We start from the raw sequence: 143,340 nt of genomic DNA, 5'->3' as shown, positions 1-143,340 counted from the left end.
ACAAGCAGTTGTTTGCTACGTGTGAAAGCACTGTTAGAACTGAGATCAGTGTTGCTTTTCTCAGTACAAGCTTTACTTTGAAAGATAATCGCGTTCTTTTGAAAGTTTATTAATTTCACGAAAGCTTTAGTAAGAAACGCTCATGCGTTTCTTTGTAAAGACAAGCAGTGGTTTGCTACGTGTGAAAGCACTGTTAGAACTGAGAGCAGTGTTGCTTTTCTCAGTACAAGCTTTACTTTGAAAGATAATCGCGTTCTTTTGAAATTTTATTAATTCCACGGAAGCTTTATTAAGAAACGCACATGCGTTTCTCTTTCATGACAAGCAGTTGTTTGCTACGTGTGAAAGCACTGTTAGAACTGAGATCAGGTTTAATTTCCTCAGTACAAGCTTTACTTTGAAAGATAATCGCGTTCTTTTGAAAGTTTATTAATTTCACGAAAGCTTTAGTAAGAATCGCTCATGCGATTCTTTGTAAAGACAAGCAGTTGTTTGCTACGTGTGAAACACTGTTAGGACTGAGATCAGTGTTGCTTTTCTCAGTACAAGCTTTACTTTGAAAGATAAGCGCATTCTTTTGAAACTTTATTAATTTCACGAAAGCTTTAGTAAGAAATGCTCATGCGATTCTTTGTAAAGACAAGCAGTTGTTTGCTATGTGTGAAACACTGTTAGAACTGAGATCAGTGTTGCTTTTCTCAGTACAAGCTTTACTTTGAAAGATAAGCGTGTTCTTTTGAAACTTTATTAATTTCACGAAAGCTTTAGTAAGAAACGCACATGCGTTTCTTTGTCAAGACAAGCAGTTGTTTGCTACGTGTGAAAGCACTGTAAGAACTGAGATCAGGTTTAATTTCCTCAGTACAAGCTTTACTTTGAAAGATAATCGCGTTCTTTTGGAAGTTTATTAATTTCACGGAAGCTTTAGTAAGAAACGTACATGCGTTTCTTTGGCAAGACAAGCAGTTGTTTGCTACGTTTGAAGGCACTGTTAGAACAGAGATCAGTGTTGCTTTTCTCAGTACAAGCTTTACTTTGAAATAAAAGCGCGTTCTTTTGAAACTTTATTAATTTCACGAAAGCTTTAGTAAGAAACGCACATGCGTTTCTTTGTCAAGACAAGCAGTTGTTTGCTACGTGTGAAAGCACTGTTAGAACTGAGATCAGGTTTAATTTCCTCAGTACAAGCTTTACTTTGAAAGATAATCGCGTTCTTTTGAAAGTTTATTAATTTCACGAAAGCTTTAGAAAGAAACGCACATGCGTTTCTTTGTAAAGACAAGCAGTTGTTTGCTACGTGTGAAAGCACTGTTAGAACTGAGATCAGTGTTGCTTTTCTCAGTACAAGCTTTACTTTGAAAGATAATCGCGTTCTTTTGAAAGTTTATTAATTTCACGAAAGCTTTAGTAAGAAACGCTCATGCGTTTCTTTGTAAAGACAAGCAGTGGTTTGCTACGTGTGAAAGCACTGTTAGAACTGAGAGCAGTGTTGCTTTTCTCAGTACAAGCTTTACTTTGAAAGATAATCGCGTTCTTTTGAAATTTTATTAATTCCACGGAAGCTTTAGTAAGAAACGCACATGCGTTTCTTTGTCAAGACAAGCAGTTGTTTGCTACGTGTGAAAGCATTATTAGAACTGAGATCAGGTTTAATTTTCTCAGTACAAGCTTTACTTTGAAAGATAATCGCGTTCTTTTGAAAGTTTATTAATTTCACGAAAGCTTTAGTAAGAAACGCACATGCGTTTCTTTGTCAAGACAAGCAGTTGTTTGCTACGTGTGAAAGCACTGTTAGAACTGAGATCAGTGTTGCTTTTCTCAGTACAAGCTTTACTTTGAAAGATATTCGCGTTCTTTTGAAAGTTTATTAATTTCACGAAAGCTTTAGTAAGAAACGCACATGCGTTTCTTTGTAAAGACAAGCAGTTGTTTGCTACGTGTGAAAGCACTGTTAGAACTGAGATCAGTGTTGCTTTTCTCAGTACAAGCTTTACTTTGAAAGATAAGCGCGTTCTTTTGAAATTTTATTAATTTCACGAAAGCTTTAGTAAGAAACGCTCATGCGATTCTTTGTAAAGACAAGCAGTTGTATGCTACGTGTGAAAGCACTGTTAGAACTAAGGTCAGTGTTGCTTTTCTCAGTACAAGCTTTACTTTGAAAGATAAGCGCGTTCTTTTGAAACTTTATTAATTTCACGGAAGCTTTAGTAAGAAACGCACATGCGTTTCTTTGTCAAGACAAGCAGTTGTTTGCTACCTGTGAAAGCACTGTTAGAACTGAGATCAGTGTTGCTTTTCTCAGTACAAGCTTTACTTTGAAAGATAATCGCGTTCTTTTGAAAGTTTATTAATTTCACGAAAGCTTTAGAAAGAAACGCACATGCGTTTCTTTGTAAAGACAAGCAGTTGTTTGCTACGTGTGAAAGCACTGTTAGAACTGAGATCAGGTTTAATTTCCTCAGTACAAGCTTTACTTTGCAATATAATCGCATTCTTTTGAAAGTTTATTTATTTCACGAAAGCTTTAGAAAGAAACGCACCTGCGTTTCTTTGTAAAGACAAGCAGTTGTTTGCTACGTGTGAAAGCACTGTTAGAACTGAGATCAGTGTTGCTTTTCTCAGTACAAGCTTTACTTTGAAAGATAATCGCGTTCTTTTGAAATTTTATTAATTCCACGGAAGCTTTAGTAAGAAACGCACATGCGTTTCTTTGTCAAGACAAGCAGTTGTTTGCTACGTGTGAAAGCACTGTTAGAACTGAGATCAGGTTTAATTTCCTCAGTACAAGCTTTACTTTGAAAGATAATCGCGTTCTTTTGAAAGTTTATTAATTTCACGAAAGCTTTAGTAAGAAACGCTCATGCGATTCTTTGTAAAGACAAGCAGTTGTTTGCTACGTGTGAAACACTGTTAGGACTGAGATCAGTGTTGCTTTTCTCAGTACAAGCTTTACTTTGAAAGATAAGCGCATTCTTTTGAAACTTTATTAATTTCACGAAAGCTTTAGTAAGAAACGCATATGCGTTTCTTTGTCAAGACAAGCAGTTGTTTGCTACGTGTGAAAGCACTGTTAGAACTGAGATCAGGTTTAATTTCCTCAGTACAAGCTTTACTTTGAAAGATAATCGCGTTCTTTTGAAAGTTTATTAATTTCACGAAAGCTTTAGTAAGAAACGCTCATGCGATTCTTTGTAAAGACAAGCAGTTGTTTGCTATGTGTGAAACACTGTTAGAACTGAGATCAGTGTTGCTTTTCTCAGTACAAGCTTTACTTTGAAAGATAAGCGTGTTCTTTTGAAACTTTATTAATTACACGAAAGCTTTAGTAAGAAACGCACATGCGTTTCTTTGTCAAGACAAGCAGTTGTTTGCTACGTGTGAAAGCACTGTTAGAACTGAGATCAGGTTTAATTTCCTCAGTACAAGCTTTATTTGAAAGATAATCGCGTTCTTTTGGAAGTTTATTAATTTCACGGAAGCTTTAGTAAGAAACGTACATGCGTTTCTTTGGCAAGACAAGCAGTTGTTTGCTACGTTTGAAGGCACTGTTAGAACTGAGATCAGTGTTGCTTTTCTCAGTACAAGCTTTACTTTGAAATAAAAGCGCGTTCTTTTGAAACTTTATTAATTTCACGAAAGCTTTAGTAAGAAACGCACATGCGTTTCTTTGTCAAGACAAGCAGTTGTTTGCTACGTGTGAAAGCACTGTTAGAACTGAGATCAGGTTTAATTTCCTCAGTACAAGCTTTACTTTGAAAGATAATCGCGTTCTTTTGAAAGTTTATTAATTTCACGAAAGCTTTAGTAAGAAACGCTCATCCATTTCTTTGTAAAGACAAGCAGTTGTTTGCTACGTTTGAAAGCACTGTTAGAACTGAGATCAGTGTTCCTTTTCTCAGTACAAGCTTTACTTTGAAAGATAATCGTGTTCTTTTGAAAGTTTATTAATTTCACGAAAGCTTTAGTATGAAACGCTCATGCATTTCTTTGTAAAGACAAGCAGTTGTTTGCTACGTGTGAAAGCACTGTTAGAACTGAGATCAGTGTTGCTTTTCTCAGTACAAGCTTTACTTTGAAAGATATTCGCGTTCTTTTGAAAGTTTATTAATTTCACGAAAGCTTTAGAAAGAAACGCTCATGCGTTTCTTTGTAAAGACAAGCAGTTGTTTGCTACGTGTGAAAGCACTGTTAGAACTGAGATCAGTGTTGCTTTTCTCAGTACAAGCTTTACTTTGAAAGATAATCGCGTTCTTTTGAAAGTTTATTAATTTCACGAAAGCTTTAGTAAGAAACGCTCATGCGTTTCTTTGTAAAGACAAGCAGTGGTTTGCTACGTGTGAAAGCACTATTAGACCTGAGAGCAGTGTTGCTTTTCTCAGTACAAGCTTTACTTTGAAAGATAATCGCGTTCTTTTGAAATTTTATTAATTCCACGGAAGCTTTAGTAAGAAACGCACATGCGTTTCTTTGTCAAGACAAGCAGTTGTTTGCTACGTGTGAAAGCACTGTTAGAACTGAGATCAGGTTTAATTTCCTCAGTACAAGCTTTACTTTGAAAGATAATCGCGTTCTTTTGAAAGTTTATTAATTTCACGAAAGCTTTAGTAAGAAACGCTCATGCGATTCTTTGTAAAGACAAGCAGTTGTTTGCTACGTGTGAAACACTGTTAGGACTGAGATCAGTGTTGCTTTTCTCAGTACAAGCTTTACTTTGAAAGATAAGCGCATTCTTTTGAAACTTTATTAATTTCACGAAAGCTTTAGTAAGAAACGCACATGCGTTTCTTTGTCAAGACAAGCAGTTGTTTGCTACGTGTGAAAGCACTGTTAGAACTGAGATCAGGTTTAATTTCCTCAGTACAAGCTTTACTTTGCAATATAATCGCATTCTTTTGAAAGTTTATTTATTTCACGAAAGCTTTAGAAAGAAACGCACCTGCGTTTCTTTGTAAAGACAAGCAGTTGTTTGCTACGTGTGAAAGCACTGTTAGAAATGAGATCAGTGTTGCTTTTCTCAGTACAAGCTTTACTTTGAAAGATAATCGCGTTCTTTTGAAAGTTTATTAATTTCACGAAAGCTTTAGTAAGAAACGCTCATGCGTTTCTTTGTAAAGACAAGCAGTGGTTTGCTACGTGTGAAAGCACTGTTAGAACTGAGAGCAGTGTTGCTTTTCTCAGTACAAGCTTTACTTTGAAAGATAATCGCGTTCTTTTGAAATTTTATTAATTCCACGGAAGCTTTAGTAAGAAACGCACATGCGTTTCTTTGTCAAGACAAGCAGTTGTTTGCTACGTGTGAAAGCACTGTTAGAACTGAGATCAGGTTTAATTTCCTCAGTACAAGCTTTACTTTGAAAGATAATCGCGTTCTTTTGAAAGTTTATTAATTTCACGAAAGCTTTAGTAAGAAACGCTCATGCGTTTCTTTGTAAAGACAAGCAGTGGTTTGCTACGTGTGAAAGCACTGTTAGAACTGAGAGCAGTGTTGCTTTTCTCAGTACAAGCTTTACTTTGAAAGATAATCGCGTTCTTTTGAAATTTTATTAATTCCACGGAAGCTTTAGTAAGAAACGCACATGCGTTTCTTTGTCAAGACAAGCAGTTGTTTGCTACGTGTGAAAGCACTGTTAGAACTGAGATCAGGTTTAATTTCCTCAGTACAAGCTTTACTTTGAAAGATAATCGCGTTCTTTTGAAAGTTTATTAATTTCACGAAAGCTTTAGTAAGAAACGCTCATGCGATTCTTTGTAAAGACAAGCAGTTGTTTGCTACGTGTGAAACACTGTTAGGACTGAGATCAGTGTTGCTTTTCTCAGTACAAGCTTTACTTTGAAAGATAAGCGCATTCTTTTGAAACTTTATTAATTTCACGAAAGCTTTAGTAAGAAACGCATATGCGTTTCTTTGTCAAGACAAGCAGTTGTTTGCTACGTGTGAAAGCACTGTTAGAACTGAGATCAGGTTTAATTTCCTCAGTACAAGCTTTACTTTGAAAGATAATCGCGTTCTTTTGAAAGTTTATTAATTTCACGAAAGCTTTAGTAAGAAACGCTCATGCGATTCTTTGTAAAGACAAGCAGTTGTTTGCTATGTGTGAAACACTGTTACAACTGAGATCAGTGTTGCTTTTCTCAGTACAAGCTTTACTTTGAAAGATAAGCGTGTTCTTTTGAAACTTTATTAATTACACGAAAGCTTTAGTAAGAAACGCACATGCGTTTCTTTGTCAAGACAAGCAGTTGTTTGCTACGTGTGAAAGCACTGTTAGAACTGAGATCAGGTTTAATTTCCTCAGTACAAGCTTTATTTGAAAGATAATCGCGTTCTTTTGGAAGTTTATTAATTTCACGGAAGCTTTAGTAAGAAACGTACATGCGTTTCTTTGGCAAGACAAGCAGTTGTTTGCTACGTTTGAAGGCACTGTTAGAACTGAGATCAGTGTTGCTTTTCTCAGTACAAGCTTTACTTTGAAATAAAAGCGCGTTCTTTTGAAACTTTATTAATTTCACGAAAGCTTTAGTAAGAAACGCACATGCGTTTCTTTGTCAAGACAAGCAGTTGTTTGCTACGTGTGAAAGCACTGTTAGAACTGAGATCAGGTTTAATTTCCTCAGTACAAGCTTTACTTTGAAAGATAATCGCGTTCTTTTGAAAGTTTATTAATTTCACGAAAGCTTTAGTAAGAAACGCTCATCCATTTCTTTGTAAAGACAAGCAGTTGTTTGCTACGTTTGAAAGCACTGTTAGAACTGAGATCAGTGTTCCTTTTCTCAGTACAAGCTTTACTTTGAAAGATAATCGTGTTCTTTTGAAAGTTTATTAATTTCACGAAAGCTTTAGTATGAAACGCTCATGCATTTCTTTGTAAAGACAAGCAGTTGTTTGCTACGTGTGAAAGAACTGTTAGAACTGAGATCAGTGTTGCTTTTCTCAGTACAAGCTTTACTTTGAAAGATAATCGCGTTCTTTTGAAAGTTTATTAATTTCACGAAAGCTTTAGAAAGAAACGCTCATGCGTTTCTTTGTAAAGACAAGCAGTTGTTTGCTACGTGTGAAAGCACTGTTAGAACTGAGATCAGTGTTGCTTTTCTCAGTACAAGCTTTACTTTGAAAGATAATCGCGTTCTTTTGAAAGTTTATTAATTTCACGAAAGCTTTAGTAAGAAACACTCATGCGTTTCTTTGTAAAGACAAGCAGTGGTTTGCTACGTGTGAAAGCACTATTAGACCTGAGAGCAGTGTTGCTTTTCTCAGTACAAGCTTTACTTTGAAAGATAATCGCGTTCTTTTGAAATTTTATTAATTCCACGGAAGCTTTAGTAAGAAACGCACATGCGTTTCTTTGTCAAGACAAGCAGTTGTTTGCTACGTGTGAAAGCACTGTTAGAACTGAGATCAGGTTTAATTTCCTCAGTACAAGCTTTACTTTGAAAGATAATCGCGTTCTTTTGAAAGTTTATTAATTTCACGAAAGCTTTAGTAAGAAACGCTCATGCGATTCTTTGTAAAGACAAGCAGTTGTTTGCTACGTGTGAAACACTGTTAGGACTGAGATCAGTGTTGCTTTTCTCAGTACAAGCTTTACTTTGAAAGATAAGCGCATTCTTTTGAAACTTTATTAATTTCACGAAAGCTTTAGTAAGAAACGCACATGCGTTTCTTTGTCAAGACAAGCAGTTGTTTGCTACGTGTGAAAGCACTGTTAGAACTGAGATCAGGTTTAATTTCCTCAGTACAAGCTTTACTTTGCAATATAATCGCATTCTTTTGAAAGTTTATTTATTTCACGAAAGCTTTAGAAAGAAACGCACCTGCGTTTCTTTGTAAAGACAAGCAGTTGTTTGCTACGTGTGAAAGCACTGTTAGAAATGAGATCAGTGTTGCTTTTCTCAGTACAAGCTTTACTTTGAAAGATAATCGCGTTCTTTTGAAAGTTTATTAATTTCACGAAAGCTTTAGTAAGAAACGCTCATGCGTTTCTTTGTAAAGACAAGCAGTGGTTTGCTACGTGTGAAAGCACTGTTAGAACTGAGAGCAGTGTTGCTTTTCTCAGTACAAGCTTTACTTTGAAAGATAATCGCGTTCTTTTGAAATTTTATTAATTCCACGGAAGCTTTAGTAAGAAACGCACATGCGTTTCTTTGTCAAGACAAGCAGTTGTTTGCTACGTGTGAAAGCACTGTTAGAACTGAGATCAGGTTTAATTTCCTCAGTACAAGCTTTACTTTGAAAGATAATCGCGTTCTTTTGAAAGTTTATTAATTTCACGAAAGCTTTAGTAAGAAACGCTCATGCGATTCTTTGTAAAGACAAGCAGTTGTTTGCTACGTGTGAAACACTGTTAGGACTGAGATCAGTGTTGCTTTTCTCAGTACAAGCTTTACTTTGAAAGATAAGCGCATTCTTTTGAAACTTTATTAATTTCACGAAAGCTTTAGTAAGAAACGCACATGCGTTTCTTTGTCAAGACAAGCAGTTGTTTGCTACGTGTGAAAGCACTGTTAGAACTGAGATCAGGTTTAATTTCCTCAGTACAAGCTTTACTTTGAAAGATAATCGCGTTCTTTTGGAAGTTTATTAATTTCACGGAAGCTTTATTAAGAAACGTACATGCGTTTCTTTGGCAAGACAAGCAGTTGTTTGCTACGTTTGAAAGCACTGTTAGAACTGAGATCAGTGTTGCTTTTCTCAGTACAAGCTTTACTTTGAAATAAAAGCGCGTTCTTTTGAAACTTTATTAATTTCACGAAAGCTTTAGTAAGAAACGCACATGCGTTTCTTTGTCAAGACAAGCAGTTGTTTGCTACGTGTGAAAGCACTGTTAGAACTGAGATCAGGTTTAATTTCCTCAGTACAAGCTTTACTTTGAAAGATAATCGCGTTCTTTTGAAAGTTTATTAATTTCACGAAAGCTTTAGTAAGAAACGCTCATGCATTTCTTTGTAAAGACAAGCAGTTGTTTGCTACGTTTGAAAGCACTGTTAGAACTTAGATCAGTGTTGCTTTTCTCAGTACAAGCTTTACTTTGAAAGATAATCGCGTTCTTTTGAAAGTTTATTAATTTCACGAAAGCTTTAGTAAGAAACGCTCATGCTTTTCTTTGTAAAGACAAGCAGTTGTTTGCTACGTGTGAAAGCACTGTTAGAACTGAGATCAGTGTTGCTTTTCTCAGTACAAGCTTTACTTTGAAAGATAATCGCGTTCTTTTGAAAGTTTATTTATTTCACGAAAGCTTTAGTAAGAAACGCTCATGCGTTTCTTTGTAAAGACAAGCAGTTGTTTGCTACGTGTGAAAGCACTGTTAGAACGGAGATCAGTGTTGCTTTTCTCAGTACAAGCTTTACTTTGAAAGATAATCGCGTTTTTTGAAATTTTATTAATTCCACGGAAGCTTTAGTAAGAAACGCACATGCGTTTCTTTGTCAAGACAAGCAGTTGTTTGCTACATGTGAAAGCACTGTTAGAACTGAGATCAGGTTTAATTTTCTCAGTACAAGCTTTACTTTGAAAGATAATCGCGTTCTTTTGAAAGTTTATTAATTTCACGAAAGCTTTAATAAGAAACGCACATGCGTTTCTTTGTAAAGACAAGCAGTTGTTTGCTACGTGTGAAAGCACTGTTAGAACTGAGATCAGTGTTGCTTTTCTCAGTACAAGCTTTACTTTGAAAGATAATCGCGTTCTTTTGAAACTTTATTAATTTCACGAAAGCTTTAGTAAGAAACGCACATGCGTTTCTTTGTCAAGACAAGCAGTTGTTTGCTACGTGTGAAAGCACTGTTAGAACTGAGATCAGGTTTAATTTCCTCAGTACAAGCTTTACTTTGAAAGATAATCGCGTTCTTTTGAAAGTTTATTAATTTCACGAAAGCTTTAGTAAGAAACGCTCATGCATTTCTTTGTAAAGACAAGCAGTTGTTTGCTACTTGTGAAAGCACTGTTAGAACTGAGATCAGTGTTGCTTTTCTCAGTACAAGCTTTACTTTGAAAGATAATCGCGTTCTTTTGAAAGTTTATTAATTTCACGAAAGCTTTAGAAAGAAACGCACATGCGTTTCTTTGTAAAGACAAGCAGTTGTTTGCTACGTGTGAAAGCACTGTTAGAACTGAGATCAGGTTTAATTTCCTCAGTACAAGCTTTACTTGGAAAGATAATCGCGTTCTTTTGAAAGTTTATTAATTTCACGAAAGCTTTAGAAAGAAACGCTCATGCGTTTCTTTGTAAAGACAAGCAGTTGTTTGCTACGTGTGAAAGCACTGTTAGAACTGAGATCAGTGTTGCTTTTCTCAGTACAAGCTTTACTTTGAAAGATAATCGCGTTCTTTTGAAAGTTTATTTATTTCACGAAAGCTTTAGTAAGAAACGCTCATGCGTTTCTTTGTAAAGACAAGCAGTTGTTTGCTACGTGTGAAAGCACTGTTAGAACGGAGATCAGTGTTGCTTTTCTCAGTACAAGCTTTACTTTGAAAGATAATCGCGTTTTTTGAAATTTTATTAATTCCACGGAAGCTTTAGTAAGAAACGCACATGCGTTTCTTTGTCAAGACAAGCAGTTGTTTGCTACATGTGAAAGCACTGTTAGAACTGAGATCAGGTTTAATTTTCTCAGTACAAGCTTTACTTTGAAAGATAATCGCGTTCTTTTGAAAGTTTATTAATTTCACGAAAGCTTTAATAAGAAACGCACATGCGTTTCTTTGTAAAGACAAGCAGTTGTTTGCTACGTGTGAAAGCACTGTTAGAACTGAGATCAGTGTTGCTTTTCTCAGTACAAGCTTTACTTTGAAAGATAATCGCGTTCTTTTGAAACTTTATTAATTTCACGAAAGCTTTAGTAAGAAACGCACATGCGTTTCTTTGTCAAGACAAGCAGTTGTTTGCTACGTGTGAAAGCACTGTTAGAACTGAGATCAGGTTTAATTTCCTCAGTACAAGCTTTACTTTGAAAGATAATCGCGTTCTTTTGAAAGTTTATTAATTTCACGAAAGCTTTAGTAAGAAACGCTCATGCATTTCTTTGTAAAGACAAGCAGTTGTTTGCTACTTGTGAAAGCACTGTTAGAACTGAGATCAGTGTTGCTTTTCTCAGTACAAGCTTTACTTTGAAAGATAATCGCGTTCTTTTGAAAGTTTATTAATTTCACGAAAGCTTTAGAAAGAAACGCACATGCGTTTCTTTGTAAAGACAAGCAGTTGTTTGCTACGTGTGAAAGCACTGTTAGAACTGAGATCAGGTTTAATTTCCTCAGTACAAGCTTTACTTGGAAAGATAATCGCGTTCTTTTGAAAGTTTATTAATTTCACGAAAGCTTTTGTAAGAAACGCTCATGCGTTTCTTTGTAAAGACAAGCAGTTGTTTGCTACGTGTGAAAGCACTGTTAGAACTGAGATCAGTGTTGCTTTTCTCAGTACAAGCTTTACTTTGAAAGATAATCGCGTTCTTTTGAAATTTTATTAATTCCAGGGAAGCTTTAGTAAGAAACGCACATGCGTTTCTTTGTCAAGACAAGCAGTTGTTTGCTACGTGTGAAAGCACTGTTAGAACTGAGATCAGGTTTAATTTTCTCAGTACAAGCATAACTTTGAAAGATAATCGCGTTCTTTTGAAAATTTATGAATTTCACGAGAGCTTTAGTAAGAAACGCACATGCGTTTCTTTGTCAAGACAAGCAGTTGTTTGCTACGTGTGAAAGCACTGTTAGAACTGAGATCAGTGTTGCTTTTCTCAGTACAAGCTTTACTTTGAAAGATAAGCGCGTTCTTTTGAAATTTTATTAATTTCACGAAAGCTTTAGTAAGAAACGCTCATGCTTTTCTTTGTAAAGACAAGCAGTTGTTTGCTACGTGTGAAAGCACTGTTAGAACTGAGATCAGTGTTGCTTTTCTCAGTACAAGCTTTACTTTGAAAGATAATCGCGTTCTTTTGAAATTTTATTAATTCCAGGGAAGCTTTAGTAAGAAACGCACATGCGTTTCTTTGTCAAGACAAGCAGTTGTTTGCTACGTGTGAAAGCACTGTTAGAACTGAGATCAGGTTTAATTTTCTCAGTACAAGCATAACTTTGAAAGATAATCGCGTTCTTTTGAAAATTTATGAATTTCACGAGAGCTTTAGTAAGAAACGCACATGCGTTTCTTTGTCAAGACAAGCAGTTGTTTGCTACGTGTGAAAGCACTGTTAGAACTGAGATCAGGTTTAATTTCCTCAGTACAAGCTTTACTTTGAAAGATAATCGCGTTCTTTTAAAAGTTTATTAATTTCACGAAAGCTTTAGTAAGAAACGCTCATGCTATTCTTTGTAAAGACAAGCAGTTGTTTGCTACGTGTGAAAGCATTGTTAGAACTGAGATCAGTGTTGCTTTTCTCAGTACAAGCTTTACTTTGAAAGATAATCGCGTTCTTTTGAAAGTTTATTAATTTCACGAAAGCTTTAATAAGAAACGCACATGCGTTTCTTTGTAAAGACAAGCAGTTGTTTGCTACGTGTGAAAGCACAGTTAGAACTGAGATCAGTGTTGCTTTTCTCAGTACAAGCTTTACTTTGAGAGATAATCGCGTTCTTTTGAAAGTTTATTAATTTCACGAAAGCTTTAGTAAGAAACGCTCATGCGTTTCTTTGTAAAGACAAGCAGTGGTTTGCTACGTGTGAAAGCAATTTTAGAACTGAGAGCAGTGTTGCTTTTCTCAGTACAAGCTTTACTTTGAAAGATAATCGCGTTCTTTTGAAATTTTATTAATTCCACGGAAGCTTTAGTAAGAAACGCACATGCGTTTCTTTGTTAAGACAAGCAGTTGTTTGCTACGTGTGAAAGCACTGTTAGAACTGAGATCAGGTTTAATTTTCTCAGTACAAGCTTTACTTTGAAAGATAATCGCGTTCTTTTGAAAGTTTATAAATTTCACGAAAGCTTTAGTAAGAAACGCACATGCGTTTCTTTGTCAAGACAAGCAGTTGTTTGCTACGTGTGAAAGCACTGTTAGAACTGAGATCAGGTTTAATTTCCTCAGTACAAGCTTTACTTTGAAAGATAATCGCGTTCTTTTGAAAGTTTATTAATTTCACGAAAGCTTTAGTAAGAAACGCTCATGCATTTCTTTGTAAAGGCAAGCAGTTGTTTGCTACGTGTGAAAGCACTGATAGAACTGACATCAGTGTTGCTTTTCTCAGTACAAGCTTTACTTTGAAGGATAATTGCGTTCTTTTGAAAGTTAATTAATTTCACGAAAGCTTTAGTAAGAAACGCTCATGCGTTTCTTTGTAAAGACAAGCAGTTGTTTGCTACGTGTGAAAGCACTGTTAGAACTGAGATCAGTGTTGCTTTTCTCAGTACAAGCTTTACTTTGAAAGATATTCGCGTTCTTTTGAAAGTTTATTAATTTCACGAAAGCTTTAGTAAGAAACGCACATGCGTTTCTTTGTAAAGACAAGCAGTTGTTTGCTACCTGTGAAAGCACTGTTAGAACTGAGATCAGTGTTGCTTTTCTCAGTACAAGCTTTACTTTGAAAGATAAGCGCGTTCTTTTGAAATTTTATTAATTTCACGAAAGCTTTAGTAAGAAACACTCATGCGTTTCTTTGTAAAGACAACCAGTTGTTTGCTACGTGTGAAAGCACTGTTAGAACTGAGATCAGTGTTGCTTTTCTCAGTACAAGCTTTACTTTGAAAGATAATCGCGTTTTTTGAAATTTTATTAATTCCACGGTAGCTTTAGTAAGAAACGCACATGCGTTTCTTTGTCAAGACAAGCAGTTGTTTGCTACGTGTGAAAGCACTGTTAGAACTGAGATCAGGTTTAATTTTCTCAGTACAAGCTTTACTTTGAAAGATAATCGCGTTCTTTGGAAAGTTTATTAATTTCACAAAAGCTTTAATAAGAAACGCACATGCGTTTCTTTGTAAAGACAAGCAGTTGTTTGCTACGTGTAAAAGCACTGTTAGAACTGAGATCAGTGTTGCTTTTCTCAGTACAAGCTTTACTTTGAAGGATAATTGCGTTCTTTTGAAAGTTAATTAATTTCACGAAAGCTTTAGTAAGAAACGCTCATGCGTTTCTTTGTAAAGACAAGCAGTTGTTTGCTAGGTGTGAAAGCACTGTTAGAACTGAGATCAGTGTTGCTTTTCTCAGTACAAGCTTTACTTTGAAAGATAATCGCGTTTTTTGAAATTTTATTAATTCCACGGTAGCTTTAGTAAGAAACGCACATGCGTTTCTTTGTAAAGACAAGCAGTTGTTTGCTACGTGTGAAAGCACTGTTAGAACTGAGATCAGGTTTAATTTCCTCAGTACAAGCTTTACTTTGAAAGATAATCGCGTTCTTTTGAAAGTTTATTAATTTCACGAAAGCTTTAGTAAGAAACGCTCATGCGATTCTTTGTAAAGACAAGCAGTTGTTTGTTACGTGTGAAACACTGTTAGAACTGAGATCAGTGTTGCTTTTCTCAGTACAAGCTTTACTTTGAAAAGCGCGTTCTTTTGAAACTTTATTAATTTCACGAAAGCTTTAGTAAGAAACACACATGCGTTTCTCTGTCAAGACAAGCAGTTGTTTGCTACGTGTGAAAGCACTGTTAGAACTGAGATCAGGTTTAATTTCCTCAGTACAAGCTTTACTTTGAAAGATAATCGCGTTCTTTTGAAAGTTTATTAATTTCACGAAAGCTTTAGTAAGAAACGCTCATGCGTTTCTTTGTAAAGACAAGCAGTTGTTTGCTACTTGTGAAAGCACTGTTAGAACTGAGATCAGTGTTGCTTTTCTCAGTACAAGCTTTACTTTGAAAGATAATCGCGTTCTTTTGAAAGTTTATTAATTTCACGAAAGCTTTAGAAAGAAACGCACATGCGTTTCTTTGTAAAGACAAGCAGTTGTTTGCTACGTGTGAAAGCACTGTTAGAACTGAGATCAGGTTTAATTTCCTCAGTACAAGCTTTACTTTGAAAGATAATCGCGTTCTTTTGAAAGTTTATTAATTTCACGAAAGCTTTAGTAAGAAACGCTCATGCATTTCTTTGTAAAGGCAAGCAGTTGTTTGCTACGTATGAAAGCACTGATAGAACTGACATCAGTGTTGCTTTTCTCAGTACAAGCTTTACTTTGAAGGATAATTGCGTTCTTTTGAAAGTTAATTAATTTCACGAAAGCTTTAGTAAGAAACGCTCATGCGTTTCTTTGTAAAGACAAGCAGTTGTTTGCTACGTGTGAAAGCACTGTTAGAACTGAGATCAGTGTTGCTTTTCTCAGTACAAGCTTTACTTTGAAAGATATTCGCGTTCTTTTGAAAGTTTATTAATTTCACGAAAGCTTTAGTAAGAAACGCACATGCGTTTCTTTGTAAAGACAAGCAGTTGTTTGCTACCTGTGAAAGCACTGTTAGAACTGAGATCAGTGTTGCTTTTCTCAGTACAAGCTTTACTTTGAAAGATAAGCGCGTTCTTTTGAAATTTTATTAATTTCACGAAAGCTTTAGTAAGAAACGCTCATGCGATTCTTTGTAAAGACAAGCAGTTGTTTGCTACGTGTGAAAGCACTGTTAGAACTGAGATCAGTGTTGCTTTTCTCAGTGCAAGCTTTACATTGAAAGATAAGCGCGTTCTTTTGAAACTTTATTAATTTCACGAGAGCTTTAGTAAGAAACGCACAAGCGTTTCTTTGTCAAGACAAGCAGTTGTTTGCTACGTGTGAAAGCACTGTTAGAACTGAGATCAGTGTTGCTTTTCTCAGTACAAGCTTTACTTTCCAATATAATAGCATTCTTTTGAAAGTTTATTAATTTCACGAAAGCTTTAGAAAGAAACGCACATGCGTTTCTTTGTAAAGACAAGCAGTTGTTTGCTACGTGTGAAAGCACTGTTAGAACTGAGATCAGGTTTAATTTCCTCAGTACAAGCTTTACTTTGAAAGATAATCGCGTTCTTTTGAAAGTTTATTAATTTCACGAAAGCTTTAGTAAGAAACGCTCATGCGATTCTTTGTAAAGACAAGCAGTTGTTTGCTACGTGTGAAACACTGTTAGGACTGAGATCAGTGTTGCTTTTCTCAGTACAAGCTTTACTTTGAAAGATAAGCGCATTCTTTTGAAACTTTATTAATTTCACGAAAGCTTTAGTAAGAAACGCACATGCGTTTCTTTGTCAAGACAAGCAGTTGTTTGCTACGTGTGAAAGCACTGTTAGAACTGAGATCAGGTTTAATTTCCTCAGTACAAGCTTTACTTTGAAAGATAATCGCGTTCTTTTGAAAGGTTATTAATTTCACGAAAGCTTTAGTAAGAAACGCTCATGCGATTCTTTGTAAAGACAAGCAGTTGTTTGCTACCTGTGAAAGCACTGTTAGAACTGAGATCAGTGTTGCTTTTCTCAGTACAAGCTTTACTTTGAAAGATAAGCGCGTTCTTTTGAAACTTTATTAATTTCACGAAAGCTTTAGTAAGAAACGCACATGCGTTTCTTTGTCAAGACAAGCAGTTGTTTGCTACGTGTGAAAGCACTGTTAGAACTGAGATCAGGTTTAATTTCCTCAGTACAAGCTTTACTTTGAAAGATAATCGCCTTCTTTTGAAAGTTTATTAATTTCACGAAAGCTTTAGTAAGAAACGCTCATGCATTTCTTTGTAAAGACAAGCAGTTGTTTGCTACGTTTGAAAGCACTGTTAGAACTAAGATCAGTGTTGCTTTTCTCAGTACAAGCTTTACTTTGAAAGATAATCGCGTTCTTTTGAAAGTTTATTAATTTCACGAAAGCTTTAGTAAGAAACGCTCATGCATTTCTTTGTAATGACAAGCAGTTGTTTGCTACGTGTGAAAGCACTGTTAGAACTGAGATCAGTGTTGCTTTTCTCAGTACAAGCTTTACTTTGAAAGATAATCGCGTTCTTTTGAAAGTTTATTAGTTTCACGAAAGCTTTAGAAAGAAACGCTCATGCGTTTCTTTGTAAAGACAAGCAGTTGTTTGCTACGTGTGAAAGCACTGTTAGAACTGAGATCAGTGTTGCTTTTCTCAGTACAAGCTTTACTTTGAAAGATATTCGCGTTCTTTTGAAAGTTTATTAATTTCACGAAAGCTTTAGTAAGAAACGCACATGCGTTTCTTTGTAAAGACAAGCAGTTGTTTGCTACCTGTGAAAGCACTGTTAGAACTGAGATCAGTGTTGCTTTTCTCAGTACAAGCTTTACTTTGAAAGATAAGCGCGTTCTTTTGAAATTTTATTAATTTCACGAAAGCTTTAGTAAGAAACACTCATGCGTTTCTTTGTAAAGACAACCAGTTGTTTGCTACGTGTGAAAGCACTGTTAGAACTGAGATCAGTGTTGCTTTTCTCAGTACAAGCTTTACTTTGAAAGATAATCGCGTTTTTTGAAATTTTATTAATTCCACGGTAGCTTTAGTAAGAAACGCACATGCGTTTCTTTGTCAAGACAAGCAGTTGTTTGCTACGTGTGAAAGCACTGTTAGAACTGAGATCAGGTTTAATTTTCTCAGTACAAGCTTTACTTTGAAAGATAATCGCGTTCTTTGGAAAGTTTATTAATTTCACAAAAGCTTTAATAAGAAACGCACATGCGTTTCTTTGTAAAGACAAGCAGTTGTTTGCTACGTGTAAAAGCACTGTTAGAACTGAGATCAGTGTTGCTTTTCTCAGTACAAGCTTTACTTTGAAGGATAATTGCGTTCTTTTGAAAGTTAATTAATTTCACGAAAGCTTTAGTAAGAAACGCTCATGCGTTTCTTTGTAAAGACAAGCAGTTGTTTGCTAGGTGTGAAAGCACTGTTAGAACTGAGATCAGTGTTGCTTTTCTCAGTACAAGCTTTACTTTGAAAGATAATCGCGTTTTTTGAAATTTTATTAATTCCACGGTAGCTTTAGTAAGAAACGCACATGCGTTTCTTTGTAAAGACAAGCAGTTGTTTGCTACGTGTGAAAGCACTGTTAGAACTGAGATCAGGTTTAATTTCCTCAGTACAAGCTTTACTTTGAAAGATAATCGCGTTCTTTTGAAAGTTTATTAATTTCACGAAAGCTTTAGTAAGAAACGCTCATGCGATTCTTTGTAAAGACAAGCAGTTGTTTGTTACGTGTGAAACACTGTTAGAACTGAGATCAGTGTTGCTTTTCTCAGTACAAGCTTTACTTTGAAAAGCGCGTTCTTTTGAAACTTTATTAATTTCACGAAAGCTTTAGTAAGAAACACACATGCGTTTCTCTGTCAAGACAAGCAGTTGTTTGCTACGTGTGAAAGCACTGTTAGAACTGAGATCAGGTTTAATTTCCTCAGTACAAGCTTTACTTTGAAAGATAATCGCGTTCTTTTGAAAGTTTATTAATTTCACGAAAGCTTTAGTAAGAAACGCTCATGCGTTTCTTTGTAAAGACAAGCAGTTGTTTGCTACTTGTGAAAGCACTGTTAGAACTGAGATCAGTGTTGCTTTTCTCAGTACAAGCTTTACTTTGAAAGATAATCGCGTTCTTTTGAAAGTTTATTAATTTCACGAAAGCTTTAGAAAGAAACGCACATGCGTTTCTTTGTAAAGACAAGCAGTTGTTTGCTACGTGTGAAAGCACTGTTAGAACTGAGATCAGGTTTAATTTCCTCAGTACAAGCTTTACTTTGAAAGATAATCGCGTTCTTTTGAAAGTTTATTAATTTCACGAAAGCTTTAGTAAGAAACGCTCATGCATTTCTTTGTAAAGGCAAGCAGTTGTTTGCTACGTATGAAAGCACTGATAGAACTGACATCAGTGTTGCTTTTCTCAGTACAAGCTTTACTTTGAAGGATAATTGCGTTCTTTTGAAAGTTAATTAATTTCACGAAAGCTTTAGTAAGAAACGCTCATGCGTTTCTTTGTAAAGACAAGCAGTTGTTTGCTACGTGTGAAAGCACTGTTAGAACTGAGATCAGTGTTGCTTTTCTCAGTACAAGCTTTACTTTGAAAGATATTCGCGTTCTTTTGAAAGTTTATTAATTTCACGAAAGCTTTAGTAAGAAACGCACATGCGTTTCTTTGTAAAGACAAGCAGTTGTTTGCTACCTGTGAAAGCACTGTTAGAACTGAGATCAGTGTTGCTTTTCTCAGTACAAGCTTTACTTTGAAAGATAAGCGCGTTCTTTTGAAATTTTATTAATTTCACGAAAGCTTTAGTAAGAAACGCTCATGCGATTCTTTGTAAAGACAAGCAGTTGTTTGCTACGTGTGAAAGCACTGTTAGAACTGAGATCAGTGTTGCTTTTCTCAGTGCAAGCTTTACATTGAAAGATAAGCGCGTTCTTTTGAAACTTTATTAATTTCACGAGAGCTTTAGTAAGAAACGCACAAGCGTTTCTTTGTCAAGACAAGCAGTTGTTTGCTACGTGTGAAAGCACTGTTAGAACTGAGATCAGTGTTGCTTTTCTCAGTACAAGCTTTACTTTCCAATATAATAGCATTCTTTTGAAAGTTTATTAATTTCACGAAAGCTTTAGAAAGAAACGCACATGCGTTTCTTTGTAAAGACAAGCAGTTGTTTGCTACGTGTGAAAGCACTGTTAGAACTGAGATCAGGTTTAATTTCCTCAGTACAAGCTTTACTTTGAAAGATAATCGCGTTCTTTTGAAAGTTTATTAATTTCACGAAAGCTTTAGTAAGAAACGCTCATGCGATTCTTTGTAAAGACAAGCAGTTGTTTGCTACGTGTGAAACACTGTTAGGACTGAGATCAGTGTTGCTTTTCTCAGTACAAGCTTTACTTTGAAAGATAAGCGCATTCTTTTGAAACTTTATTAATTTCACGAAAGCTTTAGTAAGAAACGCACATGCGTTTCTTTGTCAAGACAAGCAGTTGTTTGCTACGTGTGAAAGCACTGTTAGAACTGAGATCAGGTTTAATTTCCTCAGTACAAGCTTTACTTTGAAAGATAATCGCGTTCTTTTGAAAGGTTATTAATTTCACGAAAGCTTTAGTAAGAAACGCTCATGCGATTCTTTGTAAAGACAAGCAGTTGTTTGCTACCTGTGAAAGCACTGTTAGAACTGAGATCAGTGTTGCTTTTCTCAGTACAAGCTTTACTTTGAAAGATAAGCGCGTTCTTTTGAAACTTTATTAATTTCACGAAAGCTTTAGTAAGAAACGCACATGCGTTTCTTTGTCAAGACAAGCAGTTGTTTGCTACGTGTGAAAGCACTGTTAGAACTGAGATCAGGTTTAATTTCCTCAGTACAAGCTTTACTTTGAAAGATAATCGCCTTCTTTTGAAAGTTTATTAATTTCACGAAAGCTTTAGTAAGAAACGCTCATGCATTTCTTTGTAAAGACAAGCAGTTGTTTGCTACGTTTGAAAGCACTGTTAGAACTAAGATCAGTGTTGCTTTTCTCAGTACAAGCTTTACTTTGAAAGATAATCGCGTTCTTTTGAAAGTTTATTAATTTCACGAAAGCTTTAGTAAGAAACGCTCATGCATTTCTTTGTAATGACAAGCAGTTGTTTGCTACGTGTGAAAGCACTGTTAGAACTGAGATCAGTGTTGCTTTTCTCAGTACAAGCTTTACTTTGAAAGATAATCGCGTTCTTTTGAAAGTTTATTAGTTTCACGAAAGCTTTAGAAAGAAACGCTCATGCGTTTCTTTGTAAAGACAAGCAGTTGTTTGCTACGTGTGAAAGCACTGTTAGAACTGAGATCAGTGTTGTTTTTCTCAGTACAAGCTTTACTTTGAAAGATAATCGCGTTCTTTTGAAACTTTACTAATTTCATGAAAGCTTTAGTAAGAAACGCTCATTCGTTTCTTTGTAAAGACAAGCAGTTGTTTGCTACGTGTGAAAGCACTGTTAGAACTGAGATCAGTGTTGCTTTTCTCAGTACAAGCTTTACTTTGAAAGATAATCGCGTATTTTGAAATTTTATTAATTCCACGGAAGCTTTAGTAAGAAACGCACATGCGTTTCTTTGTCAAGACAAGCAGTTGTTTGCTACGTGTGAAAGCACTGTTAGAACTGAGATCAGGTTTAATTTTCTAAGTACAAGCTTTACTTTGAAAGATAATCGCTTTCTTTTGAAAGTTTATTAATTTCACGAAAGCTTTAATAAGAAACGCACATGCGTTTCTTTGTAAAGACAAGCAGTTGTTTGCTACGTGTGAAAGCACTGTTAGAACTGAGATCAGTGTTGCTTTTCTCAGTACAAGCTTTACTTTGAAAGATAATCGCGTTCTTTTGAAAGTTTATTAATTTCACGAAAGCTTTAATAAGAAACGCACATGCATTTCTTTGTCAAGACAAGCAGTTGTTTGCTACGTGTGAAAGCACTGTTAGAACTGAGATCAGTGTAGCTTTTCTCAGTACAAGCTTTACTTTGAAAGATAAGCGCGTTCTTTTGAAACTTTATTAATTTCACGAAAGCTTTAGTAAGAAACGCTCATGCGTTTCTTTGTCAAGACAAGCAGTTGTTTGCTACGTGTGAAAGCACTGTTAGAACTGAGATCAGGTTTAATTTCCTCAGTACAAGCTTTACTTTGAAAGATAATCTCGTTCTTTTGAAAGTTTATTAATTTCACGAAAGCTTTAGTAAGAAACGCTCAAGCGATTCTTTGTAAAGACAAGCAGTTGTTTGTTACGTGTGAAACACTGTTAGAACTGAGATCAGTGTTGCTTTTCTCAGTACAAGCTTTACTTTGAAAAGCGCGTTCTTTTGAAACTTTATTAATTTCACGAAAGCTTTAGTAAGAAACACACATGCGTTTCTCTGTCAAGACAAGCAGTTGTTTGCTACGTGTGAAAGCACTGTTAGAACTGAGATCAGGTTTAATTTCCTCAGTACAAGCTTTACTTTGAAAGATAATCGCGTTCTTTTGAAAGTTTATTAATTTCACGAAAGCTTTAGAAAGAAACGCACATGCGTTTCTTTGTAAAGACAAGCAGTTGTTTGCTACGTGTGAAAGCACTGTTAGAACTGAGATCAGGTTTAATTTCCTCAGTACAAGCTTTACTTTGAAAGATAATCGCGTTCTTTGAAAGTTTATTAATTTCACGAAAGCTTTAGTAAGAAACGCTCATGCATTTCTTTGTAAAGGCAAGCAGTTGTTTGCTACGTATGAAAGCACTGATAGAACTGACATCAGTGTTGCTTTTCTCAGTACAAGCTTTACTTTGAAGGATAATTGCGTTCTTTTGAAAGTTAATTAATTTCACGAAAGCTTTAGTAAGAAATGCTCATGCGTTTCTTTGTAAAGACAAGCAGTTGTTTGCTACGTGTGAAAGCACTGTTAGAACTGAGATCAGTGTTGCTTTTCTCAGTACAAGCTTTACTTTGAAAGATATTCGCGTTCTTTTGAAAGTTTATTAATTTCACGAAAGCTTTAGTAAGAAACGCACATGCGTTTCTTTGTAAAGACAAGCAGTTGTTTGCTACCTGTGAAAGCACTGTTAGAACTGAGATCAGTGTTGCTTTTCTCAGTACAAGCTTTACTTTGAAAGATAAGCGCGTTCTTTTGAAATTTTATTAATTTCACGAAAGCTTTAGTAAGAAACGCTCATGCGATTCTTTGTAAAGACAAGCAGTTGTTTGCTACGTGTGAAAGCACTGTTAGAACTGAGATCAGTGTTGCTTTTCTCAGTGCAAGCTTTACATTGAAAGATAAGCGCGTTCTTTTGAAACTTTATTAATTTCACGAGAGCTTTAGTAGAAACGCACATGCGTTTCTTTGTCAAGACAAGCAGTTGTTTGCTACCTGTGAAAGCACTGTTAGAACTGAGATCAGTGTTGCTTTTCTCAGTACAAGCTTTACTTTCCAATATAATAGCATTCTTTTGAAAGTTTATTAATTTCACGAAAGCTTTAGAAAGAAACGCACATGCGTTTCTTTGTAAAGACAAGCAGTTGTTTGCTACGTGTGAAAGCACTGTTAGAACTGAGATCAGGTTTAATTTCCTCAGTACAAGCTTTACTTTGAAAGATAATCGCGTTCTTTTGAAAGTTTATTAATTTCACGAAAGCTTTAGTAAGAAACGCTCATGCGATTCTTTGTAAAGACAAGCAGTTGTTTGCTACGTGTGAAACACTGTTAGGACTGAGATCAGTGTTGCTTTTCTCAGTACAAGCTTTACTTTGAAAGATAAGCGCATTCTTTTGAAACTTTATTAATTTCACGAAAGCTTTAGTAAGAAACGCACATGCGTTTCTTTGTCAAGACAAGCAGTTGTTTGCTACGTGTGAAAGCACTGTTAGAACTGAGATCAGGTTTAATTTCCTCAGTACAAGCTTTACTTTGAAAGATAATCGCGTTCTTTTGAAAGTTTATTAATTTCACGAAAGCTTTAGTAAGAAACGCTCATGCGATTCTTTGTAAAGACAAGCAGTTGTTTGCTACGTGTGAAACACTGTTAGAACTGAGATCAGTGTTGCTTTTCTCAGTACAAGCTTTACTTTGAAAGATAAGCGCGTTCTTTTGAAACTTTATTAATTTCACGAAAGCTTTAGTAAGAAACGCACATGCGTTTCTTTGTCAAGACAAGCAGTTGTTTGCTACGTGTGAAAGCACTGTTAGAACTGAGATCAGGTTTAATTTCCTCAGTACAAGCTTTACTTTGAAAGATAATCGCCTTCTTTTGAAAGTTTATTAATTTCACGAAAGCTTTAGTAAGAAACGCTCATGCATTTCTTTGTAAAGACAAGCAGTTGTTTGCTACGTTTGAAAGCACTGTTAGAACTAAGATCAGTGTTGCTTTTCTCAGTACAAGCTTTACTTTGAAAGATAATCGCGTTCTTTTGAAAGTTTATTAATTTCACGAAAGCTTTAGTAAGAAACGCTCATGCATTTCTTTGTAATGACAAGCAGTTGTTTGCTACGTGTGAAAGCACTGTTAGAACTGAGATCAGTGTTGCTTTTCTCAGTACAAGCTTTACTTTGAAAGATAATCGCGTTCTTTTGAAAGTTTATTAATTTCACGAAAGCTTTAGAAAGAAAGGCTCATGCGTTTCTTTGTAAAGACAAGCAGTTGTTTGCTACGTGTGAAAGCACTGTTAGAACTGAGATCAGTGTTGTTTTTCTCAGTACAAGCTTTACTTTGAAAGATAATCGCGTTCTTTTGAAAGTTTATTAATTTCACGAAAGCTTTAGTAAGAAACGCTCATGCGTTTCTTTGTAAAGACAAGCAGTTGTTTGCTACGTGTGAAAGCACTGTTAGAACTGAGATCAGTGTTGCTTTTCTCAGTACAAGCTTTACTTTGAAAGATAATCGCGTATTTTGAAATTTTATTAATTCCACGGAAGCTTTAGTAAGAAACGCACATGCGTTTCTTTGTCAAGACAAGCAGTTGTTTGCTACGTGTGAAAGCACTGTTAGAACTGAGATCAGGTTTAATTTTCTAAGTACAAGCTTTACTTTGAAAGATAATCGCGTTCTTTTGAAATTTTATTAATTTCACGAAAGCTTTAATAAGAAACGCACATGCGTTTCTTTGTAAAGACAAGCAGTTGTTTGCTACGTGTGAAAGCACTGTTAGAACTGAGATCAGTGTTCCTTTTCTCAGTACAAGCTTTACTTTGAAAGATAATCGCGTTCTTTTGAAAGTTTATTAATTTCACGAAAGCTTTAATAAGAAACGCACATGCATTTCTTTGTCAAGACAAGCAGTTGTTTGCTACGTGTGAAAGCACTGTTAGAACTGAGATCAGTGTAGCTTTTCTCAGTACAAGCTTTACTTTGAAAGATAAGCGCGTTCTTTTGAAACTTTATTAATTTCACGAAAGCTTTAGTAAGAAACGCTCATGCGTTTCTTTGTCAAGACAAGCAGTTGTTTGCTACGTGTGAAAGCACTGTTAGAACTGAGATCAGGTTTAATTTCCTCAGTACAAGCTTTACTTTGAAAGATAATCGCGTTCTTTTGAAAGTTTATTAATTTCACGAAAGCTTTAGTAAGAAACGCTCAAGCGATTCTTTGTAAAGACAAGCAGTTGTTTGCTACGTGTGAAAGCACTGTTAGAACTGAGATCAGTGTTGCTTTTCTCAGTACAAGCTTTACATTGAAAGATAAGCGCGTTCTTTTGAAACTTTATTAATTTCACGAGAGCTTTAGTAAGAAACGCACATGCGTTTCTTTGTCAAGACAAGCAGTTGTTTGCTACCTGTGAAAGCACTGTTAGAACTGAGATCAGTGTTGCTTTTCTCAGTACAAGCTTTATTTTGAAAGATAATCGCGTTCTTTTGAAAGTTTATTAATTTCACGAAAGCTTTAGAAAGAAACGCACATGCGTTTCTTTGTAAAGACAAGCAGTTGTTTGCTACGTGTGAAAGCACTGTTAGAACTGAGATCAGGTTTAATTTCCTCAGTACAAGCTTTACTTTGAAAGATAATCGCGTTCTTTTGAAAGTTTATTAATTTCACGAAAGCTTTTGTAAGAAACGCTCATGCGTTTCTTTGTAAAGACAAGCAGTTGTTTGCTACGTGTGAAAGCACTGTTAGAACTGAGATCAGTGTTGCTTTTCTCAGTACAAGCTTTACTTTGAAAGATAATCGTGTTCTTTTGAAATTTTATTAATTCCACGGAAGCTTTAGTAAGAAACGCACATGCGTTTCTTTGTCAAGACAAGCAGTTGTTTGCTACGTGTGAAAGCACTGTTAGAACTGAGATCAGTGTTGCTTTTCTCAGTACAAGCTTTACTTTGAAAGATAATCGCGTTCTTTTGAAAGTTTATTAATTTCACGAAAGCTTTAGAAAGAAACGCACATGCGTTTCTTTGTAAAGACAAGCAGTTGTTTGCTACGTGTGAAAGCACTGTTAGAACTGAGATCAGGTTTAATTTCCTCAGTACAAGCTTTACTTTGAAAGATAATCGCGTTCTTTTGAAAGTTTATTAATTTCACGAAAGCTTTAGTAAGAAACGCTCATGCATTTCTTTGTAAAGGCAAGCAGTTGTTTGCTACGTGTGAAAGCACTGATAGAACTGACATCAGTGTTGCTTTTCTCAGTACAAGCTTTACTTTGAAGGATAATTGCGTTCTTTTGAAAGTTAATTAATTTCACGAAAGCTTTAGTAAGAAACGCTCATGCGTTTCTTTGTAAAGACAAGCAGTTGTTTGCTAGGTGTGAAAGCACTGTTAGAACTGAGATCAGTTTTGCTTTTCTCAGTACAAGCTTTACTTTGAAAGATATTCGCGTTCTTTTGAAAGTTTATTAATTTCACGAAAGCTTTAGTAAGAAACGCACATGCGTTTCTTTGTAAAGACAAGCAGTTGTTTGCTACCTGTGAAAGCACTGTTAGAACTGAGATCAGTGTTGCTTTTCTCAGTACAAGCTTTACTTTGAAAGATAAGCACGTTCTTTTGAAATTTTATTAATTTCACGAAAGCTTTAGTAAGAAACGCTCATGCGACTCTTTGTAAAGACAAGCAGTTGTTTGCTACGTGTGAAAGCACTGTTAGAACTGAGATCAGTGTTGCTTTTCTCAGTACAAGCTTTACATTGAAAGATAAGCGCGTTCTTTTGAAACTTTATTAATTTCACGAGAGCTTTAGTAAGAAACGCACATGCGTTTCTTTGTCAAGACAAGCAGTTGTTTGCTACCTGTGAAAGCACTGTTAGAACTGAGATCAGTGTTGCTTTTCTCAGTACAAGCTTTACTTTGCAATATAATAGCATTCTTTTGAAAGTTTATTAATTTCACGAAAGCTTTAGTAAGAAACGCTCATGCGATTCTTTGTAAAGACAAGCAGTTGTTTGCTACGTGTGAAACACTGTTAGAACTGAGATCAGTGTTGCTTTTCTCAGTACAAGCTTTACTTTGAAAGATAATCGCGTATTTTGAAATTTTATTAATTCCACGGAAGCTTTAGTAAGAAACGCACATGCGTTTCTTTGTCAAGACAAGCAGTTGTTTGCTACGTGAAAGCACTGTTAGAACTGAGATCGGTTTAATTTTCTAAGTACAAGCTTTACTTTGAAAGATAATCGCGTTCTTTTGAAAGTTTATTAATTTCACGAAAGCTTTAATAAGAAACGCACATGCGTTTCTTTGTAAAGACAAGCAGTTGTTTGCTACGTGTGAAAGCACTGTTAGAACTGAGATCAGTGTTGCTTTTCTCAGTACAAGCTTTACTTTGAAAGATAATCGCGTTCTTTTGAAAGTTTATTAATTTCACGAAAGCTTTAGTAAGAAACGCTCATGCGATTCTTTGTAAAGACAAGCAGTTGTTTGCTACGTGTGAAACACTGTTAGAACTGAGATCAGTGTTGCTTTTCTCAGTACAAGCTTTACTTTGAAAGATAAGCGCGTTCTTTTGAAACTTTATTAATTTCACGAAAGCTTTAGTAAAGAACGCACATGCGTTTCTTTGTCAAGACAAGCAGTTGTTTGCTACGTGTGAAAGCACTGTTAGAACTGAGATCAGGTTTAATTTCCTCAGTACAAGCTTTACTTTGAAAGATAATCGCCTTCTTTTGAAAGTTTATTAATTTCACGAAAGCTTTAGTAAGAAACGCTCATGCATTTCTTTGTAAAGACAAGCAGTTGTTTGCTACGTTTGAAAGCACTGTTAGAACTAAGATCAGTGTTGCTTTTCTCAGTACAAGCTTTACTTTGAAAGATAATCGCGTTCTTTTGAAAGTTTATTAATTTCACGAAAGCTTTAGTAAGAAACGCTCATGCATTTCTTTGTAATGACAAGCAGTTGTTTGCTACGTGTGAAAGCACTGTTAGAACTGAGATCAGTGTTGCTTTTCTCAGTACAAGCTTTACTTTGAAAGATAATCGCGTTCTTTTGAAAGTTTATTAATTTCACGAAAGCTTTAGAAAGAAACGCTCATGCGTTTCTTTGTAAAGACAAGCAGTTGTTTGCTACGTGTGAAAGCACAGTTAGAACTGAGATCAGTGTTGTTTTTCTCAGTACAAGCTTTACTTTGAAAGATAATCGCGTTCTTTTGAAAGTTTATTAATTTCACGAAAGCTTTAGTAAGAAACGCTCATGCGTTTCTTTGTAAAGACAAGCAGTTGTTTGCTACGTGTGAAAGCACTGTTAGAACTGAGATCAGTGTTGCTTTTCTCAGTACAAGCTTTACTTTGAAAGATAATCGCGTATTTTGAAATTTTATTAATTCCACGGAAGCTTTAGTAAGAAACGCACATGCGTTTCTTTGTCAAGACAAGCAGTTGTTTGCTACGTGAAAGCACTGTTAGAACTGAGATCGGTTTAATTTTCTAAGTACAAGCTTTACTTTGAAAGATAATCGCGTTCTTTTGAAAGTTTATTAATTTCACGAAAGCTTTAATAAGAAACGCACATGCGTTTCTTTGTAAAGACAAGCAGTTGTTTGCTACGTGTGAAAGCACTGTTAGAACTGAGATCAGTGTTGCTTTTCTCAGTACAAGCTTTACTTTGAAAGATAATCGCGTTCTTTTGAAAGTTTATTAATTTCACGAAAGCTTTAATAAGAAACGCACATGCATTTCTTTGTCAAGACAAGCAGTTGTTTGCTACGTGTGAAAGCACTGTTAGAACTGAGATCAGTGTAGCTTTTCTCAGTACAAGCTTTACTTTGAAAGATAAGCGCGTTCTTTTGAAACTTTATTAATTTCACGAAAGCTTTAGTAAGAAACGCTCATGCGTTTCTTTGTCAAGACAAGCAGTTGTTTGCTACGTGTGAAAGCACTGTTAGAACTGAGATCAGGTTTAATTTCCTCAGTACAAGCTTTACTTTGAAAGATAATCGCGTTCTTTTGAAAGTTTATTAATTTCACGAAAGCTTTAGTAAGAAACGATCAAGCGATTCTTTGTAAAGACAAGCAGTTGTTTGTTACGTGTGAAAAACTGTTAGAACTGAGATCAGTGTTGCTTTTCTCAGTACAAACTTTACTTTGAAAAGCGCGTTCTTTTGAAACTTTATTAATTTCACGAAAGCTTTAGTAAGAAACGCACATGCGTTTCTTTGTCAAGACAAGCAGTTGTTTGCTACGTGTGAAAGCACTGTTAGAACTGAGATCAGGTTTAATTTCCTCAGTACAAGCTTTACTTTGAAAGATAATCGCGTTCTTTTGAAAGTTTATTAATTTCACGAAAGCTTTACTAAGAAACGCTCATGCATTTCTTTGTAAAGACAAGCAGTTGTTTGCTACTTGTGAAAGCACTGTTAGAACTGAGATCAGTGTTGCTTTTCTCAGTACAAGCTTTACTTTGAAAGATAATCGCGTCCTTTTGAAAGTTTATTAATTTCACGAAAGCTTTAGAAAGAAACGCACATGCGTTTCTTTGTAAAGACAAGCAGTTTTTTGCTACGTGTGAAAGCACTGTTAGAACTGAGATCAGGTTTAATTTCCTCAGTACAAGCTTTACTTTGAAAGATAATCGCGTTCTTTTTAAAGTTTATTAATTTCACGAAAGCTTTTGTAAGAAACGCTCATGCGTTTCTTTGTAAAGACAAGCAGTTGTTTGCTACGTGTGAAAGCACTGTTAGAACTGAGATCAGTGTTGCTTTTCTCAGTACAAGCTTTACATTGAAAGATAATCGTTTTCTTTTGAAATTTTATTAATTCCACGGAAGCTTTAGTAAGAAACGCACATGCGTTTCTTTGTCAAGACAAGCAGTTGTTTGCTACGTGTGAAAGCACTGTTAGAACTGAGATCAGTGTTGCTTTTCTCAGTACAAACTTTACTTTGAAAGATAATCGCGTTCTTTTGAAAGTTTATTAATTTCACGAAAGCTTTAGTAAGAAACGCACATGCGTTTCTTTGTAAAGACAAGCAGTTGTTTGCTACGTGTGAAAGCACTGTTAGAACTGAGATCAGGTTTAATTTCCTCAGTACAAGCTTTACTTTGAAAGATAATCGCGTTCTTTTGAAAGTTTATTAATTTCACGAAAGCTTTAGTAAGAAACGCTCATGCATTTCTTTGTAAAGGCAAGCAGTTGTTTGCTACGTGTGAAAGCACTGATAGAACTGACATCAGTGTTGCTTTTCTCAGTACAAGCTTTACTTTGAAAGATATTCGCGTTCTTTTGAAAGTTTATTAATTTCACGAAAGCTTTAGTAAGAAACGCACATGCGTTTCTTTGTAAAGACAAGCAGTTGTTTGCTACCTGTGAAAGCACTGTTAGAACTGAGATCAGTGTTGCTTTTCTCAGTACAAGCTTTACTTTGCAATATAATAGCATTCTTTTGAAAGTTTATTAATTTCACGAAAGCTTTAGAAAGAAACGCTCATGCGTTCCTTTGTAAAGACAAGCAGTTGTTTGCTACGTGTGAAAGCACTGTTAGAACTGAGATCAGGTTTAATTTCCTCAGTACAAGCTTTACTTTGAAAGATAATCGCGTTCTTTTGAAAGTTTATTAATTTCACGAAAGCTTTAGTAAGAAACGCTCATGCGATTCTTTGTAAAGACAAGCAGTTGTTTGCTACGTGTGAAACACTGTTAGGACTGAGATCAGTGTTGCTTTTCTCAGTACAAGCTTTACTTTGAAAGATAAGCGCATTCTTTTGAAACTTTATTAATTTCACGAAAGCTTTAGTAAGAAACGCACATGCGTTTCTTTGTCAAGACAAGCAGTTGTTTGCTACGTGTGAAAGCACTGTTAGAACTGAGATCAGGTTTAATTTCCTCAGTACAAGCTTTACTTTGAAAGATAATCGCGTTCTTTTGAAAGTTTATTAATTTCACGAAAGCTTTAGTAAGAAACGCTCATGCGATTCTTTGTAAAGACAAGCAGTTGTTTGCTACGTGTGAAACACTGTTAGAACTGAGATCAGTGTTGCTTTTCTCAGTACAAGCTTTACTTTGAAAGATAAGCGCGTTCTTTTGAAACTTTATTAATTTCACGAAAGCTTTAGTAAGAAACGCACATGCGTTTCTTTGTCAAGACAAGCAGTTGTTTGCTACGTGTGAAAGCACTGTTAGAACTGAGATCAGGTTTAATTTCCTCAGTACAAGCTTTACTTTGAAAGATAATCGCCTTCTTTTGAAAGTTTATTAATTTCACGAAAGCTTTAGTAAGAAACGCTCATGCATTTCTTTGTAAAGACAAGCAGTTGTTTGCTACGTTTGAAAGCACTGTTAGAACTGAGATCAGTGTTGCTTTTCTCAGTACAAGCTTTACTTTGAAAGATAATCGCGTTCTTTTGAAAGTTTATTAATTTCACGAAAGCTTTAGTAAGAAACGCTCATGCATTTCTTTGTAATGACAAGCCATTGTTTGCTACGTGTGAAAGCACTGTTAGAACTGAGATCAGTGTTGCTTTTCTCAGTACAAGCTTTACTTTGAAAGATAATCGCGTTCTTTTGAAAGTTTATTAATTTCACGAAAACTTTAGAAAGAAACGCTCATGCGTTTCTTTGTAAAGACAAGCAGTTGTTTGCTACGTGTGAAAGCACTGTTAGAACTGTGAGCAGTGTTGTTTTTCTCAGTACAAGCTTTACTTTGAAAGATAATCGCGTTCTTTTGAAAGTTTATTAATTTCACGAAAGCTTTAGTAAGAAACGCTCATGCGTTTCTTTGTAAAGACAAGCAGTTGTTTGCTACGTGTGAAAGCACTGTTAGAACTGAGATCAGTGTTGCTTTTCTCAGTACAAGCTTTACTTTGAAAGATAATCGCGTATTTTGAAATTTTATTAATTCCACGGAAGCTTTAGTAAGAAACGCACATGCGTTTCTTTGTCAACACAAGCAGTTGTTTGCTACGTGTGAAAGCACTGTTAGAACTGAGATCAGGTTTAATTTTCTAAGTACAAGCTTTACTTTGAAAGATAATCGCGTTCTTTTGAAAGTTTATTAATTTCACGAAAGCTTTAATAAGAAACGCACATGCGTTTCTTTGTAAAGACAAGCAGTTGTTTGCTATGTGTGAAAGCACTGTTAGAACTGAGATCAGTGTTGCTTTTCTCAGTACAAGCTTTACTTTGAAAGATAAGCGCGTTCTTTTGAAAGTTTATTAATTTCACGAAAGCTTTAATAAGAAACGCACATGCATTTCTTTGTCAAGACAAGCAGTTGTTTGCTACGTGTGAAAGCACTGTTAGAACTGAGATCAGTGTAGCTTTTCTCAGTACAAGCTTTACTTTGAAAGATAAGCGCGTTCTTTTGAAACTTTATTAATTTCACGAAAGCTTTAGTAAGAAACGCTCATGCGTTTCTTTGTAAAGACAAGCAGTTGTTTGCTACGTGTGAAAGCACTGTTAGAACTGAGATCAGTGTTGCTTTTCTCAGTACAAGCTTTACATTGAAAGATAAGCGCGTTCTTTTGAAACTTTATTAATTTCACGAGAGCTTTAGTAAGAAACGCACATGCGTTTCTTTGTCAAGACAAGCAGTTGTTTGCTACCTGTGAAAGCACTGTTAGAACTGAGATCAGTGTTGCTTTTCTCAGTACAAGCTTTACTTTGAAAGATAATCGCGTTCTTTTGAAAGTTTATTAATTTCACGAAAGCTTTAGAAAGAAACGCACATGCGTTTCTTTGTAAAGACAAGCAGTTGTTTGCTACGTGTGAAAGCACTGTTAGAACTGAGATCAGGTTTAATTTCCTCAGTACAAGCTTTACTTTGAAAGATAATCGCGTTCTTTTGAAAGTTTATTAATTACACGAAAGCTTTTGTAAGAAACTATCATGCGTTTCTTTGTAAAGACAAGCAGTTGTTTGCTACGTGTGAAAGCACTGTTAGAACTGAGATCAGTGTTGCTTTTCTCAGTACAAGCTTTACTTTGAAAGATAATCGTGTTCTTTTGAAATTTTATTAATTCCACGGAAGCTTTAGTAAGAAACGCACATGCGTTTCTTTGTCAAGACAAGCAGTTGTTTGCTACGTGTGAAAGCACTGTTAGAACTGAGATCAGTGTTGCTTTTCTCAGTACAAGCTTTACTTTGAAAGATAATCGCGTTCTTTTGAAAGTTTATTAATTTCACGAAAGCTTTGGAAAGAAACGCACATGCGTTTCTTTGTAAAGACAAGCAGTTGTTTGCTACGTGTGAAAGCACTGTTAGAACTGAGATCAGGTTTAATTTCCTCAGTACAAGCTTTACTTTGAAAGATAATCGCGTTCTTTTGAAAGTTTATTAATTTCACGAAAGCTTTAGTAAGAAACGCTCATGCATTTCTTTGTAAAGGCAAGCAGTTGTTTGCTACGTGTGAAAGCACTGATAGAACTGACATCAGTGTTGCTTTTCTCAGTACAAGCTTTACTTTGAAGGATAATTGCGTTCTTTTGAAAGTTAATTAATTTCACGAAAGCTTTAGTAAGAAACGCTCATGCGTTTCTTTGTAAAGACAAGCAGTTGTTTGCTAGGTGTGAAAGCACTGTTAGAACTGAGATCAGTTTTGCTTTTCTCAGTACAAGCTTTACTTTGAAAGATATTCGCGTTCTTTTGAAAGTTTATTAATTTCACGAAAGCTTTAGTAAGAAACGCACATGCGTTTCTTTGTAAAGACAAGCAGTTGTTTGCTACCTGTGAAAGCACTGTTAGAACTGAGATCAGTGTTGCTTTTCTCAGTACAAGCTTTACTTTGAAAGATAAGCGCGTTCTTTTGAAATTTTATTAATTTCACGAAAGCTTTAGTAAGAAACGCTCATGCGATTCTTTGTAAAGACAAGCACTTGTTTGCTACGTGTGAAAGCACTGTTAGAACTGAGATCAGTGTTGCTTTTCTCAGTACAAGCTTTACATTGAAAGATAAGCGCGTTCTTTTGAAACTTTATTAATTTCACGAGAGCTTTAGTAAGAAACGCACATGCGTTTCTTTGTCAAGACAAGCAGTTGTTTGCTACCTGTGAAAGCACTGTTAGAACTGAGATCAGTGTTGCTTTTCTCAGTACAAGCTTTACTTTGCAATATAATAGCATTCTTTTGAAACTTTATTAATTTCACGAAAGCTTTAGTAAGAAACGCACATGCGTTTCTTTGTCAAGACAAGCAGTTGTTTGCTACGTGTGAAAGCACTGTTAGAACTGAGATCAGGTTTAATTTCCTCAGTACAAGCTTTACGTTGAAAGATAATCGCGTTCTTTTGAAAGTTTATTAATTTCACGAAAGCTTTAGTAAGAAACGCTCATGCGATTCTTTGTAAAGACAAGCAGTTGTTTGCTACGTGTGAAACACTGTTAGAACTGAGATCAGTGTTGCTTTTCTCAGTACAAGCTTTACTTTGAAAGATAAGCGCGTTCTTTTGAAACTTTATTAATTTCACGAAAGCTTTAGTAAGAAACGCACATGCGTTTCTTTGTCAAGACAAGCAGTTGTTTGCTACGTGTGAAAGCACTGTTAGAACTGAGATCAGGTTTAATTTCCTCAGTACAAGCTTTACTTTGAAAGATAATCGCCTTCTTTTGAAAGTTTATTAATTTCACGAAAGCTTTAGTAAGAAACGCTCATGCATTTCTTTGTAAAGACAAGCAGTTGTTTGCTACGTTTGAAAGCACTGTTAGAACTAAGATCAGTGTTGCTTTTCTCAGTACAAGCTTTACTTTGAAAGATAATCGCGTTCTTTTGAAAGTTTATTAATTTCACGAAAGCTTTAGTAAGAAACGCTCATGCATTTCTTTGTAATGACAAGCAGTTGTTTGCTACGTGTGAAAGCACTGTTAGAACTGAGATCAGTGTTGCTTTTCTCAGTACAAGCTTTACTTTGAAAGATAATCGCGTTCTTTTGAAAGTTTATTAATTTCACGAAAGCTTTAGAAAGAAACGCTCATGCGTTTCTTTGTAAAGACAAGCAGTTGTTTGCTACGTGTGAAAGCACTGTTAGAACTGAGATCAGTGTTGTTTTTCTCAGTACAAGCTTTACTTTGAAAGATAATCGCGTTCTTTTGAAAGTTTATTAATTTCACGAAAGCTTTAGTAAGAAACGCTCATGCGTTTCTTTGTAAAGACAAGCAGTTGTTTGCTACGTGTGAAAGCACTGTTAGAACTGAGATCAGTGTTGCTTTTCTCAGTACAAGCTTTACTTTGAAAGATAATCGCGTATTTTGAAATTTTATTAATTCCACGGAAGCTTTAGTAAGAAACGCACATGCGTTTCTTTGTCAAGACAAGCAGTTGTTTGCTACGTGTGAAAGCACTGTTAGAACTGAGATCGGTTTAATTTTCTAAGTACAAGCTTTACTTTGAAAGATAATCGCGTTCTTTTGAAAGTTTATTAATTTCACGAAAGCTTTAATAAGAAACGCACATGCGTTTCTTTGTAAAGACAAGCAGTTGTTTGCTACGTGTGAAAGCACTGTTAGAACTGAGATCAGTGTTGCTTTTCTCAGTACAAGCTTTACTTTGAAAGATAATCGCGTTCTTTTGAAAGTTTATTAATTTCACGAAAGCTTTAATAAGAAACGCACATGCATTTCTTTGTCAAGACAAGCAGTTGTTTGCTACGTGTGAAAGCACTGTTAGAACTGAGATCAGTGTAGCTTTTCTCAGTACAAGCTTTACTTTGAAAGATAATCGCATTCTTTCGGGAGTTTATTAATTTCACGAAAGCTTTAGTAAGAAACGCTCATGCGTTTCTTTGTCAAGACAAGCAGTTGTTTGCTACGTGTGAAAGCACTGTTAGAACTGAGATCAGGTTTAATTTCCTCAGTACAAGCTTTACTTTGAAAGATAATCGCGTTCTTTGAAAGTTTATTAATTTCACGAAAGCTTTAGTAAGAAACGCTCAAGCGATTCTTTGTAAAGACAAGCAGTTGTTTGTTACGTGTGAAAAACTGTTAGAACTGAGATCAGTGTTGCTTTTCTCAGTACAAACTTTACTTTGAAAAGCGCGTTCTTTTGAAACTTTATTAATTTCACGAAAGCTTTAGTAAGAAACGCACATGCATTTCTTTGTAAAGACAAGCAGTTGTTTGCTACTTGTGAAAGCACTGTTAGAACTGAGATCAGTGTTGCTTTTCTCAGTACAAGCTTTACTTTGAAAGATAATCGCGTCCTTTTGAAAGTTTATTAATTTCATGAAAGCTTTAGAAAGAAACTTGTAAAGACAAGCAGTTGTTTGCTACGTGTGAAAGCACTGTTAGAACTGAGATCAGGTTTAATTTCCTCAGTACAAGCTTTACTTTGAAAGATAATCGCGTTCTTTTGAAAGTTTATTAATTTCACGAAAGCTTTTGTAAGAAACGCTCATGCGTTTCTTTGTAAAGACAAGCAGTTGTTTGCTACGTGTGAAAGCACTGTTAGAACTGAGATCAGTGTTGCTTTTCTCAGTACAAGCTTTACTTTGAAAGATAATCGTGTTCTTTTGAAATTTTATTAATTCCACGGAAGCTTTAGTAAGAAACGCACATGCGTTTCTTTGTCAAGACAAGCAGTTGTTTGCTACGTGTGAAAGCACTGTTAGAACTGAGATCAGTGTTGCTTTTCTCAGTACAAGCTTTACTTTGAAAGATAATCGCGTTCTTTTGAAAGTTTATTAATTTCACGAAAGCTTTAGAAAGAAACGCACATGCGTTTCTTTGTAAAGACAAGCAGTTGTTTGCTACGTGTGAAAGCACTGTTAGAACTGAGATCAGGTTTAATTTCCTCAGTACAAGCTTTACTTTGAAAGATAATCGCGTTCTTTTGAAAGTTTATTAATTTCACGAAAGCTTTAGTAAGAAACGCTCATGCATTTCTTTGTAAAGGCAAGCAGTTGTTTGCTACGTGTGAAAGCACTGATAGAACTGACATCAGTGTTGCTTTTCTCAGTACAAGCTTTACTTTGAAGTATAATTGCGTTCTTTTGAAAGTTAATTAATTTCACGAAAGCTTTAGTAAGAAACGCTCATGTGTTTCTTTGTAAAGACAAGCAGTTGTTTGCTAGGTGTGAAAGCACTGTTAGAACTGAGATCAGTGTTGCTTTTCTCAGTACAAGCTTTACTTTGAAAGATATTCGCGTTCTTTTGAAAGTTTATTAATTTCACGAAAGCTTTAGTAAGAAACGCACATGCGTTTCTTTGTAAAGACAAGCAGTTGTTTGCTACCTGTGAAAGCACTGTTAGAACTGAGATCAGTGTTGCTTTTCTCAGTACAAGCTTTACTTTGAAAGATAAGCGCGTTCTTTTGAAATTTTATTAATTTCACGAAAGCTTTAGTAAGAAACGCTCATGCGATTCTTTGTAAAGACAAGCACTTGTTTGCTACGTGTGAAAGCACTGTTAGAACTGAGATCAGTGTTGCTTTTCTCAGTACAAGCTTTACATTGAAAGATAAGCGCGTTCTTTTGAAACTTTATTAATTTCACGAGAGCTTTAGTAAGAAACGCACATGCGTTTCTTTGTCAAGACAAGCAGTTGTTTGCTACCTGTGAAAGCACTGTTAGAACTGAGATCAGTGTTGCTTTTCTCAGTACAAGCTTTACTTTGCAATATAATAGCATTCTTTTGAAAGTTTATTAATTTCACGAAAGCTTTAGAAAGAAACGCTCATGCGTTTCTTTGTAAAGACAAGCAGTTGTTTGCTACGTGTGAAAGCACTGTTAGAACTGAGATCAGGTTTAATTTCCTCAGTACAAGCTTTACTTTGAAAGATAATCGCGTTCTTTTGAAAGTTTATTAATTTCACGAAAGCTTTAGTAAGAAACGCTCATGCGATTCTTTGTAAAGACAAGCAGTTGTTTGCTACGTGTGAAACACTGTTAGGACTGAGATCAGTGTTGCTTTTCTCAGTACAAGCTTTACTTTGAAAGATAAGCGCATTCTTTTGAAACTTTATTAATTTCACGAAAGCTTTAGTAAGAAACGCACATGCGTTTCTTTGTCAAGACAAGCAGTTGTTTGCTACGTGTGAAAGCACTGTTAGAACTGAGATCAGGTTTAATTTCCTCAGTACAAGCTTTACTTTGAAAGATAATCGCCTTCTTTTGAAAGTTTATTAATTTCACGAAAGCTTTAGTAAGAAACGCTCATGCGATTCTTTGTAAAGACAAGCAGTTGTTTGCTACGTGTGAAACACTGTTAGAACTGATATCAGTGTTGCTTTTCTCAGTACAAGCTTTACTTTGAAAGATAAGCGCGTTCTTTTGAAACTTTATTAATTTCACGAAAGCTTTAGTAAGAAACGCACATGCGTTTCTTTGTCAAGACAAGCAGTTGTTTGCTACGTGTGAAAGCACTGTTAGAACTGAGATCAGGTTTAATTTCCTCAGTACAAGCTTTACTTTGAAAGATAATCGCGTTCTTTTGAAAGTTTATTAATTTCACGAAAGCTTTAGAAAGAAACGCTCATGCGTTTCTTTGTAAAGACAAGCAGTTGTTTGCTACGTATGAAAGCACTGTTAGAACTGTGAGCAGTGTTGTTTTTCTCAGTACAAGCTTTACTTTGAAAGATAATCGCGTTCTTTTGAAAGTTTATTAATTTCACGGAAGCTTTAGTAAGAAACGCTCATGCGTTTCTTTGTCAAGACAAGCAGTTGTTTGCTACGTGTGAAAGCACTGTTAGAACTGAGATCAGTGTTGCTTTTCTCAGTACAAGCTTTACTTTGAAAGATAATCGCGTATTTTGAAATTTTATTAATTCCACGGAAGCTTTAGTAAGAAACGCACATGCGTTTCTTTGTCAAGACAAGCAGTTGTTTGCTACGTGTGAAAGCACTGTTAGAACTGAGATCAGGTTTAATTTTCTAAGTACAAGCTTTACTTTGAAAGATAATCGCGTTCTTTTGAAAGTTTATTAATTTCACGAAAGCTTTAATAAGAAACGCACATGCGTTTCTTTGTAAAGACAAGCAGTTGTTTGCTACGTGTGAAAGCACTGTTAGAACAGAGATCAGTGTTGCTTTTCTCAGTACAAGCTTTACTTTGAAAGATAATCGCGTTCTTTTGAAAGTTTATTAATTTCACGAAAGCTTTAATAAGAAACGCACATGCATATCTTTGTCAAGACAAGCAGTTGTTTGCTACGTGTGAAAGCACTGTTAGAACTGAGATCAGTGTAGCTTTTCTCAGTACAAGCTTTACTTTGAAAGATAAGCGCGTTCTTTTGAAACTTTATTAATTTCACGAAAGCTTTAGTAAGAAACGCTCATGCGTTTCTTTGTCAAGACAAGCAGTTGTTTGCTACGTGTGAAAGCACTGTTAGAACTGAGATCAGGTTTAATTTCCTCAGTACAAGCTTTACTTTGAAAGATAATCGCGTTCTTTTGAAAGCTTATTAATTTCACGAAAGCTTTTGTAAGAAACGCTCATGCGTTTCTTTGTAAAGACAAGCAGTTGTTTGCTACGTGTGAAAGCACTGTTAGAACTGAGATCAGTGTTGCTTTTCTCAGTACAAGCTTTACTTTGAAAGATAATCGTGTTCTTTTGAAATTTTATTAATTCCACGGAAGCTTTAGTAAGAAACGCACATGCGTTTCTTTGTCCAGACAAGCAGTTGTTTGCTACGTGTGAAAGCACTGTTAGAACTGAGATCAGGTTTAATTTTCTCAGTACAAGCTTTACTTTGAAAGATAATCGCCTTCTTTTGAAAGTTTATTAATTTCACGAAAGCTTTAGTAAGAAACGCTCATGCATTTCTTTGTAAAGACAAGCAGTTGTTTGCTACGTGTGAAAGCACTGTTAGAACTGAGATCAGTGTTGCTTTTCTCAGTACAAGCTTTACTTTGAAAGATAAGCGCGTTCTTTTGAAACTTTATTAATTTCACGAAAGCTTTAGTAAGAAACGCACATGCGTTTCTTTGTCAAGACAAGCAGTTGTTTGCTACGTGTGAAAGCACTGTTAGAACTGAGATCAGGTTTAATTTCCTCAGTACAAGCTTTACTTTGAAAGATAATCACGTTCTTTTGAAAGTTTATTAATTTCACGAAAGCTTTAGTAAGAAACGCTCATGCATTTCTTTGTAAAGACAAGCAGTTGTTTGCTACGTGTGAAAGCACTGTTAGAACTGAGATCAGTGTTGCTTTTCTCAGTACAAGCTTTACTTTGAAAGATAATCGCGTTCTTTTGAAAGTTTATTAATTTCACGAAAGCTTTAGAAAGAAACGCACATGCGTTTCTTTGTAAAGACAAGCAGTTGTTTGCTACGTGTGAAAGCACTGTTAGAACTGAGATCAGGTTTAATTTCCTCAGTACAAGCTTTACTTTGAAAGATAATCGCGTTCTTTTGAAAGTTTATTAATTTCACGAAAGCTTTTGTAAGAAACGCTCATGCGTTTCTTTGTAAAGACAAGCAGTTGTTTGCTACGTGTGAAAGCACTGTTAGAACTGAGATCAGTGTTGCTTTTCTCAGTACAAGCTTTACTTTGAAAGATAATCGTGTTCTTTTGAAATTTTATTAATTCCACGCAAGCTTTAGTAAGAAACGCACATGCGTTTCTTTGTCAAGACAAGCAGTTGTTTGCTACGTGTGAAAGCACTGTTAGAACTGAGATCAGTGTTGCTTTTCTCAGTACAAGCTTTACTTTGAAAGATAATCGCGTTCTTTTGAAAGTTTATTAATTTCACGAAAGCTTTGGAAAGAAACGCACATGCGTTTCTTTGTAAAGACAAGCAGTTGTTTGCTACGTGTGAAAGCACTGTTAGAACTGAGATCAGGTTTAATTTCCTCAGTACAAGCTTTACTTTGAAAGATAATCGCGTTCTTTTGAAAGTTTATTAATTTCACGAAAGCTTTAGTAAGAAACGCTCATGCATTTCTTTGTAAAGGCAAGCAGTTGTTTGCTACGTGTGAAAGCACTGATAGAACTGACATCAGTGTTGCTTTTCTCAGTACAAGCTTTACTTTGAAGGATAATTGCGTTCTTTTGAAAGTTAATTAATTTCACGAAAGCTTTAGTAAGAAACGCTCATGCGTTTCTTTGTAAAGACAAGCAGTTGTTTGCTAGGTGTGAAAGCACTGTTAGAACTGAGATCAGTTTTGCTTTTCTCAGTACAAGCTTTACTTTGAAAGATATTCGCGTTCTTTTGAAAGTTTATTAATTTCACGAAAGCTTTAGTAAGAAACGCACATGCGTTTCTTTGTAAAGACAAGCAGTTGTTTGCTACCTGTGAAAGCACTGTTAGAACTGAGATCAGTGTTGCTTTTCTCAGTACAAGCTTTACTTTGAAAGATAAGCGCGTTCTTTTGAAATTTTATTAATTTCACGAAAGCTTTAGTAAGAAACGCTCATGCGATTCTTTGTAAAGACAAGCAGTTGTTTGCTACGTGTGAAAGCACTGTTAGAACTGAGATCAGTGTTGCTTTTCTCAGTACAAGCTTTACATTGAAAGATAAGCGCGTTCTTTTGAAACTTTATTAATTTCACGAGAGCTTTAGTAAGAAACGCACATGCGTTTCTTTGTCAAGACAAGCAGTTGTTTGCTACCTGTGAAAGCACTGTTAGAACTGAGATCAGTGTTGCTTTTCTCAGTACAAGCTTTACTTTGAAATATAATAGCATTCTTTTGAAACTTTATTAATTTCACGAAAGCTTTAGTAAGAAACGCACATGCGTTTCTTTGTCAAGACAAGCAGTTGTTTGCTACGTGTGAAAGCACTGTTAGAACTGAGATCAGGTTTAATTTCCTCAGTACAAGCTTTACTTTGAAAGATAATCGCGTTCTTTTGAAAGTTTATTAATTTCACGAAAGCTTTAGTAAGAAACGCTCATGCGATTCTTTGTAAAGACAAGCAGTTGTTTGCTACGTGTGAAACACTGTTAGAACTGAGATCAGTGTTGCTTTTCTCAGTACAAGCTTTACTTTGAAAGATAAGCGCGTTCTTTTGAAACTTTATTAATTTCACGAAAGCTTTAGTAAGAAACGCACATGCGTTTCTTTGTCAAGACAAGCAGTTGTTTGCTACGTGTGAAAGCACTGTTAGAACTGAGATCAGGTTTAATTTCCTCAGTACAAGCTTTACTTTGAAAGATAATCGCCTTCTTTTGAAAGTTTATTAATTTCACGAAAGCTTTAGTAAGAAACGCTCATGCATTTCTTTGTAAAGACAAGCAGTTGTTTGCTACGTTTGAAAGCACTGTTAGAACTAAGATCAGTGTTGCTTTTCTCAGTACAAGCTTTACTTTGAAAGATAATCGCGTTCTTTTGAAAGTTTATTAATTTCACGAAAGCTTTAGTAAGAAACGCTCATGCATTTCTTTGTAATGACAAGCAGTTGTTTGCTACGTGTGAAAGCACTGTTAGAACTGAGATCAGTGTTGCTTTTCTCAGTACAAGCTTTACTTTGAAAGATAATCGCGTTCTTTTGAAAGTTTATTAATTTCACGAAAGCTTTAGAAAGAAACGCTCATGCGTTTCTTTGTAAAGACAAGCAGTTGTTTGCTACGTGTGAAAGCACTGTTAGAACTGAGATCAGTGTTGTTTTTCTCAGTACAAGCTTTACTTTGAAAGATATTCGCGTTCTTTTGAAAGTTTATTAATTTCACGAAAGCTTTAGTAAGAAACGCTCATGCGTTTCTTTGTAAAGACAAGCAGTTGTTTGCTACGTGTGAAAGCACTGTTAGAACTGAGATCAGTGTTGCTTTTCTCAGTACAAGCTTTACTTTGAAAGATAATCGCGTATTTTGAAATTTTATTAATTCCACGGAAGCTTTAGTAAGAAACGCACATGCGTTTCTTTGTCAAGACAAGCAGTTGTTTGCTACGTGTGAAAGCACTGTTAGAAGTGAGATCGGTTTAATTTTCTAAGTACAAGCTTTACTTTGAAAGATAATCGCGTTCTTTTGAAAGTTTATTAATTTCACGAAAGCTTTAATAAGAAACGCACATGCGTTTCTTTGTAAACACGCAGTTGTTTGCTACGTGTGAAAGCACTGTTAGAACTGAGATCAGTGTTGCTTTTCTCAGTACAAGCTTTACTTTGAAAGATAATCGCGTTCTTTTGAAAGTTTATTAATTTCACGAAAGCTTTAATAAGAAACGCACATGCATTTCTTTGTCAAGACAAGCAGTTGTTTGCTACGTGTGAAAGCACTGTTAGAACTGAGATCAGTGTAGCTTTTCTCAGTACAAGCTTTACTTTGAAAGATAATCGCATTCTTTCGGGAGTTTATTAATTTCACGAAAGCTTTAGTAAGAAACGCTCATGCGTTTCTTTGTCAAGACAAGCAGTTGTTTGCTACGTGTGAAAGCACTGTTAGAACTGAGATCAGGTTTAATTTCCTCAGTACAAGCTTTACTTTGAAAGATAATCGCGTTCTTTTGAAAGTTTATTAATTTCACGAAAGCTTTAGTAAGAAACGCTCAAGCGATTCTTTTAAAGACAAGCAGTTGTTTGTTACGTGTGAAAAACTGTTAGAACTGAGATCAGTGTTGCTTTTCTCAGTACAAACTTTACTTTGAAAAGCGCGTTCTTTTGAAACTTTATTAATTTCACGAAAGCTTTAGTAAGAAACGCACATGCATTTCTTTGTAAAGACAAGCAGTTGTTTGCTACTTGTGAAAGCACTGTTAGAACTGAGATCAGTGTTGCTTTTCTCAGTACAAGCTTTACTTTGAAAGATAATCGCGTCCTTTTGAAAGTTTATTAATTTCATGAAAGCTTTAGAAAGAAACGCACATGCGTTTCTTTGTAAAGACAAGCAGTTGTTTGCTACGTGTGAAAGCACTGTTAGAACTGAGATCAGGTTTAATTTCCTCAGTACAAGCTTTACTTTGAAAGATAATCGCGTTCTTTTGAAAGTTTATTAATTTCACGAAAGCTTTTGTAAGAAACGCTCATGCGTTTCTTTGTAAAGACAAGCAGTTGTTTGCTACGTGTGAAAGCACTGTTAGAACTGAGATCAGTGTTGCTTTTCTCAGTACAAGCTTTACTTTGAAAGATAATCGTGTTCTTTTGAAATTTTATTAATTCCACGGAAGCTTTAGTAAGAAACGCACATGCGTTTCTTTGTCAAGACAAGCAGTTGTTTGCTACGTGTGAAAGCACTGTTAGAACTGAGATCAGTGTTGCTTTTCTCAGTACAAGCTTTACTTTGAAAGATAATCGCGTTCTTTTGAAAGTTTATTAATTTCACGAAAGCTTTAGAAAGAAACGCACATGCGTTTCTTTGTAAAGACAAGCAGTTGTTTGCTACGTGTGAAAGCACTGTTAGAACTGAGATCAGGTTTAATTTCCTCAGTACAAGCTTTACTTTGAAAGATAATCGCGTTCTTTTGAAAGTTTATTAATTTCACGAAAGCTTTAGTAAGAAACGCTCATGCATTTCTTTGTAAAGGCAAGCAGTTGTTTGCTACGTGTGAAAGCACTGATAGAACTGACATCAGTGTTGCTTTTCTCAGTACAAGCTTTACTTTGAAGGATAATTGCGTTCTTTTGAAAGTTAATTAATTTCACGAAAGCTTTAGTAAGAAACGCTCATGCGTTTCTTTGTAAAGACAAGCAGTTGTTTGCTAGGTGTGAAAGCACTGTTAGAACTGAGATCAGTGTTGCTTTTCTCAGTACAAGCTTTACTTTGAAAGATATTCGCGTTCTTTTGAAAGTTTATTAATTTCACGAAAGCTTTAGTAAGAAACGCACATGCGTTTCTTTGTAAAGACAAGCAGTTGTTTGCTACCTGTGAAAGCACTGTTAGAACTGAGATCAGTGTTGCTTTTCTCAGTACAAGCTTTACTTTGAAAGATAAGCGCGTTCTTTTGAAATTTTATTAATTTCACGAAAGCTTTAGTAAGAAACGCTCATGCGATTCTTTGTAAAGACAAGCACTTGTTTGCTACGTGTGAAAGCACTGTTAGAACTGAGATCAGTGTTGCTTTTCTCAGTACAAGCTTTACATTGAAAGATAAGCGCGTTCTTTTGAAACTTTATTAATTTCACGAGAGCTTTAGTAAGAAACGCACATGCGTTTCTTTGTCAAGACAAGCAGTTGTTTGCTACCTGTGAAAGCACTGTTAGAACTGAGATCAGTGTTGCTTTTCTCAGTACAAGCTTTACTTTGCAATATAATAGCATTCTTTTGAAAGTTTATTAATTTCACGAAAGCTTTAGAAAGAAACGCTCATGCGTTTCTTTGTAAAGACAAGCAGTTGTTTGCTACGTGTGAAAGCACTGTTAGAACTGAGATCAGGTTTAATTTCCTCAGTACAAGCTTTACTTTGAAAGATAATCGCGTTCTTTTGAAAGTTTATTAATTTCACGAAAGCTTTAGTAAGAAACGCTCATGCGATTCTTTGTAAAGACAAGCAGTTGTTTGCTACGTGTGAAAAACTGTTAGGACTGAGATCAGTGTTGCTTTTCTCAGTACAAGCTTTACTTTGAAAGATAAGCGCATTCTTTTGAAACTTTATTAATTTCACGAAAGCTTTAGTAAGAAACGCACATGCGTTTCTTTGTCAAGACAAGCAGTTGTTTGCTACGTGTGAAAGCACTGTTAGAACTGAGATCAGGTTTAATTTCCTCAGTACAAGCTTTACTTTGAAAGATAATCGCGTTCTTTTGAAAGTTTATTAATTTCACGAAAGCTTTAGAAAGAAACGCTCATGCGTTTCTTTGTAAAGACAAGCAGTTGTTTGCTACGTGTGAAAGCACTGTTAGAACTGTGAGCAGTGTTGTTTTTCTCAGTACAAGCTTTACTTTGAAAGATAATCGCGTATTTTGAAATTTTATTAATTCCACGGAAGCTTTAGTAAGAAACGCACATGCGTTTCTTTGTCAACACAAGCAGTTGTTTGCTACGTGTGAAAGCACTGTTAGAACTGAGATCAGGTTTAATTTTCTAAGTACAAGCTTTACTTTGAAAGATAATCGCGTTCTTTTGAAAGTTTATTAATTTCACGAAAGCTTTAATAAGAAACGCACATGCGTTTCTTTGTAAAGACAAGCAGTTGTTTGCTACGTGTGAAAGCACTGTTAGAACTGAGATCAGTGTTGCTTTTCTCAGTACAAGCTTTACTTTGAAAGATAATCGCGTTCTTTTGAAAGTTTATTAATTTCACGAAAGCTTTAATAAGAAACGCACATGCATTTCTTTGTCAAGACAAGCAGTTGTTTGCTACGTGTGAAAGCACTGTTAGAACTGAGATCAGTGTAGCTTTTCTCAGTACAAGCTTTACTTTGAAAGATAAGCGCGTTCTTTTGAAACTTTATTAATTTCACGAAAGCTTTAGTAAGAAACGCTCATGCGTTTCTTTGTCAAGACAAGCAGTTGTTTGCTACGTGTGAAAGCACTGTTAGAACTGAGATCAGGTTTAATTTCCTCAGTACAAGCTTTACTTTGAAAGATAATCGCGTTCTTTTGAAAGCTTATTAATTTCACGAAAGCTTTTGTAAGAAACGCTCATGCGTTTCTTTGTAAAGACAAGCAGTTGTTTGCTACGTGTGAAAGCACTGTTAGAACTGAGATCAGTGTTGCTTTTCTCAGTACAAGCTTTACTTTGAAAGATAATCGTGTTCTTTTGAAATTTTATTAATTCCACGGAAGCTTTAGTAAGAAACGCACATGCGTTTCTTTGTCCAGACAAGCAGTTGTTTGCTACGTGTGAAAGCACTGTTAGAACTGAGATCAGGTTTAATTTTCTCAGTACAAGCTTTACTTTGAAAGATAATCGCCTTCTTTTGAAAGTTTATTAATTTCACGAAAGCTTTAGTAAGAAACGCTCATGCATTTCTTTGTAAAGACAAGCAGTTGTTTGCTACGTGTGAAAGCACTGTTAGAACTGAGATCAGTGTTGCTTTTCTCAGTACAAGCTTTACTTTGAAAGATAAGCGCGTTCTTTTGAAACTTTATTAATTTCACGAAAGCTTTAGTAAGAAACGCACATGCGTTTCTTTGTCAAGACAAGCAGTTGTTTGCTACGTGTGAAAGCACTGTTAGAACTGAGATCAGGTTTAATTTCCTCAGTACAAGCTTTACTTTGAAAGATAATCACGTTCTTTTGAAAGTTTATTAATTTCACGAAAGCTTTAGTAAGAAACGCTCATGCATTTCTTTGTAAAGACAAGCAGTTGTTTGCTACGTGTGAAAGCACTGTTAGAACTGAGATCAGTGTTGCTTTTCTCAGTACAAGCTTTACTTTGAAAGATAATCGCGTTCTTTTGAAAGTTTATTAATTTCACGAAAGCTTTAATAAGAAACGCACATGCATTTCTTTGTCAAGACAAGCAGTTGTTTGCTACGTGTGAAAGCACTGTTAGAACTGAGATCAGTGTAGCTTTTCTCAGTACAAGCTTTACTTTGAAAGATAAGCGCGTTCTTTTGAAACTTTATTAATTTCACGAAAGCTTTAGTAAGAAACGCTCATGCGTTTCTTTGTCAAGACAAGCAGTTGTTTGCTACGTGTGAAAGCACTGTTAGAACTGAGATCAGGTTTAATTTCCTCAGTACAAGCTTTACTTTGAAAGATAATCGCGTTCTTTTGAAAGCTTATTAATTTCACGAAAGCTTTTGTAAGAAACGCTCATGCGTTTCTTTGTAAAGACAAGCAGTTGTTTGCTACGTGTGAAAGCACTGTTAGAACTGAGATCAGTGTTGCTTTTCTCAGTACAAGCTTTACTTTGAAAGATAATCGTGTTCTTTTGAAATTTTATTAATTCCACAGAAGCTTTAGTAAGAAACGCACATGCGTTTCTTTGTCCAGACAAGCAGTTGTTTGCTACGTGTGAAAGCACTGTTAGAACTGAGATCAGGTTTAATTTTCTCAGTACAAGCTTTACTTTGAAAGATAATCGCCTTCTTTTGAAAGTTTATTAATTTCACGAAAGCTTTAGTAAGAAACGCTCATGCATTTCTTTGTAAAGACAAGCAGTTGTTTGCTACGTGTGAAAGCACTGTTAGAACTGAGATCAGTGTTGCTTTTCTCAGTACAAGCTTTACTTTGAAAGATAAGCGCGTTCTTTTGAAACTTTATTAATTTCACGAAAGCTTTAGTAAGAAACGCACATGCGTTTCTTTGTCAAGACAAGCAGTTGTTTGCTACGTGTGAAAGCACTGTTAGAACTGAGATCAGGTTTAATTTCCTCAGTACAAGCTTTACTTTGAAAGATAATCACGTTCTTTTGAAAGTTTATTAATTTCACGAAAGCTTTAGTAAGAAACGCTCATGCATTTCTTTGTAAAGACAAGCAGTTGTTTGCTACGTGTGAAAGCACTGTTAGAACTGAGATCAGTGTTGCTTTTCTCAGTACAAGCTTTACTTTGAAAGATAATCGCGTTCTTTTGAAAGTTTATTAATTTCACGAAAGCTTTAGAAAGAAACGCTCATGCGTTTCTTTGTAAAGACAAGCAGTTGTTTGCTACGTGTGAAAGCACTGTTAGAACTGAGATCAGTGTTGTTTTTCTCAGTACAAGCTTTACTTTGAAAGATAATCGCGTTCTTTTGAAAGTTTATTAATTTCACGAAAGCTTTAGTAAGAAACGCTCATGCGTTTCTTTCTAAAGACAAGCAGTTGTTTGCTACGTGTGAAAGCACTGTTAGAACTGAGATCAGTGTTGCTTTTCTCAGTACAAGCTTTACTTTGAAAGATAATCGCGTATTTTGAAATTTTATTAATTCCACGGAAGCTTTAGTAAGAAACGCACATGCGTTTCTTTGTCAAGACAAGCAGTTGTTTGCTACGTGTGAAAGCACTGTTAGAACTGAGATCAGGTTTAATTTTCTCAGTACAAGCTTTACTTTGAAAGATAATCGCGTTCTTTTGAAAGTTTATTAATTTCACGAAAGCTTTAATAAGAAACGCACATGCGTTTCTTTGTAAAGACAAGCAGTTGTTTGCTACGTGTGAAAGCACTGTTAGAACTGAGATCAGTGTTGCTTTTCTCAGTACAAGCTTTACTTTGAAAGATAATCGCGTTCTTTTGAAAGTTTATTAATTTCACGAAAGCTTTAGTAAGAAACGCTCATGCGTTTCTTTGTAAAGACAAGCAGTTGTTTGCTACGTGTGAAAGCACTGTTAGAACTGAGATCAGTGTTGCTTTTCTCAGTACAAGCTTTACTTTGAAAGATAAGCGCGTTCTTTTGAAACTTTATTAATTTCACGAAAGCTTTAGTAAGAAACGCTCATGCGTTTCTTTGTCAAGACAAGCAGTTGTTTGCTACGTGTGAAAGCACTGTTAGAACTGAGATCAGGTTTAATTTCCTCAGTAAGAGCTTTACTTTGAAAGATAATCGCGTTCTTTTGAAAGTTTATTAATTTCACGAAAGCTTTAGTAAGAAACGCTCATGTGATTCTTTGTAAAGACAAGCAGTTGTTTGTTACGTGTGAAACACTGTTAGAACTGAGATCAGTGTTACTTTTCTCAGTACAAGCTTTACTTTGAAAGATAATCGCGTTCTTTTGAAAGCTTATTAATTTCACGAAAGCTTTTGTAAGAAACGCTCATGCGTTTCTTTGTAAAGACAAGCAGTTGTTTGCTACGTGTGAAAGCACTGTTAGAACTGAGATCAGTGTTGCTTTTCTCAGTACAAGCTTTACTTTGAAAGATAATCGCGTTCTTTTGAAATTTTATTAATTCCACGGAAGCTTTAGTAAGAAACGCACATGCGTTTCTTTGTCCAGACAAGCAGTTGTTTGCTACGTGTGAAAGCACTGTTAGAACTGAGATCAGGTTTAATTTTCTCAGTACAAGCTTTACTTTGAAAGATAATCGCCTTCTTTTGAAAGTTTATTAATTTCACGAAAGCTTTAGTAAGAAACGCTCATGCATTTCTTTGTAAAGACAAGCAGTTGTTTGCTACGTGTGAAAGCACTGTTAGAACTGAGATCAGTGTTGCTTTTCTCAGTACAAGCTTTACTTTGAAAGATAAGCGCGTTCTTTTGAAACTTTATTAATTTCACGAAAGCTTTAGTAAGAAACGCACATGCGTTTCTTTGTCAAGACAAGCAGTTGTTTGCTACGTGTGAAAGCACTGTTAGAACTGAGATCAGGTTTAATTTCCTCAGTACAAGCTTTACTTTGAAAGATAATCACGTTCTTTTGAAAGTTTATTAATTTCACGAAAGCTTTAGTAAGAAACGCTCATGCATTTCTTTGTAAAGACAAGCAGTTGTTTGCTACGTGTGAAAGCACTGTTAGAACTGAGATCAGTGTTGCTTTTCTCAGTACAAGCTTTACTTTGAAAGATAATCGCGTTCTTTTGAAAGTTTATTAATTTCACGAAAGCTTTAATAAGAAACGCACATGCATTTCTTTGTCAAGACAAGCAGTTGTTTGCTACGTGTGAAAGCACTGTTAGAACTGAGATCAGTGTAGCTTTTCTCAGTACAAGCTTTACTTTGAAAGATAAGCGCGTTCTTTTGAAACTTTATTAATTTCACGAAAGCTTTAGTAAGAAACGCTCATGCGTTTCTTTGTCAAGACAAGCAGTTGTTTGCTACGTGTGAAAGCACTGTTAGAACTGAGATCAGGTTTAATTTCCTCAGTACAAGCTTTACTTTGAAAGATAATCGCGTTCTTTTGAAAGCTTATTAATTTCACGAAAGCTTTTGTAAGAAACGCTCATGCGTTTCTTTGTAAAGACAAGCAGTTGTTTGCTACGTGTGAAAGCACTGTTAGAACTGAGATCAGTGTTGCTTTTCTCAGTACAAGCTTTACTTTGAAAGATAATCGTGTTCTTTTGAAATTTTATTAATTCCACAGAAGCTTTAGTAAGAAACGCACATGCGTTTCTTTGTCCAGACAAGCAGTTGTTTGCTACGTGTGAAAGCACTGTTAGAACTGAGATCAGGTTTAATTTTCTCAGTACAAGCTTTACTTTGAAAGATAATCGCCTTCTTTTGAAAGTTTATTAATTTCACGAAAGCTTTAGTAAGAAACGCTCATGCATTTCTTTGTAAAGACAAGCAGTTGTTTGCTACGTGTGAAAGCACTGTTAGAACTGAGATCAGTGTTGCTTTTCTCAGTACAAGCTTTACTTTGAAAGATAAGCGCGTTCTTTTGAAACTTTATTAATTTCACGAAAGCTTTAGTAAGAAACGCACATGCGTTTCTTTGTCAAGACAAGCAGTTGTTTGCTACGTGTGAAAGCACTGTTAGAACTGAGATCAGGTTTAATTTCCTCAGTACAAGCTTTACTTTGAAAGATAATCACGTTCTTTTGAAAGTTTATTAATTTCACGAAAGCTTTAGTAAGAAACGCTCATGCATTTCTTTGTAAAGACAAGCAGTTGTTTGCTACGTGTGAAAGCACTGTTAGAACTGAGATCAGTGTTGCTTTTCTCAGTACAAGCTTTACTTTGAAAGATAATCGCGTTCTTTTGAAAGTTTATTAATTTCACGAAAGCTTTAGAAAGAAACGCTCATGCGTTTCTTTGTAAAGACAAGCAGTTGTTTGCTACGTGTGAAAGCACTGTTAGAACTGAGATCAGTGTTGTTTTTCTCAGTACAAGCTTTACTTTGAAAGATAATCGCGTTCTTTTGAAAGTTTATTAATTTCACGAAAGCTTTAGTAAGAAACGCTCATGCGTTTCTTTCTAAAGACAAGCAGTTGTTTGCTACGTGTGAAAGCACTGTTAGAACTGAGATCAGTGTTGCTTTTCTCAGTACAAGCTTTACTTTGAAAGATAATCGCGTATTTTGAAATTTTATTAATTCCACGGAAGCTTTAGTAAGAAACGCACATGCGTTTCTTTGTCAAGACAAGCAGTTGTTTGCTACGTGTGAAAGCACTGTTAGAACTGAGATCAGGTTTAATTTTCTCAGTACAAGCTTTACTTTGAAAGATAATCGCGTTCTTTTGAAAGTTTATTAATTTCACGAAAGCTTTAATAAGAAACGCACATGCGTTTCTTTGTAAAGACAAGCAGTTGTTTGCTACGTGTGAAAGCACTGTTAGAACTGAGATCAGTGTTGCTTTTCTCAGTACAAGCTTTACTTTGAAAGATAATCGCGTTCTTTTGAAAGTTTATTAATTTCACGAAAGCTTTAGTAAGAAACGCTCATGCGTTTCTTTGTAAAGACAAGCAGTTGTTTGCTACGTGTGAAAGCACTGTTAGAACTGAGATCAGTGTTGCTTTTCTCAGTACAAGCTTTACTTTGAAAGATAAGCGCGTTCTTTTGAAACTTTATTAATTTCACGAAAGCTTTAGTAAGAAACGCTCATGCGTTTCTTTGTCAAGACAAGCAGTTGTTTGCTACGTGTGAAAGCACTGTTAGAACTGAGATCAGGTTTAATTTCCTCAGTAAGAGCTTTACTTTGAAAGATAATCGCGTTCTTTTGAAAGTTTATTAATTTCACGAAAGCTTTAGTAAGAAACGCTCATGTGATTCTTTGTAAAGACAAGCAGTTGTTTGTTACGTGTGAAACACTGTTAGAACTGAGATCAGTGTTACTTTTCTCAGTACAAGCTTTACTATGAAAAGCGCGTTCTTTTGAAACTTTATTAATTTCACGAAAGCTTTAGTAAGAAACGCACATGCGTTTCTTTGTCAAGACAAGCAGTTGTTTGCTACGTGTGAAAGCACTGTTAGAACTGAGATCAGGTTTAATTTCCTCAGTACAAGCTTTACTTTGAAAGATAATCGCGTTCTTTTGAAAGTTTATTAATTTCACGAAAGCTTTAGTAAGAAACGCTCATGCATTTCTTTGTAAAGACAAGCAGTTGTTTGCTACTTGTGAAAGCACTGTTAGAACTGAGATCAGTGTTGCTTTTCTCAGTACAAGCTTTACTTTGAAAGATAATCGCGTTCTTTTGAAAGTTTATTAATTTCACGAAAGCTTTAGAAAGAAACGCACATGCGTTTCTTTGTAAAGACAAGCAGTTGTTTGTTACGTGTGAAAGCACTGTTAGAACTGAGATCAGGTTTAATTTCCTCAGTACAAGCTTTACTTTGAAAGATAATCGCGTTCTTTTGAAAGTTTATTAATTTCACGAAAGCTTTAGAAAGAAACGCTCATGCGTTTCTTTGTAAAGACAAGCAGTTGTTTGCTACGTGTGAAAGCACTGTTAGTACTGAGATCAGTGTTGTTTTTCTCAGTACAAGCTTTACTTTGAAAGATAATCGCGTTCTTTTGAAAGTTTATTAATTTCACGAAAGCTTTAGTAAGAAACGCTCATGCGTTTCTTTCTAAAGACAAGCAGTTGTTTGCTACGTGTGAAAGCACTGTTAGAACTGAGATCAGTGTTGCTTTTCTCAGTACAAGCTTTACTTTGAAAGATAATCGCGTATTTTGAAATTTTATTAATTCCACGGAAGCTTTAGTAAGAAACGCACATGCGTTTCTTTGTCAAGACAAGCAGTTGTTTGCTACGTGTGAAAGCACTGTTAGAACTGAGATCAGGTTTAATTTTCTCAGTACAAGCTTTACTTTGAAAGATAATCGCGTTCTTTTGAAAGTTTATTAATTTCACGAAAGCTTTAATAAGAAACGCACATGCGTTTCTTTGTAAAGACAAGCAGTTGTTTGCTACGTGTGAAAGCACTGTTAGAACTGAGATCAGTGTTGCTTTTCTCAGTACAAGCTTTACTTTGAAAGATAATCGCGTTCTTTTGAAAGTTTATTAATTTCACGAAAGCTTTAGTAAGAAACGCTCATGCGTTTCTTTGTAAAGACAAGCAGTTGTTTGCTACGTGTGAAAGCACTGTTAGAACTGAGATCAGTGTTGCTTTTCTCAGTACAAGCTTTACTTTGAAAGATAAGCGCGTTCTTTTGAAACTTTATTAATTTCACGAAAGCTTTAGTAAGAAACGCTCATGCGATTCTTTGTAAAGACAAGCAGTTTTTTGCTACGTGTGAAAGCACTGTTAGAACTGAAATCAGGTTTAATTTCCTCAGTACAAGCTTTACTTTGAAAGATAATCGCGTTCTTTTGAAAGCTTATTAATTTCACGAAAGCTTTTGTAAGAAACGCTCATGCGTTTCTTTGTAAAGACAAGCAGTTGTTTGCTACGTGTGAAAGCACTGTTAGAACTGAGATCAGTGTTGCTTTTCTCAGTACAAGCTTTACTTTGAAAGATAATCGTGTTCTTTTGAAATTTTATTAATTCCACAGAAGCTTTAGTAAGAAACGCACATGCGTTTCTTTGTCCAGACAAGCAGTTGTTTGCTACGTGTGAAAGCACTGTTAGAACTGAGATCAGGTTTAATTTTCTCAGTACAAGCTTTACTTTGAAAGATAATCGCCTTCTTTTGAAAGTTTATTAATTTCACGAAAGCTTTAGTAAGAAACGCTCATGCATTTCTTTGTAAAGACAAGCAGTTGTTTGCTACGTGTGAAAGCACTGTTAGAACTGAGATCAGTGTTGCTTTTCTCAGTACAAGCTTTACTTTGAAAGATAAGCGCGTTCTTTTGAAACTTTATTAATTTCACGAAAGCTTTAGTAAGAAACGCACATGCGTTTCTTTGTCAAGACAAGCAGTTGTTTGCTACGTGTGAAAGCACTGTTAGAACTGAGATCAGGTTTAATTTCCTCAGTACAAGCTTTACTTTGAAAGATAATCACGTTCTTTTGAAAGTTTATTAATTTCACGAAAGCTTTAGTAAGAAACGCTCATGCATTTCTTTGTAAAGACAAGCAGTTGTTTGCTACGTGTGAAAGCACTGTTAGAACTGAGATCAGTGTTGCTTTTCTCAGTACAAGCTTTACTTTGAAAGATAATCGCGTTCTTTTGAAAGTTTATTAATTTCACGAAAGCTTTAGAAAGAAACGCTCATGCGTTTCTTTGTAAAGACAAGCAGTTGTTTGCTACGTGTGAAAGCACTGTTAGAACTGAGATCAGTGTTGTTTTTCTCAGTACAAGCTTTACTTTGAAAGATAATCGCGTTCTTTTGAAAGTTTATTAATTTCACGAAAGCTTTAGTAAGAAACGCTCATGCGTTTCTTTCTAAAGACAAGCAGTTGTTTGCTACGTGTGAAAGCACTGTTAGAACTGAGATCAGTGTTGCTTTTCTCAGTACAAGCTTTACTTTGAAAGATAATCGCGTATTTTGAAATTTTATTAATTCCACGGAAGCTTTAGTAAGAAACGCACATGCGTTTCTTTGTCAAGACAAGCAGTTGTTTGCTACGTGTGAAAGCACTGTTAGAACTGAGATCAGGTTTAATTTTCTCAGTACAAGCTTTACTTTGAAAGATAATCGCGTTCTTTTGAAAGTTTATTAATTTCACGAAAGCTTTAATAAGAAACGCACATGCGTTTCTTTGTAAAGACAAGCAGTTGTTTGCTACGTGTGAAAGCACTGTTAGAACTGAGATCAGTGTTGCTTTTCTCAGTACAAGCTTTACTTTGAAAGATAATCGCGTTCTTTTGAAAGTTTATTAATTTCACGAAAGCTTTAGTAAGAAACGCTCATGCGTTTCTTTGTAAAGACAAGCAGTTGTTTGCTACGTGTGAAAGCACTGTTAGAACTGAGATCAGTGTTGCTTTTCTCAGTACAAGCTTTACTTTGAAAGATAAGCGCGTTCTTTTGAAACTTTATTAATTTCACGAAAGCTTTAGTAAGAAACGCTCATGCGTTTCTTTGTCAAGACAAGCAGTTGTTTGCTACGTGTGAAAGCACTGTTAGAACTGAGATCAGGTTTAATTTCCTCAGTAAGAGCTTTACTTTGAAAGATAATCGCGTTCTTTTGAAAGTTTATTAATTTCACGAAAGCTTTAGTAAGAAACGCTCATGTGATTCTTTGTAAAGACAAGCAGTTGTTTGTTACGTGTGAAACACTGTTAGAACTGAGATCAGTGTTACTTTTCTCAGTACAAGCTTTACTATGAAAAGCGCGTTCTTTTGAAACTTTATTAATTTCACGAAAGCTTTAGTAAGAAACGCACATGCGTTTCTTTGTCAAGACAAGCAGTTGTTTGCTACGTGTGAAAGCACTGTTAGAACTGAGATCAGGTTTAATTTCCTCAGTACAAGCTTTACTTTGAAAGATAATCGCGTTCTTTTGAAAGTTTATTAATTTCACGAAAGCTTTAGTAAGAAACGCTCATGCATTTCTTTGTAAAGACAAGCAGTTGTTTGCTACTTGTGAAAGCACTGTTAGAACTGAGATCAGTGTTGCTTTTCTCAGTACAAGCTTTACTTTGAAAGATAATCGCGTTCTTTTGAAAGTTTATTAATTTCACGAAAGCTTTAGAAAGAAACGCACATGCGTTTCTTTGTAAAGACAAGCAGTTGTTTGTTACGTGTGAAAGCACTGTTAGAACTGAGATCAGGTTTAATTTCCTCAGTACAAGCTTTACTTTGAAAGATAATCGCGTTCTTTTGAAAGTTTATTAATTTCACGAAAGCTTTAGAAAGAAACGCTCATGCGTTTCTTTGTAAAGACAAGCAGTTGTTTGCTACGTGTGAAAGCACTGTTAGAACTGAGATCAGTGTTGTTTTTCTCAGTACAAGCTTTACTTTGAAAGATAATCGCGTTCTTTTGAAAGTTTATTAATTTCACGAAAGCTTTAGTAAGAAACGCTCATGCGTTTCTTTCTAAAGACAAGCAGTTGTTTGCTACGTGTGAAAGCACTGTTAGAACTGAGATCAGTGTTGCTTTTCTCAGTACAAGCTTTACTTTGAAAGATAATCGCGTATTTTGAAATTTTATTAATTCCACGGAAGCTTTAGTAAGAAACGCACATGCGTTTCTTTGTCAAGACAAGCAGTTGTTTGCTACGTGTGAAAGCACTGTTAGAACTGAGATCAGGTTTAATTTTCTCAGTACAAGCTTTACTTTGAAAGATAATCGCGTTCTTTTGAAAGTTTATTAATTTCACGAAAGCTTTAATAAGAAACGCACATGCGTTTCTTTGTAAAGACAAGCAGTTGTTTGCTACGTGTGAAAGCACTGTTAGAACTGAGATCAGTGTTGCTTTTCTCAGTACAAGCTTTACTTTGAAAGATAATCGCGTTCTTTTGAAAGTTTATTAATTTCACGAAAGCTTTAGTAAGAAACGCTCATGCGTTTCTTTGTAAAGACAAGCAGTTGTTTGCTACGTGTGAAAGCACTGTTAGAACTGAGATCAGTGTTGCTTTTCTCAGTACAAGCTTTACTTTGAAAGATAAGCGCGTTCTTTTGAAACTTTATTAATTTCACGAAAGCTTTAGTAAGAAACGCTCATGCGTTTCTTTGTCAAGACAAGCAGTTGTTTGCTACGTGTGAAAGCACTGTTAGAACTGAGATCAGGTTTAATTTCCTCAGTAAGAGCTTTACTTTGAAAGATAATCGCGTTCTTTTGAAAGTTTATTAATTTCACGAAAGCTTTAGTAAGAAACGCTCATGTGATTCTTTGTAAAGACAAGCAGTTGTTTGTTACGTGTGAAACACTGTTAGAACTGAGATCAGTGTTACTTTTCTCAGTACAAGCTTTACTATGAAAAGCGCGTTCTTTTGAAACTTTATTAATTTCACGAAAGCTTTAGTAAGAAACGCACATGCGTTTCTTTGTCAAGACAAGCAGTTGTTTGCTACGTGTGAAAGCACTGTTAGAACTGAGATCAGGTTTAATTTCCTCAGTACAAGCTTTACTTTGAAAGATAATCGCGTTCTTTTGAAAGTTTATTAATTTCACGAAAGCTTTAGTAAGAAACGCTCATGCATTTCTTTGTAAAGACAAGCAGTTGTTTGCTACTTGTGAAAGCACTGTTAGAACTGAGATCAGTGTTGCTTTTCTCAGTACAAGCTTTACTTTGAAAGATAATCGCGTTCTTTTGAAAGTTTATTAATTTCACGAAAGCTTTAGAAAGAAACGCACATGCGTTTCTTTGTAAAGACAAGCAGTTGTTTGCTACGTGTGAAAGCACTGTTAGAACTAGATCAGGTTTAATTTCCTCAGTACAAGCTTTACTTTGAAAGATAATCGCGTTCTTTTGAAAGTTTATTAATTTCACGAAAGCTTTTGTAAGAAACGCTCATGCGTTTCTTTGTAAAGACAAGCAGTTGTTTGCTACGTATGAAAGCACTGTTAGAACTGAGATCAGTGTTGCTTTTCTCAGTACAAGCTTTACTTTGAAAGATAATCGTGTTCTTTTGAAATTTTATTAATTCCACGGAAGCTTTAGTAAGAAACGCACATGCGTTTCTTTGTCAAGACAAGCAGTTGTTTGCTACGTGTGAAAGCAATGTTAGAACTGAGATCAGGTTTAATTTTCTCAGTACAAGCTTTACTTTGAAAGATAATCGCGTTCTTTTGAAAATTTATGAATTTCACGAGAGCTTTAGTAAGAAACGCACATGCGTTTCTTTGTAAAGACAAGCAGTTGTTTGCTACGTGTGAAAGCACTGTTAGAACTGAGATCAGGTTTAATTTCCTCAGTACAAGATTTACTTTGAAAGATAATCGCGTTCTTTTAAAAGTTTATTAATTTCACGAAAGCTTTAGTAAGAAACGCTCATGCTATTCTTTGTAAAGACAAGCAGTTGTTTGCTACGTGTGAAAGCATTGTTAGAACTGAGATCAGTGTTGCTTTTCTCAGTACAAGCTTTACTTTGAAAGATAATCGCGTTCTTTTGAAAGTTTATTAATTTCACGAAAGCTTTAATAAGAAACGCACATGCGTTTCTTTGTAAAGACAAGCAGTTGTTTGCTACGTGTGAAAGCACTGTTAGAACTGAGATCAGTGTTGCTTTTCTCAGTACAAGCTTTACTTTGAAAGATAATCGCGTTCTTTTGAAAGTTTATTAATTTGACGAAAGCTTTAATAAGAAACGCACATGCGTTTCTTTGTAAAGACAAGCAGTTGTTTGCTACGTGTGAAAGCAGTGTTAGAACTAGGATCAGTGTTGCTTTTCTCAGTACAAGCTTTACTTTGAACGATAAGGGCGTTCTTTTGAAACTTTATTAATTTCACGAAAGCTTTAGTAAGAAACGCTCATGCGTTTCTTTGTCAAGACAAGCAGTTGTTTGCTACGTGTGAAAGCACTGTTAGAACTGGGATCAGGTTTAATTTCCTCAGTACAAGCTTTACTTTGAAAGATAATCGCGTTCTTTTGAAAGTTTATTAATTTCACGAAAGCTTTAGCAAGAAACGCTCATGCGATTCTTTGTAAAGACAAGCAGTTGTTTGCTACGTGTGAAAGCACTGTTAGAACTGAGATCAGTGTTGCTTTTCTCAGTACAAGCTTTACTTTGAAAGATAAGCGCGTTCTTTTGAAACTTTATTAATTTCACGAAAGCTTTAGTTAGAAACGCACATGCGTTTCTTTGTCAAGACAAGCAGTTGTTTGCTACCTGTGAAAGCACTGTTAGAACTGAGATCAGGTTTAATTTCCTCAGTACAAGCTTTACTTTGAAAGATAATCGCGTTCTTTTGAAAGTTTATTAATTTCACGAAAGCTTTAGTAAGAAACTCTCATGCGTTTCTTTGTAAAGACAAGCAGTTGTTTGCTACGTGTGAAAGCACTGTTATAACTGAGATCAGTGTTGCTTTTCTCAGTACAAGCTTTACTTTGAAAGATAATTGCGTTCTTTTGAAAGTTTATTAATTTCACGAAAGCTTTAGAAAGAAATGCACATGCGTTTCTTTGTAAAGACAAGCAGTTGTTTGCTACGTGTGAAAGCACTGTTAGAACTGAGATCAGTGTTGCTTTTCTCAGTACAAGCTTTACTTTGAAAGATAATCGCGTTCTTTTGAAAGTTTATTAATTTCACGAAAGCTTTAGTAAGAAACGTTCATGCGTTTCTTTGTAAAGACAAGCAGTTGTTTGCTACGTGTGAAAGCACTGTTAGAACTGAGATCAGGTTTAATTTCCTCAGTACAAGATTTACTTTGAAAGATAATCGCGTTCTTTTGAAAGTTTATTAATTTCACGAAAGCTTTAGTAAGAAACGCTCATGCTATTCTTTGTAAAGACAAGCAGTTGTTTGCTACGTGTGAAAGCACTGTTAGAACTGAGATCAGTGTTGCTTTTCTCAGTACAAGCTTTACTTTGAAAGATAATCGCGTCCTTTTGAAAGTTTTTTAATTTCACGAAAGCTTTAATAAGAAACGCACATGTGTTTCTTTGTAAAGACAAGCAGTTGTTTGCTACGTGTGAAAGGACTGTTAGAACTGAGATCAGTGTTGCTTTTCTCAGTACAAGCTTTACTTTGAAAGATAATCGCGTTCTTTTGAAAGTTTATTAATTTGACGAAAGCTTTAATAAGAAACGCACATGCGTTTCTTTGTAAAGACAAGCAGTTGTTTGCTACGTGTGAAAGCAGTGTTAAAACTGAGATCAGTGTTGCTTTTCTCAGTACAAGCTTTACTTTGAAAGATAAGCGCGTGGTTTTGAAACTTTATTAATTTCACGAAAGCTTTAGTAAGAAACGCTCATGCGTTTCTTTGTCAAGACAAGCAGTTGTTTGCTACGTGTGAAAGCACTGTTAGAACTGAGATCAGGTTTAATTTCCTCAGTACAAGCTTTACTTTGAAAGATAATCGCGTTCTTTTGAAAGTTTATTAATTTCACGAAAGCTTTAGTAAGAAACGCTCATGCGATTCTTTGTAAAGACAAGCAGTTGTTTGCTACGTGTGAAAGCACTGTTAGAACTGAGATCAGTGTTGCTTTTCTCAGTACAAGCTTTACTTTGAAAGATAAGCGCGTTCTTTTGAAACTTTATTAATTTCACGAAAGCTTTAGTAAGAAACGCACATGCGTTTCTTTGTCAAGACAAGCAGTTGTTTGCTACCTGTGAAAGCACTGTTAGAACTGAGATCAGGTTTAATTTCCTCAGTACAAGCTTTATTTTGAAAGATAATCGTGTTCTTTTGAAAGTGTATTAATTTCACGAAAGCTTTAGTAAGAAACGCACATGCGTTTCTTTGTAAAGACAAGCAGTTGTTTGCTACGTGTGAAAGCACTGTTAGAACTGAGATCAGTGTTGCTTTTCTCAGTACAAGCTTTACTTTGAAAGATAATCGCGTTCTTTTGAAAGTTTATTAATTTCACGAAAGCTTTAGAAAGAAACGAACATGCGTTTCTTTGTAAAGACAAGCAGTTGTTTGCTACGTGTGAAAGCACTGTAAGAACAGTAATCAGTGTTGCTTTTCTCAGTACAAGCTTTACTTTGAAAGATAATCGCGTTCTTTTGAAAGTTTATTAATTTTACGAAAGCTTTAGTAAGAAACGCTCATGCGTTTCTTTGTAAAGACAAGCAGTTGTTTGCTACATGTGAAAGCACTGTTAGAACTCAGGTCAGGTTTAATTTCCTCAGTACAAGCTTTACTTTGAAAGATAATCGCGTTCTTTTGAAAGTTTATTAACTTCACGAAAACTTTAGTAAGAAACGCTCATGCGTTTCTTTGTAAAGACAAGCAGTTGTTTGCTACGTGTGAAAGCACTGTTAGAACTGAGATCAGTGTTGCTTTTCTCAGTACAAGCTTTACTTTGAAAGATAAGCGCTTTCTTATGAAAGTTTATTAATTTCACGAAAGCTTTAGTAAGAAACGCACATGCGTTTCTTTGTAAAGACAAGCAGTTGTTTGCTACGTGTGAAAGCACTGTTAGAACTGAGATCAGTGTTGCTTTTCTCAGTACAAGCTTTACTTTGAAAGATAATCGCGTTCTTTTGAAAGTTTACTAATTTCACGAAAGCTTTAGTAAGAAACGCACATGCGTTTCTTTGTCAAGACAAGCAGTTGTTTGCTACGTGTGAAAGCACTGTTAGAACTGAGATCAGTGTTACTTTTCTCAGTACAAGCTTTACTTTGAAAGATAATCGCGTTCTTTTGAAAGTTTATTAATTTCACGAAAGCTTTAGTAAGAAACGCCCATGCGTTTCTTTGTAAAGACAAGCACTAGATTGCTACGTATGAAAGCACTGTTAGAACTGAGATCATGTTTAATTTCCTCAGTACAAGCTTTACTTTGAAAGATAATCGCGTTCTCTCGGATGTTTATTAATTTCACGAAAGCTTTAATAAGAAACGCACATGCGTTTCTTTGTAAAGACAAGCAGTTGTTTGCTACGTGTGAAAGCACTGTTAGAACTGAGATCAGTGTTGCTTTTCTCAGTACAAGCTTTACTTTGAAAGAGAATCGCGTTCTTTTGAAAGTTTATTAATTTCACGAAAGCTTTAATAAGAAACGCACATGCGTTTCTTTGTAAAGACAAGCACTAGTTTGCTACGTATGAAAGCACTGTTAGAATTGAGATCATGTTTAATTTCCTCAGTACAAGCTTTACTTTGAAAGATAATCGCGTTCTTTGGAAAGTTTATTAATTTCACGAAAGCTTTAGTAAGAAACGCTCATGCGTTTCTTTGTAAAGACAAGCAGTTGTTTGCTATGTGTGAAAGCACTGTTAGAACTGAGATCAGTGTTACTTTTCTCAGTACAAGCTTTACTTTGAAAGATAATCGCGTCCTTTTGAAAGTTTATTAATTTCACGAAAGGTTTAATAAGAAACGCACATGCGTTTCTTTGTAAAGACAAGCAGTTGTTTGCTACGTGTGAAGGCACTGTTAGAACTGAGATCAGGTTTAATTTTCTCAGTACAAGCTTTACTTTGAAAGATAATCGCGTTCTTTTGAAAGTTTATTAATTTCACGAAAGCTTTAGTAAGAAACGCACATGCGTTTCTTTGTCAAGACAAGCAGTTGTTTGCTACGTGTGAAAGCACTGTTAGAACTGAGATCAGTGTTGCTTTTCTCAGTAAAAGCTTTACTTTGAAAGATAAACGCGTTCTTTTCAAAGTTTATTAATTTCACGAAAGCTTTAGTAAGAAACGCTCATGCGTTTCTTTGTAAAGACAAGCAGTTGTTTGCTACGTGTGAAAGCACTGTTAGAACTGAGATCAGTGTTGCTTTTCTCAGTACAAGCTTTACTTTGAGAGATAATCGCGTTCTTTTGAAAGTCTATTAATTTTACCAAAGCTTTAGTAAGAAACGCTCATGGGTTTCTTATTAAAGACAAGCAGTTGTTTGCTACGTGTGAAAGCACTGTTAGAACTGAGATCAGGTTTAATTTCCTCAGTACAAGCTTTACTTTGAAAGATAATCGCGTTCTTTCGGAAGTTTATTAATTTCACGAAAGCTTTAGTAAGAAACGCACATGCGTTTCTTTGTCAAGACAAGCAGTTGTTTGCTACGTGTGAAAGCACTGTTAGAACAGAGATCAGTGTTGCTTTTCTCAGTACAAGCTTTACTTTGAAAGATAATCGGTTTTTTCGAAAGTCTATTAATTTCTCGAATGCTTTAGTAAGAAACACACATGCGTTTCTTTGTAAAGACAAGCAGTTGTTTGTTACGTGCGAAAGAACTGTTAGAACTGAGATCACTGTTGCTTTTCACAGTACTAGCTTTAATTTGAAAGATAATCGCGTTCTTTCGAAAGTTCATTAATTTCAAGAAAGATTTAGTAATAAACGCACATGCGTTTCTTTGTCAAGACAAGCAGTTGTTTGCTACGTGTGAAAGCACTGTTAGAGCTGAGATCAGTGTTGCTTTTCTCAGTACAAGCTTTACTTTGAAAGATAATCGCGTTCTGTCTGAAGTTTATTAATTTCACGAAAGCTTTAGTAAGAAACGCACATGAGTTTCTTTGTCAAGACAAGCAGTTGTTTGCTACGTGTGAAAGCACTGTTAGAACTGAGATCAGTGTTGCTTTTCTCAGTACAAGCTTTCCTTTGAAAGATTATCGCGTTCTTTGGGAAGTTTATTAATTTCACGAAAGCTTTTGTAAGAAACGCACATGCGTTTCTTTGTCAAGACAAGAAATTGTTTGCTACGTGTGAAAGCACTGTTAGAACTGAGATCAGTGTTGCTTTTCTCAGTACAAGCTTTACTTTGAAAGATAATCGCGTTCTTTCGGAAGTTTATTAATTTCATGAAAGCTTTAGTAAGAAACGCACATGCGTTTCTTTGTAAAGACAAGCAGTTGTTTGCCACGTGTGAAAGCACTGTTAGAACTGAGATCAGTGTTGCTTTTCTCAGGACAAGCTTTCCTTTGAAAGATAATCGCGTTCTTTGGGAAGTTTATTAATTTCACGAAAGCTTCAGTAAGAAACACACATGTGTTTCTTTGTCAAGACAAGAACTTGTTTGCTACGTGTGAAAGCACTGTTAGAACTGAGATCAGTGTTGCTTTTCTCAGTACAAGCTTTACTTTGAAAGATAATCGCGTTCTTTCGAAAGTTTATTAATTTCACGAAAGCTTTAGTAAGAAACGCATATGCGTTTCTTTGTAAAGACAAGCAGTTGTTTGCTACGTGTGACTGCGCTGTTAGAACTGAGATCAGTGTTGCTTTTCTCAGTACAAGCTTTACTTTGAAAGATAATCGCGTTCTTTCGGAAGTTTATTAATTTCACGAAAGCTTTAGTAAGAAACGCACATGCGTTTCTTTGTCAAGACAAGCACTTGTTTGCTACATGTGAAAGCGCTGTTAGAACTGAGATCAGTGTTCCTTTTCTCAGTACAAGCTTTACTTTGAAAGATAATTGCGTTCTATCGGAAGTTTATTAATTTCACGAAAGCTTTAGTAAGAAACGCATATAGTTTCTTTGTCAAGACAAGCAGTTGTTTGCTACGTGTGAAAGCACTGTTAGAACTGAGATCAGTGTTGCTTTTCTCAGTACAAGCTTTACTTTGAAAGATAATCGCGTTCTTTCGAAAGTTTATTAATTTCACGAAAGCTTTAGTAAGAAACGCACATGCGTTACTTTGTCAAGACAAGCAGTTGTTTGCTACGTGTGAAAGCACTGTTAGAACTGAGATCAGTGTTGCTTTTCTCAGTACAAGCTTTACTTTGAAAGATAATCGGTTTTATCGAAAGTCTATTAATTTCTCGAACGCTTTAGTAAGAAACGCACATGCGTTTCTTTGTAAAGACAAGCAGTTGTTTGCTACGTGTGAAAGCACTGTTAGAACTGAGATCAGTGTTGCTTTTCTCAGTACAAGCTTTACTTTGAAAGATAATCGGTTTTTTCGAAAGTCTATTAATTCCTGGAACGCTTTAGTAAGAAACGCACATGCGTTTCTTTGTAAAGACAAGCAGTTATTTGCTACGTGCAAAAGAACTGTTAGAACTGAGATCAGTGTTGCTTTTCTCAGTACTAGCTTTAATTTGATAGATAATCGCGTTCTTTCGAAAGTTTTTTAATTTCAAGAAAGCTTTAGTAAGAAACGCACATGCGTTTCTTTGTCAAGACAAGCAGTTGTTTGCTACGTGTGAAAGCACTGTTAGAGCTGAGATCAGTGTTGCTTTTCTCAGTACAAGCTTTACTTTGAAAGATAATCGCGTTCTTTCTGAAGTTTATTAATTTCACGGAAGCTTTAGTAAGAAACGCACATGCGTTTCTTTGTCAAGACAAGCACTTGTTTGGTACGTGCGAAAGCACTGTTAGAACTGAGATCAGTGTTGCTTTTCGCAGTACAAGCTTTACTTTGAAGATAATTGCGTTCTTTCGGAAGTTTATTAATTTCTCGAAAACTTTAGTAAGAAACGCACATGCGTTTCTTTGTAAAGACAAGCAGTTGTTTGCTACGTGTGAAAGCACTGTTAGAACTGAGATCAGTGTTGCTTTTCAGTACAAGCTTTCCTTTGAAAGATAATCGTGTTCTTTCGGAAGTTTATTAATTTCACGAAAGCTTTAGTAAGAAACGCACATGCGTTTCATGTCAAGACAAGCACTTGTTTGCTTCGTGTGAAAGCACTGTTAGAACTGAGATCAGTGTTGCTTTTCTCAGGAAAAGCTTTACTTTGAAAATTAATCGCGTTCTTTCGGAAGTTTATTAATTTCATAGTAAGAAACGCACATGCGTTTCTTTGTAAAGACAAGCAGTTGTTTGCTAAATGTGAAAGCACTGTTAGAACTGAGATCAGTGTTGCTTTTCTCAGTACAAGCTTTACTTTGAAAGATAATCACGTTCTTTTGGAAGTTTATTAATTTCACGAAATCTTTAGTAAGAAACTCACATGTGTTTCTTTGTAAAGACAAGCAGTTGTTTGCTACGTGTGAAAGCACTGTTAGAACTGAGATCAGTGTTGCTTTTCTCAGTACAAGCTTTACTTTGAAAGATAATCGCGTTCTATCGGAAGTTTATTAATTTCACGAAAGCTTTAGTAAGAAACGCATATGCATTTCTTTGTCAAGACAAGCAGTTGTTTGCTACGTGTGAAAGCACTGTTAGAACTGAGATCAGTGTTTCTTTTTTCAGTACAAGCTTTACTTTGAAGGATGATCGCGTTTTTTCGAAAGTTTATTAATTTCACGAAAGCTTTAGTAAGAAACGCACATGCGTTTCTTTGTCAAGACAATCACAGGTTTGCTACGGGTGAAAGCACTGTTAGAACTGAGATCAGTGTTGCTTTTCTCAGTACAATCTTTACTTTGAAGGATAATCGCGTTTTTTCGAAAGTTTATTAATTTCACGAAAGCTTTAGTAAGAAACGCACATGCGTTTCTTTGTCAAGACAATCACAGGTTTGCTACGGGTGAAAGCACTGTTAGAACTGAGATCAGTGTTGCTTTTCTCAGTACAAGCTTTGCTTTGAAAGATAATTGCGTTCTTTCTGAAGATTATTAATTTCTCGCAAGCATTAGTAAGAAACGCACATGCGTTTCTTTGTCAAGACAAGCAGTTGTTTGCTACGTGTGAAAGCACTGTTAGAACTGAGATCAGTGTTGCTTTTCTCAGTACAAGCTTTACTTTGAAAGATATCGCGTTCTTTAGAACGTTTATTAATTTCACGATAGCTTTAGTAAGAAACGCACATGCGTTTCTTTGTCAAGACAAGCACTTGTTTGCTACGTGTGAAAGCACTGTTATAACTAGATCAGTGTTGCTTTTCTCAGGACAAGCTTTACTTTGAAAGATAATCGCGTTCTTTCGGAAGTTTATTAATTTCATAGTAAGAAACGCACATGCGTTTCTTTGTAAAGACAAGCAGTTGTTTGCTAAATGTGAAGGCACTGTTAGAACTGAGATCAGTGTTGCTTTTCTCAGTACAAGCTTTCCTTTTAAAGTTAATCGCGTTCTTTCGGAAGTTTATTAATTTCTGGAAAGCTTTAGTAAGAAACGCACATGCGTTACTTTGTCAAGACAAGCAGTTGTTTGCTACGTGTGAAAGCACTGTTAGAACTGAGATCAGTGTTGCTTTTCTCAGTACAAGCTTTACTTTGAAAGATAATCGGTTTTATCGAAAGTCTATTAATTTCTCGAACGCTTTAGTAAGAAACGCACATGCGTTTCTTTGTAAAGACAAGCAGTTGTTTGCTACGTGTGAAAGCACTGTTAGAACTGAGATCAGTGTTGCTTTTCTCAGTACAAGCTTTACTTTGAAAATTAATCGCGTTCTTTCGGAAGTTTATTAATTTCATAGTAAGAAACGCACATGCGTTTCTTTGTAAAGACAAGCAGTTGTTTGCTAAATGTGAAAGCACTGTTAGAACTGAGATCAGTGTTGCTTTTCTCAGTACAAGCTTTACTTTGAAAGATAATCACGTTCTTTTGGAAGTTTATTAATTTCACGAAATCTTTAGTAAGAAACTCACATGTGTTTCTTTGTAAAGACAAGCAGTTGTTTGCTACGTGTGAAAGCACTGTTAGAACTGAGATCAGTGTTGCTTTTCTCAGTACAAGCTTTACTTTGAAAGATAATCGCGTTCTATCGGAAGTTTATTAATTTCACGAAAGCTTTAGTAAGAAACGCATATGCATTTCTTTGTCAAGACAAGCAGTTGTTTGCTACGTGTGAAAGCACTGTTAGAACTGAGATCAGTGTTGCTTTTCTCAGTACAAGCTTTACTTTGAAGGATAATCGCGTTTTTTCGAAAGTTTATTAATTTCACGAAAGCTTTAGTAAGAAACGCACATGCGTTTCTTTGTCAAGACAATCACAGGTTTGCTACGGGTGAAAGCACTGTTAGAACTGAGATCAGTGTTGCTTTTCTCAGTACAAGCTTTACTTTGAAGGATAATCGCGTTTTTTCGAAAGTTTATTAATTTCACGAAAGCTTTAGTAAGAAACGCACATGCGTTTCTTTGTCAAGACAATCACAGGTTTGCTACGGGTGAAAGCACTGTTAGAACTGAGATCAGTGTTGCTTTTCTCAGTACAAGCTTTGCTTTGAAAGATAATTGCGTTCTTTCTGAAGATTATTAATTTCTCGCAAGCATTAGTAAGAAACGCACATGCGTTTCTTTGTAAAGACAAGCAGTTGTTTGCTATATGTGAAAGCACGGTTAGAACTGAGATCAGTGTTGCTTTTCTCAGTACAAGCTTTCCTCTGAAAGATAATAGCATTCTTTTGGAAGTTTATTAATTTCACGAAAGCTTTAGTAAGAAACGCACATGCGTTTCTTTGTCAAGACAAGCAGTTGTTTGCTACGTGTGAAAGCACTGTTAGAACTGAGATCAGTGTTGCTTTTCTCAGTACAAGCTTTACTTTGAAAGATATCGCGTTCTTTCGAACGTTTATTAATTTCACGATAGCTTTAGTAAGAAACGCACATGCGTTTCTTTGTCAAGACAAGCACTTGTTTGGTACGTGTGAAAGCACTGTTATAACTAGATCAGTGTTGCTTTTCTCAGGACAAGCTTTACTTTGAAAGATAATCGCGTTCTTTCGGAAGTTTATTAATTTCATAGTAAGAAACGCACATGCGTTTCTTTGTAAAGACAAGCAGTTGTTTGCTAAATGTGAAAGCACTGTTAGAACTGAGATCAGTGTTGCTTTTCTCAGTACAAGCTTTCCTTTGAAAGATAATTGCGTTCTTTCGGAAGTTTATTAATTTCACGAAAGCTTTAGTAAGAAACGCACATGCGTTACTTTGTAAAGACAAGCAGTTGTTTGCCACGTGTGAAAGCACTGTTAGAACTGAGATCAGTGTTGCTTTTCTCAGTACAAGCTTAACTTTGAAAGATGTCGCGTTCTTTCGAAAGTTTATTAATTTCACGAAAGCTTTAGTAATAAACGCACATGCGTTACTTTGTCAAGACAAGCACTTGTGTGCTACGTGTGAAAGCACTGTTAGAACTGAGATCAGTATTGCTTTTCTCAGTACAAGCTTTGCTTTGAAAGATAATCGCGTTCTTTCGAAAGTTTATTAATTTCATGAAAGCTTTAGTAAGAAACGCACATGCGTTTCTTTGTAAAGACAAGCAGTTGTTTGCCACGTGTGAAAGCACTGTTAGAACTGAGATCAGTGTTGCTTTTCTCAGGACAAGCTTTCCTTTGAAAGATAATCGCGTTCTTTGGGAAGTTTATTAATTTCACGAAAGCTTCAGTAAGAAACACACATGTGTTTCTTTGTCAAGACAAGAACTTGTTTGCTACGTGTGAAAGCACTGTTAGAACTGAGATCAGTGTTGCTTTTCTCAGTACAAGCTTTACTTTGAAAGATAATCGCGTTCTTTCGAAAGTTTATTAATTTCACGAAAGCTTTAGTAAGAAACGCATATGCGTTTCTTTGTAAAGACAAGCAGTTGTTTGCTACGTGTGACTGCGCTGTTAGAACTGAGATCAGTGTTGCTTTTCTCAGTACAAGCTTTACTTTGAAAGATAATCGCGTTCTTTCGGAAGTTTATTAATTTCACGAAAGCTTTAGTAAGAAACGCACATGCGTTTCTTTGTCAAGACAAGCACTTGTTTGCTACATGTGAAAGCGCTGTTAGAACTGAGATCAGTGTTCCTTTTCTCAGTACAAGCTTTACTTTGAAAGATAATTGCGTTCTATCGGAAGTTTATTAATTTCACGAAAGCTTTAGTAAGAAACGCATATAGTTTCTTTGTCAAGACAAGCAGTTGTTTGCTACGTGTGAAAGCACTGTTAGAACTGAGATCAGTGTTGCTTTTCTCAGTACAAGCTTTACTTTGAAAGATAATCGCGTTCTTTCGAAAGTTTATTAATTTCACGAAAGCTTTAGTAAGAAACGCACATGCGTTACTTTGTCAAGACAAGCAGTTGTTTGCTACGTGTGAAAGCACTGTTAGAACTGAGATCAGTGTTGCTTTTCTCAGTACAAGCTTTACTTTGAAAGATAATCGGTTTTATCGAAAGTCTATTAATTTCTCGAACGCTTTAGTAAGAAACGCACATGCGTTTCTTTGTAAAGACAAGCAGTTGTTTGCTACGTGTGAAAGCACTGTTAGAACTGAGATCAGTGTTGCTTTTCTCAGTACAAGCTTTACTTTGAAAGATAATCGGTTTTTTCGAAAGTCTATTAATTCCTGGAACGCTTTAGTAAGAAACGCACATGCGTTTCTTTGTAAAGACAAGCAGTTATTTGCTACGTGCAAAAGAACTGTTAGAACTGAGATCAGTGTTGCTTTTCTCAGTACTAGCTTTAATTTGATAGATAATCGCGTTCTTTCGAAAGTTTTTTAATTTCAAGAAAGCTTTAGTAAGAAACGCACATGCGTTTCTTTGTCAAGACAAGCAGTTGTTTGCTACGTGTGAAAGCACTGTTAGAGCTGAGATCAGTGTTGCTTTTCTCAGTACAAGCTTTACTTTGAAAGATAATCGCGTTCTTTCTGAAGTTTATTAATTTCACGGAAGCTTTAGTAAGAAACGCACATGCGTTTCTTTGTCAAGACAAGCACTTGTTTGGTACGTGCGAAAGCACTGTTAGAACTGAGATCAGTGTTGCTTTTCGCAGTACAAGCTTTACTTTGAAGATAATTGCGTTCTTTCGGAAGTTTATTAATTTCTCGAAAACTTTAGTAAGAAACGCACATGCGTTTCTTTGTAAAGACAAGCAGTTGTTTGCTACGTGTGAAAGCACTGTTAGAACTGAGATCAGTGTTGCTTTTCAGTACAAGCTTTCCTTTGAAAGATAATCGTGTTCTTTCGGAAGTTTATTAATTTCACGAAAGCTTTAGTAAGAAACGCACATGCGTTTCATGTCAAGACAAGCACTTGTTTGCTTCGTGTGAAAGCACTGTTAGAACTGAGATCAGTGTTGCTTTTCTCAGGAAAAGCTTTACTTTGAAAATTAATCGCGTTCTTTCGGAAGTTTATTAATTTCATAGTAAGAAACGCACATGCGTTTCTTTGTAAAGACAAGCAGTTGTTTGCTAAATGTGAAAGCACTGTTAGAACTGAGATCAGTGTTGCTTTTCTCAGTACAAGCTTTACTTTGAAAGATAATCACGTTCTTTTGGAAGTTTATTAATTTCACGAAATCTTTAGTAAGAAACTCACATGTGTTTCTTTGTAAAGACAAGCAGTTGTTTGCTACGTGTGAAAGCACTGTTAGAACTGAGATCAGTGTTGCTTTTCTCAGTACAAGCTTTACTTTGAAAGATAATCGCGTTCTATCGGAAGTTTATTAATTTCACGAAAGCTTTAGTAAGAAACGCATATGCATTTCTTTGTCAAGACAAGCAGTTGTTTGCTACGTGTGAAAGCACTGTTAGAACTGAGATCAGTGTTTCTTTTTTCAGTACAAGCTTTACTTTGAAGGATGATCGCGTTTTTTCGAAAGTTTATTAATTTCACGAAAGCTTTAGTAAGAAACGCACATGCGTTTCTTTGTCAAGACAATCACAGGTTTGCTACGGGTGAAAGCACTGTTAGAACTGAGATCAGTGTTGCTTTTCTCAGTACAATCTTTACTTTGAAGGATAATCGCGTTTTTTCGAAAGTTTATTAATTTCACGAAAGCTTTAGTAAGAAACGCACATGCGTTTCTTTGTCAAGACAATCACAGGTTTGCTACGTGTGAAAGCACTGTTAGAACTGAGATCAGTGTTGCTTTTCTCAGTACAAGCTTTGCTTTGAAAGATAATTGCGTTCTTTCTGAAGATTATTAATTTCTCGCAAGCATTAGTAAGAAACGCACATGCGTTTCTTTGTCAAGACAAGCAGTTGTTTGCTACGTGTGAAAGCACTGTTAGAACTGAGATCAGTGTTGCTTTTCTCAGTACAAGCTTTACTTTGAAAGATATCGCGTTCTTTAGAACGTTTATTAATTTCACGATAGCTTTAGTAAGAAACGCACATGCGTTTCTTTGTCAAGACAAGCACTTGTTTGCTACGTGTGAAAGCACTGTTATAACTAGATCAGTGTTGCTTTTCTCAGGACAAGCTTTACTTTGAAAGATAATCGCGTTCTTTCGGAAGTTTATTAATTTCATAGTAAGAAACGCACATGCGTTTCTTTGTAAAGACAAGCAGTTGTTTGCTAAATGTGAAGGCACTGTTAGAACTGAGATCAGTGTTGCTTTTCTCAGTACAAGCTTTCCTTTTAAAGTTAATCGCGTTCTTTCGGAAGTTTATTAATTTCTGGAAAGCTTTAGTAAGAAACGCACATGCGTTACTTTGTCAAGACAAGCAGTTGTTTGCTACGTGTGAAAGCACTGTTAGAACTGAGATCAGTGTTGCTTTTCTCAGTACAAGCTTTACTTTGAAAGATAATCGGTTTTATCGAAAGTCTATTAATTTCTCGAACGCTTTAGTAAGAAACGCACATGCGTTTCTTTGTAAAGACAAGCAGTTGTTTGCTACGTGTGAAAGCACTGTTAGAACTGAGATCAGTGTTGCTTTTCTCAGTACAAGCTTTACTTTGAAAATTAATCGCGTTCTTTCGGAAGTTTATTAATTTCATAGTAAGAAACGCACATGCGTTTCTTTGTAAAGACAAGCAGTTGTTTGCTAAATGTGAAAGCACTGTTAGAACTGAGATCAGTGTTGCTTTTCTCAGTACAAGCTTTACTTTGAAAGATAATCACGTTCTTTTGGAAGTTTATTAATTTCACGAAATCTTTAGTAAGAAACTCACATGTGTTTCTTTGTAAAGACAAGCAGTTGTTTGCTACGTGTGAAAGCACTGTTAGAACTGAGATCAGTGTTGCTTTTCTCAGTACAAGCTTTACTTTGAAAGATAATCGCGTTCTATCGGAAGTTTATTAATTTCACGAAAGCTTTAGTAAGAAACGCATATGCATTTCTTTGTCAAGACAAGCAGTTGTTTGCTACGTGTGAAAGCACTGTTAGAACTGAGATCAGTGTTGCTTTTCTCAGTACAAGCTTTACTTTGAAGGATAATCGCGTTTTTTCGAAAGTTTATTAATTTCACGAAAGCTTTAGTAAGAAACGCACATGCGTTTCTTTGTCAAGACAATCACAGGTTTGCTACGGGTGAAAGCACTGTTAGAACTGAGATCAGTGTTGCTTTTCTCAGTACAAGCTTTACTTTGAAGGATAATCGCGTTTTTTCGAAAGTTTATTAATTTCACGAAAGCTTTAGTAAGAAACGCACATGCGTTTCTTTGTCAAGACAATCACAGGTTTGCTACGGGTGAAAGCACTGTTAGAACTGAGATCAGTGTTGCTTTTCTCAGTACAAGCTTTGCTTTGAAAGATAATTGCGTTCTTTCTGAAGATTATTAATTTCTCGCAAGCATTAGTAAGAAACGCACATGCGTTTCTTTGTAAAGACAAGCAGTTGTTTGCTATATGTGAAAGCACGGTTAGAACTGAGATCAGTGTTGCTTTTCTCAGTACAAGCTTTCCTCTGAAAGATAATAGCATTCTTTTGGAAGTTTATTAATTTCACGAAAGCTTTAGTAAGAAACGCACATGCGTTTCTTTGTCAAGACAAGCAGTTGTTTGCTACGTGTGAAAGCACTGTTAGAACTGAGATCAGTGTTGCTTTTCTCAGTACAAGCTTTACTTTGAAAGATATCGCGTTCTTTCGAACGTTTATTAATTTCACGATAGCTTTAGTAAGAAACGCACATGCGTTTCTTTGTCAAGACAAGCACTTGTTTGGTACGTGTGAAAGCACTGTTATAACTAGATCAGTGTTGCTTTTCTCAGGACAAGCTTTACTTTGAAAGATAATCGCGTTCTTTCGGAAGTTTATTAATTTCATAGTAAGAAACGCACATGCGTTTCTTTGTAAAGACAAGCAGTTGTTTGCTAAATGTGAAAGCACTGTTAGAACTGAGATCAGTGTTGCTTTTCTCAGTACAAGCTTTCCTTTGAAAGATAATTGCGTTCTTTCGGAAGTTTATTAATTTCACGAAAGCTTTAGTAAGAAACGCATATGCGTTTCTTTGTAAAGACAAGCAGTTGTTTGCTACGTGTGACTGCGCTGTTAGAACTGAGATCAGTGTTGCTTTTCTCAGTACAAGCTTAACTTTGAAAGATGTCGCGTTCTTTCGAAAGTTTATTAATTTCACGAAAGCTTTAGTAATAAACGCACATGCGTTACTTTGTCAAGACAAGCACTTGTGTGCTACGTGTGAAAGCACTGTTAGAACTGAGATCAGTATTGCTTTTCTCAGTACAAGCTTTGCTTTGAAAGATAATCGCGTTCTTTCGAAAGTTTATTAATTTCTCGAAAGCATTAGTAAGAAACGCACATGCGTTTCTTTGTAAAGACAAGCAGTTGTTTGCCACGTGTGAAAGCACTGTTAGAACTGAGATCAGAGTTGCTTTTCTCAGTACAAGCTTACCTTTGAAAGATAATTGTATTCTTTAGGAAGTTTATTCATTTCACGAAAGCTTTAGTAAGAAACGCACATGTGTTTCTTTGTAAAGACAAGCAGTTGTGTGCTACGTGTGAAAGCACTCTTAGAACTGAGATCAGTGTTGCTTTTCTCAGTACAAGCTTTACTTTGAAAGATAATCGCGTTCTTTCGGAAGTTTATTAATTTCATGAAAGCTTTAGTAAGAAACACACATGCGTTTCTTTGTAAAGACAAGCAGTGGTTTGCTACGTGTGAAGGCACTGTTAGAACTGAGATCAGTGTTGCTTTTCTCAGTACAAGCTTTCCTTTGAAAGTTAATCGCGTTCTTTCGGAAGTTTATTAATTTCTGGAAAGCTTTAGTAAGAAACGCACATGCGTTACTTTGTCAAGACAAGCAGTTGTTTGCTACGTGTGAAAGCACTGTTAGAACTGAGATCAGTGTTCCTTTTCTCAGTACAAGCTTTACTTTGAAAGATAATCGGTTTTATCGAAAGTCTATTAATTTCTCGAACGCTTTAGTAAGAAACGCACATGCGTTTCTTTGTAAAGACAAGCAGTTGTTTGCTACGTGTGAAAGCACTGTTAGAACTGAGATCAGTGTTGCTTTTCTCAGTACAAGCTTAACTTTGAAAGATGTCGCGTTCTTTCGAAAGTTTATTAATTTCACGAAAGCTTTAGTAATAAACGCACATGCGTTACTTTGTCAAGACAAGCACTTGTGTGCTACGTGTGAAAGCACTGTTAGAACTGAGATCAGTATTGCTTTTCTCAGTACAAGCTTTGCTTTGAAGGATAATCGCGTTTTTTCGAAAGTTTATTAATTTCACGAAAGCTTTAGTAAGAAACGCACATGCGTTTCTTTGTCAAGACAATCACAGGTTTGCTACGGGTGAAAGCACTGTTAGAACTGAGATCAGTGTTGCTTTTCTCAGTACAAGCTTTACTTTGAAGGATAATCGCGTTTTTTCGAAAGTTTATTAATTTCACGAAAGCTTTAGTAAGAAACGCACATGCGTTTCTTTGTCAAGACAATCACAGGTTTGCTACGGGTGAAAGCACTGTTAGAACTGAGATCAGTGTTGCTTTTCTCAGTACAAGCTTTACTTTGAAGGATAATCGCGTTTTTTCGAAAGTTTATTAATTTCACGAAAGCTTTAGTAAGAAACGCACATGCGTTTCTTTGTCAAGACAATCACAGGTTTGCTACGGGTGAAAGCACTGTTAGAAGTGAGATCAGTGTTGCTTTTCTCAGTACAAGCTTTGCTTTGAAAGATAATTGCGTTCTTTCTGAAGATTATTAATTTCTCGCAAGCATTAGTAAGAAACGCACATGCGTTTCTTTGTAAAGACAAGCAGTTGTTTGCTATATGTGAAAGCACGGTTAGAACTGAGATCAGTGTTGCTTTTCTCAGTACAAGCTTTCCTCTGAAAGATAATAGCATTCTTTTGGAAGTTTATTAATTTCACGAAAGCTTTAGTAAGAAACGCACATGCGTTTCTTTGTCAAGACAAGCAGTTGTTTGCTACGTGTGAAAGCACTGTTAGAACTGAGATCAGTGTTGCTTTTCTCAGTACAAGCTTTACTTTGAAAGATATCGCGTTCTTTCGAACGTTTATTAATTTCACGATAGCTTTAGTAAGAAACGCACATGCGTTTCTTTGTCAATACAAGCACTTGTTTGGTACGTGTGAAAGCACTGTTATAACTAGATCAGTGTTGCTTTTCTCAGGACAAGCTTTACTTTGAAAGATAATCGCGTTCTTTCGGAAGTTTATTAATTTCATAGTAAGAAACGCACATGCGTTTCTTTGTAAAGACAAGCAGTTGTTTGCTAAATGTGAAAGCACTGTTAGAACTGAGATCAGTGTTGCTTTTCTCAGTACAAGCTTTCCTTTGAAAGATAATTGCGTTCTTTCGGAAGTTTATTAATTTCACGAAAGCTTTAGTAAGAAACGCACATGCGTTACTTTGTAAAGACAAGCAGTTGTTTGCCACGTGTGAAAGCACTGTTAGAACTGAGATCAGTGTTGCTTTTCTCAGTACAAGCTTTACTTTGAAAGATAATCGCGTTCTTTCAGAAGTTTATTAATTTCACGAAAGCTTTAGTAAGAAACGCACATGCGTTTCTTTGTTAAGACAAGCAGTTGTTTGCTACGTGTGAAAGCACTGTTAGAACTGAGATCAGTGTTGCTTTTCTCAGTACAAGCTTAACTTTGAAAGATGTCGCGTTCTTTCGAAAGTTTATTAATTTCACGAAAGCTTTAGTAATAAACGCACATGCGTTACTTTGTCAAGACAAGCACTTGTGTGCTACGTGTGAAAGCACTGTTAGAACTGAGATCAGTGTTGCTTTTCTCAGTACAAGCTTAACTTTGAAAGATGTCGCGTTCTTTCGAAAGTTTATTAATTTCACGAAAGCTTTAGTAAGAAACGCACATGCGTTACTTTGTAAAGACAAGCAGTTGTTTGCCACGTGTGAAAGCACTGTTAGAACTGAGATCAGTGTTGCTTTTCTCAGTACAAGCTTTGCTTTGAAAGATAATCGCGTTCTTTCGAAAGTTTATTAATTTCTCGAAAGCATTAGTAAGAAACGCACATGCGTTTCTTTGTAAAGACAAGCAGTTGTTTGCCACGTGTGAAAGCACTGTTAGAACTGAGATCAGAGTTGCTTTTCTCAGTACAAGCTTACCTTTGAAAGATAATTGTGTTCTTTAGGAAGTTTATTCATTTCACGAAAGCTTTAGTAAGAAACGCACATGTGTTTCTTTGTAAAGACAAGCAGTTGTGTGCTACGTGTGAAAGCACTCTTAGAACTGAGATCAGTGTTGCTTTTCTCAGTACAAGCTTTCCTTTGAAAGATAATCGCGTTCTTTCGGAAGTTTATTAATTTCATGAAAGCTTTAGTAAGAAACACACATGCGTTTCTTTGTAAAGACAAGCAGTGGTTTGCTACGTGTGAAGGCACTGTTAGAACTGAGATCAGTGTTGCTTTTCTCAGTACAAGCTTTCCTTTGAAAGTTAATCGCGTTCTTTCGGAAGTTTATTAATTTCTGGAAAGCTTTAGTAAGAAACGCACATGCGTTACTTTGTCAAGACAAGCAGTTGTTTGCTACGTGTGAAAGCACTGTTAGAACTGAGATCAGTGTTCCTTTTCTCAGTACAAGCTTTACTTTGAAAGATAATCGGTTTTATCGAAAGTCTATTAATTTCTCGAACGCTTTAGTAAGAAACGCACATGCGTTTCTTTGTAAAGACAAGCAGTTGTTTGCTAAGTGTGAAAGCACTGTTAGAACTGAGATCAGTGTTGCTTTTCTCAGTACAAGCTTTACTTTGAAAGATAATCGGTTTTTTCGAAAGTCTATTAATTTCTCGAACGCTTTAGTAAGAAACGCACATGCGTTTCTTTGTAAAGACAAGCAGTTGTTTGCTACATGCGAAAGAACTGTTAGAACTGAGATCAGTGTTGCTTTTCTCAGTACTAGCTTTAATTTGAAAGATAATCGCGTTCTTACGAAAGTTTATTAATTTCAAGAAAGCTTTAGTAAGAAACGCACATGCATTTCTTTGTCAAGACAAGGAGTTGTTTGCTACGTGTGAAAGCACTGTTAGAACTGAGATCAGTGTTGCTTTTCTCAGGACAAGCTTTACTTTGAAAGATAATCGAGTTCTTTTGAAAGTTTATTAATGTCACGTAAGAAACGCACATGCGTTTCTTTGTCAAGACAAGCACTTGTTTGCTACGTTTGAAAGCACTGTTAGAACTGAGATCAGTGTTGCTTTTCTCAGTACAAGCTTTACTTTAAAAGGTAATCGCGTTCTTTCGGAAGTTTATTAATTTCACGAAAGCTTTAGTAAGAAACGCACATGCGTTTCTTTGTCAAGACATGCAGTTTTTTGCTACGTGTGAAAGCACTCTTAGAACTGAGATCAGTGTTGCTTTTCTCAGTACAAGCTTTACTTTGAAAGGTCATTGCGTTCTTTCGAAAGTTTATTAATTTCACGATAGCTTTAGTAAGAAACGCACATGCGTTTCTTTGTCAAGACAAGCACTTGTTTGCTACGTGTGAAAGCACTGGTAGAACTGAGATCAGTGTTGCTTTTCTCAGTACAAGCTTTGTTTTGAAAGATAATCGTGTTCTTTCGGAAGATTATTAATTTCTCGAAAGCATTAGTAAGAAACGCACATTCGTTTCTTTGTAAAGACAAGCAGTTGTTTGCTATGTGTGAAAGCACTGTTAGAACTGAGATCAGTGTTGCTTTTCTCAGTACAAGCTTTCCTTTGAAAGATAATCGCATTCTTTTGGAAGTTTATTAATTTCACGAAAGCTTTAGTAAGAAACGCACACGCGTTTCTTTGTCAAGACAAGCAGTTGTTTGCTAAGTGTGAAAGCACTGTTAGAACTGAGATCAGTGTTGCTTTTCTCAGTACAAGCTTTCCTTTGAAAGATAATCACGTTTTCGGAAGTTTATTAATTTCACGAAAGATTTAGTAAGAAACGCACATGCGTTTCTTTGTCAAGACAAGCTGTTGTTTGCTACGTGTGAAAGCACTGTGAGAACTGAGAGCAGTGTTGCTTTTCTCAGTACAAGCTTTCCTTTGAAAGATATCGCGTTTTTCGAAAGTTTATTAATTTCACGAAAGCTTTAGTAAGAAACGCACATGCGTTTCTTTGTCAAGACAAGCAGTTTTTTGCTACGTGTGAAAGCACTGTTAGAACTGAGATCAGTGTTGCTTTTCTCAGTGCAAGCTTTACTTTGAAAGATAATCGCTTTCTATCGAAAGTTTATTAATTTCACGAAAGCTTTAGTAAGAAACGCACATGCATTTCTTTGTCAAGACAAGCACTTGTTTGCTACGTGTGAAAGCACTGTTAGAACTGAGATCAGTGTTGCTTTTCTCAGTACAAGCTTTACTTTGAAAGATAATCGCGTTCTTTCGGAAGATTATTAATTTCTCAAAAGCATTAGTAAGAAACGCACATGTGTTTCTTTGTAAAGACAAGCAGTTGTTTGCTATGTGTGAAAGCACTGTTAGAACTGAGATCAGTGTTGCTTTTCTCAGTACAAGCTCTCCTTTGAAAGATAATCGCATTCTTTTGGAAGTTTATTAATTTCACAAAAGCTTTAGTAAGAAACGCACATGCGTTTCTTTGTAAAGACAAGCAGTTGTTTGCTACGTGTGAAAGCACTGTTAGAACTGAGATCAGTGTTGCTTTTCTCAGTACAAGCTTTACTTTGAAAGATAATCGCGTTCTTTCGGAAGTTTATTAATTTCACGAAAGCTTTAGTAAGAAACGCACATGAGTTTCTTTGTAAAGACAAGCAGTTGTTTGCTACGTGTGAAAGCACTGTTAGAACTGAGATCAGTGTTGCTTTTCTCAGTACTAGCTTTACTTTGAAAGATAATCGCGTTCTTTGAAAGTTTATTAATTTCACGAAAGCTTTAGTAAGAAACGCACATGCGTTTCTTGGTCAATACAAGCACTTGTTTACTACGTGTGAAAGCACTGTTAGAACTGAGATCAGTGTTGCTTTTCTCAGTACTAGCTTTAATTTGAAAGATAATCGCGTTCTTTCGAAAGTTCATTAATTTCAATAAAGCTTTAGTAAGAAACGCACATGCGTTTCTTTGTCAAGACAAGCAGTTGTTTGCTTCGTGTGAAAGCACTGTTAGAACTGAGATCAGTGTTGCTTTTCTCAGTACAAGCTTTACTTTGAAAGATAACCGGTTTTTTTGAAAGTCTATTAATTTCACGAACGCTTTAGTAAGAAACGCACACGCGTTTCTTTGTAAAGACAAGCAGTTGTTTGCTACATGCGAAAGCACTGTTAGAACTGAGATCAGTGTTGCTTTTCTCAGTACTAGCTTTAATTTGAAAGATAATCGCGTTCTTTCGAAAGTTCACTAATTTCAAGAAAGCTTTAGTAAGAAACGCACATGTGTTTCTTTGTCAAGGCAAGCAGTTGTTTGCTACGTGTGAAAGCACTGTTAGAACTGAGATCAGTGTTGCTTTTCTCAGTACAAGCTTTACTTTGAAAGATAACCGGTTTTTTTGAAAGTCTATTAATTTCACGAACGCTTTAGTAAGAAACGCACATGCGTTTCTTTGTAAAGACAAGCAGTTGTTTGCTACATGCGAAAGCACTGTTAGAACTGAGATCAGTGTTGCTTTTCTCAGTACTAGCTTTAATTTGAAAGATAATCGCGTTCTTTCGAAAGTTCACTAATTTCAAGAAAGCTTTAGTAAGAAACGCACATGTGTTTCTTTGTCAAGGCAAGCAGTTGTTTGCTACGTGTGAAAGCACTGTTAGAGCTGAGATCAGTATTGCTTTTCTCAGTACAAGCTTTACTTTGAAAGATAATCGCGTTCTTTCGAAAGTTTATTAATTTCACGGAAGCTTTAGTAAGAAACGCACATGCGTTTCTTTGTCAAGACAAGAACTTGTTTGGTACGTGCGAAAGCACTGTTAGAACTGAGATAAGTGTTGCTTTTCGCAGTACAAGCTTTATTTTGAAGATAATCGCGTTCTTTCGGATGTTTATTAATTTCTCGAAAGCTTTAGTAAGAAATGCACATGCGTTTCTTTGTCAAGACAAGCACTTGTTTGCTACGTTTGAAAGCACTGTTAGAACTGAGATCAGTGTTGCTTTTCTCAGTACAAGCTTTACTTTAAAAGATAATTGCGTTCTTTTGGAAGTTTATTAATATCACGGAAGCTTTAGTAAGAAACGCACATGCGTTTCTTTGGCAAGACAAGCAGTTGTTTGCTATGTGTGAAAGCACTGTTAGAACTGACATCAGTGTTGGTTTTCTCAGTACAAGCTTTACTTTGAAAGATAATCGCGTTCTTTCGGAAGTTTATTAATTTCACGAAAGCTTTAGTAAGAAACGCACATTTCTTTGTAAAGCCAAGCAGTTGTTTGCTACGTGTGAAAGCACTGTCAGAAATGAGATCAGTGTTGCTTTTCTCAGTACTAGCTTTACTTTGAAAGATATTCGCTTTCTTTCGAAAGTTTATTAATTTCACGAAAGCTTTAGTAAGAAACGCACATGCGTTTCTTGGTCAAGACAAGCACTTGTTTGCTACGTGTGAAAGCACTGTTAGAACTGAGATCAGTGTTGCTTTTCTCAGTACTAGCTTTAATTTGAAAGATAATCGTGTTCTTTCGAAAGTTCATTAATTTCAAGAAAGGTTTAGTAAGAAACGCACATGCGTTTCTTTGTCAAGACAAGCAGTTGTTTGCTTCGTGTGAAAGCACTGTTAGAACTGAGATCAGTGTTGCTTTTCTCAGTACAAGCTTTACTTTGAAAGATAACCGGTTTTTTTGAAAGTCTATTAATTTCAAGAACGCTTTAGTAAGAAACGCACATGCGTTTCTTTGTAAAGACAAGCAGTTGTTTGCTACATGCGAAAGCACTGTTAGAACTGAGATCAGTGTTGCTTTTCTCAGTACTAGCTTTAATTTGAAAGATAATCGCGTTCTTTCGAAAGTTCACTAATTTCAAGAAAGCTTTAGTAAGAAACGCACATGTGTTTCTTTGTCAAGGCAAGCAGTTGTTTGCTACGTGTGAAAGCACTGTTAGAGCTGAGATCAGTATTGCTTTTCTCAGTACAAGCTTTACTTTGAAAGATAATCGCGTTCTTTCGAAAGTTTATTAATTTCACGGAAGCTTTAGTAAGAAACGCACATGCGTTTCTTTGTCAAGACAAGAACTTGTTTGGTACGTGCGAAAGCACTGTTAGAACTGAGATAAGTGTTGCTTTTCGCAGTACAAGCTTTATTTTGAAGATAATCGCGTTCTTTCGGATGTTTATTAATTTCTCGAAAGCTTTAGTAAGAAATGCACATGCGTTTCTTTGTCAAGACAAGCACTTGTTTGCTACGTTTGAAAGCACTGTTAGAACTGAGATCAGTGTTGCTTTTCTCAGTACAAGCTTTACTTTAAAAGATAATCGCGTTCTTTTGGAAGTTTATTAATATCACGGAAGCTTTAGTAAGAAACGTACATGCGTTTCTTTGGCAAGACAAGCAGTTGTTTGCTATGTGTGAAAGCACTGTTAGAATTGACATCAGTGTTGGTTTTCTCAGTACAAGCTTTACTTTGAAAGATAATCGCGTTCTTTCGGAAGTTTATTAATTTCACGAAAGCTTTAGTAAGAAACGCACATTTCTTTGTAAAGCCAAGCAGTTGTTTGCTACGTGTGAAAGCACTGTTAGAACTGAGATCAGTGTTGCTTTTCTCAGTACTAGCTTTAGTTTGAAAGATAATGGCGTTCTTTCGGAAGTTTATTAATTTCACGAAAGCTTTAGTAAGAAACGCACATGCGTTTCTTTGTAAAGACAAGCAGTTGTTTGCTACGTGTGAAAGCACTGTTAGAACTGAGATCAGTGTTGCTTTTCTCAGTACTAGCTTTACTTTGAAAGATAATGGCGTTCTTTCGAAAGTTTATTAATTTCACGAAAGCTTTAGTAAGAAACGCACATGCGTTTCTTGGTCAAGACAAGCAGTTGTTTGCTACGTGTGAAAGCACTGTTAGAACTGAGATCAATGTTGCTTTTCTCAGTACAAGCTTTGCTTTGAAAGATAATCGCGTTCTTTCGAAAGTTTATTAATTTCACCTAAGCTTTAGTAAGAAACGCACATGCGTTTCTTTGGCAAGACAAGCATTTGTTTGCTACGTGTGAAAGCACTGTTAGAACTGAGATAAGTGTTGCTTTTCACAGTACAAGCTTTACTTTGAAAGATAATCGCGTTCTTTCGGAAGTTAATTAATTTCTCGAAAGCTTTAGTAAGAAACGCACATGCGTTTCTTTGTCAAGACAAGCACTTGTTTGCTACGTGTGAAAGCACTGTTAGAACTGACATCAGTGTTGCTTTTCTCAGTACAAGCTTTACTTTGAAAGATAATCGCGTTCTTTCGGAAGTTTATTAATTTCACGAAAGCTTTAGTAAGAAATTCACATGCGTTTCTTTGTAAAGAGAAGCAGTTGTGTGCTACATGTGAAAGCACTGTTAGAACTGAGATCAGTGTTGCTTTTCTCAGTACAAGCTTTACTTTGAAAGATAATATCGTTCTTTCGAAAGTTTATTAATTTCACGAAAACTTTAGTAAGAAACGCACATGCGTTTCTTTGTAAAGACAAGCCCTTTTTTGCGACGGGTGAAAGCACTGTTAGAACTGAGATGAGTGTTGCTTTTCTCAGTGCAAGCTTTGCTTTGAAAGATAATTGCGTTCTTTCGGAAGTTTATTAATTTCACGATAGCTTTAGTAAGATAAGCAATGCGTTTTTTGTCAAGAGAAGCAGTTGTTTGCTACGTGTGAAAGCACTGTTAGAACTGAGATCAGTGTTGCTTTTCTCAGTACAAGCTTTTCTTTGAAAGATAATCGCGTTCTTTCAGTAATTTATTAATTTCACGAAAGCTTAAGTAAGAAAGGCAAATGCGTTTCTTTGTAAAGACAAGCACTTGTTTGCTACGTGTGAAAGCACTGTTAGAACTGAGATCAGTGTTGCTTCTCTCAGTACAAGCTTTCCTTTGAAAGATAATCGCGTTCTTTCGGAAGTTTATTAATTTCACGAAGGCTTTAGTAAGAAACGCACATTTCTTTGTAAAGACAAGCAGTTGTTTGCTACGTGTGAAAGCACTGTCAGAAATGAGATCAGTGTTGCTTTTCTCAGTACTAGCTTTAGTTTGAAAGATAATCGCGTTCTTTCGGAAGTTTATTAATTTCACGAAAGCTTTAGTAAGAAACGCACATGCCTTTCTTGGTCAAGACAAGCACTTGTTTGCTACGTGTGAAAGCACTGTTAGAACTGAGATCAGTGTTGCTTTTCTCAGTACTAGCTTTAGTTTGAAAGATAATCGCGTTCTTTCGGAAGTTTATTAATTTCACGAAACCTTTAGTAAGAAACGCACATGCGTTTCTGTGTAAAGACAAGCAGTTGTTTGCTACGTGTGAAAGCACTATTAGAACTGAGATCAGTGTTGCTTTTCTCAGTACTAGCTTTACTTTGAAAGATAATGGCGTTCTTTCGAAAGTTTATTAATTTCAAGAAAGCTTTAGTAAGAAACGCACATGCGTTTCTTGGTAAAGACAAGCAGTTGTTTGCTACGTGCGAAAGCACTGTTAGAACTGAGATCAGTGTTGCTTTTCTCAGTACTAGCTTTAATTTGAAAGATAATCGCGTTCTTTCGAAAGTTCATTAATTTCAAGAAAGCTTTAGTAAGAAACGCACATGCGTTTCTTTGTCAAGACAAGCAGTTGTTTGCTACGTGTTAAAGCACAGTTAGAACTGAGATCAGTTTTGCTTTTCTCAGTACAAGCTTTATTTTAAAAGATAATCGTGTTCTTTCGGGAGTTTATTAATTTCACGAAAGTTTTAGTAAGAAACGCACATGCGTTTCTTTGTAAAGACAAGCAGTTGTTTGCTATGTGTGAAAGCACTGTTAGAACTGAGATCAGTGTTGCTTTTCTCAGTACAAGCTCTCCTTTGAAAGATAATCGCATTCTTTTGGAAGTTTATTAATTTCACAAAAGCTTTAGTAAGAAAGCACATGCGTTTCTTTGTAAAGACAAGCAGTTGTTTGCTACGTGCGAAAGCACTGTTAGAACTGACATCAGTGTTGCTTTTCTCAGTACAAGCTTTACTTTGAAAGATAATCGCGTTCTTTCGGAAGTTTATTAATTTCACGAAAGCTTTAGTAAGAAACGCACATGAGTTTCTTTGTAAAGACCAGCAGTTGTTTGCTACGTGTGAAAGCACTGTTAGAACTGAGATCAGTGTTGCTTTTCTCAGTACTAGCTTTACTTTGAAAGATAATCGCGTTCTTTCGAAAGTTTATTAATTTCACGAAAGCTTTAGTAAGAAACGCACATGCGTTTCTTGGTCAATACAAGCACTTGTTTGCTACATGTGAAAGCACTGTTAGAACTGAGATCAGTGTTGCTTTTCTCAGTACTAGCTTTAATTTGAAAGATAATCGCGTTCTTTCGAAAGTTCATTAATTTCAAGAAAGGTTTAGTAAGAAACGCACATGCGTTTCTTTGTCAAGACAAGCAGTTGTTTGCTTCGTGTGAAAGCACTGTTAGAACTGAGATCAGTGTTGCTTTTCTCAGTACAAGCTTTACTTTGAAAGATAACCGGTTTTTTTGAAAGTCTATTAATTTCACGAACGCTTTAGTAAGAAACGCACATGCGTTTCTTTGTAAAGACAAGCAGTTGTTTGCTACGTGCGAAAGCACTGTTAGAACTGAGATCAGTGTTGCTTTTCTCAGTACTAGCTTTAATTTGAAAGATAATCGCGTTCTTTCGAAAGTTCACTAATTTCAAGAAAGCTTTAGTAAGAAACGCACATGTGTTTCTTTGTCAAGGCAAGCAGTTGTTTGCTACGTGTGAAAGCACTGTTAGAGCTGAGATCAGTGTTGCTTTTCTCAGTACTAGCTTTACTTTGAAAGATAATGGCGTTCTTTCGAAAGTTTATTAATTTCACGAAAGCTTTAGTAAGAAACGCACATGCGTTTCTTGGTAAAGACAAGCAGTTGTTTGCTACGTGTGAAAGCACTGTTACAACTGAGATCAATGTTGCTTTTCTCAGTACAAGCTTTGCTTTGAAAGATAATCGCGTTCTTTCGAAAGTTTATTAATTTCACAGAAGCTTTAGTAAGAAACGCACATGCGTTTCTTTGGCAAGACAAGCAGTTGTTTGCTACGTGTGAAAGCACTGTTAGAACTGAGATAAGTGTTGCTTTTCACAGTACAAGCTTTACTTTGAAAGATAATCGCGTTCTTTCGGAAGTTAATTAATTTCTCGAAAGCTTTAGTAAGAAACGCACATGCGTTTCTTTGTCAAGACAAGCACTTGTTTGCTACGTGTGAAAGCACTGTTAGAACTGACATCAGTGTTGGTTTTCTCAGTACAAGCTTTACTTTGAAAGATAATCGCGTTCTTTCGGAAGTTTATTAATTTCACGAAAGCTTTAGTAAGAAATTCACATGCGTTTCTTTGTAAAGACAAGCAGTTGTTTGCTACGTGTGAAAGCACTGTTAGAACTGAGATCAGTGTTGCTTTTCTCAGTACAAGCTTTACTTTGAAAGATAATCGCGTTCTTTCGAAAGTTTATTAATTTCACGAAAGCTTTAGTAAGAAACGCACATGCGTTTCTTTGTAAAGACAAGCCCTTGTTTGCGACGGGTGAAAGCACTGTTAGAACTGAGATGAGTGTTGCTTTTCTCAGTACAAGCTTTACCTTGAAAGATAATCGCGTTCTTTCGAAAGTTTATTAATTTCACGAAAGCTTTAGTAAGAAACGCACATGCGTTTCTTTGTAAAGACAAGCCCTTGTTTGCGACGGGTGAAAGCACTGTTAGAACTGAGATGAGTGTTGCTTTTCTCAGTACAAGCTTTGCTTTGAAAGATAATTGCGTTCTTTCGGAAGTTTATTAATTTCACGATAGCTTTAGTAAGATACGCACATGCGTTTTTTGTCAAGAGAAGCAGTTGTTTGCTACGTGTGAAAGCACTGTTAGAACTGAGATTAGTGTTGCTTTTCTCAGTACAAGCTTTTCTTTGAAAGATAATCGCGTTCTTTCAGAAATTTATTAATTTCACGAAAGCTTAAGTAAGAAAGGCAAATGCGTTTCTTTGTAAAGACAAGCACTTGTTTGCTACGTGTGAAAGCACTGTTAGAACTGAGATCAGTGTTGCTTCTCTCAGTACAAGCTTTCCTTTGAAAGATAATCGCGTTCTTTCGGAAGTTTATTAATTTCACGAAAGCTTTAGTAAGAAACGCACATTTCTTTGTAAAGACAAGCAGTTGTTTGCTACGTGTGAAAGCACTGTCAGAAATGAGATCAGTGTTGCTTTTCTCAGTACTAGCTTTACTTTGAAAGATAATTGCTTTCTTTCGAAAGTTTATTAATTTCACGAAAGCTTTAGTACGAAACGCACATGCGTTTCTTGGTCAAGACAAGCACTTGTTTGCTACGTGTGAAAGCACTGTTAGAACTGAGATCAGTGTTGCTTTTCTCAGTACTAGCTTTAGTTTGAAAGATAATCGCGTTCTTTCGGAAGTTTATTAATTTCACGAAAGCTTTAGTAAGAAACGCACATGCGTTTCTTTGTAAAGACAAGCAGTTGTTTGCTACGTGTGAAAGCACTATTAGAACTGAGATCAGTGTTGCTTTTCTCAGTACTAGCTTTACTTTGAAAGATAATGGCGTTCTTTCGAAAGTTTATTAATTTCACGAAAGCTTTAGTAAGAAACGCACATGCGTTTCTTGGTAAAGACAAGCAGTTGTTTGCTACGTGCGAAAGCACTGCTAGAAGTGAGATCAGTGTTGCTTTTCTCAGTACTAGCTTTAATTTGAAAGATAATCGCGTTCTTTCGAAAGTTCATTAATTTCAAGAAAGCTTTAGTAAGAAACGCACATGCGTTTCTTTGTCAAGACAAGCAGTTGTTTGCTCCGTGTGAAAGCACTGTTAGAACTGAGATCAGTGTTGCTTTTCTCAGTACAAGCTTTACTTTGAAAGATAATCGCGTTCATTCGAAACTTTATTAATTTCACAAAATCTGTAGTAAGAAACACACATGCGTTTCTTTGTCAAGACAAGCACTTGTTTGCTACGTTTGAAAGCACTGTTAGAACTGAGATCAGTGTTGCTTTTCTCAGTACAAGCTTTATTTGAAAGATAATCGTGTTCTATCGGAAGTTTATTAATTTCAAAAAGCTTTAGTAAGAAACGCATATGCGTTTCTTTGTCAAGAGAAGCAGTTGTTTGCTACGTGTGAAAGCACTGTTAGAACTGAGATCAGTGTTGCTTTTCTCAGTACAAGCTTTACTTTGAAAGATAATCGGGTTCTTTTGGAAGTTTATTAATTTCACGGAAGCTTTAGTAAGAAACGCACATGCGTTTCTTTGGCAAGAAAAGCAGTTGTTTGCTACGTGTGAAAGCACTGTTAGAACTGAGATAAGTGTTGCTTTTCACAGTACAAGCTTTACTTTGAAAGATAATCGCGTTCTTTCGGAAGTTTATTAATTTCACGAAAGCTTTAGTAAGAAACGCACATGCGTTTCTTTGTAAAGACAAGCCCTTTTTTGCGACGGGTGAAAGCACTGTTAGAACTGAGATGAGTGTTGCTTTTCTCAGTGCAAGCTTTGCTTTGAAAGATAATTGCGTTCTTTCGGAAGTTTATTAATTTCACGATAGCTTTAGTAAGATAAGCAATGCGTTTTTTGTCAAGAGAAGCAGTTGTTTGCTACATGTGAAAGCACTGTTAGAACTGAGATCAGTGTTGCTTTTCTCAGTACAAGCTTTTCTTTGAAAGATAATCGCGTTCTTTCAGTAATTTATTAATTTCACGAAAGCTTAAGTAAGAAAGGCAAATGCGTTTCTTTGTAAAGACAAGCACTTGTTTGCTACGTGTGAAAGCACTGTTAGAACTGAGATCAGTGTTGCTTCTCTCAGTACAAGCTTTCCTTTGAAAGATAATCGCGTTCTTTCGGAAGTTTATTAATTTCACGAAGGCTTTAGTAAGAAACGCACATTTCTTTGTAAAGACAAGCAGTTGTTTGCTACGTGTGAAAGCACTGTCAGAAATGAGATCAGTGTTGCTTTTCTCAGTACTAGCTTTAGTTTGAAAGATAATCGCATTCTTTCGGAAGTTTATTAATTTCACGAAAGCTTTAGTAAGAAACGCACATGCCTTTCTTGGTCAAGACAAGCACTTGTTTGCTACGTGTGAAAGCACTGTTAGAACTGAGATCAGTGTTGCTTTTCTCAGTACTAGCTTTAGTTTGAAAGATAATCGCGTTCTTTCGGAAGTTTATTAATTTCACGAAACCTTTAGTAAGAAACGCACATGCGTTTCTGTGTAAAGACAAGCAGTTGTTTGCTACGTGTGAAAGCACTATTAGAACTGAGATCAGTGTTGCTTTTCTCAGTACTAGCTTTACTTTGAAAGATAATGGCGTTCTTTCGAAAGTTTATTAATTTCAAGAAAGCTTTGGTAAGAAACGCACATGCGTTTCTTGGTAAAGACAAGCAGTTGTTTGCTACGTGCGAAAGCACTGTTAGAACTGAGATCAGTGTTGCTTTTCTCAGTACTAGCTTTAATTTGAAAGATAATCGCGTTCTTTCGAAAGTTCATTAATTTCAAGAAAGCTTTAGTAAGAAACGCACATGCGTTTCTTTGTCAAGACAAGCAGTTGTTTGCTACGTGTTAAAGCACAGTTAGAACTGAGATCAGTTTTGCTTTTCTCAGTACAAGCTTTATTTTAAAAGATAATCGTGTTCTTTCGGGAGTTTATTAATTTCACGAAAGTTTTAGTAAGAAACGCACATGCGTTTCTTTGTAAAGACAAGCAGTTGTTTGCTATGTGTGAAAGCACTGTTAGAACTGAGATCAGTGTTGCTTTTCTCAGTACAAGCTCTCCTTTGAAAGATAATCGCATTCTTTTGGAAGTTTATTAATTTCACAAAAGCTTTAGTAAGAAAGCACATGCGTTTCTTTGTAAAGACAAGCAGTTGTTTGCTACGTGTGAAAGCACTGTTAGAACTGACATCAGTGTTGCTTTTCTCAGTACAAGCTTTACTTTGAAAGATAATCGCGTTCTTTCGGAAGTTTATTAATTTCACGAAAGCTTTAGTAAGAAACGCACATGAGTTTCTTTGTAAAGACCAGCAGTTGTTTGCTACGTGTGAAAGCACTGTTAGAACTGAGATCAGTGTTGCTTTTCTCAGTACTAGCTTTACTTTGAAAGATAATCGCGTTCTTTCGAAAGTTTATTAATTTCACGAAAGCTTTAGTAAGAAACGCACATGCGTTTCTTGGTCAATACAAGCACTTGTTTGCTACGTGTGAAAGCACTGTTAGAACTGAGATCAGTGTTGCTTTTCTCAGTACTAGCTTTAATTTGAAAGATAATCGCGTTCTTTCGAAAGTTCATTAATTTCAAGAAAGGTTTAGTAAGAAACGCACATGCGTTTCTTTGTCAAGACAAGCAGTTGTTTGCTTCGTGTAAAGCACTGTTAGAACTGAGATCAGTGTTGCTTTTCTCAGTACAAGCTTTACTTTGAAAGATAACCGGTTTTTTTGAAAGTCTATTAATTTCACGAACGCTTTAGTAAGAAACGCACATGCGTTTCTTTGTAAAGACAAGCCCTTGTTTGCGACGGGTGAAAGCACTGTTAGAACTGAGATCAGTGTTGCTTTTCTCAGTACAAGCTTTACCTTGAAAGATAATCGCGTTCTTTCGAAAGTTTATTAATTTCACGAAAGCTTTAGTAAGAAACGCACATGCGTTTCTTTGTAAAGACAAGCCCTTGTTTGCGACGGGTGAAAGCACTGTTAGAACTGAGATGAGTGTTGCTTTTCTCAGTACAAGCTTTGCTTTGAAAGATAATTGCGTTCTTTCAGAAGTTTATTAATTTCACGATAGCTTTAGTAAGATACGCACATGCGTTTTTTGTCAAGAGAAGCAGTTGTTTGCTACGTGTGAAAGCACTGTTAGAACTGAGATCAGTGTTGCTTTTCTCAGTACAAGCTTTTCTTTGAAAGATAATCGCGTTCTTTCAGAAATTTATTAATTTCACGAAAGCTTAAGTAAGAAAGGCAAATGCGTTTCTTTGTAAAGACAAGCACTTGTTTGCTACGTGTGAAAGCACTGTTAGAACTGAGATCAGTGTTGCTTCTCTCAGTACAAGCTTTCCTTTGAAAGATAATCGCGTTCTTTCGGAAGTTTATTAATTTCACGAAAGCTTTAGTAAGAAACGCACATTTCTTTGTAAAGACAAGCAGTTGTTTGCTACGTGTGAAAGCACTGTCAGAAATGAGATCAGTGTTGCTTTTCTCAGTACTAGCTTTACTTTGAAAGATAATTGCTTTCTTTCGAAAGTTTATTAATTTCACGAAAGCTTTAGTAAGAAACGCACATGCGTTTCTTGGTCAAGACAAGCACTTGTTTGCTACGTGTGAAAGCACTGTTAGAACTGAGATCAGTGTTGCTTTTCTCAGTACTAGCTTTAGTTTGAAAGATAATCGCGTTCTTTCGGAAGTTTATTAATTTCACGAAAGCTTTAGTAAGAAACGCACATGCGTTTCTTTGTAAAGACAAGCAGTTGTTTGCTACGTGTGAAAGCACTATTAGAACTGAGATCAGTGTTGCTTTTCTCAGTACTAGCTTTACTTTGAAAGATAATGGCGTTCTTTCGAAAGTTTATTAATTTCACGAAAGCTTTAGTAAGAAACGCACATGCGTTTCTTGGTAAAGACAAGCAGTTGTTTGCTACGTGCGAAAGCACTGCTAGAAGTGAGATCAGTGTTGCTTTTCTCAGTACTAGCTTTAATTTGAAAGATAATCGCGTTCTTTCGAAAGTTCATTAATTTCAAGAAAGCTTTAGTAAGAAACGCACATGCGTTTCTTTGTCAAGACAAGCAGTTGTTTGCTACGTGTGAAAGCACTGTTAGAACTGAGATCAGTGTTGCTTTTCTCAGTACAAGCTTTACTTTGAAAGATAATCGCGTTCATTCGAAACTTTATTAATTTCACAAAATCTGTAGTAAGAAACACACATGCGTTTCTTTGTCAAGACAAGCACTTGTTTGCTACGTTTGAAAGCACTGTTAGAACTGAGAACAGTGTTGCTTTTCTCAGTACAAGCTTTATTTGAAAGATAATCGTGTTCTATCGGAAGTTTATTAATTTCAAAAAGCTTTAGTAAGAAACGCATATGCGTTTCTTTGTCAAGAGAAGCAGTTGTTTGCTACGTGTGAAAGCACTGTTAGAACTGAGATCAGTGTTGCTTTTCTCAGTACAAGCTTTACTTTGAAAGATAATCGGGTTCTTTTGGAAGTTTATTAATTTCACGGAAGCTTTAGTAAGAAACGCACATGCGTTTCTTTGGCAAGAAAAGCAGTTGTTTGCTACGTGTGAAAGCACTGTTAGAACTGAGATAAGTGTTGCTTTTCACAGTACAAGCTTTACTTTGAAAGATAATCGCGTTCTTTCGGAAGTTTATTAATTTCACGAAAGCTTTAGTAAGAAACTCACATGCGTTTCTTTGTAAAGACAAGCAGTTGCTTGCTACGTGTGAAAGCACTGTTAGAACTGAGATCAGTGTTGCTTTTCTCAGTACAAGCTTTACTTTGAAAGATAATCGCGTTCTATCGGAAGTTTATTAATTTCAAAAAAGCTTTAGTAAGAAACGCATATGCGTTTCTTTGTCAAGACAAGCAGTTGTTTGCTACGTGTGAAAGCACTGTTAGAACTGAGATGAGTGTTTCTTTTCTCAGTACAAGCTTTGCTTTGAAAGATAATCGCGTTCTTTCGGAAGTTTATTAATTTCACGATAGCTTTAGTAAGATACGCACATGCGTTTTTTGTCAAGACAAGCAGTTGTTTGCTACGTGTGAAAGCACTGTTAGAACTGAGATCAGTGTTGCTTTTCTCAGTACAAGCTTTTATTTGAAAGATAATTGCGTTCTTTCAGATATTTATTAATTTCACGAAAGCTTAAGTAAGAAAGGCAAATGCGTTTCTTTGTAAAGACAAGCACTTGTTTGCTACGTGTGAAAGCACTGTTAGATTGAGATCAGTGTTGCTTTTCTCAGTACAAGCTTTACTTTGAAAGATAATCTCGTTCTTTCGGGAGTTTATTAATTTCACGAAATCTTTAGTAAGAAACGCATATGCGTTTCTTTGTCAAGACAAGCAGTTGTTTGCTACGTGTGAAAGCACTGTTAGAACTGAGATCAGTGTTGCTTTTCTCAGTACAAGCTTTCCTTTGAAAGATAATCGCGTGCTTTCGAAAGTTTATTAATTTCACGAAAGCTTTAGTAAGAAACGCACATTTCTTTGTAAAGACAAGCAGTTGTTTGCTACGTGTGAAAGCACTGTCAGAACTGAGATCAGTGTTGCTTTTCTCAGTACTAGCTTTACTTTGAAAGATAATCGCTTTCTTTCGAAAGTTTATTAATTTCACGAAAGCTTTAGTAAGAAACGCACATGCGTTTCTTGGTCAAGACAAGCACTTGTTTGCTACGTGTGAAAGCACTGTTAGAACTGAGATCAGTGTTGCTTTTCTCAGTACTAGCTTTAGTTTGAAAGATAATCGCGTTCTTTCGGAAGTTTATTAATTTCACGAAAGCTTTAGTAAGAAACGCACATGCGGTTCTTTGTAAAGACAAGCAGTTTTTTGCTACGTGTGAAAGCACTGTTAGAACAGAGATCAGTGTTGTTTTTCTCAGTACAAGCTTTACTTTGAAAGATAATCTCGTTCTTTCGGAAGTTTATTAATTTCACGAAAGCTTTAGTAAGAAACGCACATGCGTTTCTTTGTAAAGACAAGCAGTTGTTTGCTACGTGTGCAAGCACTGTTAGAACTGAGATCAGTGTTGCTTTTCTCAGTAAAGCTTTACTTTGAAAGATAATCGCGTTCTTTCGGAAGTTTATTAATTTCTCGAAAGCATTAGTAAGAAACGCACATGCGTTACTTGGTCAAGACAAGCACTTGTTTGCTACGTGTGAAAGCACTGTTAGAACTGAGATCATTGTTGCTTTTCTCAGTACTAGCTTTAGTTTGAAAGATAATCGCGTTCTTTCTAAAGGTTATTAATTTCACGAAAACTTTAGAAAGAAACGCACATGCGTTTCTTTGTAAAGACAAGCACTTGTTTGCGACGGGTGAAAGCACTGTTAGAACTGAGATCAGTGTTGCTTTTCTCAGTACAAGCTTTGCTTTGAAAGATAATCGCGTTCTTTCGGAAGATTATTAATTTCTCGAAAGCATTAGTAAGAAACGCACATGCGTTTCTTTGTAAAGAAAAGCAGTTGTTTGCTATGTGTGAAAGCACTGTTAGAACTGAGATCAGTGTTGCTTTACTCAGTACAAGCTTTACTTTGAAAGATAATCGCGTTCTTTCGGAAGTTTATTAATTTCACGGAAGCTTTAGTAAGAAACGCACATGCGTTTCTTTGTCAAGACAAGCAGTTGTTTGCTACGTGTGAAAGCACTGTTAGAACTGAGATCAGTGTTGCTTTTCTCAGTACAAGCTTTACTTTGAAAGATAATATCGTTCTTTCGAGAGTTTATTAATTTCACGAAAACTTTAGTAAGAAACTCAAATGCATTTCTTTGTAAATACAAGCCCTTGTTTGAGACGGGTGAAAGCACTGTTAGAACTGAGATGAGTGTTGCTTTTCTAAGTACAAGCTTTGCTTTGAAAGATAATCGCGTTCTTTCGGAAGATTATTAATTTCTCGAAAGCATTAGTAAGAAACGCACATGCGTTTCTTTGTAAAGAAAAGCAGTTGTTTGCTATGTGTGAAAGCACTGTTAGAACTGAGATCAGTGTTGCTTTACTCAGTACAAGCTTTACTTTGAAAGATAATCGCGTTCTTTCGGAAGTTTATTAATTTCACGGAAGCTTTAGTAAGAAACGCACATGCGTTTCTTTGTCAAGACAAGCAGTTGTTTGCTACGTGTGAAAGCACTGTTAGAACTGAGATCAGTGTTGCTTTTCTCAGTACAAGCTTTACTTTGAAAGATAATATCGTTCTTTCGAGAGTTTATTAATTTCACGAAAACTTTAGTAAGAAACTCAAATGCATTTCTTTGTAAATACAAGCCCTTGTTTGAGACGGGTGAAAGCACTGTTAGAACTGAGATGAGTGTTGCTTTTCTCAGTACAAGCTTTGCTTTGAAAGATAATCGCGTTCTTTCGGAAGATTATTAATTTCTCGAAAGCATTAGTAAGAAACGCACATGCGTTTCTTTGTATAGACAAGCAGTTGTTTGCTATGTGTGAAAGCACTGTTAGAACTGAGATCAGTGTTGCTTTTCTCACTACAAGCTTTCCTTTGAAAGATTATCGTGTTCTTTTGGAAGTTTATTAATTTCACGAAAGCTTTAGTAAGAAACGCACATGCGTTTCTTTGTCAAGACAAGCAGGTGTTTGCTATGTGTGAAAGCACTGTTAGAACTGAGATAAGTGTTGCTTTTCACAGTACAAGCTTTCCTTTGAAAGATAATCGCGGTCTTTCAGAAGTTTATTAATTTCACGATAACTTTAGTAAGATACGCACATGCGTTTTTTGTCAAGACAAGCAGTTGTTTGCTACGTGTGAAAGCACTGTTAGAACTGAGATCAGTGTTTCTTTTCTCAGTACAAGCTTTTCTTTGAAAGATAATCGCGTTCTTTCAGAAATTTATTAATTTCACGAAAGCTTAAGTAAGAACGGCAAATGCGTTTCTTTCTAAAGACAAGCACTTGTTTGCTACGTGTGAAAGCACTGTTAGAACTGAGATCAGTGTTGCTTTTCTCAGTACAAGCTTTCCTTTGAAAGATAATCGCGTTCTTTCGGAAGTTTATTAATTTCACGAAAGCTTTAGTAAGAAACGCACATTTCTTTGTAAAGACAAGCAGTTGTTTGCTAAATGTGAAAGCACTGTTAGAACTGAGATCAGTGTTGCTTTTCTCCGTACTAGCTTTACTTTGAAAGATAATCGCGTTCTTTCGGAAGTTTATTAATTTCACGAAAGCTTTAGTAAGAAATGCACATGCGTTTCTTGGTCAAGACAAGCACTTGTTTGCTACGTGTGAAAGCACTGTTAGAACTGAGTTCAGTGTTGCTTTTCTCAGTACTAGCTTTAGTTTGAAAGATAATCGCGTTCTTTTAGAAGTTTATTATTTTCACAAAAGCTTTAATAAGAAACGCACATGCGTTACTTTGTAAAGACAAGCAGTTGTTTGCTACGTGTGAAAGCACTGTTAGAACTGAGATCATTGTTGCTTTTCTCAGTACTAGCTTTACTTTGAAAGATAATCGCGTTCTTTCGAAAGTTTATTAATTTCACGAAAGCTTTAGTAAGAAACGCACATGCGTTTCTTGGTCAAGACAAGCACTTGTTTGCTACTTGTGAAAGCACTGTTAGAACTGAGATCAGTGTTGCTTTTCAAAGTACTAGCTTTAGTTTGAAAGATAATCGCGTTCTTTCGAAAGTTTATTAATTTCACAAAAGCTTTAGTAAGAAACGCACATGCGTTTCTTGGTCAAGACAAGCACTTGTTTGCTACTTGTGAAAGCACTGATAGAACTGAGATCAGTGTTGCTTTTCTCAGTACTAGCTTTCCTTTGAAATAATCGCGTTCTTTCGGAAGTTTATTAATTTCACGAAAGCTTTAGTAAGAAATTCACATGCGTTTCTTTGTAAAGACAAGCAGTTGTTTGCTACGTGTGAAAGCACTGTTAGAACTGAGATCAGTGTTGCTTTTCTCAGTACTAGCTTTACTTTGAAAGATAATCGCGTTCTTTCGAAAGTTTCTTAATTTCATGAAAGCTTTAGTAAGAAACGCACATGCGTTTCTTGGTCAAGACAAGCACTTGTTTGCTACGTGTGAAAGCACTGTTAGAACTGAGATCAGTGTTGCTTTTCTCAGTACTAGCTTTAGTTTGAAAGATAATCGCGTTCTATCGGAAGTTTATTAATTTCACGAAAGCTTTAGTAAGAAACGCATATGCGTTTCTTTGTCAAGACAAGCAGTTTTTTGCTTCGTGTGAAAGCACTGTTAGAACTGAGATCAGTGTTGCTTTTCTCATTACAAGCTTTACTTTGAAAGATAATCGCCTTCTTTCGAAAGGTTATTAATTTCACGAAAGCTTTAGTAAGAAACGCACATGCGTTTCTTTGTCAAGACAAGCAGTTGTTTGCTACATGTGAAAGCACTGTTAGAACTGAGATCAGTGTTGCTTTTCTCAGTACAAGCTTTCCTTTGAAAGATAATCGCGTTCTTTCGGAAGCTTATTAATTTCACGAAAGCTTTAGTAAGAAACGCACATGCGTTTCTTTGTCAAGACAAGCACTTGTTTAGTACGTGTGAAAGCACTGTTAGAACTCAGATCAGTGTTGCTTTTCTCAGAACAAGCTTTACTTTGAAAGATAATCGCGTTCTATCGGAAGTTTATTAATTTCACAAAAGCTTTAGTAAAGAAACGCATATGCGTTTCTTTGTCAAGACAAGCAGTTGTTTGCTACGTGTGAAAGCACTGTTAGAACTGAGATCAGTTTTGCTTTTCTCAGTACAAGCTTTACTTTGAAAGATAATATCGTTCTTTCGAGAGTTTATTAATTTCACGAAAACTTTAGTAAGAAACGCACATGCATTTCTTTGTAAAGACAAGCCCTTGTTTGAGACGGGTGAAAGCACTGTTAGAACTGAGATGAGTGTTGCTTTTCTCAGTACAAGCTTTGCTTTGAAAGATAATCGCGTTCTTTCGGAAGATTAGTAATTTCTCGAAAGCATTAGTAAGAAACGCACATGCGTTTCTTTGTAAAGACAAGCAGTTGTTTGCTATGTGTGAAAGCACTGTTAGAACTGAGATCAGTGTGCTTTTCTCAGTACAAGCTTTACTTTGAAAGATTATCGCGTTCTTTGGAAGTTTATTAATTTCACGAAAGCTTTAGTAAGAAACGCACATGCGTTTCTTTGTCAAGACATGCAGTTGTTTGCTACGTGTGAAAGCACTGTTAGAACTGAGATAAGTGTTGCTTTTCACAGTACAAGCTTTCCTTTGAAAGATAATCGCGGTCTTTCAGAAGTTTATTAATTTCACGATAGCTTTAGTAAGATACGCACATGCGTTTTTTGTCAAGACAAGCAGTTGTTTGCTACGTGTGAAAGCACTGTTAGAACTGAGATCAGTGTTGCTTTACTCAGTACAAGCTTTTCTTTGAAAGATAATCGCGTTCTTTCAGAAATTTATTAATTTCAAGAAAGCTTAAGTAAGAAAGGCAAATGCGTTTCTTTGTAAAGACAAGCAGTTTTTGCTACGTGTGAAATCACTGTTAGAACAGAGATCAGTGTTGCGTTTCTCAGTACAAGCTTTACTTTGAAAGATAATCTCGTTCTTTCGGAAGTTTATTAATTTCACGAAAGATTTAGTAAAGACAAGCAGTTGTTTGCTACGTGTGCAAGCACTGATAGAACTGAGATCAGTGTTGCTTTTCTCAGTACTAGCTTTCCTTTGAAATAATCGCGTTCTTTCGGAAGTTTATTCATTTCACGAAAGCTTTAGTAAGAAACGCACATGCGTTTCTTTGTAAAGACAAGCAGTTGTTTGCTACGTGTGAAAGCACTGTTAGAACTGAGAACAGTGTTGCTTTTCTCAGTACTAGCTTTAGTTTGAAAGATAATCGCGTTCTTTCGAAAGTTTATTAATTTCACGAAAGCTTTAGTAAGAAACGCACATGCGTTTCTTTGTAAAGACAAGCAGTTGTTTGCTACGTGTGCAAGTACTGTTAGAACTGAGATCAGTGTTTCTTTTCTCAGTACAAGCTTTACTTTGAAAGATAATCGCGTTCTTTCAGAAGATTATTAATTTCTCGAAAGCATTATTAAGAAACGCACATGCGTTACTTGGTCAAGACAAGCACTTGTTTGCTACGTGTGAAAGCACTGATAGAACTGAGATCAGTGTTGCTTTTCTCAGTACTAGCTTTCCTTTGAAAGATAATAGCATTCTTTCGGAAGTTTATTAATTTCTCGAAAGCTTTAGTAAGAAACGCACATTTCTTTGTAAAGACAAGCAGTTGTTTGCTAAATGTGAAAGCACTGTTAGAACTGAGATCAGTGTTGCTTTTCTCCGTACTAGCTTTACTTTGAAAGATAATCGCGTTCTTTCGGAAGTTTATTAATTTCACGAAAGCTTTAGTAAGAAATGCACATGCGTTTCTTGGTCAAGACAAGCACTTGTTTGCTACGTGTGAAAGCACTGTTAGAACTGAGTTCAGTGTTGCTTTTCTCAGTACTAGCTTTAGTTTGAAAGATAATCGCGTTCTTTTAGAAGTTTATTATTTTCACAAAAGCTTTAATAAGAAACGCACATGCGTTACTTTGTAAAGACAAGCAGTTGTTTGCTACGTGTGAAAGCACTGTTAGAACTGAGATCATTGTTGCTTTTCTCAGTACTAGCTTTACTTTGAAAGATAATCGCGTTCTTTCGAAAGTTTATTAATTTCACGAAAGCTTTAGTAAGAAACGCACATGCGTTTCTTGGTCAAGACAAGCACTTGTTTGCTACTTGTGAAAGCACTGTTAGAACTGAGATCAGTGTTGCTTTTCAAAGTACTAGCTTTAGTTTGAAAGATAATCGCGTTCTTTCGAAAGTTTATTAATTTCACGAAAGCTTTAGTAAGAAACGCACATGCGTTTCTTGGTCAAGACAAGCACTTGTTTGCTACTTGTGAAAGCACTGATAGAACTGAGATCAGTGTTGCTTTTCTCAGTACTAGCTTTCCTTTGAAATAATCGCGTTCTTTCGGAAGTTTATTAATTTCACGAAAGCTTTAGTAAGAAATTCACATGCGTTTCTTTGTAAAGACAAGCAGTTGTTTGCTACGTGTGAAAGCACTGTTAGAACTGAGATCAGTGTTGCTTTTCTCAGTACTAGCTTTACTTTGAAAGATAATCGCGTTCTTTCGAAAGTTTCTTAATTTCATGAAAGCTTTAGTAAGAAACGCACATGCGTTTCTTGGTCAAGACAAGCACTTGTTTGCTACGTGTGAAAGCACTGTTAGAACTGAGATCAGTGTTGCTTTTCTCAGTACTAGCTTTAGTTTGAAAGATAATCGCGTTCTATCGGAAGTTTATTAATTTCACGAAAGCTTTAGTAAGAAACGCATATGCGTTTCTTTGTCAAGACAAGCAGTTTTTTGCTTCGTGTGAAAGCACTGTTAGAACTGAGATCAGTGTTGCTTTTCTCATTACAAGCTTTACTTTGAAAGATAATCGCCTTCTTTCGAAAGGTTATTAATTTCACGAAAGCTTTAGTAAGAAACGCACATGCGTTTCTTTGTCAAGACAAGCAGTTGTTTGCTACGTGTGAAAGCACTGTTAGAACTGAGATCAGTGTTGCTTTTCTCAGTACAAGCTTTCCTTTGAAAGATAATCGCGTTCTTTCGGAAGCTTATTAATTTCACGAAAGCTTTAGTAAGAAACGCACATGCGTTTCTTTGTCAAGACAAGCACTTGTTTAGTACGTGTGAAAGCACTGTTAGAACTCAGATCAGTGTTGCTTTTCTCAGAACAAGCTTTACTTTGAAATATAATCGCGTTCTATCGGAAGTTTATTAAATTCACAAAAGCTTTAGTAAAGAAACGCATATGCGTTTCTTTGTCAAGACAAGCAGTTGTTTGCTACGTGTGAAAGCACTGTTAGAACTGAGATCAGTTTTGCTTTTCTCAGTACAAGCTTTACTTTGAAAGATAATATCGTTCTTTCGAGAGTTTATTAATTTCACGAAAACTTTAGTAAGAAACGCACATGCATTTCTTTGTAAAGACAAGCCCTTGTTTGAGACGGGTGAAAGCACTGTTAGAACTGAGATGAGTGTTGCTTTTCTCAGTACAAGCTTTGCTTTGAAAGATAATCGCGTTCTTTCGGAAGATTATTAATTTCTCGAAAGCATTAGTAAGAAACGCACATGCGTTACTTGGTCAAGACAAGCACTTGTTTGCTACGTGTGAAAGCACTGATAGAACTGAGATCAGTGTTGCTTTTCTCAGTACTAGCTTTCCTTTGAAAGATAATAGCATTCTTTCGGAAGTTTATTAATTTCTCGAAAGCTTTAGTAAGAAACGCACATGCGTTTCTTGGTCAAGACAAGCACTTGTTTGCTACGTGTGAAAGCACTGTTAGAACTGAGATCAGTGTTGCTTTTCTCAGTACTAGCTTTACTTTGAAGATAATCGCGTTCTTTCGAAAGTTTATTAATTTCAAGAAAGCTTTAGTAAGAAACGCACATGCGTTTCTTTGTCAAGACAAGCAGTTGTTTGCTACGTGTTAAAGAACTGTTAGAACTGAGATCAGTGTTGCTTTTCTCAGTACACTTTTCCTTTGAAAGATAATCGCATTCTTTCGGAGGTTCATTGATTTCACGAAAGCTTAAGTAAGAAAGGCATATGCGTTTCTTTGTAAAGACAAGCAGTTGTTTGCTACGTGTGAAAGCACTGTTAGAACTGAGATCAGTGTTGCTTTTCTCAGTACAAGCTTTACTTTGAAAGATAATCGCGTTCTATCGGAAGTTTATTAATTTCACGAAAGCTTTAGTAAGAAACGCACATGCGTTTCTTTGTTAAGACAAGCAGTTGTTTGCTACGTGTGAAAGCACTGTTAGAACTGAGATCAGTGTTGCTTTTCTCAGTACAAGCTTAACTTTGAAAGATGTCGCGTTCTTTCGAAAGTTTATTAATTTCACGAAAGCTTTAGTAATAAACGCACATGCATTACTTTGTCAAGACAAGCACTTGTGTGCTACGTGTGAAAGCACTGTTAGAACTGAGATCAGTGTTGCTTTTCTCAGTACAAGCTTAACTTTGAAAGATGTCGCGTTCTTTCGAAAGTTTATTAATTTCACGAAAGCTTTAGTAAGAAACGCACATGCGTTACTTTGTAAAGACAAGCAGTTGTTTGCCACGTGTGAAAGCACTGTTAGAACTGAGATCAGTGTTGCTTTTCTCAGTACAAGCTTTGCTTTGAAAGATAATCGCGTTCTTTCGAAAGTTTATTAATTTCTCGAAAGCATTAGTAAGAAACGCACATGCGTTTCTTTGTAAAGACAAGCAGTTGTTTGCCACGTGTGAAAGCACTGTTAGAACTGAGATCAGAGTTGCTTTTCTCAGTACAAGCTTACCTTTGAAAGATAATTGTGTTCTTTAGGAAGTTTATTCATTTCACGAAAGCTTTAGTAAGAAACGCACATGTGTTTCTTTGTAAAGACAAGCAGTTGTGTGCTACGTGTGAAAGCACTCTTAGAACTGAGATCAGTGTTGCTTTTCTCAGTACAAGCTTTCCTTTGAAAGATAATCGCGTTCTTTCGGAAGTTTATTAATTTCATGAAAGCTTTAGTAAGAAACACACATGCGTTTCTTTGTAAAGACAAGCAGTGGTTTGCTACGTGTGAAGGCACTGTTAGAACTGAGATCAGTGTTGCTTTTCTCAGTACAAGCTTTCCTTTGAAAGTTAATCGCGTTCTTTCGGAAGTTTATTAATTTCTGGAAAGCTTTAGTAAGAAACGCACATGCGTTACTTTGTCAAGACAAGCAGTTGTTTGCTACGTGTGAAAGCACTGTTAGAACTGAGATCAGTGTTCCTTTTCTCAGTACAAGCTTTACTTTGAAAGATAATCGGTTTTATCGAAAGTCTATTAATTTCTCGAACGCTTTAGTAAGAAACGCACATGCGTTTCTTTGTAAAGACAAGCAGTTGTTTGCTAAGTGTGAAAGCACTGTTAGAACTGAGATCAGTGTTGCTTTTCTCAGTACAAGCTTTACTTTGAAAGATAATCGGTTTTTTCGAAAGTCTATTAATTTCTCGAACGCTTTAGTAAGAAACGCACATGCGTTTCTTTGTAAAGACAAGCAGTTGTTTGCTACATGCGAAAGAACTGTTAGAACTGAGATCAGTGTTGCTTTTCTCAGTACTAGCTTTAATTTGAAAGATAATCGCGTTCTTACGAAAGTTTATTAATTTCAAGAAAGCTTTAGTAAGAAACGCACATGCATTTCTTTGTCAAGACAAGGAGTTGTTTGCTACGTGTGAAAGCACTGTTAGAACTGAGATCAGTGTTGCTTTTCTCAGTACAAGCTTTACTTTGAAAAGCGCGTTCTTTTGAAACTTTATTAATTTCACGAAAGCTTTAGTAAGAAACACACATGCGTTTCTCTGTCAAGACAAGCAGTTGTTTGCTACGTGTGAAAGCACTGTTAGAACTGAGATCAGGTTTAATTTCCTCAGTACAAGCTTTACTTTGAAAGATAATCGCGTTCTTTTGAAAGTTTATTAATTTCACGAAAGCTTTAGTAAGAAACGCTCATGCGTTTCTTTGTAAAGACAAGCAGTTGTTTGCTACTTGTGAAAGCACTGTTAGAACTGAGATCAGTGTTGCTTTTCTCAGTACAAGCTTTACTTTGAAAGATAATCGCGTTCTTTTGAAAGTTTATTAATTTCACGAAAGCTTTAGAAAGAAACGCACATGCGTTTCTTTGTAAAGACAAGCAGTTGTTTGCTACGTGTGAAAGCACTGTTAGAACTGAGATCAGGTTTAATTTCCTCAGTACAAGCTTTACTTTGAAAGATAATCGCGTTCTTTTGAAAGTTTATTAATTTCACGAAAGCTTTAGTAAGAAACGCTCATGCATTTCTTTGTAAAGGCAAGCAGTTGTTTGCTACGTATGAAAGCACTGATAGAACTGACATCAGTGTTGCTTCTCTCAGTACAAGCTTTACTTTGAAGGATAATTGCGTTCTTTTGAAAGTTAATTAATTTCACGAAAGCTTTAGTAAGAAACGCTCATGCGTTTCTTTGTTAAGACAAGCAGTTGTTTGCTACGTGTGAAAGCACTGTTAGAACTGAGATCAGGTTTAATTTTCTCAGTACAAGCTTTACTTTGAAAGATAATCGCGTTCTTTTGAAAGTTTATAAATTTCACGAAAGCTTTAGTAAGAAACGCACATGCGTTTCTTTGTCAAGACAAGCAGTTGTTTGCTACGTGTGAAAGCACTGTTAGAACTGAGATCAGGTTTAATTTCCTCAGTACAAGCTTTACTTTGAAAGATAATCGCGTTCTTTTGAAAGTTTATTAATTTCACGAAAGCTTTAGTAAGAAACGCTCATGCATTTCTTTGTAAAGTCAAGCAGTTGTTTGCTACGTGTGAAAGCACTGATAGAACTGACATCAGTGTTGCTTTTCTCAGTACAAGCTTTACTTTGAAGGATAATTGCGTTCTTTTGAAAGTTAATTAATTTCACGAAAGCTTTAGTAAGAAACGCTCATGCGTTTCTTTGTAAAGACAAGCAGTTGTTTGCTACGTGTGAAAGCACTGTTAGAACTGAGATCAGTGTTGCTTTTCTCAGTACAAGCTATACTTTGAAAGATATTCGCGTTCTCTTGAAAGTTTATTAATTTCACGAAAGCTTTAGTAAGAAACGCACATGCGTTTCTTTGTAAAGACAAGCAGTTGTTTGCTACCTGTGAAAGCACTGTTAAAACTGAGATCAGTGTTGCTTTTCTCAGTACAAGCTTTACTTTGAAAGATAAGCGCGTTCTTTTGAAATTTTATTAATTTCACGAAAGCTTTAGTAAGAAACACTCATGCGTTTCTTTGTAAAGACAACCAGTTGTTTGCTACGTGTGAAAGCACTGTTAGAACTGAGATCAGTGTTGCTTTTCTCAGTACAAGCTTTACTTTGAAAGATAATCGCGTTTTTTGAAATTTTATTAATTCCACGGTAGCTTTAGTAAGAAACGCACATGCGTTTCTTTGTCAAGACAAGCAGTTGTTTGCTACGTGTGAAAGCACTGTTAGAACTGAGATCAGGTTTAATTTTCTCAGTACAAGCTTTACTTTGAAAGATAATCGCGTTCTTTGGAAAGTTTATTAATTTCACAAAAGCTTTAATAAGAAACGCACATGCGTTTCTTTGTAAAGACAAGCAGTTGTTTGCTACGTGTGAAAGCACTGTTAGAACTGAGATCAGTGTTGCTTTTCTCAGTACAAGCTTTACTTTGAAGGATAATTGCGTTCTTTTGAAAGTTAATTAATTTCACGAAAGCTTTAGTAAGAAACGCTCATGCGTTTCTTTGTAAAGACAAGCAGTTGTTTGCTACGTGTGAAAGCACTGTTAGAACTGAGATCAGTGTTGCTTTTCTCAGTACAAGCTTTACTTTGAAAGATAATCGCGTTTTTTGAAATTTTATTAATTCCACGGTAGCTTTAGTAAGAAACGCACATGCGTTTCTTTGTAAAGACAAGCAGTTGTTTGCTACGTGTGAAAGCACTGTTAGAACTGAGATCAGGTTTAATTTCCTCAGTACAAGCTTTACTTTGAAAGATAATCGCGTTCTTTTGAAAGTTTATTAATTTCACGAAAGCTTTAGTAAGAAACGCTCATGCGATTCTTTGTAAAGACAAGCAGTTGTTTGTTACGTGTGAAACACTGTTAGAACTGAGATCAGTGTTGCTTTTCTCAGTACAAGCTTTACTTTGAAAAGCGCGTTCTTTTGAAACTTTATTAATTTCACGAAAGCTTTAGTAAGAAACACACATGCGTTTCTCTGTCAAGACAAGCAGTTGTTTGCTACGTGTGAAAGCACTGTTAGAACTGAGATCAGGTTTAATTTCCTCAGTACAAGCTTTACTTTGAAAGATAATCGCGTTCTTTTGAAAGTTTATTAATTTCACGAAAGCTTTAGTAAGAAACGCTCATGCGTTTCTTTGTAAAGACAAGCAGTTGTTTGCTACTTGTGAAAGCACTGTTAGAACTGAGATCAGTGTTGCTTTTCTCAGTACAAGCTTTACTTTGAAAGATAATCGCGTTCTTTTGAAAGTTTATTAATTTCACGAAAGCTTTAGAAAGAAACGCACATGCGTTTCTTTGTAAAGACAAGCAGTTGTTTGCTACGTGTGAAAGCACTGTTAGAACTGAGATCAGGTTTAATTTCCTCAGTACAAGCTTTACTTTGAAAGATAATCGCGTTCTTTTGAAAGTTTATTAATTTCACGAAAGCTTTAGTAAGAAACGCTCATGCATTTCTTTGTAAAGGCAAGCAGTTGTTTGCTACGTATGAAAGCACTGATAGAACTGACATCAGTGTTGCTTTTCTCAGTACAAGCTTTACTTTGAAGGATAATTGCGTTCTTTTGAAAGTTAATTAATTTCACGAAAGCTTTAGTAAGAAACGCTCATGCGTTTCTTTGTATAGACAAGCAGTTGTTTGCTACGTGTGAAAGCACTGTTAGAACTGAGATCAGTGTTGCTTTTCTCAGTACAAGCTTTACTTTGAAAGATATTCGCGTTCTTTTGAAAGTTTATTAATTTCACGAAAGCTTTAGTAAGAAACGCACATGCGTTTCTTTGTAAAGACAAGCAGTTGTTTGCTACCTGTGAAAGCACTGTTAGAACTGAGATCAGTGTTGCTTTTCTCAGTACAAGCTTTACTTTGAAAGATAAGCGCGTTCTTTTGAAATTTTATTAATTTCACGAAAGCTTTAGTAAGAAACGCTCATGCGATTCTTTGTAAAGACAAGCAGTTGTTTGCTACGTGTGAAAGCACTGTTAGAACTGAGATCAGTGTTGCTTTTCTCAGTGCAAGCTTTACATTGAAAGATAAGCGCGTTCTTTTGAAACTTTATTAATTTCACGAGAGCTTTAGTAAGAAACGCACATGCGTTTCTTTGTCAAGACAAGCAGTTGTTTGCTACGTGTGAAAGCACTGTTAGAACTGAGATCAGTGTTGCTTTTCTCAGTACAAGCTTTACTTTCCAATATAATAGCATTCTTTTGAAAGTTTATTAATTTCACGAAAGCTTTAGAAAGAAACGCACATGCGTTTCTTTGTAAAGACAAGCAGTTGTTTGCTACGTGTGAAAGCACTGTTAGAACTGAGATCAGGTTTAATTTCCTCAGTACAAGCTTTACTTTGAAAGATAATCGCGTTCTTTTGAAAGTTTATTAATTTCACGAAAGCTTTAGTAAGAAACGCTCATGCGATTCTTTGTAAAGACAAGCAGTTGTTTGCTACGTGTGAAACACTGTTAGGACTGAGATCAGTGTTGCTTTTCTCAGTACAAGCTTTACTTTGAAAGATAAGCGCATTCTTTTGAAACTTTATTAATTTCACGAAAGCTTTAGTAAGAAACGCACATGCGTTTCTTTGTCAAGACAAGCAGTTGTTTGCTACGTGTGAAAGCACTGTTAGAACTGAGATCAGGTTTAATTTCCTCAGTACAAGCTTTACTTTGAAAGATAATCGCGTTCTTTTGAAAGGTTATTAATTTCACGAAAGCTTTAGTAAGAAACGCTCATGCGATTCTTTGTAAAGACAAGCAGTTGTTTGCTACCTGTGAAAGCACTGTTAGAACTGAGATCAGTGTTGCTTTTCTCAGTACAAGCTTTACTTTGAAAGATAAGCGCGTTCTTTTGAAACTTTATTAATTTCACGAAAGCTTTAGTAAGAAACGCACATGCGTTTCTTTGTCAAGACAAGCAGTTGTTTGCTACGTGTGAAAGCACTGTTAGAACTGAGATCAGGTTTAATTTCCTCAGTACAAGCTTTACTTTGAAAGATAATCGCCTTCTTTTGAAAGTTTATTAATTTCACGAAAGCTTTAGTAAGAAACGCTCATGCATTTCTTTGTAAAGACAAGCAGTTGTTTGCTACGTTTGAAAGCACTGTTAGAACTAAGATCAGTGTTGCTTTTCTCAGTACAAGCTTTACTTTGAAAGATAATCGCGTTCTTTTGAAAGTTTATTAATTTCACGAAAGCTTTAGTAAGAAACGCTCATGCATTTCTTTGTAATGACAAGCAGTTGTTTGCTACGTGTGAAAGCACTGTTAGAACTGAGATCAGTGTTGCTTTTCTCAGTACAAGCTTTACTTTGAAAGATAATCGCGTTCTTTTGAAAGTTTATTAATTTCACGAAAGCTTTAGAAAGAAACGCTCATGCGTTTCTTTGTAAAGACAAGCAGTTGTTTGCTACGTGTGAAAGCACTGTTAGAACTGAGATCAGTGTTGTTTTTCTCAGTACAAGCTTTACTTTGAAAGATAATCGCGTTCTTTTGAAACTTTACTAATTTCATGAAAGCTTTAGTAAGAAACGCTCATTCGTTTCTTTGTAAAGACAAGCAGTTGTTTGCTACGTGTGAAAGCACTGTTAGAACTGAGATCAGTGTTGCTTTTCTCAGTACAAGCTTTACTTTGAAAGATAATCGCGTATTTTGAAATTTTATTAATTCCACGGAAGCTTTAGTAAGAAACGCACATGCGTTTCTTTGTCAAGACAAGCAGTTGTTTGCTACGTGTGAAAGCACTGTTAGAACTGAGATCAGGTTTAATTTTCTAAGTACAAGCTTTACTTTGAAAGATAATCGCTTTCTTTTGAAAGTTTATTAATTTCACGAAAGCTTTAATAAGAAACGCACATGCGTTTCTTTGTAAAGACAAGCAGTTGTTTGCTACGTGTGAAAGCACTGTTAGAACTGAGATCAGTGTTGCTTTTCTCAGTACAAGCTTTACTTTGAAAGATAATCGCGTTCTTTTGAAAGTTTATTAATTTCACGAAAGCTTTAATAAGAAACGCACATGCATTTCTTTGTCAAGACAAGCAGTTGTTTGCTACGTGTGAAAGCACTGTTAGAACTGAGATCAGTGTAGCTTTTCTCAGTACAAGCTTTACTTTGAAAGATAAGCGCGTTCTTTTGAAACTTTATTAATTTCACGAAAGCTTTAGTAAGAAACGCTCATGCGTTTCTTTGTCAAGACAAGCAGTTGTTTGCTACGTGTGAAAGCACTGTTAGAACTGAGATCAGGTTTAATTTCCTCAGTACAAGCTTTACTTTGAAAGATAATCTCGTTCTTTTGAAAGTTTATTAATTTCACGAAAGCTTTAGTAAGAAACGCTCAAGCGATTCTTTGTAAAGACAAGCAGTTGTTTGTTACGTGTGAAACACTGTTAGAACTGAGATCAGTGTTGCTTTTCTCAGTACAAGCTTTACTTTGAAAAGCGCGTTCTTTTGAAACTTTATTAATTTCACGAAAGCTTTAGTAAGAAACGCACATGCGTTTCTTTGTCAAGACAAGCAGTTGTTTGCTACGTGTGAAAGCACTGTTAGAACTGAGATCAGGTTTAATTTCCTCAGTACAAGCTTTACTTTGAAAGATAATCGCCTTCTTTTGAAAGTTTATTAATTTCACGAAAGCTTTAGTAAGAAACGCTCATGCATTTCTTTGTAAAGACAAGCAGTTGTTTGCTACGTTTGAAAGCACTGTTAGAACTAAGATCAGTGTTGCTTTTCTCAGTACAAGCTTTACTTTGAAAGATAATCGCGTTCTTTTGAAAGTTTATTAATTTCACGAAAGCTTTAGTAAGAAACGCTCATGCATTTCTTTGTAATGACAAGCAGTTGTTTGCTACGTGTGAAAGCACTGTTAGAACTGAGATCAGTGTTGCTTTTCTCAGTACAAGCTTTACTTTGAAAGATAATCGCGTTCTTTTGAAAGTTTATTAATTTCACGAAAGCTTTAGAAAGAAAGGCTCATGCGTTTCTTTGTCAAGACAAGCAGTTGTTTGCTACGTGTGAAAGCACTGTTAGAACTGAGATCAGTGTAGCTTTTCTCAGTACAAGCTTTACTTTGAAAGATAAGCGCGTTCTTTTGAAACTTTATTAATTTCACGAAAGCTTTAGTAAGAAACGCTCATGCGTTTCTTTGTCAAGACAAGCAGTTGTTTGCTACGTGTGAAAGCACTGTTAGAACTGAGATCAGGTTTAATTTCCTCAGTACAAGCTTTACTTTGAAAGATAATCTCGTTCTTTTGAAAGTTTATTAATTTCACGAAAGCTTTAGTAAGAAACGCTCAAGCGATTCTTTGTAAAGACAAGCAGTTGTTTGTTACGTGTGAAACACTGTTAGAACTGAGATCAGTGTTGCTTTTCTCAGTACAAGCTTTACTTTGAAAAGCGCGTTCTTTTGAAACTTTATTAATTTCACGAAAGCTTTAGTAAGAAACGCACATGCGTTTCTTTGTCAAGACAAGCAGTTGTTTGCTACGTGTGAAAGCACTGTTAGAACTGAGATCAGTGTTGTTTTTCTCAGTACAAGCTTTACTTTGAAAGATAATCGCGTTCTTTTGAAAGTTTATTAATTTCACGAAAGCTTTAGTAAGAAACGCTCATGCGTTTCTTTGTAAAGACAAGCAGTTGTTTGCTACGTGTGAAAGCACTGTTAGAACTGAGATCAGTGTTGCTTTTCTCAGTACAAGCTTTACTTTGAAAGATAATCGCGTATTTTGAAATTTTATTAATTCCACGGAAGCTTTAGTAAGAAACGCACATGCGTTTCTTTGTCAAGACAAGCAGTTGTTTGCTACGTGTGAAAGCACTGTTAGAACTGAGATCAGGTTTAATTTTCTAAGTACAAGCTTTACTTTGAAAGATAATCGCGTTCTTTTGAAATTTTATTAATTTCACGAAAGCTTTAATAAGAAACGCACATGCGTTTCTTTGTAAAGACAAGCAGTTGTTTGCTACGTGTGAAAGCACTGTTAGAACTGAGATCAGTGTTGCTTTTCTCAGTACAAGCTTTACTTTGAAAGATAATCGCGTTCTTTTGAAAGTTCATTAATTTCACGAAAGCTTTAATAAGAAACGCACATGCATTTCTTTGTCAAGACAAGCAGTTGTTTGCTACGTGTGAAAGCACTGTTAGAACTGAGATCAGTGTAGCTTTTCTCAGTACAAGCTTTACTTTGAAAGATAAGCGCGTTCTTTTGAAACTTTATTAATTTCACGAAAGCTTTAGTAAGAAACGCTCATGCGTTTCTTTGTCAAGACAAGCAGTTGTTTGCTACGTGTGAAAGCACTGTTAGAACTGAGATCAGGTTTAATTTCCTCAGTACAAGCTTTACTTTGAAAGATAATCGCGTTCTTTTGAAAGTTTATTAATTTCACGAAAGCTTTAGTAAGAAACGCTCAAGCGATTCTTTGTAAAGACAAGCAGTTGTTTGCTACGTGTGAAAGCACTGTTAGAACTGAGATCAGTGTTGCTTTTCTCAGTACAAGCTTTACATTGAAAGATAAGCGCGTTCTTTTGAAACTTTATTAATTTCACGAGAGCTTTAGTAAGAAACGCACATGCGTTTCTTTGTCAAGACAAGCAGTTGTTTGCTACCTGTGAAAGTACTGTTAGAACTGAGATCAGTGTTGCTTTTCTCAGTACAAGCTTTACTTTGAAAGATAATCGCGTTCTTTTGAAAGTTTATTAATTTCACGAAAGCTTTAGAAAGAAACGCACATGCGTTTCTTTGTAAAGACAAGCAGTTGTTTGCTACGTGTGAAAGCACTGTTAGAACTGAGATCAGGTTTAATTTCCTCAGTACAAGCTTTACTTTGAAAGATAATCGCGTTCTTTTGAAAGTTTATTAATTTCACGAAAGCTTTTGTAAGAAACGCTCATGCGTTTCTTTGTAAAGACAAGCAGTTGTTTGCTACGTGTGAAAGCACTGTTAGAACTGAGATCAGTGTTGCTTTTCTCAGTACAAGCTTTACTTTGAAAGATAATCGTGTTCTTTTGAAATTTTATTAATTCCACGGAAGCTTTATTAAGAAACGCACATGCGTTTCTTTGTCAAGACAAGCAGTTGTTTGCTACGTGTGAAAGCACTGTTAGAACTGAGATCAGTGTTGCTTTTCTCAGTACAAGCTTTACTTTGAAAGATAATCGCGTTCTTTTGAAAGTTTATTAATTTCACGAAAGCTTTAGAAAGAAACGCACATGCGTTTCTTTGTAAAGACAAGCAGTTGTTTGCTACGTGTGAAAGCACTGTTAGAACTGAGATCAGGTTTAATTTCCTCAGTACAAGCTTTACTTTGAAAGATAATCGCGTTCTTTTGAAAGTTTATTAATTTCACGAAAGCTTTAGTAAGAAACGCTCATGCATTTCTTTGTAAAGGCAAGCAGTTGTTTGCTACGTGTGAAAGCACTGATAGAACTGACATCAGTGTTGCTTTTCTCAGTACAAGCTTTACTTTGAAGGATAATTGCGTTCTTTTGAAAGTTAATTAATTTCACGAAAGCTTTAGTAAGAAACGCTCATGCGTTTCTTTGTAAAGACAAGCAGTTGTTTGCTAGGTGTGAAAGCACTGTTAGAACTGAGATCAGTTTTGCTTTTCTCAGTACAAGCTTTCCTTTGAAAGATATTCGCGTTCTTTTGAAAGTTTATTAATTTCACGAAAGCTTTAGTAAGAAACGCACATGCGTTTCTTTGTAAAGACAAGCAGTTGTTTGCTACCTGTGAAAGCACTGTTAGAACTGAGATCAGTGTTGCTTTTCTCAGTACAAGCTTTACTTTGAAAGATAAGCGCGTTCTTTTGAAATTTTATTAATTTCACGAAAGCTTTAGTAAGAAACGCTCATGCGACTCTTTGTAAAGACAAGCAGTTGTTTGCTACGTGTGAAAGCACTGTTAGAACTGAGATCAGTGTTGCTTTTCTCAGTACAAGCTTTACATTGAAAGATAAGCGCGTTCTTTTGAAACTTTATTAATTTCACGAGAGCTTTAGTAAGAAACGCACATGCGTTTCTTTGTCAAGACAAGCAGTTGTTTGCTACCTGTGAAAGCACTGTTAGAACTGAGATCAGTGTTGCTTTTCTCAGTACAAGCTTTACTTTGCAATATAATAGCATTCTTTTGAAAGTTTATTAATTTCACGAAAGCTTTAGTAAGAAACGCTCATGCGATTCTTTGTAAAGACAAGCAGTTGTTTGCTACGTGTGAAACACTGTTAGAACTGAGATCAGTGTTGCTTTTCTCAGTACAAGCTTTACTTTGAAAGATAATCGCGTATTTTGAAATTTTATTAATTCCACGGAAGCTTTAGTAAGAAACGCACATGCGTTTCTTTGTCAAGACAAGCAGTTGTTTGCTACGTGAAAGCACTGTTAGAACTGAGATCGGTTTAATTTTCTAAGTACAAGCTTTACTTTGAAAGATAATCGCGTTCTTTTGAAAGTTTATTAATTTCACGAAAGCTTTAATAAGAAACGCACATGCGTTTCTTTGTAAAGACAAGCAGTTGTTTGCTACGTGTGAAAGCACTGTTAGAACTGAGATCAGTGTTGCTTTTTTCAGTACAAGCTTTACTTTGAAAGATAATCGCGTTCTTTTGAAAGTTTATTAATTTCACGAAAGCTTTAGTAAGAAACGCTCATGCGATTCTTTGTAAAGACAAGCAGTTGTTTGCTACGTGTGAAACACTGTTAGAACTGAGATCAGTGTTGCTTTTCTCAGTACAAGCTTTACTTTGAAAGATAAGCGCGTTCTTTTGAAACTTTATTAATTTCACGAAAGCTTTAGTAAAGAACGCACATGCGTTTCTTTGTCAAGACAAGCAGTTGTTTGCTACGTGTGAAAGCACTGTTAGAACTGAGATCAGGTTTAATTTCCTCAGTACAAGCTTTACTTTGAAAGATAATCGCCTTCTTTTGAAAGTTTATTAATTTCACGAAAGCTTTAGTAAGAAACGCTCATGCATTTCTTTGTAAAGACAAGCAGTTGTTTGCTACGTTTGAAAGCACTGTTAGAACTAAGATCAGTGTTGCTTTTCTCAGTACAAGCTTTACTTTGAAAGATAATCGCGTTCTTTTGAAAGTTTATTAATTTCACGAAAGCTTTAGTAAGAAACGCTCATGCATTTCTTTGTAATGACAAGCAGTTGTTTGCTACGTGTGAAAGCACTGTTAGAACTGAGATCAGTGTTGCTTTTCTCAGTACAAGCTTTACTTTGAAAGATAATCGCGTTCTTTTGAAAGTTTATTAATTTCACGAAAGCTTTAGAAAGAAACGCTCATGCGTTTCTTTGTAAAGACAAGCAGTTGTTTGCTACGTGTGAAAGCACAGTTAGAACTGAGATCAGTGTTGTTTTTCTCAGTACAAGCTTTACTTTGAAAGATAATCGCGTTCTTTTGAAAGTTTATTAATTTCACGAAAGCTTTAGTAAGAAACGCTCATGCGTTTCTTTGTAAAGACAAGCAGTTGTTTGCTACGTGTGAAAGCACTGTTAGAACTGAGATCAGTGTTGCTTTTCTCAGTACAAGCTTTACTTTGAAAGATAATCGCGTATTTTGAAATTTTATTAATTCCACGGAAGCTTTAGTAAGAAACGCACATGCGTTTCTTTGTCAAGACAAGCAGTTGTTTGCTACGTGAAAGCACTGTTAGAACTGAGATCGGTTTAATTTTCTAAGTACAAGCTTTACTTTGAAAGATAATCGCGTTCTTTTGAAAGTTTATTAATTTCACGAAAGCTTTAATAAGAAACGCACATGCGTTTCTTTGTAAAGACAAGCAGTTGTTTGCTACGTGTGAAAGCACTGTTAGAACTGAGATCAGTGTTGCTTTTCTCAGTACAAGCTTTACTTTGAAAGATAATCGCGTTCTTTTGAAAGTTTATTAATTTCACGAAAGCTTTAATAAGAAACGCACATGCATTTCTTTGTCAAGACAAGCAGTTGTTTGCTACGTGTGAAAGCACTGTTAGAACTGAGATCAGTGTAGCTTTTCTCAGTACAAGCTTTACTTTGAAAGATAAGCGCGTTCTTTTGAAACTTTATTAATTTCACGAAAGCTTTAGTAAGAAACGCACATGCGTTTCTTTGTCAAGACAAGCAGTTGTTTGCTACGTGTGAAAGCACTGTTAGAACTGAGATCAGGTTTAATTTCCTCAGTACAAGCTTTACTTTGAAAGATAATCGCGTTCTTTTGAAAGTTTATTAATTTCACGAAAGCTTTAGTAAGAAACGCTCAAGCGATTCTTTGTAAAGACAAGCAGTTGTTTGTTACGTGTGAAAAACTGTTAGAACTGAGATCAGTGTTGCTTTTCTCAGTACAAACTTTACTTTGAAAAGCGCGTTCTTTTGAAACTTTATTAATTTCACGAAAGCTTTAGTAAGAAACGCACATGCGTTTCTTTGTCAAGACAAGCAGTTGTTTGCTACGTGTGAAAGCACTGTTAGAACTGAGATCAGGTTTAATTTCCTCAGTACAAGCTTTACTTTGAAAGATAATCGCGTTCTTTTGAAAGTTTATTAATTTCACGAAAGCTTTACTAAGAAACGCTCATGCATTTCTTTGTAAAGACAAGCAGTTGTTTGCTACTTGTGAAAGCACTGTTAGAACTGAGATCAGTGTTGCTTTTCTCAGTACAAGCTTTACTTTGAAAGATAATCGCGTCCTTTTGAAAGTTTATTAATTTCACGAAAGCTTTAGAAAGAAACGCACATGCGTTTCTTTGTAAAGACAAGCAGTTTTTTGCTACGTGTGAAAGCACTGTTAGAACTGAGATCAGGTTTAATTTCCTCAGTACAAGCTTTACTTTGAAAGATAATCGCGTTCTTTTTAAAGTTTATTAATTTCACGAAAGCTTTTGTAAGAAACGCTCATGCGTTTCTTTGTAAAGACAAGCAGTTGTTTGCTACGTGTGAAAGCACTGTTAGAACTGAGATCAGTGTTGCTTTTCTCAGTACAAGCTTTACATTGAAAGATAATCGTGTTCTTTTGAAATTTTATTAATTCCACGGAAGCTTTAGTAAGAAACGCACATGCGTTTCTTTGTCAAGACAAGCAGTTGTTTGCTACGTGTGAAAGCACTGTTAGAACTGAGATCAGTGTTGCTTTTCTCAGTACAAACTTTACTTTGAAAGATAATCGCGTTCTTTTGAAAGTTTATTAATTTCACGAAAGCTTTAGTAAGAAACGCACATGCGTTTCTTTGTAAAGACAAGCAGTTGTTTGCTACGTGTGAAAGCACTGTTAGAACTGAGATCAGGTTTAATTTCCTCAGTACAAGCTTTACTTTGAAAGATAATCGCGTTCTTTTGAAAGTTTATTAATTTCACGAAAGCTTTAGTAAGAAACGCTCATGCATTTCTTTGTAAAGGCAAGCAGTTGTTTGCTACGTGTGAAAGCACTGATAGAACTGACATCAGTGTTGCTTTTCTCAGTACAAGCTTTACTTTGATGGATAATTGCGTTCTTTTGAAAGTTAATTAATTTCATGAAAGCTTTAGTAAGAAACGCTCATGCGTTTCTTTGTAAAGACAAGCAGTTGTTTGCTAGGTGTGAAAGCACTGTTAGAACTGAGATCAGTGTTGCTTTTCTCAGTACAAGCTTTACTTTGAAAGATATTCGCGTTCTTTGGAAAGTTTATTAATTTCACGAAAGCTTTAGTAAGAAACGCACATGCGTTTCTTTGTAAAGACAAGCAGTTGTTTGCTACCTGTGAAAGCACTGTTAGAACTGAGATCAGTGTTGCTTTTCTCAGTACAAGCTTTACTTTGCAATATAATAGCATTCTTTTGAAAGTTTATTAATTTCACGAAAGCTTTAGAAAGAAACGCTCATGCGTTCCTTTGTAAAGACAAGCATTTGTTTGCTACGTGTGAAAGCACTGTTAGAACTGAGATCAGGTTTAATTTCCTCAGTACAAGCTTTACTTTGAAAGATAATCGCGTTCTTTTGAAAGTTTATTAATTTCACGAAAGCTTTAGTAAGAAACGCTCATGCGATTCTTTGTAAAGACAAGCAGTTGTTTGCTACGTGTGAAACACTGTTAGGACTGAGATCAGTGTTGCTTTTCTCAGTACAAGCTTTACTTTGAAAGATAAGCGCATTCTTTTGAAACTTTATTAATTTCACGAAAGCTTTAGTAAGAAACGCACATGCGTTTCTTTGTCAAGACAAGCAGTTGTTTGCTACGTGTGAAAGCACTGTTAGAACTGAGATCAGGTTTAATTTCCTCAGTACAAGCTTTACTTTGAAAGATAATCGCGTTCTTTTGAAAGTTTATTAATTTCACGAAAGCTTTAGTAAGAAACGCTCATGCGATTCTTTGTAAAGACAAGCAGTTGTTTGCTACGTGTGAAACACTGTTAGAACTGAGATCAGTGTTGCTTTTCTCAGTACAAGCTTTACTTTGAAAGATAAGCGCGTTCTTTTGAAACTTTATTAATTTCACGAAAGCTTTAGTAAGAAACGCACATGCGTTTCTTTGTCAAGACAAGCAGTTGTTTGCTACGTGTGAAAGCACTGTTAGAACTGAGATCAGGTTTAATTTCCTCAGTACAAGCTTTACTTTGAAAGATAATCGCCTTCTTTTGAAAGTTTATTAATTTCACGAAAGCTTTAGTAAGAAACGCTCATGCATTTCTTTGTAAAGACAAGCAGTTGTTTGCTACGTGTGAAAGCACTGTTAGAACTGAGATCAGTGTAGCTTTTCTCAGTACAAGCTTTACTTTGAAAGATAAGCGCGTTCTTTTGAAACTTTATTAATTTCACGAAAGCTTTAGTAAGAAACGCTCATGCGATTCTTTGTAAAGACAAGCAGTTGTTTGCTACGTGTGAAAGCACTGTTAGAACTGAGATCAGTGTTGCTTTTCTCAGTACAAGCTTTACATTGAAAGATAAGCGCGTTCTTTTGAAACTTTATTAATTTCACGAGAGCTTTAGTAAGAAACGCACATGCGTTTCTTTGTCAAGACAAGCAGTTGTTTGCTACCTGTGAAAGCACTGTTAGAACTGAGATCAGTGTTGCTTTTCTCAGTACAAGCTTTACTTTGAAAGATAATCGCGTTCTTTTGAAAGTTTATTAATTTCACGAAAGCTTTAGAAAGAAACGCACATGCGTTTCTTTGTAAAGACAAGCAGTTGTTTGCTACGTGTGAAAGCACTGTTAGAACTGAGATCAGGTTTAATTTCCTCAGTACAAGCTTTACTTTGAAAGATAATCGCGTTCTTTTGAAAGTTTATTAATTTCACGAAAGCTTTTGTAAGAAACTCTCATGCGTTTCTTTGTAAAGACAAGCAGTTGTTTGCTACGTGTGAAAGCACTGTTAGAACTGAGATCAGTTTTGCTTTTCTCAGTACAAGCTTTACTTTGAAAGATATTCGCGTTCTTTTGAAAGTTTATTAATTTCACGAAAGCTTTAGTAAGAAACGCACATGCGTTTCTTTGTAAAGACAAGCAGTTGTTTGCTACCTGTGAAAGCACTGTTAGAACTGAGATCAGTGTTGCTTTTCTCAGTACAAGCTTTACTTTGAAAGATAAGCGCGTTCTTTTGAAATTTTATTAATTTCACGAAAGCTTTAGTAAGAAACGCTCATGCGATTCTTTGTAAAGACAAGCAGTTGTTTGCTACGTGTGAAAGCACTGTTAGAACTGAGATCAGTGTTGCTTTTCTCAGTACAAGCTTTACATTGAAAGATAAGCGCGTTCTTTTGAAACTTTATTAATTTCACGAGAGCTTTAGTAAGAAACGCACATGCGTTTCTTTGTCAAGACAAGCAGTTGTTTGCTACCTGTGAAAGCACTGTTAGAACTGAGATCAGTGTTGCTTTTCTCAGTACAAGCTTTACTTTGCAATATAATAGCATTCTTTTGAAACTTTATTAATTTCACGAAAGCTTTAGTAAGAAACGCACATGCGTTTCTTTGTCAAGACAAGCAGTTGTTTGCTACGTGTGAAAGCACTGTTAGAACTGAGATCAGGTTTAATTTCCTCAGTACAAGCTTTACTTTGAAAGATAATCGCGTTCTTTTGAAAGTTTATTAATTTCACGAAAGCTTTAGTAAGAAACGCTCATGCGATTCTTTGTAAAGACAAGCAGTTGTTTGCTACGTGTGAAACACTGTTAGAACTGAGATCAGTGTTGCTTTTCTCAGTACAAGCTTTACTTTGAAAGATAAGCGCGTTCTTTTGAAACTTTATTAATTTCACGAAAGCTTTAGTAAGAAACGCACATGCGTTTCTTTGTCAAGACAAGCAGTTGTTTGCTACGTGTGAAAGCACTGTTAGAACTGAGATCAGGTTTAATTTCCTCAGTACAAGCTTTACTTTGAAAGATAATCGCCTTCTTTTGAAAGTTTATTAATTTCACGAAAGCTTTAGTAAGAAACGCTCATGCATTTCTTTGTAAAGACAAGCAGTTGTTTGCTACGTTTGAAAGCACTGTTAGAACTAAGATCAGTGTTGCTTTTCTCAGTACAAGCTTTACTTTGAAAGATAATCGCGTTCTTTTGAAAGTTTATTAATTTCACGAAAGCTTTAGTAAGAAACGCTCATGCATTTCTTTGTAATGACAAGCAGTTGTTTGCTACGTGTGAAAGCACTGTTAGAACTGAGATCAGTGTTGCTTTTCTCAGTACAAGCTTTACTTTGAAAGATAATCGCGTTCTTTTGAAAGTTTATTAATTTCACGAAAGCTTTAGAAAGAAACGCTCATGCGTTTCTTTGTAAAGACAAGCAGTTGTTTGCTACGTGTGAAAGCACTGTTAGAACTGAGATCAGTGTTGTTTTTCTCAGTACAAGCTTTACTTTGAAAGATAATCGCGTTCTTTTGAAAGTTTATTAATTTCACGAAAGCTTTAGTAAGAAACGCACATGCGTTTCTTTGTAAAGACAAGCAGTTGTTTGCTACGTGTGAAAGCACTGTTAGAACTGAGATCAGTGTTGCTTTTCTCAGTACAAGCTTTACTTTGAAAGATAATCGCGTATTTTGAAATTTTATTAATTCCACGGAAGCTTTAGTAAGAAACGCACATGCGTTTCTTTGTCAAGACAAGCAGTTGTTTGCTACGTGTGAAAGCACTGTTAGAACTGAGATCGGTTTAATTTTCTAAGTACAAGCTTTACTTTGAAAGATAATCGCGTTCTTTTGAAAGTTTATTAATTTCACGAAAGCTTTAATAAGAAACGCACATGCGTTTCTTTGTAAAGACAAGCAGTTGTTTGCTACGTGTGAAAGCACTGTTAGAACTGAGATCAGTGTTGCTTTTCTCAGTACAAGCTTTACTTTGAAAGATAATCGCGTTCTTTTGAAAGTTTATTAATTTCACGAAAGCTTTAATAAGAAACGCACATGCATTTCTTTGTCAAGACAAGCAGTTGTTTGCTACGTGTGAAAGCACTGTTAGAACTGAGATCAGTGTAGCTTTTCTCAGTACAAGCTTTACTTTGAAAGATAATCGCATTCTTTCGGGAGTTTATTAATTTCACGAAAGCTTTAGTAAGAAACGCTCATGCGTTTCTTTGTCAAGACAAGCAGTTGTTTGCTACGTGTGAAAGCACTGTTAGAACTGAGATCAGGTTTAATTTCCTCAGTACAAGCTTTACTTTGAAAGATAATCGCGTTCTTTTGAAAGTTTATTAATTTCACGAAAGCTTTAGTAAGAAACGCTCAAGCGATTCTTTGTAAAGACAAGCAGTTGTTTGTTACGTGTGAAAAACTGTTAGAACTGAGATCAGTGTTGCTTTTCTCAGTACAAACTTTACTTTGAAAAGCGCGTTCTTTTGAAACTTTATTAATTTCACGAAAGCTTTAGTAAGAAACGCACATGCATTTCTTTGTAAAGACAAGCAGTTGTTTGCTACTTGTGAAAGCACTGTTAGAACTGAGATCAGTGTTGCTTTTCTCAGTACAAGCTTTACTTTGAAAGATAATCGCGTCCTTTTGAAAGTTTATTAATTTCATGAAAGCTTTAGAAAGAAACGCACATGCGTTTCTTTGTAAAGACAAGCAGTTGTTTGCTACGTGTGAAAGCACTGTTAGAACTGAGATCAGGTTTAATTTCCTCAGTACAAGCTTTACTTTGAAAGATAATCGCGTTCTTTTGAAAGTTTATTAATTTCACGAAAGCTTTTGTAAGAAACGCTCATGCGTTTCTTTGTAAAGACAAGCAGTTGTTTGCTACGTGTGAAAGCACTGTTAGAACTGAGATCAGTGTTGCTTTTCTCAGTACAAGCTTTACTTTGAAAGATAATCGTGTTCTTTTGAAATTTTATTAATTCCACGGAAGCTTTAGTAAGAAACGCACATGCGTTTCTTTGTCAAGACAAGCAGTTGTTTGCTACGTGTGAAAGCACTGTTAGAACTGAGATCAGTGTTGCTTTTCTCAGTACAAGCTTTACTTTGAAAGATAATCGCGTTCTTTTGAAAGTTTATTAATTTCACGAAAGCTTTAGTAAGAAACGCTCATGCATTTCTTTGTAAAGGCAAGCAGTTGTTTGCTACGTGTGAAAGCACTGATAGAACTGACATCAGTGTTGCTTTTCTCAGTACAAGCTTTACTTTGAAGTATAATTGCGTTCTTTTGAAAGTTAATTAATTTCACGAAAGCTTTAGTAAGAAACGCTCATGTGTTTCTTTGTAAAGACAAGCAGTTGTTTGCTAGGTGTGAAAGCACTGTTAGAACTGAGATCAGTGTTGCTTTTCTCAGTACAAGCTTTACTTTGAAAGATATTCGCGTTCTTTTGAAAGTTTATTAATTTCACGAAAGCTTTAGTAAGAAACGCACATGCGTTTCTTTGTAAAGACAAGCAGTTGTTTGCTACCTGTGAAAGCACTGTTAGAACTGAGATCAGTGTTGCTTTTCTCAGTACAAGCTTTACTTTGAAAGATAAGCGCGTTCTTTTGAAATTTTATTAATTTCACGAAAGCTTTAGTAAGAAACGCTCATGCGATTCTTTGTAAAGACAAGCACTTGTTTGCTACGTGTGAAAGCACTGTTAGAACTGAGATCAGTGTTGCTTTTCTCAGTACAAGCTTTACATTGAAAGATAAGCGCGTTCTTTTGAAACTTTATTAATTTCACGAGAGCTTTAGTAAGAAACGCACATGCGTTTCTTTGTCAAGACAAGCAGTTGTTTGCTACCTGTGAAAGCACTGTTAGAACTGAGATCAGTGTTGCTTTTCTCAGTACAAGCTTTACTTTGCAATATAATAGCATTCTTTTGAAAGTTTATTAATTTCACGAAAGCTTTAGAAAGAAACGCTCATGCGTTTCTTTGTAAAGACAAGCAGTTGTTTGCTACGTGTGAAAGCACTGTTAGAACTGAGATCAGGTTTAATTTCCTCAGTACAAGCTTTACTTTGAAAGATAATCGCGTTCTTTTGAAAGTTTATTAATTTCACGAAAGCTTTAGTAAGAAACGCTCATGCGATTCTTTGTAAAGACAAGCAGTTGTTTGCTACGTGTGAAACACTGTTAGGACTGAGATCAGTGTTGCTTTTCTCAGTACAAGCTTTACTTTGAAAGATAAGCGCATTCTTTTGAAACTTTATTAATTTCACGAAAGCTTTAGTAAGAAACGCACATGCGTTTCTTTGTCAAGACAAGCAGTTGTTTGCTACGTGTGAAAGCACTGTTAGAACTGAGATCAGGTTTAATTTCCTCAGTACAAGCTTTACTTTGAAAGATAATCGCCTTCTTTTGAAAGTTTATTAATTTCACGAAAGCTTTAGTAAGAAACGCTCATGCGATTCTTTGTAAAGACAAGCAGTTGTTTGCTACGTGTGAAACACTGTTAGAACTGATATCAGTGTTGCTTTTCTCAGTACAAGCTTTACTTTGAAAGATAAGCGCGTTCTTTTGAAACTTTATTAATTTCACGAAAGCTTTAGTAAGAAACGCACATGCGTTTCTTTGTCAAGACAAGCAGTTGTTTGCTACGTGTGAAAGCACTGTTAGAACTGAGATCAGGTTTAATTTCCTCAGTACAAGCTTTACTTTGAAAGATAATCGCGTTCTTTTGAAAGTTTATTAATTTCACGAAAGCTTTAGAAAGAAACGCTCATGCGTTTCTTTGTAAAGACAAGCAGTTGTTTGCTACGTGTGAAAGCACTGTTAGAACTGTGAGCAGTGTTGTTTTTCTCAGTACAAGCTTTACTTTGAAAGATAATCGCGTTCTTTTGAAAGTTTATTAATTTCACGAAAGCTTTAGTAAGAAACGCTCATGCGTTTCTTTGTAAAGACAAGCAGTTGTTTGCTACGTGTGAAAGCACTGTTAGAACTGAGATCAGTGTTGCTTTTCTCAGTACAAGCTTTACTTTGAAAGATAATCGCGTATTTTGAAATTTTATTAATTCCACGGAAGCTTTAGTAAGAAACGCACATGCGTTTCTTTGTCAACACAAGCAGTTGTTTGCTACGTGTGAAAGCACTGTTAGAACTGAGATCAGGTTTAATTTTCTAAGTACAAGCTTTACTTTGAAAGATAATCGCGTTCTTTTGAAAGTTTATTAATTTCACGAAAGCTTTAATAAGAAACGCACATGCGTTTCTTTGTAAAGACAAGCAGTTGTTTGCTACGTGTGAAAGCACTGTTAGAACTGAGATCAGTGTTGCTTTTCTCAGTACAAGCTTTACTTTGAAAGATAATCGCGTTCTTTTGAAAGTTTATTAATTTCACGAAAGCTTTAATAAGAAACGCACATGCATATCTTTGTCAAGACAAGCAGTTGTTTGCTACGTGTGAAAGCACTGTTAGAACTGAGATCAGTGTAGCTTTTCTCAGTACAAGCTTTACTTTGAAAGATAAGCGCGTTCTTTTGAAACTTTATTAATTTCACGAAAGCTATAGTAAGAAACGCTCATGCGTTTCTTTGTCAAGACAAGCAGTTGTTTGCTACGTGTGAAAGCACTGTTAGAACTGAGATCAGGTTTAATTTCCTCAGTACAAGCTTTACTTTGAAAGATAATCGCGTTCTTTTGAAAGCTTATTAATTTCACGAAAGCTTTTGTAAGAAACGCTCATGCGTTTCTTTGTAAAGACAAGCAGTTGTTTGCTACGTGTGAAAGCACTGTTAGAACTGAGATCAGTGTTGCTTTTCTCAGTACAAGCTTTACTTTGAAAGATAATCGTGTTCTTTTGAAATTTTATTAATTCCACGGAAGCTTTAGTAAGAAACGCACATGCGTTTCTTTGTCCAGACAAGCAGTTGTTTGCTACGTGTGAAAGCACTGTTAGAACTGAGATCAGGTTTAATTTTCTCAGTACAAGCTTTACTTTGAAAGATAATCGCCTTCTTTTGAAAGTTTATTAATTTCACGAAAGCTTTAGTAAGAAACGCTCATGCATTTCTTTGTAAAGACAAGCAGTTGTTTGCTACGTGTGAAAGCACTGTTAGAACTGAGATCAGTGTTGCTTTTCTCAGTACAAGCTTTACTTTGAAAGATAAGCGCGTTCTTTTGAAACTTTATTAATTTCACGAAAGCTTTAGTAAGAAACGCACATGCGTTTCTTTGTCAAGACAAGCAGTTGTTTGCTACGTGTGAAAGCACTGTTAGAACTGAGATCAGGTTTAATTTCCTCAGTACAAGCTTTACTTTGAAAGATAATCACGTTCTTTTGAAAGTTTATTAATTTCACGAAAGCTTTAGTAAGAAACGCTCATGCATTTCTTTGTAAAGACAAGCAGTTGTTTGCTACGTGTGAAAGCACTGTTAGAACTGAGATCAGTGTTGCTTTTCTCAGTACAAGCTTTACTTTGAAAGATAATCGCGTTCTTTTGAAAGTTTATTAATTTCACGAAAGCTTTAGAAAGAAACGCACATGCGTTTCTTTGTAAAGACAAGCAGTTGTTTGCTACGTGTGAAAGCACTGTTAGAACTGAGATCAGGTTTAATTTCCTCAGTACAAGCTTTACTTTGAAAGATAATCGCGTTCTTTTGAAAGTTTATTAATTTCACGAAAGCTTTTGTAAGAAACGCTCATGCGTTTCTTTGTAAAGACAAGCAGTTGTTTGCTACGTGTGAAAGCACTGTTAGAACTGAGATCAGTGTTGCTTTTCTCAGTACAAGCTTTACTTTGAAAGATAATCGTGTTCTTTTGAAATTTTATTAATTCCACGGAAGCTTTAGTAAGAAACGCACATGCGTTTCTTTGTCAAGACAAGCAGTTGTTTGCTACGTGTGAAAGCACTGTTAGAACTGAGATCAGTGTTGCTTTTCTCAGTACAAGCTTTACTTTGAAAGATAATCGCGTTCTTTTGAAAGTTTATTAATTTCACGAAAGCTTTGGAAAGAAACGCACATGCGTTTCTTTGTAAAGACAAGCAGTTGTTTGCTACGTGTGAAAGCACTGTTAGAACTGATATCAGGTTTAATTTCCTCAGTACAAGCTTTACTTTGAAAGATAATCGCGTTCTTTTGAAAGTTTATTAATTTCACGAAAGCTTTAGTAAGAAACGCTCATGCATTTCTTTGTAAAGGCAAGCAGTTGTTTGCTACGTGTGAAAGCACTGATAGAACTGACATCAGTGTTGCTTTTCTCAGTACAAGCTTTACTTTGAAGGATAATTGCGTTCTTTTGAAAGTTAATTAATTTCACGAAAGCTTTAGTAAGAAACGCTCATGCGTTTCTTTGTAAAGACAAGCAGTTGTTTGCTAGGTGTGAAAGCACTGTTAGAACTGAGATCAGTTTTGCTTTTCTCAGTACAAGCTTTACTTTGAAAGATATTCGCGTTCTTTTGAAAGTTTATTAATTTCACGAAAGCTTTAGTAAGAAACGCACATGCGTTTCTTTGTAAAGACAAGCAGTTGTTTGCTACCTGTGAAAGCACTGTTAGAACTGAGATCAGTGTTGCTTTTCTCAGTACAAGCTTTACTTTGAAAGATAAGCGCGTTCTTTTGAAATTTTATTAATTTCACGAAAGCTTTAGTAAGAAACGCTCATGCGATTCTTTGTAAAGACAAGCAGTTGTTTGCTACGTGTGAAAGCACTGTTAGAACTGAGATCAGTGTTGCTTTTCTCAGTACAAGCTTTACATTGAAAGATAAGCGCGTTCTTTTGAAACTTTATTAATTTCACGAGAGCTTTACTAAGAAACGCACATGCGTTTCTTTGTCAAGACAAGCAGTTGTTTGCTACCTGTGAAAGCACTGTTAGAACTGAGATCAGTGTTGCTTTTCTCAGTACAAGCTTTACTTTGAAATATAATAGCATTCTTTTGAAACTTTATTAATTTCACGAAAGCTTTAGTAAGAAACGCACATGCGTTTCTTTGTCAAGACAAGCAGTTGTTTGCTACGTGTGAAAGCACTGTTAGAACTGAGATCAGGTTTAATTTCCTCAGTACAAGCTTTACTTTGAAAGATAATCGCGTTCTTTTGAAAGTTTATTAATTTCACGAAAGCTTTAGTAAGAAACGCTCATGCGATTCTTTGTAAAGACAAGCAGTTGTTTGCTACGTGTGAAACACTGTTAGAACTGAGATCAGTGTTGCTTTTCTCAGTACAAGCTTTACTTTGAAAGATAAGCGCGTTCTTTTGAAACTTTATTAATTTCACGAAAGCTTTAGTAAGAAACGCACATGCGTTTCTTTGTCAAGACAAGCAGTTGTTTGCTACGTGTGAAAGCACTGTTAGAACTGAGATCAGGTTTAATTTCCTCAGTACAAGCTTTACTTTGAAAGATAATCGCCTTCTTTTGAAAGTTTATTAATTTCACGAAAGCTTTAGTAAGAAACGCTCATGCATTTCTTTGTAAAGACAAGCAGTTGTTTGCTACGTTTGAAAGCACTGTTAGAACTAAGATCAGTGTTGCTTTTCTCAGTACAAGCTTTACTTTGAAAGATAATCGCGTTCTTTTGAAAGTTTATTAATTTCACGAAAGCTTTAGTAAGAAACGCTCATGCATTTCTTTGTAATGACAAGCAGTTGTTTGCTACGTGTGAAAGCACTGTTAGAACTGAGATCAGTGTTGCTTTTCTCAGTACAAGCTTTACTTTGAAAGATAATCGCGTTCTTTTGAAAGTTTATTAATTTCACGAAAGCTTTAGAAAGAAACGCTCATGCGTTTCTTTGTAAAGACAAGCAGTTGTTTGCTACGTGTGAAAGCACTGTTAGAACTGAGATCAGTGTTGTTTTTCTCAGTACATGCTTTACTTTGAAAGATAATCGCGTTCTTTTGAAAGTTTATTAATTTCACGAAAGCTTTAGTAAGAAACGCTCATGCGTTTCTTTGTAAAGACAAGCAGTTGTTTGCTACGTGTGAAAGCACTGTTAGAACTGAGATCAGTGTTGCTTTTCTCAGTACAAGCTTTACTTTGAAAGATAATCGCGTATTTTGAAATTTTATTAATTCCACGGAAGCTTTAGTAAGAAACGCACATGCGTTTCTTTGTCAAGACAAGCAGTTGTTTGCTACGTGTGAAAGCACTGTTAGAACTGAGATCGGTTTAATTTTCTAAGTACAAGCTTTACTTTGAAAGATAATCGCGTTCTTTTGAAAGTTTATTAATTTCACGAAAGCTTTAATAAGAAACGCACATGCGTTTCTTTGTAAAGACAAGCAGTTGTTTGCTACGTGTGAAAGCACTGTTAGAACTGAGATCAGTGTTGCTTTTCTCAGTACAAGCTTTACTTTGAAAGATAATCGCGTTCTTTTGAAAGTTTATTAATTTCACGAAAGCTTTAATAAGAAACGCACATGCATTTCTTTGTCAAGACAAGCAGTTGTTTGCTACGTGTGAAAGCACTGTTAGAACTGAGATCAGTGTAGCTTTTCTCAGTACAAGCTTTACTTTGAAAGATAATCGCATTCTTTCGGGAGTTTATTAATTTCACGAAAGCTTTAGTAAGAAACGCTCATGCGTTTCTTTGTCAAGACAAGCAGTTGTTTGCTACGTGTGAAAGCACTGTTAGAACTGAGATCAGGTTTAATTTCCTCAGTACAAGCTTTACTTTGAAAGATAATCGCGTTCTTTTGAAAGTTTATTAATTTCACGAAAGCTTTAGTAAGAAACGCTCAAGCGATTCTTTTAAAGACAAGCAGTTGTTTGTTACATGTGAAAAACTGTTAGAACTGAGATCAGTGTTGCTTTTCTCAGTACAAACTTTACTTTGAAAAGCGCGTTCTTTTGAAACTTTATTAATTTCACGAAAGCTTTAGTAAGAAACGCACATGCATTTCTTTGTAAAGACAAGCAGTTGTTTGCTACTTGTGAAAGCACTGTTAGAACTGAGATCAGTGTTGCTTTTCTCAGTACAAGCTTTACTTTGAAAGATAATCGCGTCCTTTTGAAAGTTTATTAATTTCATGAAAGCTTTAGAAAGAAACGCACATGCGTTTCTTTGTAAAGACAAGCAGTTGTTTGCTACGTGTGAAAGCACTGTTAGAACTGAGATCAGGTTTAATTTCCTCAGTACAAGCTTTACTTTGAAAGATAATCGCGTTCTTTTGAAAGTTTATTAATTTCACGAAAGCTTTTGTAAGAAACGCTCATGCGTTTCTTTGTAAAGACAAGCAGTTGTTTGCTACGTGTGAAAGCACTGTTAGAACTGAGATCAGTGTTGCTTTTCTCAGTACAAGCTTTACTTTGAAAGATAATCGTGTTCTTTTGAAATTTTATTAATTCCACGGAAGCTTTAGTAAGAAACGCACATGCGTTTCTTTGTCAAGACAAGCAGTTGTTTGCTACGTGTGAAAGCACTGTTAGAACTGAGATCAGTGTTGCTTTTCTCAGTACAAGCTTTACTTTGAAAGATAATCGCGTTCTTTTGAAAGTTTATTAATTTCACGAAAGCTTTAGAAAGAAACGCACATGCGTTTCTTTGTAAAGACAAGCAGTTGTTTGCTACGTGTGAAAGCACTGTTAGAACTGAGATCAGGTTTAATTTCCTCAGTACAAGCTTTACTTTGAAAGATAATCGCGTTCTTTTGAAAGTTTATTAATTTCACGAAAGCTTTAGTAAGAAACGCTCATGCATTTCTTTGTAAAGGCAAGCAGTTGTTTGCTACGTGTGAAAGCACTGATAGAACTGACATCAGTGTTGCTTTTCTCAGTACAAGCTTTACTTTGAAGGATAATTGCGTTCTTTTGAAAGTTAATTAATTTCACGAAAGCTTTAGTAAGAAACGCTCATGCGTTTCTTTGTAAAGACAAGCAGTTGTTTGCTAGGTGTGAAAGCACTGTTAGAACTGAGATCAGTGTTGCTTTTCTCAGTACAAGCTTTACTTTGAAAGATATTCGCGTTCTTTTGAAAGTTTATTAATTTCACGAAAGCTTTAGTAAGAAACGCACATGCGTTTCTTTGTAAAGACAAGCAGTTGTTTGCTACCTGTGAAAGCACTGTTAGAACTGAGATCAGTGTTGCTTTTCTCAGTACAAGCTTTACTTTGAAAGATAAGCGCGTTCTTTTGAAATTTTATTAATTTCACGAAAGCTTTAGTAAGAAACGCTCATGCGATTCTTTGTAAAGACAAGCACTTGTTTGCTACGTGTGAAAGCACTGTTAGAACTGAGATCAGTGTTGCTTTTCTCAGTACAAGCTTTACATTGAAAGATAAGCGCGTTCTTTTGAAACTTTATTAATTTCACGAGAGCTTTAGTAAGAAACGCACATGCGTTTCTTTGTCAAGACAAGCAGTTGTTTGCTACCTGTGAAAGCACTGTTAGAACTGAGATCAGTGTTGCTTTTCTCAGTACAAGCTTTACTTTGCAATATAATAGCATTCTTTTGAAAGTTTATTAATTTCACGAAAGCTTTAGAAAGAAACGCTCATGCGTTTCTTTGTAAAGACAAGCAGTTGTTTGCTACGTGTGAAAGCACTGTTAGAACTGAGATCAGGTTTAATTTCCTCAGTACAAGCTTTACTTTGAAAGATAATCGCGTTCTTTTGAAAGTTTATTAATTTCACGAAAGCTTTAGTAAGAAACGCTCATGCGATTCTTTGTAAAGACAAGCAGTTGTTTGCTACGTGTGAAAAACTGTTAGGACTGAGATCAGTGTTGCTTTTCTCAGTACAAGCTTTACTTTGAAAGATAAGCGCATTCTTTTGAAACTTTATTAATTTCACGAAAGCTTTAGTAAGAAACGCACATGCGTTTCTTTGTCAAGACAAGCAGTTGTTTGCTACGTGTGAAAGCACTGTTAGAACTGAGATCAGGTTTAATTTCCTCAGTACAAGCTTTACTTTGAAAGATAATCGCGTTCTTTTGAAAGTTTATTAATTTCACGAAAGCTTTAGTAAGAAACGCTCATGCGATTCTTTGTAAAGACAAGCAGTTGTTTGCTACGTGTGAAAAACTGTTAGGACTGAGATCAGTGTTGCTTTTCTCAGTACAAGCTTTACTTTGAAAGATAAGCGCATTCTTTTGAAACTTTATTAATTTCACGAAAGCTTTAGTAAGAAACGCACATGCGTTTCTTTGTCAAGACAAGCAGTTGTTTGCTACGTGTGAAAGCACTGTTAGAACTGAGATCAGGTTTAATTTCCTCAGTACAAGCTTTACTTTGAAAGATAATCGCCTTCTTTTGAAAGTTTATTAATTTCACGAAAGCTTTAGTAAGAAACGCTCATGCGATTCTTTGTAAAGACAAGCAGTTGTTTGCTACGTGTGAAACACTGTTAGAACTGATATCAGTGTTGCTTTTCTCAGTACAAGCTTTACTTTGAAAGATAAGCGCGTTCTTTTGAAACTTTATTAATTTCACGAAAGCTTTAGTAAGAAACGCACATGCGTTTCTTTGTCAAGACAAGCAGTTGTTTGCTACGTGTGAAAGCACTGTTAGAACTGAGATCAGGTTTAATTTCCTCAGTACAAGCTTTACTTTGAAAGATAATCGCGTTCTTTTGAAAGTTTATTAATTTCACGAAAGCTTTAGAAAGAAACGCTCATGCGTTTCTTTGTAAAGACAAGCAGTTGTTTGCTACGTGTGAAAGCACTGTTAGAACTGTGAGCAGTGTTGTTTTTCTCAGTACAAGCTTTACTTTGAAAGATAATCGCGTATTTTGAAATTTTATTAATTCCACGGAAGCTTTAGTAAGAAACGCACATGCGTTTCTTTGTCAACACAAGCAGTTGTTTGCTACGTGTGAAAGCACTGTTAGAACTGAGATCAGGTTTAATTTTCTAAGTACAAGCTTTACTTTGAAAGATAATCGCGTTCTTTTGAAAGTTTATTAATTTCACGAAAGCTTTAATAAGAAACGCACATGCGTTTCTTTGTAAAGACAAGCAGTTGTTTGCTACGTGTGAAAGCACTGTTAGAACTGAGATCAGTGTTGCTTTTCTCAGTACAAGCTTTACTTTGAAAGATAATCGCGTTCTTTTGAAAGTTTATTAATTTCACGAAAGCTTTAATAAGAAACGCACATGCATTTCTTTGTCAAGACAAGCAGTTGTTTGCTACGTGTGAAAGCACTGTTAGAACTGAGATCAGTGTAGCTTTTCTCAGTACAAGCTTTACTTTGAAAGATAAGCGCGTTCTTTTGAAACTTTATTAATTTCACGAAAGCTTTAGTAAGAAACGCTCATGCGTTTCTTTGTCAAGACAAGCAGTTGTTTGCTACGTGTGAAAGCACTGTTAGAACTGAGATCAGGTTTAATTTCCTCAGTACAAGCTTTACTTTGAAAGATAATCGCGTTCTTTTGAAAGCTTATTAATTTCACGAAAGCTTTTGTAAGAAACGCTCATGCGTTTCTTTGTAAAGACAAGCAGTTGTTTGCTACGTGTGAAAGCACTGTTAGAACTGAGATCAGTGTTGCTTTTCTCAGTACAAGCTTTACTTTGAAAGATAATCGTGTTCTTTTGAAATTTTATTAATTCCACGGAAGCTTTAGTAAGAAACGCACATGCGTTTCTTTGTCCAGACAAGCAGTTGTTTGCTACGTGTGAAAGCACTGTTAGAACTGAGATCAGGTTTAATTTTCTCAGTACAAGCTTTACTTTGAAAGATAATCGCCTTCTTTTGAAAGTTTATTAATTTCACGAAAGCTTTAGTAAGAAACGCTCATGCATTTCTTTGTAAAGACAAGCAGTTGTTTGCTACGTGTGAAAGCACTGTTAGAACTGAGATCAGTGTTGCTTTTCTCAGTACAAGCTTTACTTTGAAAGATAAGCGCGTTCTTTTGAAACTTTATTAATTTCACGAAAGCTTTAGTAAGAAACGCACATGCGTTTCTTTGTCAAGACAAGCAGTTGTTTGCTACGTGTGAAAGCACTGTTAGAACTGAGATCAGGTTTAATTTCCTCAGTACAAGCTTTACTTTGAAAGATAATCACGTTCTTTTGAAAGTTTATTAATTTCACGAAAGCTTTAGTAAGAAACGCTCATGCATTTCTTTGTAAAGACAAGCAGTTGTTTGCTACGTGTGAAAGCACTGTTAGAACTGAGATCAGTGTTGCTTTTCTCAGTACAAGCTTTACTTTGAAAGATAATCGCGTTCTTTTGAAAGTTTATTAATTTCACGAAAGCTTTAATAAGAAACGCACATGCATTTCTTTGTCAAGACAAGCAGTTGTTTGCTACGTGTGAAAGCACTGTTAGAACTGAGATCAGGTTTAATTTCCTCAGTACAAGCTTTACTTTGAAAGATAATCGCGTTCTTTTGAAAGTTTATTAATTTCACGAAAGCTTTAGTAAGAAACGCTCATGCATTTCTTTGTAAAGACAAGCAGTTGTTTGCTACTTGTGAAAGCACTGTTAGAACTGAGATCAGTGTTGCTTTTCTCAGTACAAGCTTTACTTTGAAAGATAATCGCGTTCTTTTGAAAGTTTATTAATTTCACGAAAGCTTTAGAAAGAAACGCACATGCGTTTCTTTGTAAAGACAAGCAGTTGTTTGCTACGTGTGAAAGCACTGTTAGAACTAGATCAGGTTTAATTTCCTCAGTACAAGCTTTACTTTGAAAGATAATCGCGTTCTTTTGAAAGTTTATTAATTTCACGAAAGCTTTTGTAAGAAACGCTCATGCGTTTCTTTGTAAAGACAAGCAGTTGTTTGCTACGTATGAAAGCACTGTTAGAACTGAGATCAGTGTTGCTTTTCTCAGTACAAGCTTTACTTTGAAAGATAATCGTGTTCTTTTGAAATTTTATTAATTCCACGGAAGCTTTAGTAAGAAACGCACATGCGTTTCTTTGTCAAGACAAGCAGTTGTTTGCTACGTGTGAAAGCAATGTTAGAACTGAGATCAGGTTTAATTTTCTCAGTACAAGCTTTACTTTGAAAGATAATCGCGTTCTTTTGAAAATTTATGAATTTCACGAGAGCTTTAGTAAGAAACGCACATGCGTTTCTTTGTAAAGACAAGCAGTTGTTTGCTACGTGTGAAAGCACTGTTAGAACTGAGATCAGGTTTAATTTCCTCAGTACAAGATTTACTTTGAAAGATAATCGCGTTCTTTTAAAAGTTTATTAATTTCACGAAAGCTTTAGTAAGAAACGCTCATGCTATTCTTTGTAAAGACAAGCAGTTGTTTGCTACGTGTGAAAGCATTGTTAGAACTGAGATCAGTGTTGCTTTTCTCAGTACAAGCTTTACTTTGAAAGATAATCGCGTTCTTTTGAAAGTTTATTAATTTCACGAAAGCTTTAATAAGAAACGCACATGCGTTTCTTTGTAAAGACAAGCAGTTGTTTGCTACGTGTGAAAGCACTGTTAGAACTGAGATCAGTGTTGCTTTTCTCAGTACAAGCTTTACTTTGAAAGATAATCGCGTTCTTTTGAAAGTTTATTAATTTGACGAAAGCTTTAATAAGAAACGCACATGCGTTTCTTTGTAAAGACAAGCAGTTGTTTGCTACGTGTGAAAGCAGTGTTAGAACTAGGATCAGTGTTGCTTTTCTCAGTACAAGCTTTACTTTGAACGATAAGCGCGTTCTTTTGAAACTTTATTAATTTCACGAAAGCTTTAGTAAGAAACGCTCATGCGTTTCTTTGTCAAGACAAGCAGTTGTTTGCTACGTGTGAAAGCACTGTTAGAACTGGGATCAGGTTTAATTTCCTCAGTACAAGCTTTACTTTGAAAGATAATCGCGTTCTTTTGAAAGTTTATTAATTTCACGAAAGCTTTAGCAAGAAACGCTCATGCGATTCTTTGTAAAGACAAGCAGTTGTTTGCTACGTGTGAAAGCACTGTTAGAACTGAGATCAGTGTTGCTTTTCTCAGTACAAGCTTTACTTTGAAAGATAAGCGCGTTCTTTTGAAACTTTATTAATTTCACGAAAGCTTTAGTTAGAAACGCACATGCGTTTCTTTGTCAAGACAAGCAGTTGTTTGCTACCTGTGAAAGCACTGTTAGAACTGAGATCAGGTTTAATTTCCTCAGTACAAGCTTTACTTTGAAAGATAATCGCGTTCTTTTGAAAGTTTATTAATTTCACGAAAGCTTTAGTAAGAAACTCTCATGCGTTTCTTTGTAAAGACAAGCAGTTGTTTGCTACGTGTGAAAGCACTGTTATAACTGAGATCAGTGTTGCTTTTCTCAGTACAAGCTTTACTTTGAAAGATAATTGCGTTCTTTTGAAAGTTTATTAATTTCACGAAAGCTTTAGAAAGAAATGCACATGCGTTTCTTTGTAAAGACAAGCAGTTGTTTGCTACGTGTGAAAGCACTGTTAGAACTGAGATCAGTGTTGCTTTTCTCAGTACAAGCTTTACTTTGAAAGATAATCGCGTTCTTTTGAAAGTTTATTAATTTCACGAAAGCTTTAGTAAGAAACGTTCATGCGTTTCTTTGTAAAGACAAGCAGTTGTTTGCTACGTGTGAAAGCACTGTTAGAACTGAGATCAGGTTTAATTTCCTCAGTACAAGATTTACTTTGAAAGATAATCGCGTTCTTTTGAAAGTTTATTAATTTCACGAAAGCTTTAGTAAGAAACGCTCATGCTATTCTTTGTAAAGACAAGCAGTTGTTTGCTACGTGTGAAAGCACTGTTAGAACTGAGATCAGTGTTGCTTTTCTCAGTACAAGCTTTACTTTGAAAGATAATCGCGTCCTTTTGAAAGTTTTTTAATTTCACGAAAGCTTTAATAAGAAACGCACATGTGTTTCTTTGTAAAGACAAGCAGTTGTTTCCTACGTGTGAAAGGACTGTTAGAACTGAGATCAGTGTTGCTTTTCTCAGTACAAGCTTTACTTTGAAAGATAATCGCGTTCTTTTGAAAGTTTATTAATTTGACGAAAGCTTTAATAAGAAACGCACATGCGTTTCTTTGTAAAGACAAGCAGTTGTTTGCTACGTGTGAAAGCAGTGTTAAAACTGAGATCAGTGTTGCTTTTCTCAGTACAAGCTTTACTTTGAAAGATAAGCGCGTGGTTTTGAAACTTTATTAATTTCACGAAAGCTTTAGTAAGAAACGCTCATGCGTTTCTTTGTCAAGACAAGCAGTTGTTTGCTACATGTGAAAGCACTGTTAGAACTCAGGTCAGGTTTAATTTCCTCAGTACAAGCTTTACTTTGAAAGATAATCGCGTTCTTTTGAAAGTTTATTAACTTCACGAAAACTTTAGTAAGAAACGCTCATGCGTTTCTTTGTAAAGACAAGCAGTTGTTTGCTACGTGTGAAAGCACTGTTAGAACTGAGATCAGTGTTGCTTTTCTCAGTACAAGCTTTACTTTGAAAGATAAGCGCTTTCTTTTGAAAGTTTATTAATTTCACGAAAGCTTTAGTAAGAAACGCACATGCGTTTCTTTGTAAAGACAAGCAGTTGTTTGCTACGTGTGAAAGCACTGTTAGAACTGAGATCAGTGTTGCTTTTCTCAGTACAAGCTTTACTTTGAAAGATAATCGCGTTCTTTTGAAAGTTTACTAATTTCACGAAAGCTTTAGTAAGAAACGCACATGCGTTTCTTTGTCAAGACAAGCAGTTGTTTGCTACGTGTGAAAGCACTGTTAGAACTGAGATCAGTGTTACTTTTCTCAGTACAAGCTTTACTTTGAAAGATAATCGCGTTCTTTTGAAAGTTTATTAATTTCACGAAAGCTTTAGTAAGAAACGCCCATGCGTTTCTTTGTAAAGACAAGCACTAGATTGCTACGTATGAAAGCACTGTTAGAACTGAGATCATGTTTAATTTCCTCAGTACAAGCTTTACTTTGAAAGATAATCGCGTTCTCTCGGATGTTTATTAATTTCACGAAAGCTTTAATAAGAAACGCACATGCGTTTCTTTGTAAAGACAAGCAGTTGTTTGCTACGTGTGAAAGCACTGTTAGAACTGAGATCAGTGTTGCTTTTCTCAGTACAAGCTTTACTTTGAAAGAGAATCGCGTTCTTTTGAAAGTTTATTAATTTCACGAAAGCTTTAATAAGAAACGCACATGCGTTTCTTTGTAAAGACAAGCACTAGTTTGCTACGTATGAAAGCACTGTTAGAATTGAGATCATGTTTAATTTCCTCAGTACAAGCTTTACTTTGAAAGATAATCGCGTTCTTTGGAAAGTTTATTAATTTCACGAAAGCTTTAGTAAGAAACGCTCATGCGTTTCTTTGTAAAGACAAGCAGTTGTTTGCTATGTGTGAAAGCACTGTTAGAACTGAGATCAGTGTTACTTTTCTCAGTACAAGCTTTACTTTGAAAGATAATCGCGTCCTTTTGAAAGTTTATTAATTTCACGAAAGGTTTAATAAGAAACGCACATGCGTTTCTTTGTAAAGACAAGCAGTTGTTTGCTACGTGTGAAGGCACTGTTAGAACTGAGATCAGGTTTAATTTTCTCAGTACAAGCTTTACTTTGAAAGATAATCGCGTTCTTTTGAAAGTTTATTAATTTCACGAAAGCTTTAGTAAGAAACGCACATGCGTTTCTTTGTCAAGACAAGCAGTTGTTTGCTACGTGTGAAAGCACTGTTAGAACTGAGATCAGTGTTGCTTTTCTCAGTAAAAGCTTTACTTTGAAAGATAAACGCGTTCTTTTCAAAGTTTATTAATTTCACGAAAGCTTTAGTAAGAAACGCTCATGCGTTTCTTTGTAAAGACAAGCAGTTGTTTGCTACGTGTGAAAGCACTGTTAGAACTGAGATCAGTGTTGCTTTTCTCAGTACAAGCTTTACTTTGAGAGATAATCGCGTTCTTTTGAAAGTCTATTAATTTTACCAAAGCTTTAGTAAGAAACGCTCATGGGTTTCTTATTAAAGACAAGCAGTTGTTTGCTACGTGTGAAAGCACTGTTAGAACTGAGATCAGGTTTAATTTCCTCAGTACAAGCTTTACTTTGAAAGATAATCGCGTTCTTTCGGAAGTTTATTAATTTCACGAAAGCTTTAGTAAGAAACGCACATGCGTTTCTTTGTCAAGACAAGCAGTTGTTTGCTACGTGTGAAAGCACTGTTAGAACAGAGATCAGTGTTGCTTTTCTCAGTACAAGCTTTACTTTGAAAGATAATCGGTTTTTTCGAAATTCTATTAATTTCTCAAATGCTTTAGTAAGAAACACACATGCGTTTCTTTGTAAAGACAAGCAGTTGTTTGTTACGTGCGAAAGAACTGTTAGAACTGAGATCACTGTTGCTTTTCACAGTACTAGCTTTAATTTGAAAGATAATCGCGTTCTTTCGAAAGTTCATTAATTTCAAGAAAGATTTAGTAATAAACGCACATGCGTTTCTTTGTCAAGACAAGCAGTTGTTTGCTACGTGTGAAAGCACTGTTAGAGCTGAGATCAGTGTTGCTTTTCTCAGTACAAGCTTTACTTTGAAAGATAATCGCGTTCTGTCTGAAGTTTATTAATTTCACGAAAGCTTTAGTAAGAAACGCACATGAGTTTCTTTGTCAAGACAAGCAGTTGTTTGCTACGTGTGAAAGCACTGTTAGAACTGAGATCAGTGTTGCTTTTCTCAGTACAAGCTTTCCTTTGAAAGATTATCGCGTTCTTTGGGAAGTTTATTAATTTCACGAAAGCTTTTGTAAGAAACGCACATGCGTTTCTTTGTCAAGACAAGAAATTGTTTGCTACGTGTGAAAGCACTGTTAGAACTGAGATCAGTGTTGCTTTTCTCAGTACAAGCTTTACTTTGAAAGATAATCGCGTTCTTTCGGAAGTTTATTAATTTCATGAAAGCTTTAGTAAGAAACGCACATGCGTTTCTTTGTAAAGACAAGCAGTTGTTTGCCACGTGTGAAAGCACTGTTAGAACTGAGATCAGTGTTGCTTTTCTCAGGACAAGCTTTCCTTTGAAAGATAATCGCGTTCTTTGGGAAGTTTATTAATTTCACGAAAGCTTCAGTAAGAAACACACATGTGTTTCTTTGTCAAGACAAGAACTTGTTTGCTACGTGTGAAAGCACTGTTAGAACTGAGATCAGTGTTGCTTTTCTCAGTACAAGCTTTACTTTGAAAGATAATCGCGTTCTTTCGAAAGTTTATTAATTTCACGAAAGCTTTAGTAAGAAACGCATATGCGTTTCTTTGTAAAGACAAGCAGTTGTTTGCTACGTGTGACTGCGCTGTTAGAACTGAGATCAGTGTTGCTTTTCTCAGTACAAGCTTTACTTTGAAAGATAATCGCGTTCTTTCGGAAGTTTATTAATTTCACGAAAGCTTTAGTAAGAAACGCACATGCGTTTCTTTGTCAAGACAAGCACTTGTTTGCTACATGTGAAAGCGCTGTTAGAACTGAGATCAGTGTTCCTTTTCTCAGTACAAGCTTTACTTTGAAAGATAATTGCGTTCTATCGGAAGTTTATTAATTTCACGAAAGCTTTAGTAAGAAACGCATATAGTTTCTTTGTCAAGACAAGCAGTTGTTTGCTACGTGTGAAAGCACTGTTAGAACTGAGATCAGTGTTGCTTTTCTCAGTACAAGCTTTACTTTGAAAGATAATCGCGTTCTTTCGAAAGTTTATTAATTTCACGAAAGCTTTAGTAAGAAACGCACATGCGTTACTTTGTCAAGACAAGCAGTTGTTTGCTACGTGTGAAAGCACTGTTAGAACTGAGATCAGTGTTGCTTTTCTCAGTACAAGCTTTACTTTGAAAGATAATCGGTTTTATCGAAAGTCTATTAATTTCTCGAACGCTTTAGTAAGAAACGCACATGCGTTTCTTTGTAAAGACAAGCAGTTGTTTGCTACGTGTGAAAGCACTGTTAGAACTGAGATCAGTGTTGCTTTTCTCAGTACAAGCTTTACTTTGAAAGATAATCGGTTTTTTCAAAAGTCTATTAATTCCTGGAACGCTTTAGTAAGAAACGCACATGCGTTTCTTTGTAAAGACAAGCAGTTATTTGCTACGTGCAAAAGAACTGTTAGAACTGAGATCAGTGTTGCTTTTCTCAGTACTAGCTTTAATTTGATAGATAATCGCGTTCTTTCGAAAGTTTTTTAATTTCAAGAAAGCTTTAGTAAGAAACGCACATGCGTTTCTTTGTCAAGACAAGCAGTTGTTTGCTACGTGTGAAAGCACTGTTAGAGCTGAGATCAGTGTTGCTTTTCTCAGTACAAGCTTTACTTTGAAAGATAATCGCGTTCTTTCTGAAGTTTATTAATTTCACGGAAGCTTTAGTAAGAAACGCACATGCGTTTCTTTGTCAAGACAAGCACTTGTTTGGTACGTGCGAAAGCACTGTTAGAACTGAGATCAGTGTTGCTTTTCGCAGTACAAGCTTTACTTTGAAGATAATTGCGTTCTTTCGGAAGTTTATTAATTTCTCGAAAACTTTAGTAAGAAACGCACATGCGTTTCTTTGTAAAGACAAGCAGTTGTTTGCTACGTGTGAAAGCACTGTTAGAACTGAGATCAGTGTTGCTTTTCAGTACAAGCTTTCCTTTGAAAGATAATCGTGTTCTTTCGGAAGTTTATTAATTTCACGAAAGCTTTAGTAAGAAACGCACATGCGTTTCTTTGTCAAGACAAGCACTTGTTTGCTTCGTGTGAAAGCACTGTTAGAACTGAGATCAGTGTTGCTTTTCTCAGGAAAAGCTTTACTTTGAAAATTAATCGCGTTCTTTCGGAAGTTTATTAATTTCATAGTAAGAAACGCACATGCGTTTCTTTGTAAAGACAAGCAGTTGTTTGCTAAATGTGAAAGCACTGTTAGAACTGAGATCAGTGTTGCTTTTCTCAGTACAAGCTTTACTTTGAAAGATAATCACGTTCTTTTGGAAGTTTATTAATTTCACGAAATCTTTAGTAAGAAACTCACATGTGTTTCTTTGTAAAGACAAGCAGTTATTTGCTACGTGTGAAAGCACTGTTAGAACTGAGATCAGTGTTGCTTTTCTCAGTACAAGCTTTACTTTGAAAGATAATCGCGTTCTATCGGAAGTTTATTAATTTCACGAAAGCTTTAGTAAGAAACGCATATGCATTTCTTTGTCAAGACAAGCAGTTGTTTGCTACGTGTGAAAGCACTGTTAGAACTGAGATCAGTGTTTCTTTTTTCAGTACAAGCTTTACTTTGAAGGATGATCGCGTTTTTTCGAAAGTTTATTAATTTCACGAAAGCTTTAGTAAGAAACGCACATGCGTTTCTTTGTCAAGACAATCACAGGTTTGCTACGGGTGAAAGCACTGTTAGAACTGAGATCAGTGTTGCTTTTCTCAGTACAATCTTTACTTTGAAGGATAATCGCGTTTTTTCGAAAGTTTATTAATTTCACGAAAGCTTTAGTAAGAAACGCACATGCGTTTCTTTGTCAAGACAATCACAGGTTTGCTACGGGTGAAAGCACTGTTAGAACTGAGATCAGTGTTGCTTTTCTCAGTACAAGCTTTGCTTTGAAAGATAATTGCGTTCTTTCTGAAGATTATTAATTTCTCGCAAGCATTAGTAAGAAACGCACATGCGTTTCTTTGTCAAGACAAGCAGTTGTTTGCTACGTGTGAAAGCACTGTTAGAACTGAGATCAGTGTTGCTTTTCTCAGTACAAGCTTTACTTTGAAAGATATCGCGTTCTTTAGAACGTTTATTAATTTCACGATAGCTTTAGTAAGAAACGCACATGCGTTTCTTTGTCAAGACAAGCACTTGTTTGCTACGTGTGAAAGCACTGTTATAACTAGATCAGTGTTGCTTTTCTCAGGACAAGCTTTACTTTTAAAGATAATCGCGTTCTTTCGGAAGTTTATTAATTTCATAGTAAGAAACGCACATGCGTTTCTTTGTAAAGACAAGCAGTTGTTTGCTAAATGTGAAGGCACTGTTAGAACTGAGATCAGTGTTGCTTTTCTCAGTACAAGCTTTCCTTTTAAAGTTAATCGCGTTCTTTCGGAAGTTTATTAATTTCTGGAAAGCTTTAGTAAGAAACGCACATGCGTTACTTTGTCAAGACAAGCAGTTGTTTGCTAAGTGTGAAAGCACTGTTAGAACTGAGATCAGTGTTGCTTTTCTCAGTACAAGCTTTACTTTGAAAGATAATCGGTTTTATCGAAAGTCTATTAATTTCTCGAACGCTTTAGTAAGAAACGCACATGCGTTTCTTTGTAAAGACAAGCAGTTGTTTGCTACGTGTGAAAGCACTGTTAGAACTGAGATCAGTGTTGCTTTTCTCAGTACAAGCTTTACTTTGAAAATTAATCGCGTTCTTTCGGAAGTTTATTAATTTCATAGTAAGAAACGCACATGCGTTTCTTTGTAAAGACAAGCAGTTGTTTGCTAAATGTGAAAGCACTGTTAGAACTGAGATCAGTGTTGCTTTTCTCAGTACAAGCTTTACTTTGAAAGATAATCACGTTCTTTTGGAAGTTTATTAATTTCACGAAATCTTTAGTAAGAAACTCACATGTGTTTCTTTGTAAAGACAAGCAGTTGTTTGCTACGTGTGAAAGCACTGTTAGAACTGAGATCAGTGTTGCTTTTCTCAGTACAAGCTTTACTTTGAAAGATAATCGCGTTCTATCGGAAGTTTATTAATTTCACGAAAGCTTTAGTAAGAAACGCATATGCATTTCTTTGTCAAGACAAGCAGTTGTTTGCTACGTGTGAAAGCACTGTTAGAACTGAGATCAGTGTTGCTTTTCTCAGTACAAGCTTTACTTTGAAGGATAATCGCGTTTTTTCGAAAGTTTATTAATTTCACGAAAGCTTTAGTAAGAAACGCACATGCGTTTCTTTGTCAAGACAATCACAGGTTTGCTACGGGTGAAAGCACTGTTAGAACTGAGATCAGTGTTGCTTTTCTCAGTACAAGCTTTACTTTGAAGGATAATCGCGTTTTTTCGAAAGTTTATTAATTTCACGAAAGCTTTAGTAAGAAACGCACATGCGTTTCTTTGTCAAGACAATCACAGGTTTGCTACGGGTGAAAGCACTGTTAGAACTGAGATCAGTGTTGCTTTTCTCAGTACAAGCTTTGCTTTGAAAGATAATTGCGTTCTTTCTGAAGATTATTAATTTCTCGCAAGCATTAGTAAGAAACGCACATGCGTTTCTTTGTAAAGACAAGCAGTTGTTTGCTATATGTGAAAGCACGGTTAGAACTGAGATCAGTGTTGCTTTTCTCAGTACAAGCTTTCCTCTGAAAGATAATAGCATTCTTTTGGAAGTTTATTAATTTCACGAAAGCTTTAGTAAGAAACGCACATGCGTTTCTTTGTCAAGACAAGCAGTTGTTTGCTACGTGTGAAAGCACTGTTAGAACTGAGATCAGTGTTGCTTTTCTCAGTACAAGCTTTACTTTGAAAGATATCGCGTTCTTTCGAACGTTTATTAATTTCACGATAGCTTTAGTAAGAAACGCACATGCGTTTCTTTGTCAAGACAAGCACTTGTTTGGTACGTGTGAAAGCACTGTTATAACTAGATCAGTGTTGCTTTTCTCAGGACAAGCTTTACTTTGAAAGATAATCGCGTTCTTTCGGAAGTTTATTAATTTCATAGTAAGAAACGCACATGCGTTTCTTTGTAAAGACAAGCAGTTGTTTGCTAAATGTGAAAGCACTGTTAGAACTGAGATCAGTGTTGCTTTTCTCAGTACAAGCTTTCCTTTGAAAGATAATTGCGTTCTTTCGGAAGTTTATTAATTTCACGAAAGCTTTAGTAAGAAACGCACATGCGTTACTTTGTAAAGACAAGCAGTTGTTTGCCACGTGTGAAAGCACTGTTAGAACTGAGATCAGTGTTGCTTTTCTCAGTACAAGCTTAACTTTGAAAGATGTCGCGTTCTTTCGAAAGTTTATTAATTTCACGAAAGCTTTAGTAATAAACGCACATGCGTTACTTTGTCAAGACAAGCACTTGTGTGCTACGTGTGAAAGCACTGTTAGAACTGAGATCAGTATTGCTTTTCTCAGTACAAGCTTTGCTTTGAAAGATAATCGCGTTCTTTCGAAAGTTTATTAATTTCTCGAAAGCATTAGTAAGAAACGCACATGCGTTTCTTTGTAAAGACAAGCAGTTGTTTGCCACGTGTGAAAGCACTGTTAGAACTGAGATCAGAGTTGCTTTTCTCAGTACAAGCTTACCTTTGAAAGATAATTGTATTCTTTAGGAAGTTTATTCATTTCACGAAAGCTTTAGTAAGAAACGCACATGTGTTTCTTTGTAAAGACAAGCAGTTGTGTGCTACGTGTGAAAGCACTCTTAGAACTGAGATCAGTGTTGCTTTTCTCAGTACAAGCTTTACTTTGAAAGATAATCGCGTTCTTTCGGAAGTTTATTAATTTCATGAAAGCTTTAGTAAGAAACACACATGCGTTTCTTTGTAAAGACAAGCAGTGGTTTGCTACGTGTGAAGGCACTGTTAGAACTGAGATCAGTGTTGCTTTTCTCAGTACAAGCTTTCCTTTGAAAGTTAATCGCGTTCTTTCGGAAGTTTATTAATTTCTGGAAAGCTTTAGTAAGAAACGCACATGCGTTACTTTGTCAAGACAAGCAGTTGTTTGCTACGTGTGAAAGCACTGTTAGAACTGAGATCAGTGTTCCTTTTCTCAGTACAAGCTTTACTTTGAAAGATAATCGGTTTTATCGAAAGTCTATTAATTTCTCGAACGCTTTAGTAAGAAACGCACATGCGTTTCTTTGTAAAGACAAGCAGTTGTTTGCTACGTGTGAAAGCACTGTTAGAACTGAGATCAGTGTTGCTTTTCTCAGTACAAGCTTAACTTTGAAAGATGTCGCGTTCTTTCGAAAGTTTATTAATTTCACGAAAGCT

This window comes from Chionomys nivalis, chromosome 17, assembly GCF_950005125.1.
Source record: "Chionomys nivalis chromosome 17, mChiNiv1.1, whole genome shotgun sequence".
In the NCBI taxonomy this organism is placed as follows: domain Eukaryota; kingdom Metazoa; phylum Chordata; class Mammalia; order Rodentia; family Cricetidae; genus Chionomys; species Chionomys nivalis.
This window is presented reverse-complemented; position numbering follows the sequence as displayed.